Here is a 144,179-nt window from a genome sequence, read left to right on the forward strand (position 1 = left end):
GTTGAGGCTTCCCCACACAGCTTTGGTTGTTGCCAGCTCACAGACTGTCAAGCAGTTACATGACCTTCTGGTCTGCTACTAATGCACCAGTGCTGTATGTCCTCACGCCCTGTTGTGGTTGACAGTTCAGTTTTTGACAGTTCACAGACTATCAAGCAGTTACATAACGTTGCCTTCTGGTCTGCTGCTTATGCACCAGTGAGAACCTCACTGAGATAACCTAGCTTTTCTCGGACATGGTTCCTGTAGATGAGAAAGTGCTGTTCTCCCTCCTACTGATATTCCTTTGAGGACTCTGTCATTTGGAGAGGAGCCTTAAGCTGCTTAGCCTCCTATGGACTTTAATTAAAGCATAACAAGGCTTCCAGGGATGGTAAATGGTTCCGCTTCAGTCGCTAACCCCGTCTGTTGCCACACCTGCTCCCATAGACCCTAATGGGCTTTGTTGCAAGACATGCAGTCCAAGCTTGTGTCCTTGATAGAGGATTTTTTACGGAGAAGAACCTTCTGGCCAACAACCTTCCTACCGGTTGGTCGTGCGCCCTGTTGACGCTGAGGTATCCTACTCACGTCCGCCAGTTGAGGTGGTTCCTCCACCGATGCGACCCAGTGTGGGTTGCCAGTCGCACGTTGACGTTAAGCGACTCTCGGAGGTGGTTGTGGACGTTCAGTGTGTCACTAGGAAGTCGTTCAACAACCAGCAGAGGTGACTTGTTGTGACGCAGTGCGGCAACCTCAGCAACCCGGTAGGGGATTGACTGCACAACCCAGACAGTCTAGACAGTTTCGGGTTGACGCTGTACTTCCTCGCGTCCCCATGGTTGACAGTTCACAGACTGTGCAGCAGTACCATGATATTGTGTCCGGCTCCGTCACGCATCCACCAGTGCGACCGGATTCAGCAAGTCAGACGTTGCCCACTCCGTTGCCGTTTCCTCATCAGTTTCGGATGAGGAATCCTCTGATGAGGACATTGCTAAACAAGACGATCAACCCCCAGCCCTGCTATCCATCCAGAAGATGCTGAAGAAGGAACGCTGCCCTGTCAGGCTGTGGATGAGTCTGGTTAGGACTCTGTCATCCGTGGTTCAATTTGTGTCACTTGGAAGACTACACCTCCGTCCTCTTCTGTATCATCTAGCTTTTCACTGGAAAAGGACAAGACGCTAGAAGCGGTCTCGATCCCGGTTTCCGGAATGATAAAGTCTGGTCTGACTTGGTGAAAGGACTTTATCAACCTTTGAAAGGGTCTTCCCCTGACTGTTCAGACTCCCAACCACGTTCTCTTCTCGGACGCATCGGACGTAGGCTGGGGTGCGACATTAGGCGGTAGGGAATGCTCGGGATTATGGAACTCGAGTCAAAGGACAATGCATTTCAACTGCAAGAAGCTACTGGCAGTACGTCTGACCTGGAAAAGCTTCAGGTCTCTCCTTCAAGGCAAAGTGGTGGAGGTGAACACGGACAACACCCTGCTTTGACGTACATCTCCAAGCAAGGAGGGACCTACTCTCTGACATGGTACGAGTTCGCAAGAGACCTCCTCACCTGTTCAACAGGTCTAGACTTTTCACTAGTAACGAGGTTCATCCAAGGCAACTTGAATGTCATAGCAGATTGTCTCAGTAGGAAGGGACAAATAATTCCAACAGATTGGACCCTCCACAAAGATGTATGCAAGAGACTTTGGGCCACCTGGGGCCAGCCAACCATAGATCTCTTTGCAACCTCGATGACCAAGAGGCTCCCAATACTTTGCTCACCTATCCCGGACCCAGCAGTAGTTCATATAGATGCCTTTCTACTAGATTGGTCACATCTAGATCTATATGCATTCCCTCCGTTCTAGATTGTCAACAAGGTACTGCAGAAGTTCGCCTCTCACGAAGGGACAAAGTTGACGCTAGTTGCTTCCCTCTGGCCCGCGAGAGAATAACTCACCGAGGTACTTCGATGGCTAGTAGACGTTCCCAGAACACTTCCCCTAAGGGTGGACCTGCTACGTCTGCCACGCGTAAAGAAGGTACTCCAAGGCCTCCACGCTCTTCGTCTGACTGCCTTCAGACTATCGAAAGACTCTCGAGAACTAGAGGTTTTTCGAAGGAGGCAACCAGAGCGATTGCTAGAGCGAGGAGAACATCCACCCTTAGAGTCTACCAATCGAAGTGGGAAATCTTCCGAAACTGGTGCAAGTCAGTATCCGTATCCTCGACCAGTACCTCTGTAACTCAAATAGCTGACTTCCTCTTATATCTGAGGAAAGAACGATCTCTTTCAGCTCCCACTATCAAGGGTTACAGAAGCATGTTGGCATCAGTCTTCCGTCACAGAGGCTTAGATCTTTCCAACAATAAAGATCTACAGGACCTCCTTAAGTCTTTTGAGACCACGAAGGAGCGTCGTTTGGTTACACCTGGTTGGAATTTAGACGTGGTTCTAAGATTCCTTATGTCAGACAGGTTCGAACCGCTTCAATCAGCCTCCCTGAAAGATCTCACCTTTAAGACTCTTTTCCTGATATGCTTAACCACAGCTAATAGAGTCAGTGAGATTCATGCCTTCAGCAAGAACATCGGATTCTCATCCGAAACGGCTACATGTTCTACAACTTGGTTTTCTAGCCAAACACGAGCTGCCTTCTCGGCCTTGACCAATATCGTTCGATATTCCAAACTTATCGTATGGTTGGAAATGAACTTGAAAGAGTATTATGTCCTGTAAGAGCTCTTAAGTTCTATTTTAAAAACCTTTACGAGGCCCGTCTGAAGCTTTATGGTGTTCAGTTAAGAATCCATCTTTGCCTATGTCAGAGAATTCTTTATCCTTTTTTATCAGACTGTTAATACGAGAAGCTCATTCCCTTCTGAATGAGGAAGACCAAGCTTGGCTGAAGGTAAGGACACACGAAGTTAGAGCTGTCGCAACTTCCGTGGCCTTTAAACAAAATAGATCTCTGCAAAGTATATTCGACGCAACCTATTGGAAAAGCAAATCAGTGTTCGCGTCTTTTATCTTAAGAATGTCCAGTCTCTTTACGAGAACTGCTACACTCTGGAACCATTCGTAGCAACGAGTGCAGTAGTGGTGGGGGCTCCACCACTACAATTCCCTAATTCCAGAACCTTTTTAATCTTTCTCTTGAAATATTTTTGGGTTGTCCGGAAGGCTAAGAAGCCTTTCGCATCCTACTTGATTTGGCGGGTGGTCAAAGTCATTTCTTGAGAAGCGCCTAGATTAGAGGTTTTGATGAGGACCTTTAGTATGGGTTGCAACCCTTCATACTTCAGCTCCTAGGAGTCGCTCAGCATCCTATGAGGATCGCGAGGCTCAGTAAGGAAGACGTACTTAAAAAGGCAGAGTAATTGTTCAAGTCGTCTTCCTTACCAGGTACTTATTTATTTTATGCTTGTTATTTTGAATAACTGCTAAAATGAAATACGGAATACTTAGCTCATAATAATGTCAACATGTAATGCTGGTCTCTACCCAACCCCCCTGGGTGTGAATCAGCTATATGATCATCGGGTAAGTTTAATATTGAAAAATGTTATTTTCATTAGTAAAATAAACTTATACTTACCCGATGATCATAAATTAAAGGACCCACCCTTCCTCCCCAATAGAGACCCAGTGGACAGAGGAGAAAATTGGTTCTATGTTGACATCGAGTACTTGAGTACCTACTTGACAGATGGCGCTGTTGATGTACACCCCCACCTGTATAGCGATCGCTGGCGTATTCCGCCCGTAGGTTTTTTCTGTCGGGCAGCAGAGCTGACAGCTATATGATCATCGGGTAAGTATATTCAAAAATTTATTTTACTAATGAAAATAACATTTTTGAATATACTTACCCGGTGAATATATAAATTAAAGGCCCCCCCTTCCTCCCCGATAGAGACCCAGCGGGATGAGAAAAATTGGGTCTGTTTACATGTATATGCGGTATCTGGCCGATAGTTGGCGCTGGTGGGCACACCCGCAACCTTCATAGCGATCGCTCGCGAGTTTTTGTGTGTGTTTTCTGTCGAGCCGCTGGAGCAGCAGCTATTATATATTCACCGGGTAAGTATATTCAAAAATTTATTTTATAATTAAAATATCATTTTTATGAAAATTATACAAATACCTGTACCTACATTCACTTCAATTTGATTTAAATTTCTTTATGCCAAGGCACTGACGTACTTGTATAAAGATTTAACAAAATCACAAATGTGGTATGTGTTGCTTCCAAGTTCTAACTGAACTGTTATAAAGCCAAAATCAGTTTATCATACAATGAACTTTAATTTAGCCATTTGTTTTGCACGTGGTTGTAGAATAACTCCTGTAGCTATGCAAAATTTCCTTTGATTTTATTACAGTATTGACTATAATATAGCAAAGTAAAATAACTAAATAAAACTTCAGGTTAAAATGCCTGCAATCAATTTTCAAACAAGCAGAAATCATAATTGTAAGAGGTAAGACTTGTCTTAGGATGTTTACGGTTACTTTACTAAGTTTTAACTACTGTACTGTATATGCACTGTGTATAGATTTAGTTTCACTTTCCATTATTATTTATTATCGTACCTCATAAAGGGAAAACCTGAAGGAAACATATCTAGGATAGTGATATAATAAAAAAGGAATAGCAGCACCGTAATATGTTATGCTCTTCTTTCTTCACAGACTGGAATGAAGCATGGGGTGACTGGGAGGAGGGAGGGAAAGAAGACACTCTTACCGCTGGCGGGGACAGTGATGTAAGCATGAAATCTTCGTCCCCTCAACCGGAAACATCGTGGCTCTCAGAATCTGTTGTAGCAGCTTCTCCAACATCTGAACTCATGGCAGTTGGATATAAGAACCGTCTCGTTATTTTAACATGTAAGTTACAAATTCATGTTTTTTTTTTATTAGTATAGATAAGTAAAGTTTTCATTTTGTGGGGTTTCAGCAATGAATCATATGCCAGTATGAACTTGCATCAAATATTTGCTCTAATGCTTACCAGTCATAATCCTCTTATATATATTGTACTGAATCAGTCAATCCCATAAATATGAACAAAATGTATTCCAAGACTGGGTTCTTAAATCGAGAAGTTCTCAAGTTCACTATAATTAACTTAGGCATCCAGATCATAACTCTCAATCAATCCCCTAATCTTCATTGTTTTCAGTCAGCTTGTTTTTCTAGCACTAGTGATATATTCTGCATAGGCATAAGGAATTCCTACAGCTATTTTTGCATAATATGATTTCAAAAGAAGTTGAAACATTCTTTATTTATTGCCAGGACAGGTTCTGATCTCTGAAAGTTCATGTGTTAAGTGTTCCTATCTTGGAGATTCACTGTAAATGTATCATTGACGTGAGCTGGAAACAGTTGTGAACCTTGATAATAAGGTAGTAATTGTTGGCTTGTAGAGGAAGGGTGGGGTACAGTATAGCCATAACTTGTGATGTAAGCTTTTCACTTCATTTTCAGCTGTATTAGTGCATATTACTAACTTGATTGTTGGCCTCTGAATGACTGCTGGTTGCTGACATTGTTTTATTGTTTTTTAATGCTTTTTATTTCTCACAAGTTTATTAATAGTTTGTATAAGTCTTTTAGATTGTATATACAGTATTTTGCTGCTACATGAGTATTGTAAATAAAGTAGTGGAATTATGTAAAGAAGAACGGTGAAATTAACAGCAATAACACTTGCTATTGCTGTGTTCTTGCTCTTTTATTTTATATCTGCTCCAATGAAGTATAGATCTATTCCTATTTCTGGGGGTTTTGTTTTTTCAAATACTGCCAGCTGGGATGAGAGTTCACTCAAGTATTTCTCCAGTTTTTTTAAGTGGGCGAGCTGTTAACAGCTTGTCCACACTGTTGAATTTCAATTACCCTTTTTTCCTTTAGTTCCATCAAGTATTTGTGTATTTGTGGGTTCTTTCATACTAATCACATGTGTTCAGTGGCGTCCCGTGATCCTCGTTTATTGCCGTTAATCGAATTGGGTGATCCTTGTGCAACCCATTTTATTCTTCTTCCTGTAGTTCTCATGCTTTGCCACTCCTTCCAATCCGGTCAGGAGCCACCTCACCTGTGGGATTCACATGGGTTGTAAGGAATATTATGAAAATATACCAATTGCAGAGGTAAGGTTTCTAATCTATCTTCTCAAAGCACATTGTGCTGCTCTTGGCCCAAAAATACGTGGCTGCGTAGTTCACTAATCATGAGTCATTGCAGCAGGAAGGGCTTTCGAAGATAAGAGAAAAGGCCGCGGTTTATGAGCAATTTTTGGTTCTCGGCAGGAGTCTCCATTGAGTGTGGGGAATTCCAATTCTGCTCGCACTTCTCCCTCTAATCGTTTTTTTTTTCTGTCGACTCGTTCACCTTCTAGTTAATGATTTTTCCTATAGTTGCCATGGCTGAGTGGTTATAGAGCTAGTCTTTTGGATTCTGGGATCCTCAATGGCATAGGTGCAAACCTCTACCATGCTATATTAAGAGATACGTGATACTCTGGATCTTTTTTAGTAGCTGTTTGAAGTCAAACACTAGTCTTTTTCAATAAAACTTTTACAAAGATATTGTCACGTATTGATTGATATAAAAATCAGAATTTACCTTTTTCATGAATGCTAAGAATCATTCTCTTTCAGCTCCTTGTCAGGTACTTGTCAATGGTACTCAAGGTAGGCCTGGAGGAACAGGTCTGGGCAGATGCCTGACAATACTTTAACTACCTATCCCCTTTTGTGAACCCATAACAATGCCTAAGAACACCTCGGTGAGGATAGAGGGTTTTGGATTAATTGATAGACCTAAGATAGTTAGTCTTCAATCCTTAGCAGGGTAACTGGGAAGGTTATTCGTTTGGGTCTGTCCGGTTCATGTTGAGAGAATGAGGTTAGGAAGGTTTTTGAATTACTGTAGTTTATTCTTCAAGCTTACCAAAGGTCGAGTCCCCTTCTCCATTTAATCTTATTTCCCCTAAGGGATCTTCTCAGAAGTTTCCTTTCAGTCGCGTATTCGTTATGTTTTTGTTTATGCTCAAGAGACAATCTCTTTGATTAAATGTTCCGATAAAGTCTCTAATTTGGTTCACATTAGCTGAGCTGCAACCCTAGTTGGATAGGCAGAGTGGTTTAAGACCAAGGCTCCAACAAGAAATTTAGCTCAGTGAGGAAGGAAAATAAGCCTCAAGGGAAGCAATGAATAATTAATATAGATAATTTTAAGATTAGTGACAATGTCAAAATAGCTTGAGTTTTTGACAGATTGTTCAACAGAAAACTTTTGCTGCCACTTTGAAGTCTTGAGTTTCACCGATTCAACTGCCTGATTAGGAAGATCATTTCATAATTGGGTCATAGCTGGAAGAAATCTGTGTATTTTAGATTGTCAGAGGTCAAGCGCTTGACATGTGTCTTGCTCCCTCTTGGCGACAACATCACCAGCTACTTTTTGGTCCTTGCTTCTCGTTATCAGAAACAAGCAGCATTTGGGAGTGTTGGTTCTTGGAGTTGAAACAGATACTCATTCCTTATTCTTGAGTCGTCTCCTACCAGTTCCCCTTCCATTTGGCAACGGTTGCCTTGCGAGTTTGACAACACATGATTTGCTGGTTTGTGCTGCAGACTTGGGCTGTGTTGATATATCCCCATGTTTCCTGACGCTGAACTAAGTGGTCAGTCCAGGTGCTCACTTTGTGTTAATGAGTCGATTCCTACCATTGTTCCCTCTGCTTGGCAACAGTTGCCCTACAATAAGGCGATGTGTTATACCCCAGGTTTTCTGACACTGAACTAAGCGACCAGTTCAGATGCTCATTTCGTGAAATGAGTTGTTTCTTATCAATGTCCCTTCAGCTTGGTGACAGTTGCCTAACAACTGAAGCGATACTTGGTATGCTAGTTGGTGCTGGCAACTAGAGCTACGTCATCTTATCCCTCATTTTTCCTAACACCAAACTAAATGGTTATCTAATCACGCATTTAGGGCTAATGAGTTCTCTCTTTCCTGTTCCCCTTCCGCTTGTCTACAGTTCCCTTGCAAGTACAGTGAGCCCTCGCTACTTCGCGGTTCGACCATCGCGGATTCACCACTTCGCGGATTTTTTTCATAACCCATGTATATACATATATCGCGGATTTTCCGGAAATTTCGAAAATACCGCGATGTGACCGATGGTGCGAGATTGGAGAAAGTAAGGAAAATTGAATCATGATTGATTTTCAATATAAATGAAACTTTGAGGAGCAACAAAGATATCATTTGTTAGAGAGATAGAGAGAGGTAAGGAATGGGAGGTAGTGAAAAGTAGCCCACAGAGAGAGAGAGAGAGAGAGAGAGAGAGAGAGAGAGAGAGAGAGAGAGAGATAGAGGGGGGTTTAAATGTAATAACCAAAAAAATTTGATAGGTTATAACACATTGGTGCTTATGTAATATCAACTGTATACTGTAGACGGTTTGAATAAGTTAAGAAATTGTATAAACGATACTTTGTTAGTGTATTCGTACACACTCGAGCGGCAGCTAGATGTCAGCTGATCTAATCACAGCCAAAAGTAAAACAAAAAGAAGTCAACAATACTCGATTTTTAAAACACACCCGAAATTTAAAAACAAAAGTACACGCTTTCTTAATGTGCAATTAACTATTTAAAGAGTAGCAATTTTCTAGAATAAGATGATGTTTCCCAAAAAATAGTGGTTTGCTGATGAAATCGGATGCCGTATTTTTAGCTATGATTGAAATGAATGTAGACTCGGCATAATATTTTCGTTTCGTATTTAATTGACACTAAGAAAACTAATCTGTTTCTTCATCTAAATGTAAGTATTGTATAACATGGAGAGAGAGAGAGAGAGAGAGAGAGAGAGAGAGAGAGAGAGAGAGAGAGAGAGAGAGAGAGAGAGAGAGAGAGAGAAAATATCAGCTGTTGTAATCAAATGGCGTGTTTTTGTTTCGTGAGAATTTCATCGCCACGACTATTAAACTTAGCCGGTGAATATATAATAGCTGACGTCTCCGACGGCTCGACAGAATTCAAAAACTCACGAGCGATCGCCATGAAGGTAGCGGGTGTGCCCACCAGCGCCGACTATCGGCCAGATACCGCATATACATGTAAACAGCTCCAGTTCTTCTCTGTCGGTTTCATCGACAAGTCGATTCCACTCGCTATTATGACCTCGAGTTTTCTACCGAATTGGTGAAGTACTTGGTTTTGGTTTTATTGCTTTCGCCATGTTGGATTATTCAATACTATCCTCAAAAGAAATGCTTTTGAAAGGAGAGTAAAAATGTTTTGCCCTTGCTCTTTTATCTCTGGTTTTTTTCCATAGAGTAAAAATGGCCGACGCTTCCCTTAGTGTACGGAAGTGTGTTTTAGGCTTTTAGCAATTATCTTATCACGTTATAAATTGTTGTTGTTAATTATAGATTTTCCTCTATATATTTTATATCTCACCCGCCTTTATTAGGCCTCTTCGATTAGCTTTCCATTTATACTAAACATCAAGATAAATTTTAATGTTTTGTTTACATGCGGCCTTACCTATTCCTCCCCTAGTCCGAGAGTAGGCGGTCCTAAATTGGAAACCGAAGTTAAACAACGTTGAGCCCATTCAACTTTTATTTTCGTTTAGTTTAAATCATTTGCTCTGTAAGAGTTATTAAATGAATATTTTTTATTAGATATTTTATGAAAGATTTTCTTTGAATAGTCTTCGTGCTGTTTCAAAGATGAACTAACGTTTGGTTTATTTATGCTACGCAGTTTGCGCTCTATCGTTCCGATAGAGAAAGAGAGAACCACGGTTTCACTTTGCAGAAAGAGTAAATCGATTTTGACGTTTTGTTCATTCTTCTTTCAAACTGAAATGTTTTAAATACTAATTTAAAGGAACTTGTTAATTTTCAATTTCTTAGTCCTTTCAGTTTTTTCCTTTGGTCAAATATCCTGTTTATTGATGAAGGGTGAGTGGGCTTTTCTCTTCGGTGTGAAATCAAGAGAGAGAGACGGAGAGAGAGAGAGGAAGAGAGAATGTTCCGATCTTTATTCTCGTCCCAAGCGAGTAACGTTGTTCTCGAGTCAGTTTTTTACTCTCGTCCCAAGTCTCTGTACGGGGAGAAAGGATAAAACGTTTTTAGTTTTTATTCTTGTCCCAAGGCACTGTACGGTGAGAGATTAAAACGTAGTTTTTAATGAACTAGTGTTTAGTCTCCTCCCCAGTCACTGATCCTTTTATCTTTATATATTTCCGTTTTATTCGATATATATGTTTACTGATTTTTGCTTGTATTAATGTGCTTACATTATACGACTTATTTCGCAATTATAACCTTTTGATGTAGGGGAGAATTGCGTGCTTCAGGTAGAAATCAGTTTTATTCATGCCTAATGTGAAATTATTGAAAAATTCGATTTCAGTGAAGTAAGTGCAAAAACAGAAAATCGTAGTGATAAAGTGATAATTGCGCAAAGTGTTTTTTAGTGTTGCGACCGAGGGTTCGTCTGTTCGTGCTTGTCGTTCACCTAGTCCGATACCTCTTTCAGGCTCCCATGCTCCAGGGAGAAGTAATGTCGTAGGACTTATGGGGACGAGAGGCTTTAACCAACGAACAAACGTTCCCTCTATGGTATCGGGCGTGTCTAGCAAGATCGCCCCTACCATAAGACGAGCGAGGCTGTTTTTCTCCTCGTCATCCGAAGGCTTCTCGCAAAAGAAATCTTGGAGCAAAGTTTCTAGACCCTTAAAGCGGAAGTCAGTCCATTCAGGACAGGTCCAGCGTCCTGGCTGTAGCCATGGGGACAGCTCTGACCCTTTGCAGTCGTCGGAAGACGATTCGCCTATTAAATGCAAGCGTAACACGGGGTCCGAGGGTCGCGGTAAAGGCAATGTTTTGCCAACACAGACGATACCGTCGTCTCGGCCCGTCCCGACTCCTGTTGATCCTAAATGGGTTGTCCTGCAGGACATGCAGACTAAGCTTGCCTCCCTTATAGAGAAGTTTGACGTTGAGCAGGTTCACGATAAACCTTCGCTTTCGAGTCGCTGTTACACTAAACGAGACTCTGGCCGTCAGCCGCCCAAATGAGCATTTACTCGTCCGTTTGACGTTATGAAACGTGATGTCGGTAGTTTGTCACGTCAGTCACGTGACTTGCATCCTTACTCGCTGCAGTCCCGTGTTGACTTTCAGCCGCTGCCGCAGCCTCGTGTTGACGTTCAGCCGCTGCCGCAGTCTCGTGTTGACGTTCAGGACGCTCGCCAACCAGCTACAGTTGCCTTGTTTTGACGTTGAACGTCAAGCACCGCAGTCAAGAGTTGTTTTAACTGCTCTATCTAGGCAGTCAAGGCAGTCTCGACTTGACGTCGAGCGTCCTCCCGCACCTGTTGTTGTTGCTGGTCAGTCCTTTAAGCAGTTACATGACGTAGCGTCCTTGACTGCTACTGATGCTCCTTTGCGTGTGGACTCTGCTTGTCAAGCATTGCCACCACGGCAGGTCTCTCCCTGCTTGAGACTCGGCAATTGTCGGACGAGGTTCCTTCAGATGAGGAAGTTGCTGATCCCCCTCCTACTGATATTCCCTTGGGGACTGTCAGACGGAGAGGAGCCTAAAGCTGCTCAGCCCTCTATGGACTTTAAATAAATCATGCTGATTCTTAAGGATCTTTGTCCGGATTATTTTGTAACTGCTGCTCCTCGTTCGCCTAAACGTCAGAGTTTACACTAGGCCTAGCTACTTCGAAGCCGTTGTTTTCTAAGCTAGTGCTCTCTCGCTCTTCTAAGAGAGCTTTACGTTTGCTAGGCGACTGGTTGATCACCAGGAGGAGTTTGGGGGAGACAGCCTTTGCTTTCCCTCCTTTTAAACTGGCTTATAGAGCGAGCGTCTGGTATGACACGGGAGAAGTTCTCGGCTTGGGAGTTCCTGCCTCTGCCCAGATAGACTTCTCAAGCCTCATAGACTCTCCCTGGCGCCTGGCCATGAGACGCTCCAAGATTTTATGGTCGGCTTCAGAGCTAGACCATCTCCTGTTAGGAGTTTTTCGAGCGTTTGAAGTTTTGCTGTACAATTATGTCATGCATAAACAAGGCTATCAGGGATGGCTCCAATGATCTGACAGCCACGTTCTCTGCAGGAACAAGACTATCAGGGATGGCTCCAATGATCTGGCAGCCACGTTCACTGCAGGAGTACGTAAGATGCAAGTGCGCTCAATGTGTTCATTGTCAAGACAAACTTCACGATGAAGTCTACCTAGCTGTCTTGACAGCATTAATGGAAGGCGACTGGATGGTCTCTCTCGACCTTCAGGATGCATACTTCCACATCCCGATTCATCCAAACTTTCAACTACATCTGAGGTTTGTGGACGGGAAAGTAATGTACCACTGTCGAACACTGTACTCCGACCTCATTCCTGCTCCTCTTGTTTTTACAAGGCCATTGCAAAATGTAGCAAGCTTTCTACATTTTTTGAGGATTCAGAGCCTCCCTTTATTTTGACGACTGGCTAATCAGGGCGTTAGTCATTATATCGCTGTGTGGAGAGCCTCTAATGGACATTAGACCTAACCAAGGAGCTAGGTCTCATAGTGAACGTAGAGAAGTCGTAACTTACAGTATCCCATCCCAGACTATTTTTTTGGGGGGAATGGAGATACAGTGTCTGATTTTTCGACCCTTTTCGTCTCCCGCAAGATGGAACAAGCTCTGTTAAAGTCCTTCACTTGCAAGAGAAAAACAGTTGCTCTGTAAGAGTTTGAACTAGCCTCGTGGGAACTCTTTCATCGCTGGAGTAGTTCACTCTCTGGGGAGACTCAACCTATGCTCTTTCCTATTTCACCTAAACATTGGAACAAGGAGAAGGGCTTAGTGAGTATCTCTTTCCCAATCTCCAACTCAGTCTAGACATGTCTGACTTGGTGGAACAGCAACATCAGACTTCGAGAAGGTCTTTCTCTTGCGATCAAGAACCCAAACCATGTGTTGTTTTCAGATGCAGCGGATTTGGGTTAGGGAGCTCCACTGGACAGTCTGGAAGGCTCGGTTCTTTGATCCACGGATCAGAAGGAACTCCTTTTAAGGCAGTAACATCTCTCCTTTGGCGAGATTTGTGCAGAAATGAATGTCTTGGCGGACGGCCTCAGCAGAAGAGGACAAGTCTTCTCCATGGAGTGGACGTTGCATAAGACTGTGTGCGAGAAGCTATGGATGACATGGGGTCTACCCACCATAGATCTTTTTGCTACTCTCTCTGACAAAGAGGCTCTCGACTTACTGCTTTCCAGATCCAGAGGCAGCTCACATAGACGCTTTCCTGCTGGACTGGTCTCACCTGGACGTTTATGCCTTTCCACCTTTCAAGATCCTAGACAAGGTGCTGCAGAAGTTCACCTCTCACGAAGGGACCAGGTTGACATTGGTTGCTCCACTCTGGCCCGCGAGAGAGTGAGTAACAGAGGTACTTCAATGGCTGGTAGACGTTCCAAGGAGTCTACCTTTAAGGATGGATCTCTTACGGCAGCCACGTAAGGAGTCTTCATCAAAGCCTCCCCGCGCTTCGTCTGACTGCCTTCAGACTATCGAAAGACTCTCAAGAGCTAGAGGATTTTCGAAGGAGGCAGCCAGAACGATTGCGAGAGCTAGGAGAGCATCTACCATCAAGGTCTATCAGTCGAAGTGGGAAGTCTTTAGAGACTGGTGCAAGTCATCATCCATTTCCTCTTCCAGTACCTCTGTAGCCCAAATTGCAGACTTTCTCCTACATCTGAGAAATGTTCGCTCCCTCTCAGCGCCCACTATTAAGGGCTACAGGAGCATGTTGGCGTCTGTGTTCAGACATAGAGGCTTAGATCTGTCCAATAATCAAGATTTCCCTTAAGTCCTTCGAGACCTCTAAGGAGCGTCGTATGGCAACTCCTGGATGGAACTTAGACGTGGTCCTAAGGTTCCTAATGTCCGACAGGTGTGAGCCATTACATTCAGCCTCCCTGAAGGATCTCACCCTCAAGACGCTTTTCTTAGTGTGCTTGGCTTCGGCTAAAAGGGTCAGTGAGATCCATGCCTTCAGTAGGAACATCGGCTTTTCTACAGATAAAGCCACATGTTCACTTCAGGTTGGTTTTCTTGGCCAAAAATGAACTGCCTTCTCGTCCTTGGCCTAAGTCATTTGATATACCTTGCCTGTCAGAGATCGTAGGCAACGAGCTTGAAAGAGTGCTGTGTCCAGTTAGAGCTCTGAAGTTTTATTTAGCTCGGACTAAATCCTTACGAGGTGGATCTAAGGCTTTGTGGTGCTCAGTTAAGAAGCCTTCATTGCCTATGTCAAAGAATGCTTTGTCATATTTTATTAGATTTTTAATCCGAGAGGCTCATTCTCACTTGAGTGAAAAAGAGCGTTGCTTGCTTAAGGTTAAGATGCACGAAGTAAGAGCTATAGCAACTTCTGTGGCCTTTAAGCAAAACAGATCTCTGCGAAGTATTATGGACGCGACCGTTTGGAGAAGCAAGTCGGTATTCGCGTCATTTTACTTAAAAGATGTCCAGACTCTTTATGAGGACTGCTACATACTGGGTCCATTCGTTACAGCGAGTGCAGTAGTGGGTAAGGGTTCTACCACTACATTCCCTTAATTCCAATATCCTTTTAATCTTCTCTTGAAATGTTTTTTAATTGGGTTGTACGGAAGGCTAAGAAGCCTTTCGCATCCTTTTTGATTTGGCGGGTGGTCAAATGTCATTTCTTGAGAGCGCCCAGATTAAGGGTTTTGATGAGGTCCTGTTGTATGGGTTGTCGCCCTAGATACTTCAGCTCCTGGGAGTCTTTCAGCATCCTAAGAGGATGGCTGGGCTTCGTGAGGAAAGCGGACTAACAAGGCAGAGTAATCGTTAGAGTCAGCTTCCTTACCAGGTACCTATATTTATTTAGGTTCGGTTATGATATAACTGTCAAAAACTCTAAGCATATACGCCGTAAACTGTATTAATACTGGTCTCTACCCACCACCATGGGTGTGAATCAGCTATTATATATTCACCGGCTAAGTTTAATATTTAAAAATGATATTTTGATTATAAAATAAATTTTTGAATATACTTACCCGGTGAATATATAAATTAAAGGCCCCCCTTCCTCCCCGATAGAGACCCAGCGGGATGAGAAGAACTGGGGCTGTTTACATGTATATGCGGTATCTGGCCGATAGTCGGCGCTGGTGGGCACACCCGCTACCTTCATGACGATCGCTCGCGAGTTTTTGAATTCTGTCGAGCCGTCGGAGACGTCAGCTATTATATATTCACCGGGTAAGTATATTCAAAAATTTATTTTATAATCAAAATATCATATTTGTAATCTATTTTATATGAAATGGGGCTTTTTTTTTTGTTTAAAATTTACATTTACGTATGTAAAACAACTCTCTCTCTCTCTCTCTCTCTCTCTCTCTCTCTCTCTCTCTCTCTCTCTCTCTCTCTCTCTCTCTCTCTCTCTCTCTCTCTCGTAAATTGTTTTCCTGCTTTGCTACGTATGTATGATTTTATATAGATACGGTAAATAATATTTGTAATAACATATTTTATAAAAGCTTTTACTGTAATATCATTTTTTCAATATTTAACTTAGCCGGTGATTATAATAGCAGCAACTCAGTTGCTCGACAGAAAACTCTAAGGTAAAACTCGCCAGCGATCGCTACACAGGTTGCGGGTGTGCCCAACAGCGCCATCTGTCGTCCAGATACCCAGTACTCAATGTAAACAAAGACTCAATTTTCTCTCTGTCGTGCTACCGACAAGACGTACTTACTCGCTGTTGCTAAACTGGATTTGTTTTCACAACTAATTGGTGAAGTACATTATTCTAGTTTTGAGCTTTCGCTGTGCAGGCTTTCTCTTCACAAATCCTTGAACTCTTTTTGATTACGGATTCTTTGTTGATGACTTTTTGATAGTTTTTGAATTCCCCTTTGAACAATTCAAAATGGCTGACCCTTCACAAGTCCCAAAATTTAGGAAGTGCAATGCTAGGGACTGTTCAAGGCGTCTTCCGAAGGCCTCTATCGACCCTCACACTGTTTGTTCCAATTGTCGGGATAAAACCTGTCAATTGGAAGATCGATGTGAGGAGTGCGTTGGGCTTTCGGCATTCGATTTTATCGAATTCCAAAAGTATACACGTAGGCTAGAGAGAGATAGAGTTAGGAGAAGTTCCTCTCGTTCTATTGACATTTCCTCTCCTCATGCCCCACAACCTATTCCTTCCCCTGTAGTGGTTGCTCCTAATCCCCCTTCTGGCACTCAGGAACCTTCGATGGCTGATATGATGCGTGCCATCCAAGCTCTGGGTGAGAGAGTTGAGTCCCTGGCTAGTGACCGTAATCAGCTCATGGCGGATGTGAAGGAGCTGAAGTGTAAAAGTGCAGTGGGAAGTGTTAAAGTGAGTGATAGTGTTGTGGATAGTGTTGCGCTTGAGGGTTCGTCTGTTCGTGCCTGTCGTCCTCCTAGTCCGGGTCCTCTTGCAAGCTCCCAAGTCCAGGGGAGAAGCAATGTCGTACGACAAATGGGTTCGAGAGGCTTTAATCAGCGAACAGACGTTCCCTCCGTGGTATCGGGCGTATCTACCCAAGATCGCCCCTGCCTAACAAAGACGAGAGAGCCCATTTATACCTCGTCTTCGGAAGGTGTTTCGCGCAAGAAACCATGGACCAAGGTCTCACGACCGTTAAAGCGCAAGTCGGTCCCTTCCGCACAAGTCCATCGGCCCAGCTGTAGCCACTGGGTCAGTTCGGACTCGCTGCAGTCATCCGGTGACTGCTCACCTCCTAAGAGAGGCAAAGCGGTACCGCTTCAGACAGTTACACCGTCTGTCGCCGCACCTGCTCCTGTAGACCCTAAGTGGTCTTTACTGCAAGACATGCAGTCTCAACTAACGTCGCTTATGCAGGACTTTCGTGCGGAGAAGGTTGCTGCCGCACCAGCTAGTGCAGCTCCTTGCCTACAACCACCCACACGATCGGTTGTGCGTCCTGGGGACGCTGAGGTAACCTTCTCACGCACTCCAGTTGAGAGAGTTCCGCCACCCATGCGTTCCAGTGTGATCTGCCAGCCGCATGTTGACGTTCAGCGACGCACGGAGGTATCCGTTGACGTTCGTGAGGTTCAACAACCGTCAGAGTTGTTTTGTTTTGACGCGGTGCGTCAACCTCCGCAACCCAGTGTGGTTGCCACTGCTCACCCACATCAGTCTAGACAGTCTGGAGTAGACGCTGTGCGTCCCCGCGCTGCTATGGTTGTTGCCAGCTCACAGACTGGGCAGCAGTTCCATGACGTTGCGTCCGGCTCAGTCACGCATGCACCCGTGCGACCGGACTCAGCCAACCAGCCGTTACCCACTCCGTTGCCGTTCCCTCATCAGTTATCGGATGAGGGACTTTCTGATGATGATGGTGCTGCACACGTAGATGAACCGCATTCAGAACTGGACGAGCCTAAGTCTACGCAACCCTCTTTGGACTTTAGGAAAGTTTTGGCCCTGTTCAAAGAGATGTTTCCGGACCAGTTTGTGTCTGTGGCTCCGCGTTCGCCTCCGTCAGAGTTTGTGTTAGGCATGCCGTCAACCACTCCTGCCTTTACTAGACTCGTCCTCGCACGCTCGTCCAAGAGAGCTTTGCGGGTGATAGGAGAATGGCTGCAGTCCAAAAAGAGTTTAGGGAAGACAGCTTTTACGTTTCCCCCTGCTAGACTCTCTTCTAGATCGAGCGTCTGGTATGCCACGGGAGAAGTTCTCGGCTTGGGAGTTCCTGCCTCTGCCCAGGGCGACTTCTCAAGTCTTGTAGACTCTCCCCGCCGCCTAGCCATGAGACGCTCAAAGATATGTTGGTCATCTTCGAACCTGGACCACCTTTTGAAAGGGATATTTAGAGCCTTCGAGGTTTTTAACTTCTTAGACTGGTGTCTAGGAGCTCTAAGCAGAAAGATCTCTCCGACGGAGAAGGAGACTTCCTTGCTCATTATGTCCTGCATGGACAAGGCCGTACGTGATGGGTCTAATGAGCTTGCTGCATCTTTTGTGTCCGGAGTCCTTAAGAAGCGTGAAAACCTGTGTTCATTCCTTTCAGCTGGAGTTACACCATGCCAGAGATCCGAACTTCTGTTTGCTCCTCTTTCTAAGTGCCTTTTTCCAGAGGACCTGATTAAGGAAATTGCCGCCTCTTTGATACAGAAGGATACTCACGATCTTGTTGCGTCCTCTGCTCGCAAAGCCACCCCTTTGCCTACCTTGTCAGCTAGACCAAGGATGGACACTCCAGCGTCCCGTTTTATTCCGCCCTTTCGTGGCAGAGCCTCCAGCAGAGGAGGTGCTCGTGCCGAAGGGAGACTTGGAAAGAAGAAAGGAACCAAGTCCTTTAAGGGCAGAGTCTGACTGCCAACTTCTTCAGACAGCAGTGGGAGCCAGACTCAAGAACTTCTGGCAGACCTGGGAAAAGAGAGGCGCAGATGCACAATCTGTGAAGTTGCTCAGAGAGAGGTACAAGATCCCTTTTGTACGAAAACCCCCTCTAGCAACGTCTCCCATCGATCTCTCTCCCAGGTACAGAGAGGAAGACAAGAGACGAGCATTGAAACAGGAAGTGTCTCTCTTACTAGAGAAGGGAGCGGTAGTCAAAGTCCTGGACCATCAAACCCCGGGATTCTACAACCGTCTCTTCTTGGTGTCCAAGAAGACAGGAGGGTGGAGGCCGGTGCTAGACGTCAGTGCGCTGAATGTCTTTGTCACAAAGCAGACGTTCTCCATGGAGACCACAAAGTCGGTTCTAGCAGCGGTCAGAAGGGAAGACTGGATGGTCTCGTTAGACCTAAGGGACGCCTACTTCCACGTCCCCATCCACCCGGACTCCCAACCTTTTCTGAGATTCGTTTTCGGAAAGGTTGTCTACCAGTTTCAAGCCCTGTGCTTTGGCCTAAGCACAGCTCCTCTTGTGTTTACGAGGCTGATGAGGAATGTAGCCAAATTCCTTCATTTAGCGGACATCCGAGCCTCCCTCTATTTGGACGACTGGCTTCTCAGAGCTTCTTCCAGTCGTCGCTGTCTGAAGGATCTAAAGTGGACTCTAGATCTGACCAAGGAATTCGGTCTCCTTGTCAATATGGAAAAGTCACAAGTGGTCCCATCCCAAACTATTGTGTATTTAGGGATGGAGATTCACAGTCTAGCTTTTCGGGCTTTTCCGTCGGCCCCCAGAACAAGCCAAGCCCAGTTATGCATCCAGAACATGCTGAAGAAGGAACGATGTTCAGTCAGGAAGTGGATGAGTCTGATAGGAACGCTATCATCCCTGGAACAGTTCGTATCATTAGGAAGACTACACCTCCGTCCTCTTCAATATCACCTAGCATTTCACTGGAAAAAGGACAAGACGCTAGAAGCGGTCTCGATCCCCATTTCCGAGAAGATGAAGTCTTGCCTGACATGGTGGAAGGACATTATCAGCCTCAGAGAGGGCCTGCCCCTGGCTGTTCAGACTCCCAACCACGTTCTCTTCTCGGACGCATCGGACGTAGGCTGGGGCGCGACATTAGACGGTCGGGAATGCTCGGGAATATGGAACTCGAGTCAAAGGACAATGCATATCAACTGCTGAGCTACTGGCAGTACATCTGGCCTTGAAAAGCTTCAGGTCTCTCCTTCAAGGCAAAGTGGTGGAGGTGAACTCGGACAACACCACGGCTTTGGCGTACATCTCCAAGCAAGGAGGGACCCACTCACTGACGTTGTACGAGATCGCAAGGGACCTCCTCACCTGGTCAAAAGGTCTAAACATATCGCTAGTAACGAGGTTCATCCAAGGCAACTTGAATGTCATGGCAGATTGTCTCAGTCGGAAGGGACAAATAATTCCAACAGAATGGACCCTCCACAAGGATGTATGCAAGAAACTTTGGGCCACCTGGGGCCAGCCGACCATAGATCTCTTCGCAACCTCGATGACCAAGAGGCTCCCAATATATTGCTCACCAATCCCGGACCCAGCAGCAGTTCATATAGATGCCTTTCTCCTAGATTGGTCACATCTAGATCTATATGCATTCCCTCCGTTCAAGATTGTCAACAAGGTACTGCAGAAGTTCGCCTCTCACGAAGGGACAAGGTTGACGCTAGTTGCTCCCCTCTGGCCCGCGAGAGAATGGTTCACCGAGGTACTTCGATGGCTAGTAGACGTTCCCAGAACTCTTCCTCTAAGGGTGGACCTTCTACGTCAGCCACACGTAAAGAAGGTACACCAAGGCCTCCACGCTCTTCGTCTGACTGCCTTCAGACTATCGAAAGACACTCGAGAGCTAGAGGCTTTTCGAAGGAGGCAGCCAGAGCGATCGCTAGAGCAAGGAGAACATCCACCCTTAGAGTCTACCAATCGAAGTGGGAAGTCTTCCGAAACTGGTGCAAGTCAGTATCTGTATCCTCGACCAGTACCTCTGTAACTCAAATAGCTGACTTCCTCTTATACCTGAGGAAAGAATGATCTCTTTCAGCTCCCACTATCAAGGGTTACAGAAGCATGTTGGCATCAGTCTTCCGTCACAGGGGCTTAGATCTTTCCAACAATAAAGATCTACAGGACCTCCTTAAGTCTTTTGAGACCACGAAGGAGCGTCGTTTGGTTACACCTGGTTGGAATTTAGACGTAGTACTAAGATTCCTCATGTCAGACAGGTTCGAGCCGTTACAATCAGCCTCCCTGAAAGATCTCACCTTAAAAACTCTTTTCCTGGTATGCTTAGCCACAGCTAAAAGAGTCAGTGAGATTCATGCCTTCAGCAAGAACATCGGATTTTCATCTGAAACGGCTACATGTTCTCTACAACTTGGTTTTCTAGCCAAAAACGAGCTGCCTTCTCGACCTTGGCCGAAATCGTTCGATATTCCAAGCTTATCGAATATGGTTGGAAATGAACCAGAAAGAGTCTTATGCCCTGTGAGAGCTCTTAAGTTCTATTTAAAACGAACTAAACCTTTACGAGGCCTGTCTGAAGCTTTATGGTGTTCAGTTAAGAAACCATCTTTGCCTATGTCAAAGAATGCTTTATCCTATTTTATCAGACTGTTAATACGAGAAGCTCATTCCCATCTGAGTGAGGAAGACCAAGCTTTGCTGAAGGTAAGGACACACGAAGTTAGAGCTGTCGCAACTTCCGTGGCCTTTAAACAAAATAGATCTCTGCGAAGTATAATGGACGCAACCTATTGGAGAAGCAAGTCAGTGTTCGCGTCTTTTTATCTTAAGGATGTCCAGTCTCTTTACGAGGACTGCTACACTCTGGGACCATTCGTAGCAGCGAGTGCAGTAGTGGGTGAGGGCTCAACCACTACAATTCCCTAATTCCATAACCTTTTTAATCTTTCTCTTGAAATGTTTTTATTGTTGTTTTTGGGTTGTCCGGAAGGCTAAGAAGCCTTTCGCATCCTGGTTGATTTGGCGGGTGGTCAAAGTCATTTCTTGAGAAGCGCCTAGATTAGGGGTTTTGATGAGGTCCTGTTGTATGGGTTGCAACCCTTGATACTTCAGATCCTAGGGGTCGATCAGCATCCTAAGAGGATCGCGAGGCTCCGTAAGGAAGACGTACTTAAAAAGGCAGAGTAATTGTTCAAGTCGACTTCCTTACCAGGTACCTATTTATTTTGTTTTTGTTATTTTGATAACTTCTAAAATGAAATAAAAACTCTTAGCTCATAATAATGTAAACATATATTGCTGGTCTCTACCCACCCCCCTGGGTGTGAATCAGCTATTATAATCACCGGCTAAGTTAAATATTGAAAAATGTTATTTTTATAATAAAATAAATTTTTGAATATACTTACCCGGTGATTATAAATTAAAGGACCCTCCCTTCCTCCCCAATAGAGACGCAGTGGAACGAGGAGAAAATTGAGTCTTTGTTTACATTGAGTACTGGGTATCTGGACGACAGATGGCGCTGTTGGGCACACCCGCAACCTGTGTAGCGATCGCTGGCGAGTTTTACCTTAGAGTTTTCTGTCGAGCAACAGAGTTGCAGCTATTATAATCACCGGGTAAGTATATTCAAAAATTTATTTTATTATAAAAATAACATATTTATCACTTTCATCATGCGCGTTAAATACCTTCGTTTGTTTGCTGAGCGTACTTTATGACGCCGTCGTTTCAGGCGGCGTCATAAAGAAAAACATTTCATTTGGAAGTCCTAAGAAAAATTAAGTAAAACATTGGTAATAACAAAATCAACATACTGTACTGAATAATCAATATAATCGATGCAAAAAGTAACCTATACACAGATGTGTAAATGTGTTTGTTTCTTCATTATGATCAGAGATAAACGTAAACAAAACATTGGTTGCCATTTTTTATTGTGCTTTTTAGCGTGTTTAGGAAACGCATGATATAAAGTCGCCTTTAATATTTGTGCCTGTTTTAGTTTAGGGTACTGTAGTACATGCATTAAGTGTTCTGTACATTAAAGGGTAGTTTGTTAACAGTACTACGTACAAGGGAAGGTTTTAAAAGTCTGAATATACATGTTAAATAAATAGGTAAATATGGTGTCACTACTTCGCTGATTTTCACCTATCGCGGTCGGGTCTGGAACCTATCTACCGCGATAAACGAGGGTTCACTGTACTGTAAAGCTACACAGGCTTTGCTGCTCTGTCCTGGTGACTTGTGAAATTGCAGGGTCTTCTTGGTCACTCCCTTTAGTCGCCAGTCAGGGATTTGTCATTTCGTTGTCCTTCCGTCTACGTCTATGCTCTATGAGCTACAGGCTGTCTTTTTAGGCCCCTAACATGTATGAAGCAGTTATGAATCTAAAATAACTGGTTTATTTCGCTGCTTGGGTTCTGATATTGATAAACCTAGAGCTCAAGGGTATGTTTTCCTAACAAGAAACTTTGTGCCTGCAATAGCAAGTTGTATGCATTTATCCGTACGCTATCAGGCCTTCAGGTTTTAAGAGTCCCTCTACACCTTCTATAACACATTTCCTTTCATTCTACTCTCTCTGTAATATCCCTCGACGCACCTTCGTCAACGGTAGCCACTACTGCTTCCTTTTAGAGCCAGAGTCTTTGCCACAAGGCAAGAGAAAGTTTTTGGAGGATTTGGCATTTACATACGAATCTCTCTCTTGGTAAAAGTAGCTTTTTCCCTCTTACGGACGAGTCTCCTTATTTAAGGGTAAAGGTTTGTATTCGTGTTGGAACAAATCAAATGTTAAAAGTAATTTGTATTTTCCTTGACTATACAAACTTGAGTCCTTTAAGTTAACCTCTGCCATTACATCTTATGAAAGTCCAGATGCACTCAAAGTGACTGTTCAGTGTACCGAGAAGGGAGCTAGCCTTCCCCGCCACTGGCTGGTAATTACTCACTATAGCTGAAATCTTGAAACAAGTTTTAACTGCCGAGTTCCAGCTGCGCTTTAATCAAACTCCTAATTAAAGAACACTACTTTGTAGTTAAGAAAAATACAAATAACTTTTAAGATTTATTATTTTGGGTATAATTCTGACTCGTGTACTAATTACTGATTGAATTAAATTTTCATGTTATGGACCTCATAATTTACAATATAGTATGCTCTGTTATTTTTAATCCAATTAGCCTTTTGTTTTGCTCATACAGGTCGCTGGGAGAGTGCCAGTATAAGTGATGATGAAAGTAAAATGCGATTAGTAAATACTTGGCGTGGCACTGTTGGTTTCACTCCAAGGTATGTCTCATTCTTATGCCCAATAGTATACTGTAACTATTTGAAGAGAGAACACTATTTTGCATTTTCCTGTACAGTACTGTCTTTTTATCTTCTGCCTCAATAATTTTATAGAAAATAATACAATTGCATTTTTTACTACAGCCATAAGAGATGATATTTAACTTATGAACTTTTTCCATGTAATATCCATAAGAAAAATTTGATTTTGTAATATTTGATTTCATGAAAGCTTATTCTTGCTCTGCTTTGATGTTTAAAACTTTCATATAAATTCTACTGCATTTCATTATTCTTCATCCGTAACAGATGTGTATATTAAGTGCTCTTTACTGTTTTATGTATCAATTCCCATCATTACTTTAAAGTTGGAACAAATATTGAATTTCTTTCACATTTTGGGTATCATTCTGTAGTTATTATTTTTTTTTATCCTTCTTAGGGGGCAGTGCCATCAGTGCACCTCAAGTGGTGCATTGTAGGTATTACTTAAAGGCCTTTTCAGCATTCCTTTGGCCACTAGCTGGATTAACTTTTTAGCCTTTTACTATACCTATGTTCCTGCTTTCTTTCTTCCATTTAGCTGTCTAAACTTTTAAGTTTTCCTTCATAGCTGGGGAGCTTTTTCCCCTGTTGAACTTGGTTGCTGAATGGTCTGCCAGACCCCAGTGTTTGGCATTCTAGTCCAAATTCATAAAATTCAAACCAATCATATTTTTATTACAATGTAGATTAACTTTAAACATTGCTCCAGTAGGTTTGTGCATGTGTAGATCTAGTATGTTATTGTGCAACCGGCTTATTATTTGCAGCCTTTTTATAACATGGAATTGCTTATTTTTCACCCTTCTTTCTGTTTCTACATAAATGGATTTGTAATTGTTCCGTAACTGAAATACAAACCACGCTATTTACAAAGGGTATTACTTTTAGTGCAGCTGAAATGACGAGCCAATAGTTTTTAACGAGGGTTAATTACCCCCGCGCTAGTTAGCGGGGGGTGGGGAAGGGTAGCTTGCTACCCCTCCCCCCTCCACACACCGGTGACTTGCTTCACTTCACTTTTGGCTCGGCGGTGATCAGACATGTCTGCTCATCGCCTTCGTGACAGCCTTTAATTTTCTGCTTTTTCTTTTCAGCGTGTGTGTTGGTTGGAAGTTGACCTTCAGTTATTTTCTTTACTATGCGTACATGCCCTGGAGTTGCCGGCCGTCCTTGTGGGACTTTCATGTCGGACGTTAATACGGATCCACACACCCTCTGCCCTCAATGTCGGGGCCGACGGTGTGACCAGGATAACATGTGCCGTGAGTGCAGGGAGTGGTCTGCCTCCCAGTGGGAGAGGTTTGGCCGTCGGCGTAAGAAGAAGTCCAAGAGAGACCGTTCTCCTCCGGGGTTAGCCTTGAAGGAGGAAGGTTCTCGGGACTCTTCTTCCGCCGCCCAAACCTCCTCCGAAGCTCCCCCTCGGCCGCCTCCTAAGGAGAGTCGTCCGAGTGGGAGCGCAGGCCCTTGTTCTGTTTCCCTACCTTCGGTGGGGGGAGAGGGCATCGCCTCCCATAGCGAGGCGGTTCCCCCTCCTCCTCCGGGGGAGGTTATTGATAATGCCTTATCCAGTGATGATCTTTTACAGATTTGGTCGTCCCTGGGGCTTAAGGGCTTGCCCTCCAGGGTCGCTCTTATTGACCTTGTCTCGTTGGGGGCCGCTGTTAAGCAGTCGCCGGTGGTAGCAGAGGTAGACCCTCTGTCTATTGTCGACGTCGTGGTGACAGAGGCCTCCGACGTGGCTGGGCCTTCCGCCGCAGGTGCTGTTGCTGGTGATGGTGCTCAAGGCTCTCCTCCTCCTTCCGTACATCCTTCGAAGGGGGAAGTGAGTTCTTCGGTCTCGACTGCTGCTCAGCATCCTTCTGAGGGAAGTGTTTTGACGGAGACTCCCCTTCGGAGGACCGATGGTCCCGACGATCTCCCCCGAGGCCGCCTCCGCCGTAAGGCTCACCGCCCTCTACGCCACAAGGGCCTCCCTTCCCCTTACAGGGGGACTAAGAGACGCCTTTTTGGGTCTTCGTCCTCCGGGGGGGGGACTCTCCTCGTCAGCCTCAACCTACTGCTCCGCCCTCCTTGAACCTCTCTGCAGACCGCTCACCATCTCCTGCCGGATCTTCGCCTTCTGGAGAACTCGTCACCCGATGGGCAACGGTCCCTTCGGGGCTAAGGGATTCTTCCCTTACGCGAGCAGTGCTAGCGCACAAGCGCTCTCCTGCTCGCCAGCGCTCTCCTGCTCGCCAGCGATCTCCTGCTCGCCAGCGCTCCCCTGCTCGTCGACGATCTCCTGCTCGCCAAGACTCTCCTGCTCGCCAAGACTCTCCTGCTCGCCGACGCTCACCTGCTCGTCGGCTCTCTCCTGATGTTTGCCCCCCTCGCCAGCGCTCTCCTGCTCGTCAGCTCTCTTCCGAGCGTCAGCTCTCATTTGAGGACCATCGCCCTGCGGTCTCTGACCACCCTTTAGTTCCTGCTGAACTCCCTGCTCACCATCTGCCTGGTCCTGTGGCTACGCAACATCGTGCTGCGCGTGTGTCAGAAACACATGTTCGCCAACGCGCCAGCGATCTTCCCGTTCCTGCTCGTGAACGCGCCGCACCACCTGTCCTCTCACAGGACACGCGTCGACCTTCTGCTCGCCAGCGATTACCAGCTCGCCAGCGATCACCTACGCGCCAGCGATCACCTACGCGCCAGCGATTACCTCCTCGCCAGCATTCACCTGCTTGCCAGCGCGCACAGGCAATCTTAGTATCGCCTATTCAACAGCGACAACTAGAGCGCCGACGTTCGCCAACGCTCCTGAAGGAACATGGTTCGCCAGCTTCTAGCTCGCCATTGCGCGATCGCCCGCCTGCACATGCCGCTCCCCATCGCTCGCCATTGCACGATCGCCCGCTTACGCATGCTGCTCCTCATCGCACAACCCTGAACGATCGCCCTCCTGCGGATGCTGATCACCATCGCACCCTATCACGCGATCATTCACCTGCGCATGCTGCTCGCCATCGCTTACCATTACGCGGTCATTCACCTGCGCATGCTGCTCACCATCGCACACCAGTGCGTCGACATACCACATCGCGCCATCGCCAACTTGAGCGACTGCACTCACCAGCTCGTCATCGATCGCCTGTGGATCTACATCGCCAGCGATCTTCCTCACCTACGCGGCAGCACGATCCCTCGCCGTCGCGCCAACGCTTGCGTTCGTCGCCTCGGACACGTGTTCATTTACCTGCCCACCCTCGCGGCCACTCGCCTGCGCGCCCGCGCGATCGCTCGCCTGCGCGACCACTCGCCTGCGCACCCGCGCGACCGCTCACCTGTGCGCCCGCGCGATCATCCACCTGCGCGCCCGCTCGCCCGCGCGACCATTCGCCTTCGCGCGACCATTCGCCCTCGCGCGACCATCGTTAGCGGCTAAATTCCACAGCCGGTGGTAGCAGCAGGGACGCGTGCTCCTAGACGGCACTCGGGATCACCTCCATCCAAGCACAGGTTGGTAGTGCAGGACGAAGACAGGTCAGTACAGCATTCTTCCCCACCTTCTTTTCAGGCAGGTACCGTCGTGTCCACTCCAAAGGATCGCCCGATCCCTTTCTCTTTAGCGAGGATTTCGGACTCTGTGTCCTTGGAGCAGCAGACTTGGTTTGGTCCGCTGGCACGGGCGTTAGTGAGGGTTATGAAACCAGCACTCGCCGGCCAGGGTAACAAACCAGCGGCTGTCTCTCCTACGCTGAAGAGAAAGAGAGGAGTGGACTTCGTGGTGACTTCCCCTAGGGCGAAGTTGGTTCCCAAGAGGTCGGTCTCGAAGGTCCCTTCTCCTGCACGAGTACTCTCTCCTTCTCCCGTGGACGAGGCCTTTCCGTCCTCAGGTGAGTCCAGTGGGGCGGTAGTCTTCCCCTCGGCACCAGGGGGGGAGACTTCGCTTCAGGCAGGAGAATCGTCTCGTGAGGAAGGGGCCCCTCGAACCTCGTTGTTGGGATCCTGTATCCCTCCCAGGAGGGAACCCAAGGATTCCAAGACCGTCCCTAAATCCTCTGCAAGGATTCGTCAGGAACCCACGACTACCCAGGGGAATGTCCACGTATCACCCCAGGAAGAGATTCCTGGGGCAGGAGACTTAGCTGCCAGCCCGCAGGGAGGAGAACAGCAAGAGTCCGAACATGCCTTCTGGCAGGTCCTAAGCCTGATAAGGACACTTAACAGTCTTACGGATCCAGTCATCCCCCCCCGTGAAGGCAAAGACACGATTCTGGATGAAGTGTTTGACGTTCGGAAGGCCCCTAAGACCAGTGCAGCTCTGCCCTGGTCTCGGGGGCTGAAGAGTGCCAGAGCTAGGGCCAACGCTCAGCTCGCACTTCTTGCCTCCTCCAGTCGTTCCACTGCCGGGAACAAGCTTATCCCTCCTCCTCGCCTTCAGCAGAGGAGGTATTTCGAGATCCTGGGTGAGCACAACCTCGCTCTTCCTCTCCATCACTCTGTGGAGGAGCTGGCGAAAGGAGTTCCCCTGGAGAAACTCTCTGCCCGGCAGGTGTCGTTCTCGGCGGCAGAGATCCTTAACCACGAGAAGGTCGCTAAGTGTGCCATGCAGGCCACTTCGTGGCTGGACTTCTGGCTAGGATCTCTGGGCATCCTATTGCGATCGTAGGACTTGTCCAAGGAGACCAATAGGAAGGCCCTAGAGACCTTCTTGCTCTCGGGCACCCGCTCCATCGAGTTTTTGGCGCACCAGGTTACCACCCTGTGGGCCAACTCGGTGTTGAAGCGTCGCGATGCTGTGTCCGAGAGATTCCATCCGAAGGTCCCCGCCGTAGATGTGTGTAGGCTCCGACATGCTTCCCTTCTGGGGGAGAGCCTGTTTGAGCCTCAAGACTTGGAGCGAACGGCTGAGAGGTGGAGGAAATCCAGCACGGACTCCCTCCTCCACAGGGCCCTTACAACTCGGCCCTATAAGCCTCCAGCCCCGCCACAACAGCAGCAACAGCCTCGTAAGGCTCCCAAACAGGCACCGGCAGCTAAGAAAGTGGTGTCTAAGCCCCAGCCCTTTCCAGCCAAGGTCAAGAGGGGCGGTAAGTCCTCCAGGGGAGGCAAGACTCCTAGGGGTGGCGGCCGCGGCCGCAAGCCCTAGGGGTGGCAGTCCCCCTGCGTGTCCACCTGTGGGGGGATGCCTTCAGCGTTGCGTCCGCAGGTGGCAGCAACACGGGGCCGATGCTTGGACGGTCTCAGTGATCGGCCAAGGTTATCGCGTCCCGTTCACGTCATCTCAACCTCCCCTGACAGCGAATCCAGTGTCGTTGAGCTCCTATGCCATGGGATCGGCAAAGGGGCTGGCCCTTCAGGCCGAAGTCGAGACCATGTTCGAGAAGGGTGCTCTCCAGGAGGTCGTGGACGGCTCCCCAGGCTTCTTCAGTCGACTCTTTCTTGTAAAGAAGGCTACTGGAGGCTGGAGACCCGTCATCGATCTCTCAGCTCTGAACAGGTTTGTCAAACAAACCCGGGTCAGCATGGAGACAGCAGACACGGTCAGACTTGCGGTGAGACCACAAGACTTCATGTGTACACTGGATCTAAAGGACGCGTACTTCCAGATCCCAATCCATCCGTCTTCCAGGAAGTACCTGAGATTCTGCCTAGACAACAAGATCTACCAGTTCAAGGTGCTGTGTTTCGGTCTCTCCACAGCTCCTCAGGTGTTCACCAGAGTGTTCACCCTGATTTCATCTTGGGCGCACAGGAACGGCATTCGTCTCCTTCGTTACCTAGACGATTGGCTGATCCTAGCAGACTCGGAGTCGACCCTTCTTTGGCACCGAGACAGGCTTCTGGATCTTTGCCAGGATCTGGGGATCGTGGTAAACCTCGAGAAGTCCTCTCTGCAGCCGTCCCAACGACTGGTTTATCTAGGCATGCTAATAGACACCAATCTCCACAAAGCCTTTCCATCAGACTACCGGATAGCAAGGCTGAGGAGGGTGGCGGAGCCTTTCCTCAGGCGAAAAGAACTCCCCGCCCAATCGTGGTTGCGTCTCTTAGGCCACCTATCCTCCCTGGCCCGTCTGGTTCCAAACAGCCGCCTCAGGATGAGATCCCTTCAATGGCGGCTCAAGTCCCGGTGGAATCAAGGATCCGATTCCCCGGACATTCTGATCCCAATGAGGTCTCTGGAACAGACGGACTTGCGGTGGTGGCTGGCCGACGAGAACCTGCGGAAGGGAGTGAGTCTTCTCGTCCTCCCCCCGGAATTGACTCTGTTTTCGGACGCGTCAAAAGAAGGGTGGGGAGCGCACGTTCTGAACCAGAGGGCCTCAGGCCTTTGGTCAGAATCAGAAAAGTGCCTACACATCAACCTGCTAGAATTGAAGGCCGTCTTTCTGGCTCTTCAGCAGTTCCAACGGTCCCTGGCGGGTCACTCCGTGGTGGTGATGAGCGACAACACCACGGTAGTGGCTTATATCAACAAGCAGGGAGGCACTTTTTCGCAACAGCTATCCCATCTTGCAGTAGAGACTCTGAGGTGGACCGAAACCCACTCGATAACATTATCAGCTCGCTTCATTCCTGGCAAGAGGAATGTGCTCGCCGACAGTCTGAGCAGGGCTTCGCAGATAGTGAGTACCGAGTGGTCTTTGGATCCTCAGATAGCCAACAAAGTCCTGACTTTGTGGGGTTCCCCGACGGTGGACTTGTTCGCGACAGCCTTGAACTTCAAGCTGCCCCTGTACTGCTCACCAGTCCCGGACCCCAAGGCACTCTGGCAAGATGCTTTCCAGCAACGGTGGGACAACATCGACGTGTACGCCTTCCCACCATTCTGTCTGATGAGAAGGGTGCTCAACAGGACCAGACTATCGGTCAACTGTTCCATGACTCTAGTAGCTCCGCTATGGCATCACGCGGAATGGTTTCCGGACCTTCTGCAACTCCTGACGGAACTCCCAAGGGAGCTTCCTCCACGACACGAACTTCTCAGACAACCCCACTCCGGTGTCCCTCACAGGGCCGTAGCCTCGCTTCGGCTTCACGCCTGGAGACTATCCAGCGTCTCCTCGCGGAGAGAGGCTTTTCGCAACAGGTTGCGGAGAGAATGTCTCGGCACCTGCGAAGGTCCTCTGAGGGAGTCTACCAAGCGAAGTGGAGAGTCTTTTGTGGTTGGTGTCGTGGAAGGGGTATCTCTCCACTCGATGCCACTATTCCAGCAATAGCGGACTTCCTCGTGTATCTGCGAGAAGAAATGCGCCTTTCTGTCTCGGCGGTGAAAGGCTATCGCTCAGCCTTAAGCTTGGACTTCAGATTGAAGGGCGTGGATATTTCTTCGTCGCTAGAACTCTCTTTACCTGCCCACAGTCGGAAGTGAGACCCCCTCCTTGGAACGTGGTTCGAGTCCTCAGGTCTCTCAAGAGACCTCCCTTCGAGCCATTACGCCAGGCCTCCGATCGCCACCTGTCTTGGAAGACGGCTTTCCTACTCGCCTTGGCCTCGGCCAAGCGAGTTAGTGAACTTCATGGTCTCTCGTACGACATCGCCCATTCAAGGGGACGGGGGGAGGTAACGTTCAGGTTTGTCCCTGAGTTTGTGGCCAAGACTCAGAATCCTGGAGTGCCGGATCCTCGGTTCGACTCTTTCAGGATCGCGAGTCTCCGTTCTGTAACAAACGACCCAGACCAGCTGCTACTATGCCCAGTGAGGTGTCTGAGGTACTACTTGAAGAGAACGGCTGCAGTCCGTCCTCATGTGCGAGCTTTGTTTGTGAGCACAGGTAGGACAAAGAGGAGGGTCACCAGGAACACCATTTCAGCTTGGATTCGAAGGGTTATCCACCATGCCCTGAATCCTGACCCTCCTCCGTCACGTCGCCCTCGGGCCCACTATGTCAGGGGTATTGCTACATCCCTGGCCTTCAAGAGAAACTTCTCTGTGACACAGGTACTTCAAGCTGGGGTCTGGAAGCGTCAAACGACCTTCACAGCCCACTACCTGCAAGACGTGACCCACAGGAGCCTCGATACGTTCTCTATCGGCCCTGTGGTGGCTGCACAACAGCTGGTCTAACCTCAGGCTCCTTTTTGGACAAGTAGCAGTAGGTTGAGGGCGTTGTTACCCGGTCTTAGTCTGCGTGAATGAAAGAGTATGTCTGACCCTTACTTCTTTCTTCATTCTCCCCTCTCTTGGGGAAGCAGCATCCTGGTCCTCGCATAGCTGACCTCGACCTCTGCAGGTAACCCATGCTTCTTTGTGCTCCTAGTATTAAGCTTAATACTGTTGCGTCTCCCATACCCTGACGAGGTGGTATGGGGAACGTCCTATCCTAGAATTCCTATCTGAAGGTCTCAAGGTCAACTTCATAGGACGAGTCACACTCTCCTCCTCACACTGCTTATGTAGGCCACTCATTCCTAGCGATGCTAGGAACCTGTGAGGTACAGGGGCTCCCTCTCTCTAGTGCTGCTCACTGAGCGATCGAGCCCCCGGGCAAGCCGAAGTCAGTAAGGCTGGGGACTTTCCACCCTTCCTAAGGGGTAAGTCACCCTTTGTAAATAGCGTGGTTTGTATTTCGGTTACGGAACAAATGACAAATTCGAAGATAATTTGTATTTTTCCTAACCATACAAACCTTAGCTATTTACACATATGTGCCCGCCATCCCTGACCCCCAAGTCAAGTCCTACCTCTAAGTGAAGTGAAGCAAGTCACCGGTGTGTGGAGGGGGGAGGGGTAGCAAGCTACCCTTCCCCACCCCCCGCTAACTAGCGCGGGGGTAATTAACCCTCGTTAAAAACTATTGGCTCGTCATTTCAGCTGCGCTAAAAGTAATACCCTTTGTAAATAGCTAAGGTTTGTATGGTTAGGAAAAATACAAATTATCTTCGAATTTGTCATGTTTAAGTGCTGTTTGTAACAGATTGTATTTTTGTTGATGTCAGCATTTTTCTGGAAATACCCTCTTAGCTGCCACTCTTCTAGGATTACAATTTCATCTTATGTAGATAACTTATTTTTCCTCACAAATTCTTTGATAAGGTTCTTGAGTGTCAAGTTATTTGCTATAATAATTTTTACTCTCCCTGACTCAATCATAAATTATTAGGGAACGGAACTAGACTGCTCTTTTCAGACTTCACCTTTGGGGAAGATGGTCAATTTTGTAATAGTTTCTCTAAAGGAATTCAGTATTCTCAACGCTCATGGCCAGCAGACTGCGGGGCACCATGGCATTTTTGGAGAGGTTCATTCCTCACTCTAGCCTCAGATCTTTCCTTCCCAAGTCTATCCATAACCCTTCCTTTCTTTCCCAAGTCTATGCATATCCCTTCTTTTCCTTCCCAATTCTATCCATATCCCTTCCTTTCCTTCCCAAGTCTACCTACATCCCTTCCTTTCCTATGTTTAGAAATGTTTATTATTTCTCTGATAGAGATACCAGATGTATTCTGTTCAACAGTCCTAGCACTTTAGCATAGGGAATTAGTGTCATAATGCAGGACTGGTCTGAACTGAACTTTCCTGCTTTTCCATTATTATTATTATTATTATTATTATTAATATTATTATTATTACTTGCTAAGCTACAACCCTAGTTGGAAAAGCAGGATGCTATAAGCCCTGGGAAAATATCTCAGTGAGGAAAGGAAACAAAGAAAAATAAAATATTCTAAGAACAGTAACATTAAAATCAATATTTCCTATATAAACTATGAAAACTTTAACAAAACAAAAGGAAGAGAAATTAGATAGAATAGTGTGCCCGAGTATACCCTCAAGCAAGATAGCGCTAACCCAAGAGACAGTCGAAGACCATGGTACAGAGGTTATGGCACTACCCAAGACTAGAGAACAATGGTTTGATTTTGGAGTGTCTTTCTCCTAGATGAGCTGCTTACCATAGCTAAAGTCTCTCTTCTACCATTACCAAGAGGAAAGTAGCCACTGAACAATTACAGTGCAGTAGGTAATCCCTTGGGTGAAGGAGAATTGTTTGGTAATCTCAGTTTGTTCCAACACGAATACTTGCCTCGAACTACTTTCTTAGGAGTTACCTGTAATCTCCTCTCTACCGATCAGAGTTTTGTGTAGGATACCCAAAAACCCGTTTTCTATGGAGGGCTATCTCGGGCGTAAGAGAACGTGCCCCGAGGGTAGCTTTTGTGCTAGGTCGAGGTCCGCCTGGGTCGTGACCGCCAGTAAGTTCTCTGGTCGCGACGTGTCACCACGTCGCTCTCGTTCTCTCTCGACCCTTTGTGTGCGCCGCGTGTGTCCCACGTGTTTACCGTGTGGTAACTTGTGCTCATCCCTTGTGTTCCTGTGTGTTCACTACCCTTCCTTGTGCTTCCCAAGTGTATTCCTTTGATTCCCTGCGTTCCTGTGTCTCGTGTTTGTGCGTTATGGAGCAGATCCGCCGTTGTCCTGGGCCTAGAGCCGGAAAATCGTGTGGAGCGTTCCTCTCTAAGCCTGAAGTGGACCCTCACTCCCTTTGCTCTTCCTGTAGGGGCAAAGTTTGTTCGTCTTCGGATACGTGCCTCTAGTGTGTTGGTTGGAGTGATATTCAGTGGGTGCGTTACGGCACGAAGAAGAAGAAAGCGTCGAAGCGTTCACCCAGGAAAGCTAGTGTTTCTTCGCCGCTACCGTCGCCCAGTGAACGGTCCGACGGGGCTTCTGTCTCTCCTTCCCCTACCCAGAGTAGGGGACGAGGTAAGTCCATCGTGGGGAAAGAACCGAGCGTTCTTCCCCAGGAGTCTGGTGAATGTGAAGTGGGTGTTGCGGGGCCTTCTCAGGCTAGTGAGGAGCCCGGTAGTGCTGTGTCAGGGAGCTCTGGAGACTCGGCCCTTGTGCTTGGGGGGCACATTTCCTCCGATGACCCCTTGTGGGGTAGCAATGTTGTTTCTGTATCTTCGCCCCCTTCGTGGGCCTGTGTTTCAGGTTCTTCGGCAGGCGGCGACAACCAGGGTAAGTTAGGTTCCGCAGGGAGTGATGCCTTCGGTTGGAAACTTCCTAAGACACCAGGTAGGTCCCCTATGCGGATGGAAGAGGGCCTGGATTCCTGGTTACCTAGTGTTGGGCGCCAACCCTCGTTTCCAACCCCTCTACCTCGGGTACACAACGAGTCGCGAAGTCCCCCGCGGTCCCCGCTCCCGCCCGCCGTACGGTAGGTACAGTGACGTCGGGCTCTTCGGAGGAGTCTTTCTCGTCGGGAGAAGAAGCCAGAAGGAGACATCGGCGTCGGAGGGAGCGGTCCAGGAGCAGGCGTTCCCGCTCAAGATCACGTTCCAGGTACAGCAGGAGGCGCTCCCGTTCTCCACGAAGGAAACACAGGAGGAGTAGGTCACCCGATGGCGATTGGGTTTTCGTACCCCGTGAGTCGGAGATACAGTGTTCCCCGGACCGGCGGTCCAGGGAGTTCTCGCCAAGGAGACCATCCTCCAAGCATAGTTATGACCCTCGCAGGGAGAAACGCGAGAAGGACTCGGCAGGAAGGCGTAAGACCGCGAAGCCGCCGGTTCACCCTGCCCAGCGGGGGGAACCGCGCTTCCTTACGGGCAGCCTGGCCAAACCAGCCCAGCTGGTGCGGCCCTCGGACTTTAAGGAACGGTTCCCGCTGTCGGGTCAGCCCACGGGAGCCGCGTCCTCGTCCTCCAGGGAACTGGATCGGACACTAGTCCTCGCCGGTTCGGCGATGCCTGTCCTAACCCCCGCCCCTGGTGCGGAGACCTCCGCCGGGGAGGACCAGTACCTCTGCAGCGGAGTTCCTGTTGTGCCAGGACCAAGGCGCCCGGTGGGGGTGCCCGGTGACCCGGCTCCCCGGGCTCAAGCCGAACCTTCGGCCGACGGTAGAGAGGGTTCCCCGACGGAGGACTCGGCCTATAGAAGAGTGATTGGCCTAATCAGGAGGCATCACAAGATTGAAGAACCGGCAGCTACCGACGAGGACTATTGGAGGTCCAGCCTTATCCGGCTGATGCAGGCCCCAGCCCAGCCAAAAACCTCCCTGGCTCTTCCTGTAGCCCGGGATCTCGTCCTGGGACAGGAGTACGTGGATAGAGTGGTGGCAGGTAATGCCGAAGCCCCCAAGACTCAGAGCTCTTCTAAGTTACTCCAGGGGCTCAAAACGCAGAGCAAGGTCTATGTACCAGAAGGACGACGGCCGGGAGCCTGCAAAGTAGAACCTTCTCTCGACATTCTGGGGCAGGGCGTCTCGGAAGACAGAGCCTCTTCAGCCCCAGTCTGTTTTTCTCCATCGGAGGCTGCGATGATGGAGGAAATGTCTAGGGACCTGGTACACGTCTCCTCTTGGCTAGACTGGTGGGCTTCCACCTTAGTAGGTGTGCAAGCTACCTTTGACCCCACAGACCCGGAACAGCAAAGCCTCCTGAGGGAACTTATCACCTCCGGGGGCAAGACTCTTAACTTCCTGACCGCCCTACAAGAGGTCAGTCTCAGACAGTGCCGCGACGTCTCAGGCCTCTCCTAGCATGACGAAGCGAGAAGCTCCTTCTTCCTCCTGGGCCTCAGCGCCTCAGCCCCCCCGTAGAGGAGCCCCAGCAGCTTCAGCCTCCTTTAGAACAGGTTATTCTTCCTCCAGGAGAGGCCGTTCATGCCGCTCCTCCAGGAGGAGATAGAGTGAGAGGCCCCCTATCCCTGCCCAAGCCTCAGGTTGGGGGATGCCTCAGACTATATTGGCAAGCATGGAAAGCTCACGGAGCAGAGCCCTGGACAGTGTTCTTACTGAAGGAGTGCTACAGGCTACCGTTCTTAGCAGAACCCCCCCCCCCTCTAATTCCGGCCAGCCGGTCGGAGTGGCTGGTTCCCAAGGATCCGTTGAAGAGAGCCGCCCTTCAAGAGGAGGTGTCCTCCATGTTGGAGAAGGGCGCCATGGAGGAGATCCTACACCCAGGCCCAGGTTTCTACAGTCGTCTGTTCCTGGTGGAAAAAGCGACAGGGGGGTGGAGGCCGGTTATAGATCTGTCGGCCCTCAACAAATTCATAAGGAAGACAGACTTCAAAATGGACACCCCGAAGTCAGTCAGGGTGTCCTTGAGGGAGAAAGATTACATGATGACCATAGACCTCAAGGACGCTTACTTCCAAATTCCGGTCCACCCCTCGAGTCGAAAGTTTCTCCGGGTGAAATGGGGTACCCAGATCCTGCAATTCAAGACCCTTTGCTTCGGATTGTCAACAGCGCCCCAGGTATTCACGAGAGTCTTCACGACAGTCTCAGTGTGGGCTCACGAACAAGGCATTCGCCTCATCCGGTACCTGGACGACTGGTTGCTTCTTTCCTCCTCGAAGGACGTCTTGAAAGAGCAAGGGATGAAACTTCTCCAGTTTTGCAAGGATCTGGGTATCGTGATCAACCCGGAAAAATCGAACCTATCCCCCTCCACCAGAATGACCTATTTGGGGATGACACTAGATACCCTTCTGGGAAAAGCATTTCCTTCGGAAGACAGAATAAGCAATCTGAGGGAGATCCTTCGTCCGTTCCTGTCGGGGCAACCCAGGAGAGCGAAGGACTGGCAAAGACTAATAGGGCATCTGGTGTCGTTGGAGAAACTGGTTCCCCAGGGGAGAATCAGGCTCAGAGCCGTCCAATGGAACCTGAAGAACCTCTGGTGCCAACTGGACTCGCAACAAGAACTAATCCCAATCCTACCAAACACAATGCCCTCCCTGGAATGGTGGCATTGCTGATCGAACTCGCTCAAGGGGATGCCCTTCGCGAACGACCCTCCCGAGTTACTTCTGTTCACAGACGCCTCCAACCAGGGATGGGGAGCCCATCTCCTCGACGAGACAGCGAGAGGAACCTGGATGGACGGGGAAAAGAGCCTACACATCAATGTCCTAGAGTTGAAGGCAGTCCAGAAACCTTGCCTACACTTCGTAGATCTACTAAGGGGAAACACTGTGGCGTTGATGTGCGACAACGCCACAGTGGTAGCGTACTTAAAGAAACAAGGAGGTTTGAAGTCAAGGGAATTGTGCGATCTCGCCCTAGAGATTCTAGATTGGGCAGAAACGAACCAGGTTGTGTTATTAGCAAGGTTCATCCCCGGGAAAAGAACGTGCTGGCCGACGGTCTCAGCAGGATGGGTCAAATAGTAGGGACAGAATGGTCCCTCCTTCCAGAAGTAGCCAAGCTCATCATCCAACGTTGGGGTTCCCCGGTGTTGGACCTCTTTGCAACCAAACTGAACGCGCAACTTCCCGTGTATTGTTCTCCTGTCCCAGACCCGAAGGCAGCCTTGGAGGATGCCTTTCAGCACAGGTGGGACAACCTAGACGTGTACGCTTTTCTCCCCTTCACGTTGATAAGGCAAGTACTCAACAGAGTAAGGACTGCCCAGAACTTAAGGATGACTTTGGTAGCGCCCTGGTGGCCGGAGAGAGAGTGGTTCGCAGACCTAAAAGACCTGGCGAGTCAACCTCCGTGGCCACTCCCCGACAGGGCAGACCTTCTACAACAACCGCATTTTCTCAGATTTCACGACAACCCACAGTCTCTACGTCTTCACGCCTGGAGACTATCGAGCGACTCCTGAAGAAGGAGGGGTATTCATCAGCTACTGCTAAGAGGATGTCACTATACCTGAGAAGGTCGTCGGCAGCGGTCTACCAAGCTAAGTGGGCCTCCTTCACAAAGTGGTGCGCTTCGAGGCACATTAAACCCCTCAAAGCCTCGGTCCCAGACATAACGGATTTTCTGGTATATATCAGGGACAAAATAGGAATGTCAATCCCAGCCATAAAAGGAGTACGAGCCGCCTTGGGTCAAGTCTTCCTCCTGAAGGGCATCGACCTGGGTTCCTCTAGGCACATCTCGATGCTTGTCAGGAGCTTCGAGCAGTCCTGCCCCCCACAGGCAGTTAGAGTACCTCAGTGGGACTTAGCTAGGGTCCTGAAGATGTTAAGTGGCCCCCCCTTCGAACCAATGAAGGATATCGTAGACAGGGACTTCACTCTCAAGACAGTCTTTTTGCTAGCCTTGGCTTCCGCTAAAAGAGTAGGGGAGATCCATGGGCTGTCTTATGACGTCTCTCATTTGAGGGGGTGGAAGGAAATATCTTTCAAGTTCGTTCCCTCTTTTGTGGTAAAGACCCAGAATCCAGCTGTCTGGGATCCTAAATTCGAAGGTTTCTCTCTGCCAGCCATCCCTAGGACGGGGAAGGCTGAGGATTTGAAATTATGCCCGGTCCGTGCCATTAGAAAATACCTTGAAAGGACGGCTCATCTCCGGTCAGGCATCAAGAGCCTTTTCGTCGCCACGGGTGTTACTAAGAAACAGATATCCAAGAACACCATTTCCTTCTGGTTGAGACAAGTTATTGCCAGGGCCTACAGGGAAGAAGCTCTGGCCTTGCCAGGCGTCCCCAAACCCCATGACATCAGGGGTCTGAGTTCGTCCTTAGCCTTTGAGAAAAACATGGCAGTGGGTCAGATCCTTCGAGCAGGTACCTGGTCTAACCAGTCAACCTTTACTGCCCATTACCTCAAGGACTACTCGAGGAAGTCCTTAGACGGGTTCTCCATTGGAACAGTCATCTCCGCTCTCCAAGTGGTTTAACGGTAAAAGCCCCAGGCTCAATCGTGGATAGCAAACCGGGAGACACAGGTTCGTTCCCTTTCACCCTATTCCCCGTTTTTCCCTATCCTTATGGGAGATAACCCTCTTGTAACCATTGGATATCACGTTTCTCCTCAACTACGTTACTGGATTCAGAAGAAGTTTTTCAAAGGGTGAGTACTTAGACACTAACGTGAGCTCTTTGTGTAGTTACCCTATCGTCCGTTTTCCTAGTATGTTTCGTTTATACCTAGGCCTCTTGGCTTCCGCTTACTGGGTCTGAAAGTCAGAAAGGCACTCCCGCCTCCTAAAGTGTCTCCTAAGAAAGTAGTTTGAGGTAAGTATTCGTGTTGGAACAAATCAAAAATTTTAAGTAATTTTTATTTTTCCTAACATACTTACCGAGAACTACTTTCGGGTAATGGCCCACCCTTCCTTCCCCGAGTGCCTCTCTGCCCTTGCGAGTATTGTGCAACATCCGAAGAACTTACTGACGGTCACGACCCAGGCGGACCTCGACCTAGCGCAAAAGCTACCCTCGGGGCACGTTCTCTTACGCCCGAGATAGCCCTCCATAGAAAACGGGTTTTAGGGTATCCTACACAAAACTCTGGTCGGTAGAGAGGAGATTACAGGTAACTCCTAAGAAAGTAGTTCTCGGTAAGTATGTTAGGAAAAATAAAAATTACTTAAAATTTTTGATGTTGTCAGGTGTATGAGGACAGGGGAGAATATGTAAAGAATAGGCCAGACTATTCAGTGTATGTGTAGACAAAGGGAAAGTGAACCATAACCAGAAAGAAGGATCTAATGTAGTACTGTCTGGCCAGTTGAAGGACCCCATAACTCTCTAGTGGTAGTATCTCAATGGATGGCTGGTACCCTGGCCAACCTACTACCATAATAAGGGAAGTCCTTTCTGACCTTAAAGGGAATGATGCCCAGACTTTGGTCTCTGCTTTTATATTCTTCCTATCAGAAGAGATCTGCTCTGACAGTTCCACTTTCCCACACTGCACTTAAACTCCCAATCACACTTCATCTAACCGTATGTAAACTCCACCATCTCCTCAGAGCAATGGATTTTTCAGGCCTCCAATACTCTCCATTGTTGCCTTTAAGAGGCAATCCTCAAGCATCTGTTACCATGGTTCTTGGTCAGTGTTCTTCAGTTGGTGAAAATCTAGATGGATTTTTGCTACAAAACCCTCTCTAGATAAGGTTATTAACTTTTTCATATTCTTTAGATATGTGAAGAATACTTGTGTGCCATTCATCAATGAATAATATGTTTATGCTAACCTTAGAATTTAGGCATTGAGAATTTTATTTGTCAGATAGTCCAGATGTAAAGGATGCAATTCAATAGACAGTAGTACTTATCTAATCCACCATTTAAACCCATCAAGTCTATTGAGTCTGAGGCCTTTGACTTTGAAAACCCTCTTTCTCGTAATTCCATGGCCTAGAAGGTAAGAGTGGTTCAAGCATTGTTATAAAATATGGGTTTCATTGCTAATGTAGCAAGCCTTTCATTTTTATTATAATTTAGGTCAAAAAGTGACTACAAGACGAATGGTCTTTATAGGCGTGTGTTTTTACCTTCTCTTGACCCCTTTGTTGATGAGGATTCAGATATAATGACCCAATGACCCTTCGTCCAATTAGGGCCTTAAAAGCCTATCTTACAAAATCTTTAACCTCCATAGACATAGTTATGAATCTCTTCTGTTCAATTGGAAATAGGGAAATTCCCATGTCTAAGAATGCTATCTTTTTTTGTTAAAGGGGTAAATACTAGAAGCTGATAGCATTTAAATGGAACTGTTATACTTTTGTCATAAGTAAGAGCACGTGATTGGGGGTGTCCCTCAATACTTTAAGAACATATTAGTCATAAAAGTTTTAAGTTCAGCAAATCTGACTCTTTAATTTATTAGTTATAGGTCATGTGTTAGCTTGAATCTATGGGAATTTTACCTATATATCCTCCCCTTGATTATCTGGTATTGAGTTTAGGTGAATGTAGAAGTACACCTTAGAGTATTACAGATGTATCTTTAAAATTTTAATTGTTTTTTGGTTATTTTTGTTAGCCTGTCGCTTTTCATGGCAACTCTAAGACAAATAATTACCCCTATTAGATCTTTTTATAGGAAGCATTTTCTTAGGTGTTTTTCTCTTACCACACTCACTGAGATGAAAAACACCAAGGCTGTCATCATCCTCAGAACAGCAACTTGTAAGAACAAGATAAAATCACAGGCAAGAAGTATTCAAGTAAATTTAATTTCACTTCATTGTTCCATATTTCTATTGAGGTGGATTTCACTATTTCTCTGGTGTTATCATTATACATCCATCCAACTTAATGTGGTACTTGGCATTTGATTATTGGAGAAGATAATTAAAATTAAGCAAGTTTGTTTTTTAAGGAAATTATTATTTCAATGCTTAACCAATAGTCATATATACATTCACTAACCACCTGCATCTAGTGAACTCAGAAGCAAATATGAGGGTAGATTTGTAAATAATTGCTATTTAGTAAGACACCGTGTAACAAGGGGGTTGACTAGTATAAATAAAAAAGAAACTAGTTTTATTTTACTTTCTGTTGACAAGCATAAGTTTTAATCATTTTATACTGTAGTACACTATTTGATTACTTTATTGGGTATATGTTTAAATGACGGAATGTGACTTATGAATGTTTTTTTTTCAATATTAATCTTACCCGATGATCATGTAGCTGCAACTCTGTTGCCCGACAGAAAAAACCTACGGTCGGGATACGCCAGCGATCGCTATACAGGTGGGGGTGTACAACAACAGCGCCATCTGTCGAGTAGGTACTCAGGTACTTCTTGTCAACAAGAACCAATTTTTCCTCTGTCGTGCCACCGGCAAGACCTACTTGATACGCTGTTGTTTCTGGAGTTGATTTCACGCTTTTTGGTGATGTATTCTCTCTAGATATTAGCTTTCGCTGTACAGGAGTTATTATCATTACCTTATCAAGCTTTTTTGATTAGTTTTGGATTATTTGTTGACGACTTGGATAGATTTTGGATTCCCCCCTTGGCTAATTCAAGATGTCTGACCATACTCAAGTCCCCAAGTACAGGCAGTGTAGCGCTAGGGACTGTTCTAGGCGTCTTCCGAAGGCCTCTATAGATCCTCACACCGTTTGTTCCAATTGTAGGGGTAAATCCTGTCAATTGGAAGATCGATGTGAGGAATGCGCTGGGCTTTCGGAATTCGATTTTAATGAATTCCTTAAGAATGCACGTAGGCTAGAGAAGGATAGGATCAGGAGGAGTTCGTCTCGCTCTTTTGATTTTTCCTCTCCCCATGCCCCTCAACCTATTCCTTCCCCTGTAGTGGTGATTCCCGACCCTTCTACTAGCTCTCAGCTACCCTCGATGGCGGACATGATGCGTGCCATTCAGGCTCTTGGTGACAGAGTGGAGTCATTAGCTAATGACCGCAATCAACTCTTGGCCGATGTCAAAGAGTTGAAGGAGAAAAGTGCAGTGGGAAGTGTAGTGAGTGCAAGTGCGGTGAAAAGTGTCAGTGTCAGTGTTACGCATGAGGGTGCATCTGTTCGTGCCAGTCATCCTCCCAGTCCGGGACCTCTTGCAAGCTCCCAAGCCCAGGGGAGAAGCAATGTCGAAGGACCAAAGGGTTCGACAGGCCTTGATCAGCGTACAGATGTACCCTCAGTGGTTGCGGACGTATCTTGCAGAGATCGTCACATCCACAAACAGACGAGTGAGCCCATTCATTCCTCGTCTGTGGAAGAAGTTTCTCGGCAGAAACGCTGGACCAAGGTCTCACGACCTCTCAAGCGCAAGGTCCCTTCCGAGCGAGTCCAACGGCCCAGGTGTAGCCACTGGGTCAGTTCGGACTCGCCGCAGTCTTCCGAAGACTGCACACCTCCCAAGAGAGGTAGAGTGGTTCCGCAGCAGGCAATCACTCCGTCTGTTGCCGCACCAACCACTGTAGACCCTAAGTGGTCTATGCTGCAGTCTATGCAGACTCAGCTAGCTTCATTCATGCAGGAGTATCGTGCTGAGAAGGTTGACACTGCACCTGTTAACCTATAACCTGCCACGGTTGTGCGCTCAGCAGACACTGCGGCTGCCTGCTCCCACACTCCGGCTGTGAGAGCTCCACCACCGATGCGCAGTCGACCCTGCCAGACGCATGTTGACGTTAGCTGACGTGCGGCACCCTCCGTTGACATGCGTGAGCTACCGCATCAGCAGTGGGAAGGTGCTGTCAAGCTGCCGTGTTTTGACGCAATGCGGCAGTCTCCGCAACCCACGGCAGTCCCCACCACGCACCATCACTCCGCTTTTGTTGTTGCCAGCTCTCAGACTGACCAGCAGCGGCATGATGTTGGATCCAGTGCAGCTACGCATGCACCCGTGCTGCCGGATTCAGCCGTTCAGCTTTCTTCTCCTCCTTTGCCGCTTCCTCCTCAGCATTCGGATGAAGGAGTCTCTGATGACGACGAAGCTGCGCATTTGGACGATCAACACTCCGACATAGAGGAACCCAAGACTACGCCTCCCTCCTTAGACTTTAGCTGGACGGTCGGGAATGCTCGGGCACGTGGAATCCGGATCAAAGAGCACTTCACATCAACTGCAAGGAGCTACTGGCAGTTCATCTGGCCTTGAGAAGCTTCAAGTCCCTCCTTCTAGGCAAGGTGGTGGAGGTGAACTCCGACAACACTACAGCCTTGGCGTACATCTCCAAGCAAGGAGGGACTCATTCGAGGAAGTTGTTCGAGATCGCAAGGGACCTCCTCACCTGGTCAAGAGATCGAAAGATATCGCTTGTAACGAGGTTCATTCAAGGCGACATGAATGTCATGGCAGACCGCCTCAGCCGGAAGGGTCAGGTCATCCCTACAGAGTGGACCCTTCACAAGAATGTTTGCAGCAGACTATGGGCCCTGTGGGGTCAGCCCACCATAGATCTGTTCGCTACCTCGATGACCAAGAGGCTCCCAAATTATTGCTCACCGATTCCGGACCCAGCAGCAGTTCACGTAGATGCCTTTCTTCTGGATTGGTCCCATCTAGACCTGTATGCGTTCCCCCCGTTCAAGATTGTCAACAAGGTACTGCAGAAGTTCGCCTCTCACAAAGGGACACGGTTGACGTTGGTTGCTCCCCTCTGGCCCGCGAGAGAATGGTTCACCGAGGTACTGCAATGGCTAGTAGACGTTCCCAGGACTCTTCCTCTAAGAGTGGACCTTCTGCGTCAGCCGCACGTAAAGAAGGTACACCCAAGCCTCCACGCTCTTCGTCTGACTGCCTTCAGACTATCGAAAGACTCTCAAGAGCTAGAGGCTTTTCGAAGGAGGCAGCCAGAGCGATTGCCAGAGCAAGGAGGACATCCACTCTCAAGGTCTACCAGTCAAAATGGGAAGTCTTCCGAAGCTGGTGCAAGGCGAATTCAGTTTCCTCAACCAGTACCTCTGTAACGCAGATAGCTGACTTCCTTTTACACCTAAGGAATGTAAGATCCCTATCAGCTCCTACGATCAAAGGTTACAGAAGCATGTTGGCAGCAGTCTTCCGCCACAGAGGCTTAGATCTTTCCACCAACAAAGATCTACAGGACCTCCTTAAGTCTTTTGAGACCTCAAAGGAGCGTCGGTTAGCCACACCAGGTTGGAACTTAGACGTGGTTTTAAGGTTCCTGATGTCAGCAAGGTTCGAACCGCTTCAATCAGCCTCTTTTAAAGATCTCACTTTGAAGACTCTTTTCCTCGTTTGCTTAGCAACAGCTAAAAGAGTCAGTGAGATACACGCCTTCAGCAGGAACATAGGTTTTACATCTGAAACGGCTACATGTTCCTTACAGCTTGGTTTTTTAGCTAAAAACGAGCTCCCTTCTCGTCCTTGGCCCAAATCGTTCGAGATTCCAAGCCTGTCCAGTTTGGTTGGAAACGAACAAGAGAGAGTACTATGCCCAGTAAGAGCTCTTAAGTACTATTTAAGACGTACAAAGCCATTACGAGGACAATCAGAAGCTTTATGGTGTTCTATTAAGAAACCTTCTTTACCGATGTCGAAGAACGCAGTTTCTTATTACATCAGACTTTTGATTAGAGAAGCCCATTCTCATCTGAATGAGGAAGACCATGCTTTGCTGAAGGTAAGGACACATGTCGCTACTTCAGTGGCCTTCAAACAGAACCGTTCTCTGCAGAGTGTAATGGATGCAACCTATTGGAGAAGCAAGTCAGTGTTCGCATCATTTTACCTTAAAGATGTCCAGTCTCTTTACGAGAACTGCTACACCCTGGGACCATTCGTAGCAGCGAGTGCAGTAGTAGGTGAGGGCTCAACCACTACATTCCCATAATCCCATAACCTTTTTTAATCTTTCTCTTGAAATGCTTTTTATTGTTGTTTTTGGGTTGTACGGAAGGCTAAGAAGCCTTTCGCATCCTGGTTGATTTGGCGGGTGGTCAAATTCTTTCTTGAGAAGCGCCTAGATTAGAGGTTGTGATGAGGTCCTTTAGTATGGGTTGCAGCCCTTCATACTTCAGCACCTAGGAGTCGCTCAGCATCCTAAGAGGATCGCGAGGCTCAGTAAGGAAGACGTACTTAAAAAGGCAGAGTAATGGTTCAAGTCGACTTCCTTACCAGGTACTTATTTATTTTATGTTTGTTATTTTGAATAACTGCTAAAATGAAATACGGGATACTTAGCTTCTAATGTTAACATGTATGCTGGTCTCCACCCACCCCCCTGGGTGTGAATCAGCTACATGATCATCGGGTAAGATTAATATTGAAAAATTTTATTTTCCTTAGTAAAATAAATTTTTGAATATACTTACCCGATGATCATGAATTTAAGGACCCTCCCTTCCTCCCCATAGAGACCCAGTGGACCGAGGAGAAAATTGGTTCTTGTTGACAAGAAGTACCTGAGTACCTACTCGACAGATGGCGCTGTTGTTGTACACCCCCACCTGTATAGCGATCTCTGGCGTATCCCGACCGTAGGTTTTTTCTGTCGGGCAACAGAGTTGCAGCTACATGATCATCGGGTAAGTATATTCAAAAATTTATTTTACTAAGGAAAATAACATTTTTCCTTTAGTATTTTCATCCCCTTCAAAAGAATTAAGAGGATAAACTCATATGTACTGAAAGATTGTTTCTTAACTGTGTTGTAATACAGTACAGTATATCCATTCATATATGTCATTCTTCCAGTGACGAGATCAGTGCGATATTGTGTCTTCCATTACTATCACAAAAGCAAAGCAGTACTGGAGGACCAGATTGGACATGCATCATTGTGGGTTTTACATCTGGTCATGTTGCAATGTATACAGAAGTAAGTTAGAAGTGTTTACATTCTGATCTAATTAATATATTCATTGCAAAATATCTATATTCTATCTTTCAAATGAGGACTTCATTGTAAAAGGAGTCAGTTTAGTTATGTCAATCATCAATCACATAAAGCATTGAAAAATGTCTAAAGGAGGAAACCTTTCTCTATCTTACAAATAATTTTCTTTGCTAATTGTCATTAGTAGTCTTTTTTTGAGTTCAAGCAGCCTTGTTACCAACTCTGACAAGTTGTGAAAATAAGTTGAAATTACCTGAAGAGCAACTTTCCTGTTATGTAGAATCAAACTTTTGTTACCTTGTTTTCAGTTTAGCAACTCATATAGGTTATTGGAGTCAACTTCTGTGCCATTTGTTATATTGTCTTTCATTGTCACATTATATTTCCTCATGAGGTTATGGTTTACATCATCTACTTTTTGTGTTTTATTCTGTTAGATGTTGTATCAATTAGGTTTTGGTATTTTTATTGCGTACAAAGTGGCTGATGAAAGGGAGAAATAAATTGAAAAGAAAGATACTACTGACCTGTAAATGAGGTAGCATTTTTAAAATCTCCTGAATAGATGAAAAGACTAAGAACTGAGGGAATTTGGCAGAATAGGGAGACCGATATAGAATACAGTATATCCAAGTTAAAAGGGCACATGAGAAAGATGAGAAGTAGAAAATACTCAGAACTAGTTGAAATACACAGCAGCTGATTAAAAGTACCAGGAGAGGTGGCACCGATAAGCTTGCTTGAACCCGAAAAAATCTGCTAAAGAAGAGGTAGGACCAAAGGAGAGGAAAAAGTCATACAATGGTAATGTATAAAGGAAAAGGGATTGCTTTGCTGTGTGAAAATTACAGAGGATTGCTCGAGAATGTTGTGAACATAGAGGAGAAGCTGTAGTAAGAAAGGCAAAGTAAAAAAGTGTCAAAATTGATGATTGTCAATTCAACTTCATGCCAGAGAGGTCAACAAAACAAGCAAGTTTTTTTTTAATGGGTCAACTGTAGTTGAAGTACCATAAAAAGATGGGGGAAATTATACCACACACTTGCAGATCTTGAGAAAGTTTTAGGTGGGCTAATATTATTACAGCAAATAGTACCAGAAATGTTTATTAAGTTAATAATGCTATTTGATGTCGATCAGAAGTTAGCTCTTAACCATTTGCAGTGTTAAATGAAATTTTTATGGATTATTGATACAAGTTAATTGGAGAGTTTTCCTCATTTTTAGTCAGTTGATTATAGATAAATTTTCCCCACAGATCCAAACAAAAAATCATGGTTAAAATGAGTTACTCATTAGTTAAATTTGTTTTCGTTTTGATGCAAATATAAACCCTCGTTCTTTACATAGTAGGACTTCAGTGAAACTGGAACATTTCTAATGAAATTTATAACGAAGTGTCAACAACCATGTAGGTTGTTACCAGTTTATAGTAAGGAAGCACTACCTCCTCCTCACTCACTACAATTCCACTCTTGATTGTAGCAGTTATTGGAGAAAGACACCTGTCCCTGCTGGCTAGAAACTGGGCAAATTTCAGCTTTGCTCTTGGTCTCTGTTCCCGGTATAAAGCTGTAGCATCTTGGGAATATTTTCATTGAGTTGTGAACTTGATTAATGCTCTCATGCTTCCTTTAACTCCTTAGGTTGGCCAAGGGTGAAAGCTCATCATTGTCTCTTTGGAGTTAGATTTCCTTGAAGTCTTAGAATCAGACTTCTCTATGTACTACATAAGAAGTCTGTTTCTGTTTGTCTATTCACCGACCTTTCAGGGTTTTCTGATGGACACATGCAAGCAACACATGTCTTGGCGAGTGCTCTTGATTTCATTGTTTTCAGCCTTGCCTATTGAAAGCCAGTTGCTTCACGATGATATCAAATCACATCAGGTGATCAGATCGCAAGAGGTTTGCTCAACAAGCTGCGTCTCAGTGCCTTTAGTACACACTCAGGTGGAAGCTAGTCTTTCCCTTGCGAGATATGCTTTAGCCAGGATCTCTCTTTGACCTCCTGACTGTTGTGTGTTTTTCGGTAGATGAAGTCGCAAGTGCAAGCTGTTGTCCTAACCTGGTAGTCTATCTGACATGGCTCAGAAGCACCTACATATTCTGACGCCAGAACGTTATAGCTCTTCGGAGCTCCCTGAAGATCTTGGGAAGCTGTCTCTGTATGCTTAGCATGTGCTATTGGTGAAAGTATTCTTTTCACTTGAGAGTTCCCTGGAGTAAGCAAGCTTTCAAAGCACTCACGTACAGCAAGTACTCAGTGCTCAAATTGTGTGCGTGCGCTTCAGGTACGATTGCTGATCAGCTCACCTGGCCGAGTTGAGAGTCCAGTATCATAAGCTAGCCCTCTCGGCTAACCCCCCCATGACTCGTACTTGCCCTTGCACAACTAAGCTTACTCTACCTTTTAGGGTAGAACACATGAGCCAGGCTCATTCACCTGTGGCTGCGCTCCCGCGATCAGTGAGCCCACTTCACCTGGGAGCACGAACCTGGGGCGTGCGCTCCTGTTGGCCTGAAAGACATGCTTAAAGTAAGAGTTCTCTCAGTGCACTCAATATTCACTCAAGTTAATTGCAGAGCTTTTCGCAGCATTCAATAGCGTACGCTCAATGCAACCACTTGGCTTAACAAAGCGCTCGCACGCACCAAAATGTTCTTGAGCTGGTGAGTGTCTTTTTAGACCCTGAACTTGCATGAGGTGAGGGTCTAGAATAGGTGGATTATTCCACTGCATAGGCACTGCACTGACATCACTCTAAAACCATGATGGGTATGTTTTCTTGTTGAGCTTATTGAGAGACTTTAGTGGCTGCAATAGCTATGTATGCATTTATGCATGTGCGGCATTCACATATTAGGAGAGTGTCATCTTTGTTAATGGAAGCAAATTCCTTCCAGAGCCTGAGTATCTCTTCAGGACAAAAAAGAGGGTTATTGGAAGATATGATGATTTCCTATTAATCACCCCCCCATCTCTTTCTCTCCTGTAATATTACACCTAGAAATCTTGGGTAAGCCAGTAAAAGATTCCTGAGAATTTTAAGATGACTTGACTCAGGGAGTCAGAATTCAGTTGCTTTTTAGGGAAATACAAATTACAGTACTTTTGAATGGCAATATTTCTTCTTTTCATGATAGCATGATTACAATCGTGCATTCCAGACTGGACATTCTACCCTGGCCAAGAGTAGTAGGTTGGCCAAGGCACCAGCCACCCGTCGAGATACTACCGCTAGACAGTTATTGGGTTCTTTGACTGGCCAGACAGTACTACACTGGATCCCTCTCTTTGGTTACGACTCATTTCATCTTTTCCAAAACATCCACAGATTAGTCTGGTCTATTCTATACACAATCTTCTCTTTCCTCATACACTTGACAACACTGAAATTATCAAACAATTTTTCTCCCATGAGGTTAACTACTGCACTGTAATTGTTCAGTGGCTACTTAGCTCTTTTTAAGGGTAGAAGAGACTCTTTAGCTATGGTAAGCGGCTCTTCTAGGCGAAGGACACTCCAAAATCAAACCATTGTTCTTAGTCTTGGGTAGGGCTATAGCCTCTGTACCATGGTCTTTCACTGTCTTGCATTAGAGATCTCTTGCTTGAGGGAACACTCAGGCACACTATTCTATCTTGTTTCTCTTCCTTGTGTTATTTTTAAGTTTTTATCCTCTTGTTATTTTCAAGGTTTTATAGTTTATATATGAAAGATTTATTTTAATGTTGTTATTGTTCTTAAACTTCTCTTGTAGTTTTTCCTTATTTCCCTTCCTCACTGGGCTATTTTCCCTGTTAGGGCCCTTGGCCTTATAGCATCCTGCTTTTCCAACTAGGGTTGTAGCTTTGCAAGTAATAATAATATTAATAGAAAAACAAGAACTTAGGCATGCTTGTGCAAAGCGCTTGCCTTCCCAGAGTAAAGAAACACATCAAGATGCATCTCATTCCTAATACAGTAGTAATGAGTTTGCCAAACATACGCTTGGCAACAGATTAAACCTACCCTGAGACCGTGAGCTTTGAACTGTTTTCCCTCTCATTGAGATTTATTGAAAGCTTTATACATAGAGGCTTCTTGTGCGAGCAATTATTCATACATTTAGATTTTGTATGCCTCATTAGAGGAGTCAGTCAGCTGATGATGATCGGAAGAAAGGAGACAAGTAGTCTTTATGACAGGTTGATAGGAGTTTCAATAGATACTCCTACCATCTTTTCTATTGGAAGAGATAGAGTGAGCCACTTCACTGCGGACGAAGAACACTAATACAAAGGTTTGAACGCTATTGTGGTTCCTCCTTCGACGGTCCACGGCTATGATCATATTGGCTCCATTCCGCTCTTCGCGGGAAAACAGAACGACAGCCCTATGCAAGCAGCTTTAGAACGTTTCCACTCAGACTGACGATGCAAATATTTTTGGAAAGTTTCCATGCAAGCTGACAATGCAAACATATTTCAAAGGTTTCCACCGATCTATTTTGCAATTTCTCTCTATTCAGTAGCTCCATTTCTAAAGTTCTCTCTCATTAAAGCTATAGTAGATGTACTACTAAAGAGGTTTTTACATTTATTGTAAGAGAGTGGTATGAAATAAAATGATTGCAAGTCTCAGTTGCTAAAGTGGTTGTTTGTAACTGATCGCTCGCTCACCTGTTCACAATCAGTCGCATACCTTTTAGCTACTCGATAGGTTGTACACCCTCTCACCTGTCTGCCCAGGAAAGTAACACTTCTAACCCAATTTATTTCTTCCAGCAAATACAGCCTAAAGTAAAGAAGTGGGTTAGTTAGTGGGTAAAAGGTAAATGGATCCTATGCAATACAAATCAGAGCATATACTTCCCAAGGACTGTAACAATCTTGGTGCCAATTTAGTAGTTACACTTAGGCATTCATCTCAGAGCTGTCACTTGCTGGTGCTCTCCGCACCTTTGCCATATCGCCCTTTACCGGTTAATTTGGAAACCCCTAATCTGTTGTCCCTCCTTTTAGTATCGTATAGGCTTCGGACGGATATTAGGGATAAGCACAAAAATACTGGTCATGCTCGGTTAGCTCAGTACAGTTTAAGGTCGGATGCTGATCCCGGATGGAAATTGTAACAAAACTTATAAGCCTAGCTTATTCCCTGAAGAGAGGTGGCATGCAGAAGGCCATAGTGTTCCACAATTTTTAGAGAAATGGTTTCCTCCTATGATGTAATACGTGGGAGGATGCCTATATTCTGGATAGAAGAAGGGGGAGTCATGCTTTGGAGCTTGGAACTGGGAATGGAGCTTGCTCACATGCCTCAGAGTGCAAAGTAGCAGGCTTACCACTTTCACAGGCAGGTCTACTCCACTGTGGTCTCGAGAGACTCGCAAGCATCCCAGGTGTGAGTGCCATCACATTTGCCTAGCTGTGTTGAGAGCGCAGCGTGAAATTTGATGTGGAAGGTCATAGCCCTTTGGACAAAGGTGCTGACCATGGTAGAGAGGACCACTCTGCAAGTGTTAGTCACGGATCCCCAGGCTTCTGTACTCGATTTCTTCTTATTGAGGTGTCTGGAAGCTAGGGACCAGTCTTGAAATGGAGACCACAGCATGATCAGATAAGCAATCAGATTGCTACACTTTATGGTTACAATACACCTCAAGGAGGTATACTTCCAGATCCCAGTCTATCTTGCCTCCAAGAGTACCTTCATTTCATGGTAGCGAACAAAGTATATCAGTTTAGGGTATTGTGGCATGGGTCATCAACATTCCCACAGGTGTTCACAAGGATCTTCTCCCGGGTTTCTGCCTAGGCCCCACACAGATCTTGGTATACCTAGGCTTGAATTTAGACAGTCCAAGGGAAAGTGTCCCTGTTCAAGGACTGCGTTGTGAGGTTGCGAGACCTAACTCTCCCGTTTCACGACAATTCTCCTGTTCACATGTGCATCAAGGTTGGGGAACCCCACCGGCTCCAACAAGGAGTGTCAGGTCAGTGGTCTGATGTAGATCGGAATTGTCACATGAACATGCCAGAGTTTAGGTGACCTTTTTCTCGCCTTCCAGCATTCTCAACCACTCCTCTCGAACCACTAGGTTTTGTCACCATAGGGTAGTATCTGAAACAAGGAAATACTATTTCTTGTCAGCTTTGCTTTCTAGCAGTAGAGATCCTTCTTTGGATAGAGAACAACACAATCTCCCTGTCAGTCTGTTTCATCTCAGGCAAGGAGAACATCCTGTCAGATAATCTGGGCAGGTTGGCCTCAGATAGTCTGGATTCAAGTCTTTTTGTATCGTTGGACACGAACACTTCATGACTTTTGGGAGTTCATCAACAGTAGACTTTTTGTGTTGTTCCTCAACTGGAAATTCCTGGTATCCTGACATCTTTGGGATATTCTTGAGGTCTACGCCTTTTCCCCATTTCGCCTATTAAGGATGGTTCTCAACAGGGTCGTATTGACTCACAACCTTTATATGACTCATTGCTCCACTGTGGCTGCAAGTAGAGTGATACACTGTCCTTCCACTGCCACTGTCCAGATTTCTGAGGGAGTTGCATTCCCTTGCCTACCAGTTACAATGATCACATGCCTAGATCTTGTACAGTTCAGTGGAGTCCCTCTGTCTTCACACTTTGAGGCTATCCAGCATCTCCTCTTAAAGAGAGGGTTTCTTTAAACTAATATCTAGATACCTCAGGAGGTCATCCTCCTCAGTTTATCAAGCAAAGTGGGCCTTGTTTCTGTGGTTGGTATCATTGGAAGGGGTCTTTCCCTTTGAAACCTCTATACCCCTGATAGTCTATTTTACTGTTCTCCAAGAAGTAAAACTCTGCTCAGTATCAGCAGTGGAAGGCTATAGCTTGGCTTGGAGATAGGTTTTGAGACTGAAAGGAGTTGATCTTTTCCTCTTCAGTAAAGCCATCTGTCCTGACACAAAGTTAAAAATAGGTCTGCCCTTGGGCGAAAGGGAGATCTTCGCCCTGGAAGGTGAATGAAGTTCTACATTCAGTAGAGGAGGCTTCATATGAGCCACTGTCCTTGGTGACGGACCATAGCTTAAGTGGTAAGCTATCCTTGTTCTCGCTCTGACCTCAATCAGGAAGGTTAGTTAGATCTATGGTTCCTCCTACGATGTTGCTTAGTCAAGAAGATAGAGACTTAAGTTTTTCATTCCCTTTAACTCCTGATGTTGTGGCTAAGACTCAAAATACATCGATACCTGGTTCCAGTTCACACCTTTTCAGATTTGGAATCTTAAGGAAGGAACCGATCTTCCTGATCGGTTATTGTGTGTTCATTGAGAGCACCAAGGCACTACTCAGGTACACGCGTAGCTCGTCAAAGGAGTAATATCCCTCTGTCAGTGACTAGAGAGTTAAGATGATGACTAAGAACACGATCTCTGTGTAAGCCAGAGAAGTATCTGACCGTGTTTCAAACCTTCAACTTCCTACCAAAGTGGGACACATTCCAGAGCTCACAATGTCAGGGACGTAAGCACGTCCCTGGCATTCAGAAAGATCCTTTCTATGACGCAGGTTTTACAAGCAGGCCTTTGGAAGCATCAAATGCCTTTTCAACCCATTATCTACAAGACATGGTACACAGGTTCCTAGACATATTCTATCTAGCCCCTGTGGTAGCTATTCAGCAAATGGTCTAGCAACCTTAGCTCCTCTCACAGGACTTTTTAGCAGTCGATCAAGGACAGAGGTTACGGTTTTAGTCTGGGATGGATGTAAAAGTATGACTGACTCTTTCTTTTCTTCATATTCTCTTTTCTGGGTTCACAGCATCTAACTTCCTTTCAGTTTGTTTCATTGACTATATGTAGCCCCATGTATGTATTTTAAACATTACGTCCCACACTCTTTATGAGGGAAAATATGTTGTGTCTAGGTAAACCACAGCATGTGTACTTGCAAACCTGTGCGCATATTTTGCCGGAGACATAGTCACGTGTTCTTACACTCGCTTACTGCTACTGCATGGGCTGTCGAGCCACTGGTTAAGGATGTGTCAAGATTCTCACTTCTTACGCATCATCATGCTTGAGTGTAGAAATTCCTGGTAAGGTTTTCCAGTCATTTGGAAAGGGGACTTTTAACCACTATAGAGTGAGTCTCCTATGTAAAGAACAAGAGTGTATTCGTGTCGGAACAAATGACAAATTTGGAAATGATTCGTATTTTTTCTAACTATGCAAACCTAAGTTCTTTACAAAAATTTTGCCTACCATCACCTATCTCAGGAAGCCACATCTGCAATCAAAATAGAGTTGTAGTGAGCGAATGGGGGAGTTGCTTCCCTGCTATTGACTGATAACAACCTATGTATGGTTGATGACACATCATTAAAGGTTTTAACAGCAGTGTATCAGCTTTGCTGAAGTCATATTCCTATGTAAAGAACTCAGGTTTATATATGTAGTTAGGAGAAATAAAAATTCCAAATTTGTCATATTAAGTCTTATGAAAATTCTGAAATTTATCTAATGTGCTGTGACTGGAAGGAAAGGCCTTCATTGAGTAATAGCTTTTATCCATGAGACTTACTGCTTTAATAAAATTCCTTTTTACGTGACAGTGTATCAATTCTGAATTGTGCAGTAAGTCAGCAGCTAATCAAGTTGTTTTACCTACCATGTAGATTGTATTGTATAGTTTTCATAGAAATCTATTTATATTATTTAGCCTTTTTTCCATTTCCCAGAATGGCTTGGTTCTGCTCTCTCAGCTCTTTGAAGAAGGTGCCGTTTTAAGTTTAAAGTGTCGCACTCTGCCCAGCGGTAGTGCTGCAACTCTGGTACAAGATATGAGTGAGGAACTTGTTATTCTTTACCCTCGCTCCATTACCACAATAGACGGGTTTTCCCTTTTCCAAACCCTGCGAGGCTGTAGAAACCAGGTAGCCAAAGGTATTTCACTTAATTTTCTTGCGTTTCATGCCTGTAATGGATGAATGTTCCTGTTTCATGTGTGTAATAGATGAATGTTTCTGTTTCATATCTGCAATAGATGAATGTTCCTGTTTCATACCTGTACAGTAATAGAGAAATGCGAGTACAGTACTGTACTGCATTACAGTAGTAGATGCAGATGCACTGTATTCAGTCTGTATACATGCATCAAATTGTTAAAACAAATCCTTAAAAGATATTTTGTCAGAATCCTCCAAGTTTTCAATTTATGGAATTATGAAATTCCTAAAAGTTGCAATGTACAGTACTAAATTAGATCTCTAATATATTGTACTAAATGAGATCTACTGTAATACATTCTATAAGAATAAACCCTTCATTCCAATCATATGCGTGTTAAGAATGTTAACTCGGTTGTCTGTTTAAATTTTTTACAGTATTAATAACAGCAATAATTTGGTCTACTTTACATGTTTCAGTCCACTGTAGTATCAGTCAGGACAGATTTCTTAGAGTCCCTTTTTATTCTCGCTTACTGTACAGTAGTATTAAAGTTGACATCATGTAATTAGGCCAAGAAACAATACAGTATGTTGGAAATTTCAAAAGCGATTAACTTGGAGACGGTGTTCACCTCATTAAATCCTCTGGTTTGGTTAACATTTATTACTGTACTTCTTTAGGTTACCAATTACTCATTTAATTTGTCTTTTGATAACAATATTATTACTTTTTATGGTTACACATTTTTTTTATTAAAAATTATCATTAAACAAGTTCACTTTTGTTTCTTTTGTCATGCTGTAATAATTTAGGGTGGATTCTAAATTTAGATTAGGACTATACGTAATAAAAAAAGTTCATCATATTCTTATTTAGTGGTTCAAAGTTTTTTGTATGGAACTCAAAACATTGCAATTTTGTATTTGTCTCTGTAGTAATTAGAGTATCTTAAGACATTGAGGAAGAATTGTATGAAGATCTGATTTTTATACAAAATTATTGTTTGCATTTTATGTCTACTTCAGTGGTGAATCTGTTAATATTTGGTTAAAAATCTAGAGCAATGCTGGAAAGTTGTTAATAATTCATAAAATGTATTTTGTTCTAGAATATTAATCAGTGAGAGTTGCTTTTAGTTGTGTTGTAACATTATACATCATTAGGGTTGTGGTGGCTGATGTGGTAATGTCCCTGACTGGTGTTCGCCAGAATGGGCTTTAAGTCCCTCTCAAACTCGGTAGTTCCTTTGATCGCTGAAACCTCACCATCCTTGTAAGCTAAGGATGGGGGATGATTTGGGTGAGCCTATAGGTCTATCTGCTAAGTCCTCAGCAGCCATTGCCTGGCCCTCCTTAGTCCTAGTTGGAGTGAAGAGGGGTTATGGGGCTTATCATATGTATATATGGTCAGTCTCTAGGGCATTGTCCTAATTGATAGGGCAATGTCTCTGTCCCTGGCCTTTGCCATTCATGAGTGGCCTTTAAATCTTTAAAGCAATTATGTTAAATTTTAGAATTATAATTTAGTCTGTCCTGTATTATGTAAATGGTAAAGCATAAAATTTGGTAAATGATCAGTACTGTTTGCCCATTTCCTGGTTTGTGTTGGTAAGGATAAAGCATATTTCAACTGATTAAGATAAATTTATATTGTTAGTGATAATTTTCTCAGTGTTTAAGTTGTTACAAAAAGAGAAAGGTGTGCAATACTGGTAACTTCAGCTACTTCTTTGAAAATTGGAAGGTATAAAATAAAAGCCAGTAGAAGTTCTGAAGTCATAGGTTAAAAGAGATGCTCATTGAATTTTGAGTGAATGTTTTAACCCGCACACAAATTTTTAGGAAAATTAAACTATGCAAGTGGTACACTGTATAGATGTATGAAAGAAGTGTTAGTTCAGCTGGCTGTATCTGAAGTAGAACTTTGTATGAAAGAGAAAAGGGTCACATTATTGTAAAAGGGAAAAAAACAAAAGTAAGCATAGGCCATTTACTAAAGGAATTTCCTTTTATTCAGTTACTAAGAAGAAAACTGGAACATTCAAGTGAGGACAGTAATCTAAACAGGACAATGAATTGATAACAATAATTTAATCTCTTAAGACATGGCAGAAAATTAGTTAATAGTGAAACTCAATAAAAAAAATTATACAGTAGTACTTTTTTCGAATCAGTTTGCAAGTAATGTTCATGGCTGGTTAATTTTCATTACAGTACTGTTGTTTTACGACTCCCCTTCGAATTTTTATGGATATTTAAAATGAGTAGTTTAGCCTGTTTACTTTGGTTGATAGTTGATGCCATGGGGGAATTTTTGGTCATTGATTGAATTTTTCTTTTTTTGTGAGATTTTTAAATTTAATTTAGAAATTCTTTTCAGCCGCTGCGAGTGGGGGTGAAAATGTCAGTGTTCCCCCCTTAGGCTACAAGAAGTGGGGATTGGTTGACCAAGTTTTGGTTGCAGACTGTGTTGCACCAGGTGTTACTCCTCCGCTTTTGTATGACCATATGTTCCACACCTCGCTTTCTAAAGGATGTAATCATACGTTAACCCTAGGTAACATTCTGCACAAGTTTATTTTATAGAAGATATTCTTATTTGTTCAGATATGGGGAAAATTTAATGCCCTCATATGAACCAGAAATTTAATTTCAATTTTTTGCTAGTCTTGGTGGATCTTTTATTATGGGTTCCAAATTTCTTTGTAAATGGTTTAGTATCAAGTGAGGCAACTTGTAAGCTAATGGTTTCTCTCTTACTCTATTTCACTTTTCTTTCCACTGGGCGACCTCTAACAGGACCGGTTTTTGGATAAATTTTATTAAACTCTGGACCTAATCTTTTATTATTTTATCAATCCGTCCATCTGAAAATGATCCTATATTTAGTATTTACTTATACTAAAAAAAGAGGGAAGTCTACTTATAAAATACTCTCTTGGAAAAAATCATTGGGTACCATTGCATTCTTATTTTATGTACACTGTACAAGTAGTACAGTATTATTCACAGTTGGACTGGTTTGTCAGGATTCAGAATCACTCACAAGAACAGGTGTAATTTTTTCGTAAGTTTATGAGCCTTTAATTGTCTCCCACATATGTAGTTCTTGTGTATTTGAAAAGCAATAGTTTATAAACCTGCTTCTGAACCTATCGGAAATTCGAAAGCAAATTTTGTTTTATTCATGCACACCAGTTCTTTAGAAGTAAAGGAACTCTGTCAGCTGATTGCCTGAAATCACTTTGCTCTCCAGATGCAAGTGGAGCTGCATAAGTGCTATTGTTAATATTAAAAGAGAAGAGTTTAACCAGCCTAATGAGTCAAGCTCGACTCTTACAAAGGTGGCATGATTAAATTCAGGAGATAAAAACACTTATTTTTCAATATTTAACTTAGCCGGTGATTATAATAGCTGCAACTCTGTTGCTCGACAGAAAACTCTAAGGAAAAATTCGCCAGCGATCGCTATACAGGTTGCGGGTGTGCCCAACAGCGCCATCTGTCGTCCAAGTACCCAGTACTCAATGTAAACAAAGAACTCAATTTTCTCTCTGTCGTGCTCCCGACAAGACGTACTTATTCGCTGTTGCTAACTGGATTTGTTTTCACAACTAATTGGTGAAGTACACTATTCTAGTTTTGAGCTTTCGCTGTGCAGGCTTTTTCTTCACAATTCCTTGAACTCTTTTTGATTACGGATTCTTTGTTGATGACTTTTTGATAGTTTTTGAATTCCCCTTTGACCAATTCAAAATGGCTGACCCTTCACAAGTCCCAAAATTTAGGAAGTGCAATGCTAGGGACTGTTCAAGGCGTCTTCCGAAGGCCTCTATCGACCCTCACACTGTTTGTTCCAATTGTCGGGATAAAACCTGTCAATTGGAAGATCGATGTGAGGAGTGCGTTGGGCTTTCGGAATTCGATTTTATCGAATTCCAAAAATATACACGTAGGCTAGAGAGAGATAGAGTTAGGAGAAGTTCCTCTCGTTCTATTGACATTTCCTCTCCTCATGCCCCACAACCTATTCCTTCCCCTGTAGTGGTTGCTCCTAATCCCCCTTCTGGCACTCAGGAACCTTCGATGGCTGATATGATGCGTGCCATCCAAGCTCTGGGTGAGAGAGTTGAGTCACTGGCTAGTGACCGTAATCAGCTCATGGCGGATGTCAAGGAGCTGAAGTGTAAAAGTGCAGTGGGAAGTGATAAAGTGAGTGATAGTGTTGTGGATAGTGTTGCGCTTGAGGGTTCGTCTGTTCGTGCCTGTCGTCCTCCTAGTCCGGGACCTCTTGCAAGCTCCCAAGTCCAGGGGAGAAGCAATGTCGTACGACAAATGGGTTCGAGAGGCTTTAATCAGCGAACAGACGTTCCCTCCGTGGTTTCGGGCGTATCTACCCAAGATCGCCCCCACCACACAAAGACGAGAGAGCCCATTTATACCTCGTCTGCGGAAGAGGTTTCTCGCAAGAAACCATGGACCAAGGTCTCACGACCGTTGAAGCGCAAGTCGGTCCCTTCCGCGCAAGTCCAACGGCCCAGCTGTAGCCACTGGGTCAGTTCGGACTCGCTGCAGTCATCCGATGACTGCTCACCTCCTAAAAGAAGTAAAGCGGTACCGCTTCAGACAGTTACACCGTCTGTCGCCGCACCTGCTCCTGTAGACCCTAAGTGGTCTTTACTGCAAGACATGCAGTCGCAACTCACGTCGCTTATGCAGGACTTTCGTGCGGAGAAGGTTGCTGCCGCACCAGTAGCTAGTGCAGCTCCTTGCCTACAACCATCCACACGATCGGTTGTGCGTCCTGGGGACGCTGAGTTAACCTTCTCACGCACTCCAGTTGAGAGAGTTCCGCCACCCATGCGTTCCAGTGTGATCTGCCAGCCGCATGTTGACGTTCAGCGACGCACGGAGGTATCCGTTGACGTCCGTGAGGTTCAACAACCGTCAGAGTTGTTTTGTTTTGACGCGGTGCGTCAACCTCCGCAACCCAGTGTGGTTGCCACTGCGCACCCACATCAGTCTAGACAGTCTGGAGTAGACGCTGTGCGTCCCCGCGCTGCTATGGTTGTTGCCAGCTCACAGACTGGGCAACAGTTCCATGACGTTGCGTCCGGCTCAGTCAACCAGCCGTTACCCACTCCGTTGCCGTTCCCTCATCAGTTATCGGATGAGGGACTTTCTGATGAGGATGGTGCTGCTCAAGAAGATGAACCACACTCAGAACTGGACGAGCCCAAGTCTACGCAACCCTCTTTGGACTTTAGGAAAGTTTTGGCCCTGTTCAAAGAGATGTTTCCGGACCAGTTTGTGTCTGTAGCTCCGCGTTCGCCTCCGTCAGAGTTTGTGTTAGGCATGCCGTCAACTGCTCCTGCCTTTACTAGACTCGTCCTCGCACGCTCGTCCAAGAGAGCTTTGCGAGTGATTGGAGAATGGCTGCATTCCAAAAAGAGTTTAGGGAAGACAGCTTTTACATTTCCCCCTGCTAGACTCTCTTCTAGATCGAGCGTCTGGTATGCCACGGGAGAAGTTCTCGGCTTGGGAGTTCCTGCCTCTGCCCAGGGCGACTTCTCAAGTCTTGTAGACTCTCCTCGCCGCCTAGCCATGAGACGCTCGAAGATATGTTGGTCATCTTCGGACCTGGACCACCATTTGAAAGGGATATTTAGAGCCTTCGAGGTATTCAATTTCTTAGACTGGTGTCTAGGACCTCTAAGCAGAAAGATCTCTCCGACGGAGAAGGAGACTTCCTTGCTCATTATGTCCTGCATGGACAAGGCCATACATGATGGGTCAAATGAGCTTGCTGCATCCTTTGTGTCCGGAGTCCTTAAGAATCGTGAAAACCTGTGTTCATTCCTTTCAGCTGGAGTTACTCCATGCCAGAGATCCGAACTTCTGTTTGCTCCTCTTTCTAAGTGCCTTTTTCCAGAGGACCTGATTAAGGAGATTGCTGCTTCTTTGATACAGAAGGATACCCATGATCTTGTTGCGTCCTCTGCTCGCAAAGCTACCCCTTTGCCTACCTTGTCAGCGAGACCAAGGATGGACACTCCAGCGTCACGTTTTATTCCGCCCTTTCGTGGCAGAGCCTCCAGCAGAGGAGGTGCTCGTGCCGAAAGGAGACGTGGAAAGAAGAAAGGAACCAAGTCCTTTAAGGGCAGAGTCTGACTGCCAACTTCTTCAGACAGCAGTGGGAGCCAGACTCAAGAACTTCTGGCAGACCTGGGAAAAGAGAGGCGCAGATGCACAATCTGTGAAGTTGCTCAGAGAAGGGTACAAGATCCCGTTTGTACGAAAACCCCCTCTAGCAACGTCCCCCATCGATCTCTCTCCCAGGTACAGAGAGGAAGACAAGAGACGGGCATTGAAACAGGAAGTGTCTCTCTTACTAGAGAAGGGAGCGGTAGTCAAAGTCCTGGACCATCAAACCCCAGGATTCTACAACCGTCTCTTCTTGGTGTCCAAGAAGACAGGAGGGTGGAGGCCGGTGCTAGACGTCAGTGCGCTGAACGTCTTTGTCACAAAGCAGACGTTCTCCATGGAGACCACAAAGTCGGTTCTAGCAGCGGTCAGAAGGGAAGACTGGATGGTCTCGTTAGACCTAAGGGACGCCTACTTCCACATCCCCATCCACCCGGACTCCCAACCTTTTCTGAGATTCGTTTACGAAAAGGTTGTCTACCAGTTTCAAGCCCTGTGCTTTGGCCTAAGCACAGCTCCTCTTGTGTTTACGAGGCTGATGAGGAATGTAGCCAAATTCCTTCATTTAGCGGACATCCGAGCCTCCCTCTATTTGGACGACTGGCTTCTCAGAGCTTCTTCCAGTCGTCGCTGTCTGAAGGATCTAAAGTGGACTCTAGATCTGACCAAGGAATTGGGTCTCCTTGTCAATATGGAAAAGTCACAAGTGGTCCCATCCCAAACTATTGTGTATTTAGGGATGGAGATTCACAGTCTAGCTTTTCGGGCTTTTCCGTCGGCCCCCAGAACAAGCCAAGCCCAGTTATGCATCCAGAACATGCTGAAGAAGGAACGATGTTCAGTCAGGAAGTGGATGAGTCTGATAGGGACGCTATCATCCCTGGAACAGTTCGTAGCATTAGGAAGACTACACCTCCGTCCTCTTCAATATCACCTAGCATTTCACTGGAAAAAGGAAAAGACGCTAGAAGCGGTCTCGATCCCCATTTCCGAGAAGATGAAGTCTTGCCTGACATGGTGGAAGGACAGTATCAACCTCAGAGAGGGTCTGCCCCTGGCTGTTCAGACTCCCAACCACGTTCTCTTCTCGGACGCATCGGACGTAGGCTGGGGCGCGACATTAGACGGTCGGGAATGCTCGGGAATATGGAACTCGAGTCAAAGGACAATGCATATCAACTGCAAGGAGCTACTGGCAGTACATCTGGCCTTGAAAAGCTTCAGGTCTCTCCTTCAAGGCAAAGTGGTGGAGGTGAACTCGGACAACACCACGGCTTTGGCGTACATCTCCAAGCAAGGAGGGACCCACTCACTGACGCTGTACGAGATCGCAAGGGACCTCCTCACCTGGTCAAAAAGTCTAAACATATCGCTAATTACGAGGTTCATCCAAGGCAACTTGAATGTCATGGCAGATTGTCTCAGTCGGAAGGGACAAATTCTTCCAACAGAATGGACCCTCCACAAGGATGTATGCAAGAGTCTTTGGGCCACCTGGGGCCAGCCGACCATAGATCTCTTCGCAACCTCGATGACCAAGAGGCTCCCAATTTATTGCTCACCAATCCCGGACCCAGCAGCAGTTCATATAGATGCCTTTCTCCTAGATTGGTCTCATTTAGATCTATATGCATTCCCTCCGTTCAAGATTGTCAACAAGGTACTGCAGAAGTTCGCCTCTCACGAAGGGACAAGGTTGACGCTAGTTGCTCCCCTCTGGCCCGCGAGAGAATGGTTCACCGAGGTACTTCGATGGCTAGTAGACGTTCCCAGAACACTTCCCCTAAGGGTGGACCTTCTACGTCAGCCACACGTAAAGAAGGTACACCAAGGCCTCCACGCTCTTCGTCTGACTGCCTTCAGACTATCGAAAGACTCTCGAGAGCTAGAGGCTTTTCGAAGGAGGCAGCCAGAGCGATTGCTAGAGCAAGGAGAACATCCACCCTTAGAGTCTACCAATCGAAGTGGGAAGTCTTCCGAAAATGGTGCAAGTCAGTATCAGTATCCTCGACCAGTACCTCTGTAACTCAAATAGCTGACTTCCTCTTATATCTGAGGAAAGAACGATCCCTTTCAGCTCCCACTATCAAGGGTTACAGAAGCATGTTGGCATCAGTCTTCCGTCACAGGGGCTTAGATCTTTCCAACAATAAAGATCTACAGGACCTCCTTAAGTCTTTTGAGACCACGAAGGAGCGTCGTTTGGTTACACCTGGTTGGAATTTAGACGTGGTACTAAGATTCCTCATGTCAGACAGGTTCGAGCCGCTACAATCAGCCTCCCTGAAAGATCTCACCTTAAAGACTCTTTTCCTGGTTTGCTTAGCCACAGCTAAAAGAGTCAGTGAGATTCATGCCTTCAGCAAGAACATCGGTTTCTCATCTGAAACGGCTACATGTTCTCTACAACTTGGTTTTCTAGCCAAAAACGAGCTGCCTTCTCGACCTTGGCCAAAATCGTTCGATATTCCAAGCTTATCGAATATGGTTGGAAATGAACTAGAAAGAGTCTTATGCCCTGTCAGAGCTCTTAAGTTCTATTTAAAACGAACTAAACCTTTAAGAGGCTCGTCTGAAGCTTTATGGTGTTCAGTTAAGAAACCATCTTTGTCTATGTCAAAGAATGCCTTATCCTATTTTATCAGACTGTTAATACGAGAAGCTCATTCCCATCTGAATGAGGAAGACCAAGCTTTGCTGAGGGTAAGGACACATGAAGTTAGAGCTGTCGCAACTTCCGTGGCCTTTAAACAAAATAGATCTCTGCGAAGTATAATGGACGCAACCTATTGGAGAAGCAAGTCAGTGTTCGCGTCTTTTTATCTTAAGGATGTCCAGTCTCTTTACGAGGACTGCTACACTCTGGGACCATTCGTAGCAGCGAGTGCAGTAGTGGGTGAGGGCTCAACCACTACAATTCCCTAATTCCATAACCTTTTTAATCTTTCTCTTGAAATGTTTTTATTGTTGTTTTTTGGGTTGTCCGGAAGGCTAAGAAGCCTTTCGCATCCTGGTTGATTTGGCGGGTGGTCAAAGTCATTTCTTGAGAAGCGCCTAGATTAGGGGTTTTGATGAGGTCCTGTTGTATGGGTTGCAACCCTTGATACTTCAGATCCTAGGGGTCGATCAGCATCCTGAGAGGATCGCGAGGCTCCGTAAGGAAGACGTACTTAAAAAGGCAGAGTAATTGTTCAAGTCGACTTCCTTACCAGGTACCTATTTATTTTGTTTTTGTTATTTTGATAACTTCTAAAATGAAATAAAAATTCTTAGCTCATAATAATGTAAACATATAATGCTGGTCTCTACCCACCCCCCTGGGTGTGAATCAGCTATAATCACTGGCTAAGTTAAATATTGAAAAATGTTATTTTTATAATAAAATAAATTTTTGAATATACTTACCCGGTGATTATAAATTAAAGGACCCTCCCTTCCTCCCCAATAGAGACGCAGTGGACCGAGGAGAAAATTGAGTTCTTTGTTTACATTGAGTACTGGGTACTTGGACGACAGATGGCGCTGTTGGGCACACCCGCAACCTGTATAGCGATCGCTGGCGAATTTTTCCTTAGAGTTTTCTGTCGAGCAACAGAGTTGCAGTTATTATAATCACCGGGTAAGTATATTCAAAAATTTATTTTATTATAAAAATAACATATTTAAACTAATAGAATATAAAGTAAATACATAGAAAATATAGGATGAAAATTTATTTTTATATAAAGCTAATAATAAGATTTAAAATAAATTCACAGTATATGAAATATAGAATAAAAATAAAAGTCTGTGGTAAACAGAAATTTAAATCTCATTTATAAAACCTATGTTTCTTAAAAAAATTAAAATCATAAAAAACAGAAATTCTCTGAGTCAGATAAAATATCCCAAAAACATTTCCTTCCAAAACGTAAATATATCTCTCTATTAGAAAACTTTGCAATTGCTAAAAATATGATGTATGGTTAAAAAAATAAAAGTGTCACACACTGCACCTGGGAACTGCTTTATGAGGTGTACATATTAGAAAATCCATGAGTCAATTTAGAATGACCTATACTTAACCTTGCTAAAATTACTCAAGTTCTTCTTTCTATGTGATTTGACAATTCCCATAGAGAAACAATTGTATCAGTTTATTAGTGTCAGAGTCATTACTCCACTGAGTTTGCTATTTTATTGTTGTGAATATTTTTATGATGGTTTCATAATCATTCCCGGGTAGTTTACTATCTTGTTTTGGTAAATTTATTGATGATTTAGCAGCAGCATCTGCATTTCCATTTCCAAAAACCCCAAAATGAACAGGAATCCAACATACTTCTATATTTATCACTCGTGAATAAAATCCATCAAAAGGCTCTTTAATTTTCAATACCAATTAGCTCTTGAGTGTGTAACCCCTTAAGGCTTCTATGGCACTTCTAGAATCAGTATAAATGATAAACTTATGGTTTTCCCTATCTTCAGTTGTTTTAATTATGTCAGTTTCTAATACAGTGACAAATAGTTCAGATGTATATACTGATGCTTCACTGGGTAATGAGAGCTGAATTATTTTGTCTTGGGTGCACTGCAGCGCAGCCAGCACCCATTGAAGATTTAGAGCCATCAGTGTAAATACCATAATTTTACCATTGTGGAGGCAGTTTTTAAATTTGACCTTAGTATGATCCATGAAGGCTAGCAAAGTATTTTTTATATGCTTAGAACCAGAATTATTTTAAAAATATACCAATTTTCTAATGTGTTGCAGATTTCATGAATAAAGCCTTGATTTCTTGATTATGTAGTATCTTAAGAAGTATTGATTGTTCTGTATGTAATAACAGGTGTTCCGGCAACCTCCTTACTAGTTACTGTTGGTCGTGTGCCTTTTGTTGGATTTCTATGTGCTCGTGAGGGCACTGCTCCACCTTTCGTTGCTGATGTTGCCTTACATTATGCAAACAAATTGAAAGACGCCTTAGTTTCAGCAGCTAGGTATGTATGCTTGCAAAGAAAATGTTTTACAGTATTTTACTGAAAACATTAATGTTGCTTCATTTTCATGCCAAATGTTTGATTTTTGTAAACAAGTGAGTCCTATAGTCATTTGAGATTTTAACATTTAGTATCATTGTTGGAAAAGGCTAATCATGTTTACAGTTAGATGATTAACTACGCAACTGATTTGGCTGGTATATTGTAATGTAAACTAACATATTTTATGAATGTGTTTGATAATTAGAGATGGGATGTTAAATAGAATAGGATTTACTCTTCTCTTTTGCATCTTATGAATTTCTATGAAATGTTAATTAAGCTTTATGGGTTATTTGAAAATGCCAATGAGTACAGAATATCAGGTTGTTGGTTCACAAGAAATTATCATATTATTAAACCTATTTTTATAAACTTGAGTTTAAGTTTAATTTGTACTTCAAATATATCCATTATACTATTATTCATACAGTAAAATTTATGTCATTTCACAATGAAGATGTTTGTGAAACATAGATATTGAGATTTTACTTTTTAAAATATCATTTATCTTGTCGTCTCTTAATTTCTTTTTCTTTTTAAATATGTTACTGTTAGATGAGTTAACAATTTAATCTTCTTTTCAGTGGTTGGCTATTTGGGAAAAGTAAAGGTAAAGATCCCGAAAAATCAAATCATAAACCAAAAATTGAGCCAGCAACTCCTTTACCTTGCCGGTAAGTGTTTGTGTTTTCTGTTACATTATAATTTTGATACAGTGTCAAGGGTGTAAAGTTGATATGTATAGGTTTAGTGAGAAAGTGCTATTACCTTGCAAATGACTTAATACCAATGAGGGTAAAAATTAAGCTTTGAATCATTAATAAGTAATGAGCGTTAAAAGCTAGATGGTTTGTAAGCCAGTTTCTGCTTTTTTTGGCTGTTTTACCCCTGTAAGTCATTTTGTTATTAGCTCTCGCTCTTTTCTATTATGAATTATGCATTGGCATGTGGTGTTTCGTGTAAGTCGTAATGAGTTATGAATTAATTTTAAAGCAAGTGGATTTTGGAAATATTTAATGCCTTTTAGTTATTGGTTTGCTTTTATGTATGTTTAATTGTAGATCACTAATCAACTGGTTATAGTGGGATGTGGGTATGTCAAAAGCTGAGAGAATAAACTGCAAAAGGATGCCAAAAGTTGGTCGAATAAATTTTGCAAGGAGCACATACTAGTCTAAATTTACTTCACTTAATATGTTAAACAGTATTTGAAAATATTTAAATAAGGGTTAATCCAAAATGCTGTAGTTACTGCAGTTGGAGGCATGGGAGTAACCTACACATGCATGTTGATACTTATTTTCATAAATTAAGATTGGTATGGTATTGTAACATAGTACCTTCTTTACTTAATACCAGTACAAGATTCAAAAGTAGGGCCACATTAACATGGACAGTTATCATTTTCAATGATAATGAATAAATGATACCAATATGCAACCATTCCACATAATTTTCAAGGTACATGTAGGTACTGTACTGCAATGAGGATTACAAGCAGAGACTTTGTCGTCTTGGTTTGGACAAGGCCCTTCTAGACAGTTTAAGAATGTCTTTGCATTAGTTTTTTTTGGTGGTTAAATCAAAGGTATTCTTATAACCTTTAAGTGCCATGAAGTATAGATGACATCTCTCTGAATCTGAGTAACACTAGCATGTAAAAGTTACCTGATTGGCCATTCTGTGTCATAATTCATTCAACAAAAAAACATACTGAATATAAAAATAATACTATACACTAATTTTCCAAGAAATTTTAATAATGAAAATATAAAAGAAAGAACTGAATAATTGTGTTCGGTCTTTTACTGGTAAAAGAAGATAAAAAGTAAGACAAAATTAATCCCATAACCATATGTCAATTGTAGACACAGTTGTACTGTATACAGTGAGCCCTCGCTACTTCGCGGTTCGACTATCACGGATTCACGACTTCGCGGATTTTTTTCATAACGCATGTATATACATATATCGCTGATTTTCCGGAAATTTCGAAAATAGCCGCGATATATGAAGACCCCAAATATTTCGTTATTTCCATTAATAATTAGTAATATCTGCTCTTACTGATGGTTCATTGCATTACATATGACATATAATTCAGTACAGAAAGAAATAAAACACGAAAAGAGAATGTGATCATACGATAATTCAGTATACATAGTAAAATTAAATCGAACATGAAACGCAAATCAGATGCAGTCTGACTTTGTCATATTTGAATGGTGTAAGGCTGCTGATGGCTACTACTACAAATGTAATGGATGTGCATCTTTTCCATGAATCTTTTGTATGTATACGTACGTAGTACTGCATCCAATAATATTCTTTGTTGCAAAAATCACATCTCGAATAAGCGTAAATATCCTACAACAAAACAAGCGTAAAATAGCGTACGTAAAGCATACTGTATATAGTACCTTGTATTTGAATTTGTAACTACAGTACTACGTAGCATGTAAGACGGACTGTGATTGGTTCCAGTGCTGATAGATGACGAATCAGCTCCCAAGTTTTGTAATCTAGCCTGTGATTGGTGTTTTGACCGCTTCTCCGATCCGCAGCATCTTCTCGCGGCTACTTTGTTTGCCTCTCTCTCACCGGGTAGATGCTGCTACGTTACTGTGTAACTTTAATCTAATCTGTGCTGTGCGTGACTGTTTGAAGTTGAACGTTTTGTTGAACTTTCTGTTTAACTCCTACAATGGCTCCCAAGTGTTCAATGGCTCCCAAGCATTCTGGTTCTAATAAGGCTGGTAGTGAGCCTAAACGCCACTGAAAAATGATAACGATTGCTGAGAAGGTAACATTTCTCGATATGTTGAAAGAATGCAGAAGTTACGCGGCTGCAGTCCGCCTTTTTGGAGTGAACGAATCCATCGTTCGCTACATTAAGAAGGACGAGGCGAACATTAGAAAGACGGCTGCCATCACCTTTAGCAGGTCAGCGAAGCGAGTTGTTACCGCTCGTAATAAAACAATCGTCCGTATGGAAGGTGCTTTAGCAATCTGGATTGCCACGTGCCGGAAGAAGAACATAGCCTTGGATACGAACACCATCCGAACCAAGGCTTTGGGTTTGTATGAGAATTTTGCGGCAAAGGAACCTCAAGATGACGATGGCGACCATGCTGAAGAAGACGTAGCTGATGTACTAGATGAACTTCAAGCAGGGACATCCACAGATTCCCAGCCTCAGAAACAACGTTTTTCCGCCAGCAAAGGATGGTTCGCGAAGTTTCAGAAACGCTTCGGCCTGAAAAGCGTTTCCCTGCATGGCGAGGCTGCTTCCGCTGACACTACCGCTGCTGAAACTTACGCGAATGAGACATTTAAGAACATTATCACTGAAGGTGGATACAAGCCCGAACAAGTGTTTAATATGGATGAGACTGGCTTGTTTTGGAAGAGAATGCCGTCGCGAACTTTCCTGTTCAAAGAAGAAGCCAAAGCCTCTGGCTTTAAAGCATTCAAAGATCGTGTTACCCTCGTGATGTGTGGCAATGCTGCTTGATTTTTGCTAAAGCCGGGGCTTATTTACAAATCGAAAAACCCTCGCGCTTTGAAAAATAAAAATAAGAATCTCCTTCCCGTGTACTGGATGCATAATCCAAAAGCATGGATTACGAAGATGCTGACCTCCAACTGGTTCCACCAGTGTTTTATCCCGCAAGTGAGTAAATATCTCTTAGAGAAGGGCTTGCCATTTAAGATCCTTCTCCTTATGGATAATGCTGGTGGACACGCAACTGATCTGTCGCATGAGGACATTCAGGTTGAGTTCCTGCCACCCAACACAACGTCATTAATTCAACCGATGGACCAGGGGGTTATCAGGGCATTCAAGGCCCTCTACACGAAGAATACCTTGGCGGACCTCGTTGCGTGTGTGGATGCTGCCCAAGATGATGAGGATGAAACATTCAATTTGAAGGCGTACTGGCAGAAGTACACAATAGCCACGTGCCTACAGAACATCCAGAAGGCACTGAAAGAAATGAAACCTGCTACTGTTAATGCGAGCTGAAAGAAGTTGTGGCCACAGATTGTTTACGATGACGAGGGATTTACACCAGCTGAGATTCAACACTCTGCAATACGGAAATCTGTGCAGTTGGCTGCCATAATTGGAGGTGATGGGTTTGGCGACATGACGACTGAAGATGTCGACGAGTTGTTGGACTGCCATTCCCAGCCGCTAACTGACGCAGACCTCGAAGACCTGACGAAATCGGCCAGTGAAGAAGACAGTGAAACACAGGAAGAGACCCAAGAAAATGTCGAAGAAACGGGCTTAACATTAGAACGGCTTGCCAAGCTCTACAACCTTGCGAAGGAGTTGAAAGAATTGTTGCAAGAGTGGGACGAGGATATGGTTCCTTCTATGCAATTCTGCAAGAAAATCGATGAAGACATGACTCCCTACAGGATGCTCTTCGAGCGAAAAAAGAAGCAGCGGCAGCAACTTCCGATCACAATGTTCTTCCAGCCTCGCAAAAAAGAGCCAGTTCCTCCTGCTACTATGCCTTCGGAAGAAATTGAAGAAGTGTCCCAGGAAGAAGTTGAAGAGGTGTCCCAGGAAAAGACACCTCCGTCTGAAGAGACGTAAAATACTATCATTGGCTGCACAGTAGAAGACATCATCAGCTTCATCATCATCATTTCTACTGTGCAGCAAATTCATCGCCATCATCATTCAAGTTTTTCTTCAACTTCTTTCGTGGTGAGTACAGTAACAATCTTTATTTTTTTATACTACTTTAATATTCTAACATTTTAATATTTGTGCCTGTTTTAGTTTAGGGTACTGTAGTACATGCATTAAGTGTTCTGTACATTAAAGGGTAGTTTGTTAACAGTACTACGTAAAGGGAAGGTTTTAAAAGTCTGAATATACATGTTATAACCTATCATATTTTTTTGTTTATTACATTTAAAACAACTCTCTCTCTCTCTCTCTCTCTCTCTCTCTCTCTCTCTCTCTCTCTCTCTCTCTCTCTCTCTCTCCTCTCTCTCTCTTTCTCTCTCTCTCTCTCTCTCTCTCCTCTCTCTCTCTCTCTCTCTCTCTCTCTCTCTCTCTCCTCTCTCTCTCTCTCTCCTCTCTCTCGTAAATTACCATTCGGTCATTAGCGGCAGTTTGTTATTGTTGATTAAACGCCAAAAAAAAAAAAAAGAAAAAAAATTGTTTTCCTGCTTTGCTACGTATGTAGGATTTTATATAGATACGGTAAATAATATTTGTAATAACATATTTACTAAAAGTTTATAATATCATTATTTATCACTTTCATCATGCGCGTTTAATGCCTTCGTTTGTATATTACAGTAAACGAATGGAAGGTTTCCGTTTCAGGCGGTGTCATAAAGAAAAACATTATATAAATGGCATTCATTTCATTTATTTGGAAGTCCTAAGAAAAATTAAGTAAAACATTGATAATAACAAAATCAACATATAATCAATATAATCGATGCAAAAACTAACCTATACACAGATGTGTAAATACGTTTGTTTCTTCATTATGATCAGAGATAAACGTAAACAAAACATTGGTTGTCATTTTTTATCGTGCTTTTTGGCGTGTTTAGGAAACGCATGATATAAAATCGCCTTTAATATTTGTGCCTGTTTTAGTTTAGAGTACTGTAGTACATGCATTGAGTGTTCTGTACATTAAAGGGTAGTTTGTTAACAGTACTACGTAAAGGGAAGGTTTTAAAAGTCTGAATATACATGTTAAATAAATACGTAAATATGGTGTCCCTACTTCGCGGATTTTCAGCTATCGCGGTCGGGTTTGGAACCTATCTACCGCGATAAACGAGGGTTCACTGTACTGTAACAAGTAAATTTGTGAACCGTGGAACTTAAGATTAGTGTTCATTTTCTGGAGCTTGAAATGAATATATCAAATTGATTGTATCAGTATGAGAACAGTCAGTCATCCTTCGTGTAATTTTCCAGGTCATCAGTACCAGATAAGAGACGCACTGGATTATCAGTAACTTTAGCTGCTGGTCGTAGATTAGCTGCAGTCACAGATGACTATGGACGAGTAACTCTTATTGATGTGAATAGAGGCATCTGTCTTCGTATGTGGAAGGGTAAGTACATCCCATGTTTTTCAAGCTAATGCATTACATGTAGTATTGGATCTTTAAGTAGTCTATTTGTTGGTAATTTCATATACAGTAAAAAACCATGAAGTATATACAGAAATCTATGGTACATTTTTTCATTATTTTGAAAGAATTTTATATTACTTATTCACGTTAAGAATTTAAGCTTTTATAAACCCTCTTAACAGTCTTATAAACCTGTTATGCACTCTTAAAAATTTTTAAGCCAAAACTTATATTTACTGTAGACACATTCTTACATATATATACATAAAAAAATAAAAATCTGAAAATGTTAAGATATGTATTGCTTAGTCAAGCTATGCTGTTGACCAAAGTATATTTACATTTACTGTGGTAAAAAAGTAGAGCTGTATTCAAAATAAACAGAATTTTTATGAAAAAGATATTCTACTTAACTGTATCCATTAATAATGATTGTGATGTTCACATATTTGTATTTTATTATAAAATGAAAACATAACAAATGTAAAACTTTTCTATTTTGTTTATATTCATAAAATGGTCAAGACAACTGTCTGTGCTTTCCAAATCAGCCGATTAAAGCAAATTACCCAAAGATTTTTTTTTACTTTTGCTTTCAGAGTGCTGGCATTGTCATATCGAAAGTCATTGGCACTGATATCATTTGTTATAAATAAACAATAAAAGAAAATTCCCTTTAAAATAATTAAGGCAAACATCAGCATAAAACTGAATACTGTAGTTTTCAGAAGACCAGGTGTGAAATAAATCTAAAAAGGGTGCAAGTATCATACAAGAATCTTAATAAGGATGAACCTGCTATCCCCACCTCGAACAGATATCTACTGTATTTCTTAAGTACCCAAGAGGGAGGCATTTGATCAATAAATGCCTCGCTGTCAGGGATACACACATTCATTTTAATATGACTTGGATTGGCCAGTCATCAAATACTCATGTGATAAATTAGTGTGCCCAATGCGAAACCGTTATTACTTGAACTATCATTTTTATTTCACCGTATAAAATTATGTAGTTTTAGTGAGGATGCTTTTCTCATATTTTATTTACTGTCACTTTTGATGGCATGTCAAAGTTTAGGGGTGTTTCATCACTGTCACCGATGCACTCGATGTACGTACTGTAATTTTATAATCTTAAGCTTTGTGGTGCTTAATTACAAAGCTTTTGAAATTACTGTATTTACCTTTTCTTCCTATTCCCTAGGTAGTGTTTCAACAATTTGTTTTACCTTTTCATAAACAAAAAAAAAGGTATACTAATGTATTTTTATATCAATTATATTCTGCTTGACGTTATTTATAACAACTATGGTAAACATCATTTGTAACAACTACGGTAATTGTTTACTATTGTATGAAAGTTGAAATGCAAGTAAACAGCTGTTGTTATCTGAATCGGTTGTTCATAACAGAACAGCTGTTTTTTGTTCAGTTGTTTATAGCTGTATGCCTTACTAATGATACTTTTATCGCTGTCTTTTGCTTTTTTAATGTATTGAACTAGAAGTTGGAATGAAGAAGTGGCATATTTGATGTTAGGTTATTATAATTTTGTCTCAAAAAAGGAACTCTGGTTAGCTGGATACATGATAAAGTAATTTTACGGGTGAATCTTTATCAGTCACACAATACTGTATATGAGATCGGAAGTTACACATGTATATACAGTACTGTATTACTGTAATTTCATTTATTAATTTTTAGGTCCAAAGATGACTATTTAAAAAAAATCTGAAGAATTAATTATCTGCCCTTAGAAACTTGTGATATTAGGAGAAATCTGTGATAAAGATTTACATATGATAGATTTATAATTCTGTGATATACTGGGGGAAATAAGTGAACTGTGATATGGTGAGGGATTACAGTAATGTAATGTATATTAATTCTACTTGCAATCCTCTTCCTTATTATAATTATTATTATTATTTATTATTTTTTTTTTATTATTACTACTAGCCAAGCTACAACCCTAGGTGGAAAAGCAAAATAGTATAAGTGTAAGGGCTCCAACAGGGAAAAATAGGCCAGTGAGGAAAGGAAATAAGAAAATAAGTAAATTATTGAAGTTATGAACAAATAAAATAAAGTATTTTAATAATAATAACGTTAAAATAATCTTGTATATATATATACTATAAAAACGTCTAAAAAGAGGAAGAGAACTAAGATAGAACAGTGTAACTTAAAGCAAGAGAACTCTACCCCAAGACAGTGGAAGACCATGGTACAGAGGCTATTGCACTGCCCAAGACTAGAGAACATTGGTTTGATTTTGGAGTGTCCTTCTAGAAGAGCTGCTTACTATTGCTAAAGAATCTCTTCTACCCTTACCAAGGGGAAAGTAACCACTGGACAATTACAGTGCTAGGTATTAGACAGTTGGACAGACTTCCTTGCTGTGAGTAGTCCCAGCATACTTGTCAAAAGTTTCCACATCTTGACTTAATTCATGTGATGGAAATTTCCATAAAATAATGTTTCTCTTCTCTTTTAGTTACCATCATATAGTGCTTGGTCTTGAATTAAATATTTATGTTGCTTTGTTTCTTTCTTCAAGTGCGGAGTTTACAGTTTATATGTTGCGGATGATTGTGTTTGTGCATTTTGATTTATGTTCACTTGACTATATTTTATTTAGTTTTTGTAAAAAAAATACAAACATGTTATTAAAAAACTATTATTGTATTTTAAAAACCCTCTAACCAGTCCCATCGATTAACTCAACATTTTGGCTTTGCTTACTTAGCTACATTATGTGAGTTAGACGAGTCTTGTGTAAATCCAGATCATTGTAGATTAATCACAATGTGTCGCGGTGTTTTCAATAAAAGTATCTTTCCCATGTATCTAAACCTACGGTACAGAATTACAAGGAATATTTCATTCCTATAATATAGGAAAAATTTACTTTTGAATGGTGACTTACCAAGAGTATTACAGTAGTTTACATGGTCGTAAGAAATAAGTTCTTGACTGCTAATCCTAAATTTTGTTCCTCATTTAGAACAGTAAACTCTCATAAGATGTGTGTTGATCTTATTACAGCCATTGTGAGGTCGTGATTTTTATTACACTTTGATTAATATCATGATACAGTATTTCATTTGTTAATAAGAATTCTTATAAACTACTTGGATATAAAGGCAAGTATTTGATGCAATTGTTTTCTTTCATTGCTTAATCAAAGGCTATCGAGATGCAGACTGTGGATGGCTAGACTTGGAGAGCGAGTGGGGAGGATCAAAACGACGGGTATCGTTTCTTCTTATCTATGCACCACGACGAGGCTTATTAGAAGTTTGGACTCCTCAGCAAGGTCCAAGAGTAGCTGCTTTCAATGTGCCAAAGTATTCTAAGTAAGGATATCGAGTGTATAGTGTTGTGTTTAGTTTTGTTTACTCATAGTATAAAAGTTTAGAATGCCTTAACAAAAAATTAAGTGACAAATCTCATTTAGTTCCTAAGCATATACAGTACAAACCTTGGCTTACTTTTGAATGAGGGATATGTCTACAGCAGCATTGAAACAGCCATTGAATCTTGAACAAAATAGTTGGTTATTGACAGGGGACACAAGGGGGAAACCCTGTCCACCCATCTGTCACAGAATAGCCCCATTTATCCGTAGCCATAGCAAGCAAAGAGAACTTTTCAGCAGTTCAGAGCCTTCCTCACATACCTTGCCTGAAGAATTTTAGGTCCCATCTTGGGGGAACAAGCCATACCCAGAGGGAATTTCAAGCTGTCTTACCTACCTTGGGCCTTAGTTCCCAGAGTGGGATGGTGCTTATCTTAGGGCTCTGATGCACGCTTCTTTTGCTAACCTGAGAGGGCATCATAAGGTCTTTCCTGTAAGACTATTTCTCTTCTCTGCTTCAATAAGAGAATCGGAGATGAAGAGGTTCCTCAGTCTGATTTGGATCCCCCTCTTGGGAGATCAGTCCATGTTCAGAAGGTCCTGGGGTGAGATGGTCCTTATCCCCAGGCACCGGCTCTCATGCCTACTACTTACCTGAGCAGGGCATCATAAGGATCTTTTCCTCAAGAGTATCTCCTCTGCATTAGCAGAGATAGTAGGTTGGCCAGGGCACGAGCCACCCGTTGAGATACTACCGCTAGAGAGTTATGGGGTCTTTTGACGGGCCAGATACTACATTGGATCCTTCTCTCTGGTTACGGTTCATTTTCCCTTTGCCTACACACATCCACACTGAATAGTCTGGCCTATTCTTTACATATTCTCCTCTGTCCTCATTCACCTGACAACACAGATTACCAAACAATTCTTTTTCACCCAAGGGGTTACTGCACTAGTTGTTCAGTGGTCACTTTCCTCTTGGTAAGGGTAGAAGAGACTCTTTAGCTATGGTAAGCAGCTCTTCTAGGAGAAGTACACTCCAAAATCAAACCATTGTTCTCTAGTCTTGGATAGTACCATAGCCTCTTTATACTCGAGCACACTATTCTATCTTATTTTTCTTCTGCTTGTTTTGTTTAAGTTTTTGTAGTTTATATAGGAGATATTTGTTTTGATGTTGTTACTCTTCTTAAAATATTCTATTTTCCTTTTTTTCCTTTCCTCACTGGGCTGTTTTCCCTGTTGGAGCCTCTGGGCTTATAGCATCCTACTTTTTCAACTGGGGTTGTGGCTTGGCTAATAATAATAATAATAATAATAACAATAATAATAATAATAATAATACAGTAGGGTCCCGAATTAAGCGTGTTCGAATTACACGATTCCCCTTTTCCACGATCGCTATTTTTCAAAAATAAATTTTCTGTATCCACGAGGCTGTTCAAAGTTCGCGAGTCAAGCACTACAAAATGTATCAAATCTATAGTCTTTTTAAGTATATTGGTAGCCCTAAATACGGCGATTTATAATAAATGTTACAAAACAATATTAACATTACATTTCATTAACATAATTTCATGATGAATAGCCTATTTAAGGATAAAATTCCACAACAATGAAATCAACTGTTAACTGTGCGAGTCCAGCTGACAAAATGTAAACAGAAATGTGGTTACGTTCTCGGCAATCTTTATCTTTCTCCAACCTTACGATAATTGTAATGGTAGTGTTAATGATGGTATATTAAAGCATTATTTTTGTTTAGTACAGTATATTTAAAAGCCTTATTTTTCCCTCTGGGCGTTCAAGGTTTTCACGAGTAGACTGGGTTCGTTTATCGGCAGTGAATAGCCTAAACTTCGGTAACGAGTCGTCAATATTTTGTCATATTTTAAACAGTAGGCTATACATTTGATTTGCAAACATTGGTTTTGTAGAGTAGACGGTAAAATAAAATCTAGAGAGAGAGAGAGAGAGAGAGATTTGATGGCAGAAATCTCTCTCTCTCTCTCTCTCTCTCTCTCTCTCTCTCTCTCTCTCTCTCTCTCTCTCTCTCTCTCTCTCTCTCTCTCTCTAGATTTTATTTTACCGTCTACTCTACAAAACCAATGTTTGCAAATCAAATGTATACTGTTTAAAATATGACAAAATATTGACGACTCGTTACCGAAGTTTAGGCTATTCACTGCCGATAAACGATAACAAACCCTTTAATGCAAACTAACTGTATCCTTTGATATTCCTCTATATTTATCACGAATTCCTTCTATACCTCCTCAGACACTCTTATTTCAAATATCTAAATTATTCTTATCACAACTAACACCATCTAGTCATTTTCATTCCATTATATCTATTATTCCTCTGGATCTTATTCCCTTTCCTTATTCTGTTTATTCGATGGGATTCGTTTTTCCCTTTACCGTCTTTCAGAATCTATTTTTAGCCACTGGCAACCAAATCCCCCCTTCCCCCGTCTCCTACCGTCTCCCCTGCGAGTCCACCCAGCCTATCTCATCACTCCCCTGTTCTAGGTCTGTAACCTTCTGCGTCATAATATCTCTCTCTCTCTCTCTCTCTCTCTCTCTCTCTCTCTCTCTCTCTCTCTCTCTCTCTCTCTCTCTCTCTCTCTCTCTCGTTATACAATACTTACAAATAGATGAAGAAACCAAAATCGGTTTTCTTGAAGTGTCAATTAAATACAAAACGAAAAAATTATACCGTGTATACATCCATTTCAATCATAGCTTAAAATACGGTAACCGATTTCGTCCGCAAACCACTATTTTTTAGGAAACACCATTCTATTCCAGAAAATTTTTACTCTTTAAATGTCAATTGCGCTATAATAAAACATGTACTTATGTTGTAAAATTTCGGGTGTGTTTAAAAAATCGAGTATTGCTAACTTATATTTGTTTTACTTTTGGCTGTGATCACATCAGCTGATGTCTAGCTTCCGCGCGAATACAATAACAAAGAATTGTTTACACCATTTCTTAACTTATTCAAACCATCTATACAGTTAATATTAAATAAACTCCAATGTGTTATAACCTATCATATTTATTGTTTAGTACGTACTTTAAAACCATCTCTCTCTCTCTCTCTCTCTCTCTCTCTCTCTCTCTCTCTCTCTCTCTCTCTCTCTCTCTCTCTCTCTCTCTCTCTCTCTCTCTCTCTCTCATCGAACGTTATAGCGGTAACCTAATTGTTCGGTGACTTTAAAAATAGGCCTAGTACTTTCTTCTTTTACCTTTTTTGCATATGGATCCATAATTGAGGTGGGTACAAGTTGACTTATAACTGAAGTTAGGAAAAGTATTTTGGATATGGAAAGGACAATTATCTTTCGTAACAGTTTAGAATTATCGTAAGTTATCACTCTGTCATTAGCGGCAGTTTGCTATTGTGGATTAAACGCATAAGGAAAAAAAATTTCCAGCTCTGCTACGAATTTAGGAATTTATATGGATACGGTAAGTAAAATATTTGTAATAACATAATGTTTACTAAATGTTTGTAATATCATTAGTTATGACTTAGATCATGTGTGTTTAATGCATTCGTTTGTTTATTATAATCGAAGATGGAGCGTAAACAAATGGAAGGTTTCCGTTTCAGGCGGCATCATAAAGAAAAACATTTCATAAATGGCATTCATTTCATTTATTTGAAAGTTCTAATAAAAAATAATTAGAACATTGGTAATAACAAATTCAACATATAATCTATACTTGGTAAAATTGCTTTCAATTCAAAAAAACAGATGTATAAATGCGTCTGTTTCTTCGTTGTGATCAGAGATAAACGTAAACAAAACATTGGTTGTCGTTTTCTATTCTGCTTTTTAGCGTGTTTAGGAAACGCATGATATAAAATCGCCTTTATTTTGATAATTCTGGATTTTCAATCATACAACAAGCTAGTCTATAGAGTGATGGTTTTGCTATTCACCAGTTGTATTATACAATAGATATGACAAACATTAAAATTTGTCTGTATTTTGGGTTGTGTTGTAACGGGAAATATATGGTGTTTACACCTATCCTGGTTATAATTTTAACCATTTTTCAAGTTATTAGAACTTTAAAGTATATTAAATGTTTTATTTATTTACAAAAACAATTTGATATTATAAAGAAATACAGTATAGTACAAAGAAAGTATTGGAAATGGGTAGTAAACACATTTGAATAGGCAAATTGCTGGTTGCCATGGCCACAATGGAATTATTTCTGTTAGTTGTGTGTTTCGAAATTCGCGATTTTCCATTTACACGAGGTCATTAATCGACCAAATTCTCGCATAATTCGGGACCCTACTGTAATCAGAAGATTACCAGCACAGTAGTTAAGAGTTTCAGGCTCTTCATGATGCCAAACCTTTGAGGTATGGGGTTCTGTCGTCTCCGTTATCTCACAGACTTTTTGGCAAGACCCCGAATGAGTTTAGGACCTTCTTGATCCTATCTCTCCATCTAAGTTGACATAAAGTGGCCAGGTGTTACGTCTGGGCACTGCAATGCTACTTGAAGAGGACTCGCTGCCATGTGTGGGAGTGTCGCAGCCTTCTCGTTAACTCCAGCAGGAACAAGAAGGAAGTGTCCACATACTTCCATCTGGCTTGTGAGGCTGTTATCTTGCAAATGTAAGAACTCTCAAGCCTAGCCCTATCAGTGGCCTTCCTGTGTACCTGTCGGCTTATACGGAATTGAAGGTTAGTCGGAAGGTGTCGAACCCACTTTGCCCATCTGTACCTTACAGATGTTACCCACAGACCCTTGGAGCTATTTTCCTTAGGTCCTGAAGTGGCTCCTTAGTAGTTGTGTAGCACTGCCAGCTCCTTCATGGGACTTGATATACATTCTGCCTAAAGTAACACATCTGGCATAAGTCTTTAAAAGAGGAAGAATGCCATGTCTCTAACATCCTCTGTATACTTATGATTAGTTGTTAGAGGTTGTTGTCACCTCCCTCAGTCCTGTATAAGACCAGGAAGGATGGCATGTCCAGGAAAGAAAAGAGCCTTCCATCCAATTTGGTTTTGGGGGACTTTCTCCTATCAATGGGTGATTCTCACTATTTTAAAGGACAAAAGCATTGTATAAATTTAGTAATAAATAAGTTTTAAAAGTACTTTTTATTTTACCTCGCTATACAAATCTTTCTTAAAATTAAATTTCCCACCTCAGATACCCCTCTCAGTTCTAGGCCAAAGGACAAAAGGGGCTATTCTGTGACAGGCAGGTGGGTGGGGCTTCCACTTGCATTACCTACTGTCAACCAACTATCTTGTTAACAATTCAATAGCCTTTTCTAGCACTGCTGAAGACATATCCCTATTTTGAAAGAACGTGGGATTTTTTATAGCTAAGAAAAATACAAATTAATTTTAAAATATGGTATATTGAATATCCTTTTGAAATTTTATGGAATTAACCTTTTTCCCAATACTAATGATGTTTTATGGTATTCCCTAGGCTTATTTACACCCCACACACGCTACTCGGTGTAAATAGTGTGCGAGGTGTTCGTTGTAAAGTTTTTCCTGTGATTTTTGTTACTCATGATGGGACCATTAGTGAAGTTTCTATTCCTTTCCATCTAGCTTTAGGGTAAGTGTTTTGGAATATCTTCCTTAGTTCAAGAGAAATGTACAGTATAATATTATTATTGGTGTTGTATAATTCAGATTTAGTTTTTAAATGAATCCGTATAAATGATATTATGTAATATCTTTCATGTATAGGATGTGAGAATTTATGAATATAAAACTAAAAGTTTTTTAAATAGAAATTTTTAAAATGTTTGTTAGCATTATAAAAATTCATCTTTTGGCAATGTCCTAATTCTGTTCACATAGGGGTAAAACTAGTAAACGTGCCCGAGATCTTCACCTGGTCAAGACACTCAAGTCTCAGCTGAAGAATGGGAATGAAGAAGAAATCATGGCCACAGTGTGCGAGATAAAGACACTAGGAGTACGAAGACAAGCCATAATGACTTTTGTTATGTCCCAACACCTTACTACTACTCTACTACAGGCTGTTTTGGAGTACTTTTTACCACTTTACAATATCAGCGAGGAGAATGGTAAGCAGGATACTTTACCATTGTAGTATTTTTCATTTATGGATAAGCAGTAGTTTTTCATACTCTATTCCCTGAAAGACCATCAGAAACCAATTGAATTATTCTAGTTTATATTTAAATATTTATTCTTCTGTAAATTTGCTAGATTCATGTTTTCTTTTTACAATTCCTCTGTTGCTTAGTTTCTGAGGATTTTGATTTAGTCAGCTAGTTAAACTACTTAATGATAATATAAATACTAGCAAGACTGACCATTTGATGGCTACTCAGGATTTTGATATGACTTTGATTCAGTGTTAAACATGAAGAAAGTTGAATTCTAACTCCTACCTCTTTACTTTCAGAACTTTAGTATTGCCAAAATTTACTTTTTTTTTTTTCCTAAAAAATAATTTTATAAAGATTTAGATTTGGTTTTCTAAATATTAAAATTTTTATCAACTAACTGGTGCAACTAAATTCTTTAATAAGTTTTTGAAAATTTATTTCTATTTCAGCTATTAGTGATGATGCCATCCAAACTCAAGATCACGAGAGTCGTCTTCTGGGTCAGCAGCTTCTGCGTTTGAAACAGCTACTCTCACTCTACACAGTTCTTACTAAGCTTCATAGTGTCCGAGAAGCTTCCCCTGATCCAGATGATGAAACTATAGTTTTGGTAATTTTATTTTTCTTCCCAAAATCTTTTATATAGATAAGAAAAGATTCATTGTAAGAATCAAGTAATGAATGCTTATTATTAAGGGCTGTAAGATTGAAAGTATCCCATACTATTAGATGTATAGGACAAGTAATGGTTATTGAAAAAAAAAACAACGAATTTTTAGATTCTTATACCGAATTATAAAGAAACTTTGCACTTCTTTAAGACGTAGCTTATAAGAAAAAGTCAGTTAAGTGGTTATGCTTAAATGTCCATCATTTAACATCAGTTGTTTGCATGAGATAATTTACAGTACTGTATAAGTACTCTATAATATCTGACCAATCTTAATTTTATTTACTAATTCTTTTCAGGATCTTTCAAAATTATTAGTACTGTCTCCAGAGGAGACCAAGACAGTGCTTTTAACATTTCAGCATCCTGACTTCAATAAGTCTTCTAGAACAAAAAAGGTCAGTTATATTTTTATTTTCCTGGACAAATTACATACAACTTGATGCACAACAGAAGTTTAAGGTTATGCTTCAGACAATTCATACAACTCTGCAGGTGTCCACTTGTGTGTTCAAGTGTTCACTTGCTTTCTCATCTTAGGTCCTCTCATGATGCATCTTTGGATGTATTTTTGGACGTTTGAGTTTGCTTTTTCTTTTTTCTTATATCACTCTTACCATATGGATAGAGATTGAAGAAGTCAATCTCAAACCAAGCAGAACCTGAGGATCTGAACATACTGATGCAGTAGTCTCATATCAGTAAGTTCAGTTATAAACAGACCAGTTCCTGTGTGATGGGAACAGTCTTCTCAGCTGAAACATTAGTTCAAAGTTACCCGTCATCTTTGGAGAGAATCTGTGTTGCAAGGGCACCTCCTCTGATGATCATCTCACTTGACAGTTGCAAGAGAAGCAAATCGTGGGTTGTTTAGTGTATGTGCACCCACTTCAGATAGTAATGAATACCTACTTGGTATTTTGACAACAGGTGTATCATGGTAGAGTTTTTCTAATCTCTCCTCCTCAAATTTTCTGTTGTTGGATGCATCGTGAGAGGTCTGAGATGCATACTTTGAAAATCAGATATTATGTGGTGTACAACAAGGCACTATCCTCATCTGCAATCATATGCTGTAGGTAAATGTAGTTTTTACCTATGCTTACTCTTCAAGGTCAGATGGTGAGCCTTTTAGTTTTAGTGATCAACAACGTTACCATAGGGATGATATCATAGGAAAGTGATATTTGTTTTCTCTACTGTATTTTATTATTGATTTTGTGGAGATTTACGAGTGGCTGCTTCACCACACACTAAAATGGTCGACCAGGTACATTTCTGGGAAAAAAATGTACTGGTAGTCTGTTCAGTTATCATAGAAATATATAGGGGTAGAAGGTCCCTGATTTTTTTGCTCGTAGAAAGACTTTTCTGTCTTGTCAATATCAAGGAGTTCAATATTTTACCTGGTTCAACAAAAAATTACCTTTCTGCCATTTCAGCCCTATTTGCTTATCAATTCTCTCTCTCTCTCTCTCTCTCTCTCTCTCTCTCTCTCTCTCTCTCATAAGACCAGATAAGACAGTAAGATTAGTACCAATAGGCATGGAAAGAGGGTGTAATGTAAGGGGCTAGAAGGGAATACTTGTAAAAGCAAAGGAATTATTGTAGTACTATAACATCCCATACCCACATCTACAAAACACATGTAATATACATGGCTAATTGATACAATAGTCAATTAGATACAAACATGTAACTTCAATATAGAGCCTGCTTCAGTCTGTTAAAATATATAGAATCACTACCGTATATATACTAACTAGAAAAGCACTCTGAGAATGCAGACCTCTGCCATAGCAGCTTATTTCTCAAAACCGGCTTGCCTTTCCCATAATCAATTTAGACCGTAGGCATACTTGAAGTCTGTGTGAAATTAGGGTTAAAGTTAGGATTAATTTGGTCGACCTTTTGCTTGACCTTGATGTTTGACCTAGGACTTTCAAAATTGAACCACTTCCATGTCTCAACATAGCAATTAATCCCTGGAAGTTTCACTACTCTATGAATAAAATTGTGGCTAGGAAGTTCTTCACAAACAGACAAACATACGAAAACATAACCTCCTTCCAACGGATACTGTTATAACAGATTTTGGATATAACGGACTGAATCCAGATAACCAGAGCATTGTTCAGTTGGCAAAGGTCACCGTAAGAAGCACAGAACATAGATCTGAGATATTTATATTTATTTACATAAATGTAATAAAACAATTTTTAACTTAATTATTGTTGGCATATTTTCATAATAAACTACCATATTACCAAGTTTCAATTACCATTTTTAGCTTGTTCTGGAAATACTCTTTTATTTCTAAGGGAAAAAATAACAAATCATTTAAAATTTGCTATTTGTTTAGTATTTCAATCAATAAAATATTGCTTTCAAGATAGTAGAAGGTACTAAGCTTACATAAAATAACTTAGTTCTGAAATATAGAAGGCATGGAAACCCATCAACTTTGAATGTACTAAAGATTTGTTTTCTCTTCATTCTTGTGTCAGAATCAATTAAGAAATTCTTGTGTTTTACAGGTGAAATTTTCAGATGTCCATCCAAGTATCAGTATTGGTTCATTCCTTCGGTGTTGGGATGTGTCCGTTGGTGCGTTAGTGAAGGATGTTAGTACAGCAGTTCTTCCAGTTCATTTGAAAGACGATATCAATTATGAAAAGAAATTAAAACTAGGTAATTATCATTTTATTTCAAAACACTAAGTAACTTTTATAAGCTTGATTCATTAATTCAGTAATGTTTTTGATTACATAAATAATAAATGGGTCAAATACAGCTGTTGTATTTTGGATGGAATAAATCATCTTATGGTAGTGGATAGAACTCATTAATATATGAGAAAAAATTTAATTCCTTGTAATTATAGCTTTAAACTTACTACCTTGAAAAGCTGCAATACATAGAGTACACTTTGGTAATAAAATGTGCATATTCATATTAGTGTATTTTTAAATATTTAACTTAGCCGGTGAATATATAATAGCTGCAACTCTGCGGCTCGACAGAAAACACACTAAAAAAACTCGCGAGCGATCGCTATGAAGGTTGCGGGTGTGCCCACCAGCGCCAACTGTCGGCCAGATACCACTCTTGCATGTAAACAAACCCTTCAATTCTTCTCTGTCGACGTTGACGACAAGACGTATTCATACTCGCTGTAGAACCTGGAGTTTTCTTAACATATTTGGTGAAGTACTTCATTTTGGTTTGAGCTTTCGCAGTACAGGTGTTTTATCTTCAACTTAAATCTTGAACTCGTTTTTGGATAGATTTAATTTTTGATGACTTTGGATTGTTTTTTGGACTTTCCTTGACTTTTAAATGGCCGACCCTTCCCTCAGTACGGAAGTGTGTTAGGCTTTTAGCAATTATCTTATCACGTTATAAATTAATTATAGATTTTCCTCTATATATTTTATATCTCAACCGCCTTTATTAGGCCTCTTCGATTAGCTTTCCATTTATAATAAACATCAAAATAAATTTTAATGATTTGTTTATATGCGACCTTTCCTGAGAGTAGGCGGTCCTAACTTGGAAACCGAAGTTAAACAACGTTGAGCCCTTTTCAATCGTAAATAACTTTTACAGAGCTAATGATTTAAAACTTATTAAATGAAATATTTTTAGTAAATATTTTATGATAGTTTTTTTTTCTTTGAATAGTCTTCGTACTGTTTCAAAGATGAACTAACGTTTAGTTTATTTATGCTACGCAGTTTGCGCTCTATCGATACGATAGAGAGAGAGAGTATCACGGTTTCACTTTGCAGAAAGAGTAAATAGATTCTGACGTTTTGTTATTTTTTCTTTCAAAGCTTAAATGTTTTAAAGACTATTTTAAAGGAACTTTTAATTGAAAAACCTTTCAGTTTTTTCCTTTGGTCAAATAACTTGTTTATTGACGAAAGGTAAGTGGGTTCTTCTCTTCGGTGCGAAATCAAGAGAGAGAGAGAGAGAGAGATAGAGACGGAGAGAGAGAGAGGAGAGAGAACGGTCCGATCTTTATCTCGTCCCAAGCGAGTAACGTTGTTCTCGAGTTATTCTCATCCCTAGTCTCTGTACGGGGAGAAAGGATAAAACGTTTTTAGTTTTTTATTCTCGTCCCAAGGCACTGTACGGTGAGAGATTGAAAACGTAATTTTGAATGAACTAGTGTTTAGTCTCTTCCCCAGCCACTGATTTTTTTTATCTTAAAATATGTTTACTGTTTTTTGCTGGTATTAATGTGCTTACATGCGAACAGACGTTCCCTCTATGGTATCAGGTGTATCTTACCAAGATCACCCCTACCATAAGGCGAGAGAGACGATTTTCTCCTCGTCATCCGAAGGCTTTTCGCATAAGAAACCGTGGAACAAGGTTTCGAGGCCCTTTAAGCGAAAGTCAGTCCTTTCAGGACAGGTCCAGCGTCCTGGTTTTAACTATTAGGACAGCTCTGACCCTATGCAGTCATCGGAAGACTGCTCGCCGCCTAACAAAAGTGTAACACAGACTCCGAGAGTCTTTTTGTAGGCAAGGTTTTGCGGTCACAGACGTTACCCTCGTCTCTTACCGCAACCATTCCCGTTGATCCTAAATGGGTTGTACGGCAAGACATGCAGAATAAGCTTGCCTCCCTTATGGAAGACTATTCTGCCGATAAGCCCGTTGAGCCTAGCCGTTTATCTCATCGAGATCCTGGCCTTCAGCCACCCTAACGTTCCTTTGTGCGTCCTGATGACGTTGGCGTAGCCAAGTCACGTCAGTCAGGTTGTTTAGAACCACACTCGATGCGGTCTCGTGTGGATTTTCAGCCACATTTGGACGTTAGGCCACTTGCTGATGCTCCTGTTGACGTTCAGGACGTTCGCTAACAATCGGAGTTGACTTGTTTTGACGCTGAGCGTCAACCTCCGCATTCTAGAGTTGTTTTGACTGCTCAGTCTAGGCGGTCAAAGCAGTCTCGAGTGGACGCTGTGCGTCCTCACGCACCTGCTGTTGTTGACAGTTCACAGACTGTCAAGCAGTTACATGACGTTGCGTCCTGGTCCGCTACTAATGCACCAGTGCGTGTGGACTCTGCTTGTAAAGCATTGCCACCACGGTAGGTCTCTCCCTTGCTTGAGACTCGGCTATTGTTGGACAAAGTTCCTTCAGATGAGGAAGTTGCTGTTCCCCCTCCTACTGATATTCCCTTGAGGACTCTGTCAGACGGAGAGGAGCCTAAAGCTGCTTAGCCCTCTATGGACTTTAAATAAATCATGCTGATTTTTAAGGATCTTTGTCCGGATCTTTTTGTAACTGCTGCTCCTCGTTCGCCTAAACGTCAGAGCTTACACTAGGCCTAGCTACTTCGAAGCCGTTGTTTTATAAGCTAGTGCTCTCTCGCTCTTCTAAGAGAGCTTTACGTTTGCTAGGTGACTGGTTTTTCACCAGGAGGAGTTTGGGGGAGACAGCCTTTGCTTTCCCTTCTTTTAAACTGGCTTATAGAGCGAGAGTCTGATATGACACGAGAGAAGTTCTCGGCTTGGGAGTTCCTGCCTCTGCCCAGATAGACTTCTCAAACCTCATAGACTCTCCCTGGCGCCTGGCCATGAGACGCTCCAAGATTTTACAGGTCGACTTCACAGCTATTTTCGAGCCTTTGAAGTTTTGCTGTACAATTATGTCATGCATAAACAAGGCTTTCAGGGATGGCTCCAATGATCTGACAGCCACGTTCTCTGCAGGAACAAGTCCCTCAGGGATGGCTCCAATGATTTGGCAGCCATGTTCACTGCAGGAGTACGTAAGAGGCAAGTGCGCTCAATGTGTTCATTGTCAAGACAAACTTCACGATGAAGCCTACCAGGCTGTCTTGACAGCATTTATGGAAGGCGACTGGATGGTCTCTCTCGACCTTCAGGAGGCATACTTCCACATTCCTATACACCCGGATTCCCAACCGTTTCTGAGGTTTGTTTACAGGAATGTGGGGTACCAGTTTCGAGCCCTGTGCTTTGGCCTCAGTCCTGCGCCTCTCGTGTTTACGAGGCTCATGAGGAATGTGGCAAAATCCCTCCATCTATCGGGGATCCGAGCCTCCCTGTACTTGGACGACTGGCTTCTCAGAGCATCGTCCAGTCTTCGCTGTCTGCAGGATCTACATTGGACGTTGAGTCTGGCCAGGGAGTTGGGACTTTTGGTCAACCTAAAAGTCCCAACTGATCCCATCCCAGATTATTCTATATTTGGGGATGGAGATTCGCAGTCAAGCCCTGCTCAAAGTCCAACTAATGCTGAAACGAAACGTTTATTCAGTTAGGAGTTGGAACAGTCTCGTAGGGACTCTCTCATCCCTGGAGCAGTTTGTCTCACTAGGGAGACTACACCTTCTGCCTCTCCGGTTCCATCTAGCCTCTCACTGGAACTAGGACAAGACATTAGAGACGGTATCATTCCCAGTCTCCGAACCAGTAAAGGCATGCCTGAAATGGTGGGACAGCAATATCAGTCTGAGAGAGGGACTATCCCTAGCAGTCAAGAACCCAAACCACGTGTTGTCCTCAGACGCGTCAGATTTGGGTTGGGGTGCGACCCTGGACGGTCGGGAATGCTCGGGTCTGTGGACCTCAAGTCAGAAGAGCATGCACATCAACGGCAAGGAGCTATTAGCAGTCCACTTGGCCTTGATGATATTAGAAAGCTTCTTCGAAACTTAGTGGTAGAGGCAACTCAGACAACACCACAACTTTGGCGTACATCTCCAAGCAAGGAGGCACACACTCCTTCACGCTGCTTGAGATCGCAAGGGACCTTCTCTTATGGTCAAGAATTCGAGGCATCTCCCTGTTGACGAGATTCATCCAGGGGGACTTGAACGTCTTGGCAGACTGTCTCAGTCGGAGGGGTCAGGTGATACCCACGGAATGGACCCTCCACAAGGACGTGGGCAAGAGTCTTTGGGCTACTTGGGGTCAACCCACCATAGACCTCTTTGCCTCCTCGTTGACCTAAAGGTTACCAATCTATTGCTCTCCAGTCCTAGATACAGAAGCAATCTACATAGACGCGTTTCTACTGGATTGGTCTTTTCTGGACTTATATGCATTCCCACCATTCAAGATAGTCAACAAGGTACTGCAGAAGTTCGCCTCTCACGAAGGGACAAGGTTGACGTTGGTTGCTACCCTCTGGCCCGCGAGAGAGTGGTGCACCGAGGTACTTCAATGGCTGGTAGACTTTCCAAGAAGTCTTTCTCTAACGGTAGATCTGTTACGTCAGCCCCACGTAAAGAATGTCCATCAAGCCTCCCCGCTCTTCGTCTGACTTCCTTCAGACTATCGAAAGACTCTCAAGAGCTAGAGGTTTTTCGAAGGAGGCAGCCAGTGCGATTGCAAGAGCTAGGAGAGCTTCTACCATTAGAGTATACCAGTCGAAGTGGGAAGTCTTTCGAGACTGGTGCAAGTCAGCATCTGTGTCCTCGTCCAGTACCTCTGTAGCCCAAATCGCAGATTTTCTTTTACATCTGAGAAAGGTTCACTCCCTTTCAGCTCCCACGATTAAGGGCTACAGGAGCATGTTGGCTTCGGTCTTTCGACATAGAGGCTTAGATCTTTCCAACAATAAAGATCTCCAAGATCTCCTTAAGTCTTTCGAGACCTCTAAGGAACGTCGTTTGGCAACTCCTGGATGGAACTTAGACGTGGTCCTAAGGTTCCTCATGTCAGACAGGTTTGAGCCATTACATTCAGCCTCCCTGAAGGATCTCACCCTCAAGACACTTTTCCTAGTGTGCTTGGCTTCGGCTAAAAGGGTCAGTGAACTTCATGCCTTCAGTAAGAACATCGGCTTTTCTACAGAAAAAAGCCACTTGTTCACTTCAACTTGGTTTCCTGGCCAAAAATGAACTGCCTTCTCGTCCTTGGCCTAAATCTTTTGATATTCCTTGCTTATCAGAGATCGTAGGCAACGAACTGGAAAGAGTATTATGTCCTGTTAGAGCTCTTAAGTTCGATTTAGCTCGTACTAAGTCATTACGAGGGAAATCTGAGGCATTATGGTGCTCAGTTAAGAAACCTTCATTGCCTATGTCAAAGAATGCTTTGTCATATTTTATCAGATTTTTTTAATACGAGAAGCTCATTCTCACTTGAATGAGAAAGACCGATGTTTGCTTAAGGTTAAGACGCACGAAGTTAGAGATATAGCAACCTCCGTGGCCTTCAAGCAAAATAAATCTCTGCAAAGTATTATGGACGCGACTTTTTGGAGAAGCAAGTCAGTGTTCGCGTCATTTTACTTAAAAGATGTCCAGACTCTTTACGAGGACTGCTACACACTGGGTCCATTCGTTGCAGCGAGTGCAGTAGTGGGTGAGGGTTCTACCACTACACTTCCCTAATTCCAATATCCTTTTAATCTGTCTCTTGAAATGTTTTTAATATTGTTTTATGGGTTGTTCGGAAGGCTAAGAAGCCTTTCGCTTCCTGGTTGATTTGGCGGGTGGTCAAAGTCATTTCTTGAGAGCGCCCAGATTAGGGGTTTGATGAGGTCCTGTTGTATGGGTTGCAACCCTTGATACTTCAGCTCCTGGGAGTCTTTCAGCATCCTAAGAGGATCGCTGGGCTCCGTGAGGAAGACAGACTTACAAGGCAGAGTAATCGTCTAAGTCAACTTCCTTACCAGGTACCTATATATTTTGGTTTTGTTATATTGATAACTGTCAAAATGAAAAAACTCTTAGCTTATACGCTGTAAACTTAATTAACTCTGGTCTCTACCCACCGCCTTGGGTGTGAATCAGCTATTATATATTCACCGGCTAAGTTAAATATTTAAAAATGATATTTTAATTATAAAATAAATTTTTGAATATACTTACCCGGTGAATATATAAATTAAATGACCCTCCCTTCCTCCCCAATAGAGACGCAGTGGGACGAGAAGAATTGAAGGGTTTGTTTACATGCAAGAGTGGTATCTGGCCGACAGTTGGCGCTGGTGGGCACACCCGCAACCTTCATAGCGATCGCTCGCGAGTTTTTTGAGTGTGTTTTCTGTCGAGCCGCAGAGTTGCAGCTATTATATATTCACCGGGTAAGTATATTCAAAAATTTATTTTATAATTGAAATATCATATTTTCATAATTATCTTTTAAGTTTTATTCCGTACCTCCAAACACATATGTACCTGTATGTTATAGCCTACCATGATTTTTATACAATGTATTTGGATGCTTGAATTGTAGCTTAAAATGTTGGGATTCACATATTTTCTCTCTTATATTATAGATGTTCTTTTAGTTAAAGTGGAATGCTGTAGATTGCATATGTAAAACTGGTTTAGTGTAATGAGGTGGAACATGTTTTGAGTGGACAAGAGGATAGTGGGAGAGTTTGACTAAAACCTCACGTAACTAAACACTCAAGCAAACATGCGTTGTTATTACTTCCAGCTCCCACACACTGTTTACAGGTAGGTTAACAAAATAATACATGTATACAGATAAGACAATTTCTAGTCCACTGCAGGACTCATTGCCACGCTAGCCAGTGAGGATCCATGATGGTGGCAGATTTTTGTCTGATTGCTGACATCAAACCAACCTAGTATTGGTGGCCCAGACTAGTACAGCTTTACTGATCGTGGCGATACACAAACCCTTTCACCACGTTAAGGTATCACCTTTCAGAATTGGACAGTGTGTGTGTGTGTGTCTGTAAGTAGTGGGTTGGCCAGGGCACCAGCCACCCATTGAGATATTACAACTATAGAGTTATTGGGGCCTTTGGCTGGCCAGACAGTACTCAATTGGATCCCGCTCTCTGCTTAAGGCTCATTTTTATCTTTGCCTACACATACACTGAATAGTCTGGCTTATTCATTCCACATTCTCCTCTCTCCTCATACACCTGACAACACTGAGATTACCAAACAATTCTTCTTTGCTCAAGGGGTTAACTACTGCGCTGTAATTGTTCAGTGGCTACTTTCCTCTTGGTAAGGGTAGAAGACTAGTTAGCTGTGGTAACCAGCTCATCAAGGAGAAGAACACTCCAAAAGCAAACCAATGTTCTCTAGTCTTGGGTATTGCTGCAGCCTCTTTACCATGGCTCTCCACTGTCTTGGGTTAGAGTTCTCTTACTTAAGGGTACACTCGGGCATGCTGTTCTATCTTATTTCTCTTCCTTTTTTTTATAAGTTTATATAATAATATGAAGGTTCTAATTTGATATTGTTACTGTTCTTGGAATATTTTATTTTGATTGTTTATTACTTCTCTAGTAGTTTATTTTTTTCTTTGTTTCCTTTCCTCTCTGGGCTATCTTCTCTGTTGGAGCCCTGGGGCTTATAGCATCTTGCTTTTCCTAATAAGGTTATAGCCTAGGTTGTAATAATAATAATAATAATAATGATAATAATAATATATATATATATATATATATATATAAATATATATATATATATATATTATATATATTATATATTATATATATATATATATATATATATACACATATATATATATATATATATATATATATATATGTATATATATATATATATATATATATATATATATATATATATATATATATATCTATATATATTTATATATATATATATATATATATATATATATATATATAGATAGATAGATAGATAGATAGATAGATAGATAGATAGATAGATAGATAGATAGATAGATAAATAGATAGATAGATATACACAGAGAAAAGAGAAAATCCTCAACTTCCAAACATTCGACATACAAATTTTCGGAGATGCATAAAAAAATCCAGCTAAAATCATAAATCTCAGATACCGTATTGTATTAAAAGCTCATAATGAAATATAATAAAACAATATTATATCATTTAATGTAGTAAGCAAGACAACATTTATAATATGAAACGGGAAGATTAGTTGATCTTTCAGTTGAAAATTGTGGGCATGTGAGTTAGGTGAACCTAACCTAGGCCAAAATTTAATAAAATTCAACTTATAAACAGCTTCTTGAACCTATTAAATTTGTAAGTTGAAAAGTTTCTGTGTATATAAACACCTTGGCCATTTTCTCTCATATCTTTATAGGCTAGAGCTATAAAAAATAGAGCGAGTTCTTACATACATATTTTAAAGATGAAAATGAAAGCACTCCCTCTTTCTCACTCGCTCTCTTGGCAGAAATAACCGTTTTTCTCACCATCAGTAGATAAGCTTATGTTCATCATCGTATTGCCTTATAATTATACATTATGGTAGACTTCTTGTGTCAAAGGAAACATATTTTCTTTACATTTCTGTATAACGTACAGTCTGTTACCGATAATCCGTTTGTCTTTTGACGGCTATCTATCGTGGAATTATCATGGAATCACATAATGACTTCCTATGAATCTAAAGCTGTTATAAACATAGAATTGCAGTGCATTAATATCATTTAGAGTGAAATGATATAACAAAACAAATTTTTGAGAAAACATTTCTATACTGTAATCACTTCACAAGGAATTGAAAGATTTTTTCAAAGGAATGGTACATAAAAGCACTATGCTTTTCTGTTATTTAAAGTAAAATAAAATAGAAAAAGAAATTGAAAAATTTATTCAGTAATCAGCATTCAAACAAATAATCAAACGTAAATACAGTATAGGTTATCATAGAATAAATGTGCTTGTATATCCGATGGAAACAAATTTCCTATGCAGCTATTGATGCCTCATAGTGAGGAGGTTAAGAATGTGGGAAAGCTAGCAAAATTCTATAAAAGATATGAATTTTTCAGGGTGAATACCAAACCTATGTCCATGAAATAATAGAAAAGCAGTTGACTGTGGATAAGTTCATTGTGAAAACTGAATGGTAAACTATAAAAATGATGACCATCTGTACAGAAAGCGTAAATTAAGTGATGCAGCTAGTGATAGTGAAAGTGAATGCCTTCAAGAGAGAGAACTCCCGATGAAGTATCTTACAAATGAAAACTGGTTTCCCTCACAAAAGCCACGACTCTCCTCAAATGTAGTGTGAATTAATTTTTAAATATTTATTTTTATTGTGAATTATTAATTTGTATTCATCTCTGATGGTAAGGGTTATATGTTTTTACTTTAATTTCTATTACAAATTATTTAAAAATGAGTGTATATGTTTATTTATGGATGTGTGAAATACATCAAGTGAGTTTACTTTATTTCTTGTGGAAAAATTGTTCTAGTTTACGAGCATTATGTATTACAGTACAAGTTTTCTTCTGGAACAGATTAAATTCATATACTGAGGTACAGTACTACTGACCCAATAATTCTATTTTCAGGAGAGTTTCTTTATGCGTGGGCTTGGCATCGGGAAAGCGTCAAGTCCTTTGCGACTGCTATCATGTCTAGTGGTGCTAATCCTGAGTCGTTACTTCATGTTGCCTTAGTCCACTGGACACTATGCCCTCATCCCGACACCGTAGCTACCCTTCACTTTGGAACGATATTGCATTCTCTCTCAAGAATGGCAGGTAGGACATTGGAATTTTGATGTGAATAAGCTTAGTCATGTGAACAGTCGTGAAGTCCATTGTTAGGAAGGTAGAAATTCCTTCTAAATATTTGTAGAGTACTAATGCATAAGCATTTATTCAGTGGTTTTTTAAAGAGTATTTTTGTGTCCATTAGTAAATGTAGTTATATTTAATGTTGTTATTAATCAGGGAAACTAGGCTCTTTTTCATCATCATAAACGTTTTTACGTCGGCTGAGCTCTTTACAGGGTTTAAAGGGAAACGAGTTCGTTATCTCCACACTTTTGTCTTGTACTTTGTCTTTGTAAACTCCCATCAGGACTAGGTATTCATCTGTACTTTTTCCATAATTTATCTGGCCTTCCTACTGTTGTTCATCCTGCCACTTTCTTATTTACTGTTTCCCTGATGAGAATTGAATATATTCCAGCACATATTTTTGCTCTTTCAACAAATCATTTATCATTTGTAGTTATACTGTATGTGTTTCAACGGTCAAGCTCGCCCTTCTTTTACCTTAGTTAACCAATTAACTAAGTTCCATGTGCTATCACTGAAGAATCTAAGAAAAATGTTGAAAATGCAAAGATTGATATGGTTTGAATGTGATGAGATGGAATGAGGAACAGTTAATAAATGTTGAAGTGGCAGGACAAAGACCTGCAGGAAGGCCCAAGAAATAAGTGATAGATGAAGACTTCCACCTGATAGAAGTGGAGAATAGAAGAGCTGATGTAAAAATGTTTATTATGATGATGTGATATCCCTACTTAAGTTGCTGTGAAGAGGGTTGGTTCTGTTGCACAACAGTTTGTTCAAGATTGTATATAAATGTGTCAAGACTTGAAGAGAATACCATTTAGAAATAATTTTTTGTGTAAATGTGTGGTATAAAATGTATGTAAGCAGTTTCTATTTTTAATTGGTTGTATGAAAAATATCCTATAATTAACAAAATGAAATTTAAGTATTCTTTTGCTTTTTGCAGGTGAGAAAGTCCTATGTGATATTAGCTCTCAGAGTCCCTGGTGGAGTGCAGTGAGAGATAAACTGGTAGCTTCAACACAGCCATTCCATGCATACATAGCTGCACTTCTTTGTAGGGGTGTACATGCCAGACTTGAAATGGATTCACAGCGAGCTTTGGAACAAGAAATCAAGCTTAGAAAGAAACTGGAATCAGGTGATGTTAGTAGTCAGAATGAACCAGAAGCAGAGAATAATCAGAATCCTCAGGAAAATTACTCTTCCCTTAATGATTGGGAAGGACTCTCCATGGAGATGGTGGAGTGGAATCTAGTCATAAATCAGCTTGAAGCCCTTTTACCGTTGCATCTCCTTCTCTCGCACTTTCCTCCAAATGGACCTGACAGGCAGCCGAAACTAGATGTGTCAGTGAAAGCATTATTAGAAAAAGGAAGAGGTAATGTTGAGCCGTTCAGTGCTGATTGCATTTCTTGATGTCTCTTGTCTTATATTACTTTAGAAATGAATGACCAGCACTAAAACCTACCAATAATATGTATTAATGTCTTTCTCTTCATGATAGCTACTTTTCATGTTTTACAGGCTTTGTCGGAGAATTGATAGCTAACTGGTTCATTGGCTCTGGCCTTCCATTGCAAACTGTAGAAGACTTGCTGAGAAAACATGACAGTTTAAGAGAGAAAAAAGCTTCTGAAAGTCACAATTCAGAAGATGGTTCCTGCCAAGAAGAAAAAGATACATCTGATATGGGGGAACCTATGGAGGAAGACGATGACAATATAGAGATCATGAGTGAGTATAAAAGCTTTCCGTCTTATGGGAAGATTATCAAAACTAGCCTGTAAGATTATGTTGACTTAGATTGTAATGCGGTTCAGTATGATGCGCGCTGTTGTCCTGAGCAACCCACAAAAGAGATAATTATTTGAAGACTTTTCAATGATGGTTCAGGTCAGCAAACAAGGATGATGATGAGATCAAAAACCAACTCCATCATGCAGAGACTGGATGGGAGGAAGTCTAGAGCTGAAAATCCATATGTGATGGCAACCTCAGTTCAGTGCTCTTAAACCCGTTCCTCTTCGGTCCTCCAGACATTGTTTTTTTTCTTATACCATCCTCACTGGCTGAACACAAGAGAGGGAATAAAGTCTTATATTTACAAATTCATACTTGAGTGAAAACTCTTTTCATCTTAATTGCCCATCTTCTCATATTGTAGGTGAATTTACCATAAGTGGAAGGAATCGTTGTGCTTCCCCGCTAGTTAAATACAATTTTTTTTTGGTATGTTGGATGAACCCAAGTTGCTACACCTGATATTTTGAATTCTTTCTTCAACTATTAGGCATTGGTTTTACCTTCATAGATACTGATGCATTTGTAAATATTACAAAACTTATTTATTTTCTTAAATTTAAATTTTTTTAAAAACATTTTGTTTGTAGTTCAGTTCTGGCGATCCTCTGCAGTAACAAGGAAGATAGTTCAGACCTCAACTTATTTTATCTGTTTTAGGTTATAAATAGATCAGTTAAGGCTCAAGTTTGAAGTAAATTGTAAAGCAATAGTTTATATGTATTCAATCACATGATTTGATAAAATGTTTTGAAAGAATTAAAATTGTATAAAACTTTTAGAGTCCCTAAAAGAAACATCTTTACAGTACTGCTTGAAAAGGTTGGTGAAAAGTTCCCTCACTCAGTGGCTGCTGACACCGTTCTCACAAATATGGCGTGGGAACTGGCTGCTGCTTGGCATAAAGCGGCAGATGACACCGATCTGTTGTCACGTTCTGTAGCTCACATTGCAAGAATAAAAAATTCTCACATTAGACATGGTAAGATTCTTGTTCCAAAGTAAGTAATAGTAACTTGTGTAGTTTTGACACTATATTGCTATTATTGGCTAAAACTTTCATAGACTGTAATATTATGGTGGCAGTAACTATGAAAAATAGTAAACATATGGTTATTAAATACTTTTATCAGTCTCTACAGGTCATATTAAGTTTCAAATTTCCAAATTATTTTGTAAATAATGGTCAACTAGTGTAGATGTCTTTCTTGGTTAGCTTGAAATATTCTTTTGACATAAAGATTATGTTTTAGCAGTGAATATGACAATAAAAATTTTAGTATATATGGAAGGTTCATATGGTTTAGTTTCATTTTCTGTGAACTCTGAAAGTGGGAATAATAATGAAAATATTTGTTAAATGAAGTGTAGTGAGATTTACTGTATCCTATCTATTTTTGCCAGGAGTTGCACTTATGATATGGGAGACTTGGGTATGCCAATGTATACAGTCAGCTTCAAGCCTCATGGATAAAGTTGGTCGATTGCCGAAGGATCGCCTCTGTCGGAGAGATTTGGGGATTGGAGAGCACAGCATATCGCCACTCTTCAAGATTGTTTTATCGCTACTAGAGCAGATTATGGAGGTGAGTGTTTTTCAGTGTTTGACTGCTACTTCATATTAGGGTAACACTGGTTCTGTTTATCTAAGGAAATATGAAACTATCATGTACACCAAGATATGAATGTATTTAGTGGATACTATAGAACACCAATAAATATTGTATACTGTAAAAAAAAAGAAAAGCTTAGAACATTGAAATATAAGCTGCAATTAAAAGGATATGTCAAAGAAGATTAAGTAAATACAAAAATAATAGAATTAATTAAAAATAATTTTTAAAAATTAAGATGAACTTCTAGTAAATATCAATTGATGTTAATTGTATGATCGTAATTTTAAAGCATACAATATATTAGATCCCAGCAGTTCAGAAGGTTACATGCAAACCTTAGTGAAATTATTTTCTTGTTCCAATACAACATATACATCACTTGTATTCCTTTACAGTATTTATCCTTTATCAAAAATAAATTATTAATAATTTTATTTCAGGCTAACGTTGTATGTGAAGTAGAGAAACCACTTGTGATGTCCCCTGATAGATTTTGGCTTGGCTTGGAGGGATCCCCTTCCTTGGTTGAGCTAACAGTCATGCAGAAAATGTCATGCTACGACCTGGTTTATCAACATTACCAGTTGGTTATGGTCCTCTTTCTTGTTACGCATCACAACCTGAAATCTGTCAGGCCTTTATCCTATGTGGATGGAAAGGTGAAGTATATATGTAGGGAGATAGTTTTATTATAATTGGAATGGACTAAGCTTGGTAGATTAATATTCAAATTGTTCTATACATGAATGACAGAGATGGGGTGTGTGAAAGATAACACATTGATGAATTGGAATTAGTAGTAACTGAATATTAAAAGTTTGCATAATTAGTGTATGTGGTAAATATAAGGCGAGATAAGTTACGGATGGTCTGGAGAGAAGAGATTTGTGGAAGAAGGCATTGGAGAGGGTGCATCAGGCAACCAACCACTTAACATGGAGATGACAATGAGAAAGAAAAGTAAATGTTTTATTTCATATATTTCAAGTATAGAATGTTTAAGCCGTTTGTGTATTAGCATGTCTCTTAGTGATGATTTTGGTAAACATTATTTAATCATAAAAAAGGCAGACATTCACTATAGTTATACTAAATGTAGTTTCTGCATCATTATTTTCAATTACAGTGGATTGACAGAATTTTTGGCTCCTCCCATTTAGTAAAAGTAAATCCATGAATTGAAAATTGAAGCTTTTCTGAGTAGGTTTTCTAATATGATGTTTATCACAGAGGGTAATGAGAAAGTTACCTATTTATATTCACTTTTAGGGCCGCAGCGTTTTATTCAAGCCCCTTACAACGAGTTGGACAATTGGAGGTTACACTGAAGGTACTGTCGCTAAGTCTCGATTAGGACTGTTGTGTAGAGTAATAACAGCAGCTGTATCATCTTTGCCAGATGATGGAAACCAGAAACAGGTTAGTTGTTTGTTTACTAATATACATTATCAAGATTTTTTTTATTTAATATTTGGCTGGAAAGCACAACATAGTTATACAGTATATAAAATTCTTGATTACAAATTACAAATCATCTTAATTTATCCAAATCCTTAGTGCACGTTCTGGTAGATAACATTGCCAAAAATAACCTATTTGAAGGGAATTGAGTATTGTACTGTATAGCTGTACTGAACTGGCTAAGCTATCAAGATTACCTATATTTCTTGAAGTTATCATTATCCTAATGTGTTTTTATGGTTTTTGCAACCTTTACTTTTTTCCTGCAGCACCTTTTTCTGTATTGGAGCTTGTGGACTTGTAGAATCTTGCTTTTTCAGTTGGGATGTAATGTTAAATACAGTTTATTTTTGTGAAACTCCCTTGATAGTCCTATTGCATCTACTTAATACTATAGGAACTTAAGGTAAGTATGAAAATAATAAATTTTGACATTAAAATCTGTTTTTAATACAAGTGCTAAAGAAACAGCAATTCATTCTCCAGATCTGGCTGTAATAGAGAATACAAAAGTAGTAGGAGAGACAGAAAAGTTGGCTCCACCTTTAAGGGAACAAGAACTCTCTCTCTCTGAAAAAAGGAAAGTTTTTCGGGTCAGGAAAGTAATAGTAAAGAAAGACTCAAAGCTTGGTAATAGAAGGTAAAAAAAATTACCAAACTGAGGAGTTTGTAATTTTTGCCTGACACCCCCCCCCCTCCCATTTATGAATAATTTGATGATCCAAAATGAGGACAGAAAATTTTGGTGCATTTACAGTGCTTTTATTAATTGTTGTGTAATTGATTATAACAATAGAAAAATCTGTGTTCTGAATATTGTTAATGACAGCAGCAATTTCTTGTCATGTTAAAGTTAGGAAAGCATTCTTAATTGTATGTATAAAGAAAGTGCCCCTTTATGTTTATGCTATTTTGTGTTGTACGTGCCTAGGATATAAACTTTTATTGCATGTTTTTAAAATGTCTAAAAAATATACTATGGGAGATGAATTCATCTTCATCCTCAAGTAAATTTTGTACATTTGTTAACTTTATCATGTGCCATTAGGCAAAAGAATTAGGGTATTTTAAAGCTCAGTGATTTTTTTTTTTAAGTACAATGTTCTCAAGACATTGATTTTTTTTTCAGGATAATACTGCAACTATCCACCAAGCCTTAGATCTTGGAAGAGCATGGGGAGTACCACTAGATGTGTTACACCGTCATTATATTTGTGAACTCTATACATCTGCACTCGACACTTTGGCAGTGGAGGTGAGCATTTTATATAAATTTTATTAAATCAAATTATTTTTGTTTTTATAATTATTAAAGTAAATTTTTTCTTTTTATAATAAAGCCCATTTTTTTTTAATAAATACTGTATATACTGATGCCTTAACAAGTGTAGAACTGTATACAGTGCATTTCTTAAATAAAGTTACTTCATTAGAAACGGTTATTATAAAAGCTTAAATTTAAAAATATAATAAAAAAAAAATAAAAAAATTAAAAAGAATAAAAAAAATAAACTGTACGTTTCAGTATGTATTTTGTGGCTTTCAGAGCCAATCCTAGACTGATAAGCATGCTCCACATTTAAGCATTTAAGGTATGAAATAACCTCTGGTGTACCTGACTTCATGATATTAGTTGATTGAAATATAGTTGATAGCTAGTACATCTACCACTTCAGGTCTCTTGGAATTGGTCAGTAACAAGATATGCTGAAGAAGCATAATGGCATTGATAAAAGAGAATTTTATCTATGAAACAATTATTTCAGAGTATTAAGATTGCATCATAGTTATTTACAAGACTTTGTACGTGAAACAGGTATTACCGAAATTACTTGAGTTGAAAGAATATTTTATTTTTCTTTCTGACACTTGAAGTGACTTTTTGATGCATTTTGTGACTGAGATTGAATTTTGCAGGCATTACCTTTAGTTAATGATGGTCCACTCCTTGGGTCTCAGCTGGTTATGATAGCTGGACAGAGGCTTCATTACCTACTAGTGACATCAGAACGAACTGCCCATCACATGGCTCTTACCTCTCCTACAATTACTGATTGGGTGAAATCTTGCGTAAGTCTCTTTACAGTTATTCCAGAGCTAATGGTTTGGTTTTTTAGGGGAAATATTAGTTCTCTAAATCAGTAGTTTGCTTGCGAGTAAGCATTGAAAACTGAAAATGCACGATATACATAATAGGCAATATTATCTTATGATTGAAGCATTATGAAGTGAAGATTTGTCATAGTACACCAATTATTGTTTAACATTTTATTAAATATAACTTATAAAATAATTAGGATTCTCTGCAATACTTTTATATCAAAATTAACTAGAACTATACTTCAATTATAAAACAAGGACTTCAGTATATATGATGGTCCAAGTTTATCATAGAGTTGCTACACATTTAGTTATCATGTTTGAGATACTATTTCCTCATTATGACCTTATAAGGACAAATAACAACAGCATTGATAATGAATACAGATTTAAAGGGTGCAAGTATGATGTATTAGTCAGTACTATACTGAGATTAAAAACACACTTTGAAGCTTGGAATATTTGATGTGTTAAAAATTACTTCTTTTTATTTCCATGAAATATGTTTTTTTCTTATTTGCTTGACATCTACTATAAGAATTCAAGAGCATGAAAGTGCCATTGAGACTCAGATTTTTTTTGTGCAAGAGAAGTCTGAAAGTAAAGGGAAAACTTTGTGTTTGCATATTTTGTGCCTAGCGAAACCATATGATAGAATTGATAAGGATACCATGTGAAGCCTGCAGATGTAAGTTATTAATAATTTATTAAAATTTTTACAGTTTTCTGAATAAAGTTGGGCTTGTGTGAGAATATGCAAATGGGAAGGTGACTAGTTTGGATAGAAAAGCAAGAGAAGTTAAATAATTTTTGTAAAGAAAAGTTATTATACATAAAGGGTGATAGTGCAATGTGCTATTTGTTACAGTAGAGATATCAACCAAACTGGATTACACAGCAGTTAAACTTTTATAACAAGGTGTAAACAGGTGGCCGGTAGATACCAGCCAGGAGCGGGAAAGCTGGGATCCCCTGCTTGCTTACTGAGCACTTACTTTGATTTCAGCCATTAGTGGGAAGAGACATTGCAGAATGCTAGTGATAGTTTGCTGTGAGAATACCTGCGGATATGTGAGACTTGCCTGGAGGTGTTGGAGCGATGTTGCGGCACCTTCATGAGCACAAGAGAGAAGAATCTCTTTCTATTATTCCCTGCCTGCAAAGGACACTCCCGCCGTCAGGAATCTCAATGTGACAAATGTCAGGAGTGGTCACCCTCCCAGTGGCTGGCGTATAGCAGGAGAAGGATGAAAAGGTCCAAAACAATTCTTTTCCCTTGGGGGTCATCCTCGAAGTCAAACAAATCCTGACATCTTCTGACTCTTGGTACGCTCCCCTCCAGTCCTTCACCATCGGTTTCCTCTTCCTCTGTAAGCTGTATGGAGAAAAGTGGTGGTGCGTGCCTTCAGGAGGGAGTGTAATTTGGAACCCTCTTCGAGAAGAGACCTTACGCCTGCTAGAGTTAGAGCACACAGCCTTCAACGTGCACGCCTTCAAGCCCGCGCTCATGATATGTCATTGCTAGTTTACTGTGTAGACCTCCCTGACTGTCAAAGGCGTGATTGTCGGTATCAAGTTACTCCTCTGGGTGACCCTTGTGTGAGATTACCGTGAGTGTTTCTTATGTTGACAACTACCGATTGTCTCCTATTGAGTTTCTCTCTCTCTCTCTCTCTCTCTCTCTCTCTCTCTCTCTCTCTCTCTCTCTCTCTCTCTCTCTCTCTCTCTCTCTCTCTCTCTCTCTCCTCTGAGTCGAAGATTTTCCAGTAGGGAACGTCTTTTGTTTCCTCCAAAACGAAGCAGATTCCATTCAGATCCTGAATCCACTAATTCCTCAGAAGATAGATGGTTACCATCTAACAACCTTTTACCTCTTCCGAGGGCTCACACCTCGGAGTAAGGATTCTCAACTTCCCAGGGAGTTCAAGACTCAGGATCCAGATCTGGTCCTAGAAGGGATACGTGGAACAGCCCCTCTAATTCTTGATCCATCCAAGGAGAGAGGATTGTAAAACGTAATTGTATCTCTCCTTCCCTACCCTGGCCGGATACGGTGTCGGAGAGGGAAAACGTTGCCTCCGACCAGGACTTGGATGCTTCTGACGGTGCCCTTCCTCAGCCTGCCAAACCTAAGGCCCCTGGTGCCAAGGAGGGCATGTCAAAGTCCTTCTGCAGGTGGGTGTTGACTTACATGCACTTGAGTTAATTGTTGAGGCCTCTTGCTACTTTATTCTTGGTGAGGGTAGAAGAGACTTTTTATCTATGGTAAGCAGCTCATCTAAGAGAGGGACACTCCGAAATCAAACCATTGTTCTTTAGTCTTGGGTAGTGCCATAGCCTCTGTACCATGGTCTTCCACTGTCTTGGAGTACTGTAGAGTTCTTTTGCATTAGGGTACACTTGGGCACATTATTTTATCTCTCTTCCTCTTGTTTTTTTTTTTTTTTTTAAGTTTTTTTACTTTATATATGAAAGATAATTTTTAATGTTACTGTTTGTAAAATATTTTATCTTAGTTTTTCATTACTTCTCTTGAAGTTTATTTATTTCTTTATATCCTTTCCTCACTGGGCTATTTTGCCTGTTGGAGGCCTTGGACTTATAGCATCCTGCTTTTTCAACTAGGGTTGCAGCATAGCTAGTAGTGATAATGATAAGAATAATAATAAGGGAAGGAAAGTAGCCATTGAAAGGCTGTGCCGTACACTTAGGGCCACCATACCTCGTCTAGAACTTTAGTGGTCAATTCTGGCCTCAAAACCCCTAGATAAGGTTGCAACCCAGATCTCTTGTGAGGAAGGATTCTCTAAGGGAAAGGAGATCCTTGCAGATGATTCCTCCAGCTTTTTCTTGCTAGATGGGGTATTACCTTTCCCCTCACCATTACCTCTCAACTCGGCAGTTTCCTCTTTGATTCTAGGTGTCACTGCGGACTGTCTGGTAGTACAGCATTTCACTTTTATTGCGACAGAGGTTACGAAAATGGAGAGAACGGCAATGGCCACTCTTCAGGCCTCTTCATGGATCGACCACGGGTCCAGTACAGTGGACTTTTAGCTGACAAAGAAGACTTGATGGGTCCTGACAAGCGAAAGGCATTCAAGAATGTCGTCTTAACAGGAGCCAGAGTACAGTAGTCAAATATTTTACCAAACAGTTCGTCAAATTTTTTACCAATCAATTCGCCAACCAGTCGCTAAACTGGATTTTTGAGAGGCCTGGTGCTGTGGCCTCCAGGTTCTACAAACAGATCGGCTGGCGACAGATCTTAAATCTTCGCAATGCATTAGTGAAGAGTCCTTCTTTATTCCTGACAGAGGAGGTAGAGGCCACGGTTAAGAAATGGAGGAAGATGAGTCAGGACTCGCTTTTGCACCAAGTGGTGTCCCTTCGGCGACCACTGTCGGTTTCCACTTCCAGCCACTCGAGATCGTCGCTTCTTACTAGAAAATAGAAAGACTCGCAAACGTGCCCCTGGGAATAACCCTTATCCCACACCTTCCAGCTTCAGGCATGGAACTGACCTACAGCAGCCCTTTCAGAATAGACAAGCCAAGGGCACAACTAATGCGGGAGGAGAAAGCGAGGCCAACAGCCTCGCTAGTGGGGCAGTCTTTCCTATCCTTATGGGAGAATGCCTGCAACCACGATGGAGGAGGTGGCGATATCACTTGTGTGGAACAATTGACTGTTGGCATTCTTCAGTTTGGATACCTCTTCCATTCATCAACTCTCCCCTCCTCTGATCCAGCTACCAGTAAAGTCATTGCCCTACCGCCAGGGACGGCAAACAACTTAGTCCTTCAGGCAGAAGTTCAGGTCATGCTGGAGAAGGGCACTCTTAGATCTAAGAGGTCGACAACAGTTTTCCAAGCTTCTTCAGTTGACACTTTCTTGTAGAGAAGGCATCTAGGGCCTGGAGACCAGTCATTGACCTTTCAACCTTGAACAAGTTTGTTCAGCAAATCCTGTTCAAGATGGACACTTCAGCCACAGTAAGGCAGGCACTCAGGCCATTAGACTTCATTATGACGATTGATTTAAAAGATGAGTACTTCCCAATCCACCCTATCTCCATGAAGTACTGTACCCCCAATTTGTCATGGCGAGCAGAGTGTAGGTGTTAAAATCCCAACAAATTATCTCCATAATTAATATCTCGATAGATAGATAGCCTTAACTTACTATCATTTAGAGATACAAACACAAATCCAACTAAAGTCATAAATTTCAGATATTGTATTAAAAGTTCATAATGAAATACTGTAATAAAACAATATTAAAGAATTTGATGCAGTAAGCAAGACAACATTTGCAATATGAAACGGGACTATTTGTTGACTTTTGCATCAATTTGTTTGCTGTCCATCATAGTACAGTACCTGCTTTTACATGTACTTTCACTTTCCTTCCTTTTGATGCAGGTCCATAATATTTGTAACATTATGCTTAACCTCTTCACTACAATGACATACACTTGACATCTAAACATGCCCAGTACTACACAAGTTTGTTGTACAGAATATGTCATTTACAAATATAAACCTTATGAAAGTTCAAATCACTCGTATATCCTACAAAAGAGTACAGCAAATGGTTGTATATCACATATAGGATATTTCACTAAAAACAGATTTTCTCCTCCCTGATATTAGCCCCTCTTCCTTCTTCCTTCAGCCAACCAATGAAGAATTTGGGATTCTAGCCATATTCCTGATTGTGTAAGAGCTATTTTAGTCTGTCTTTATGTTGCCATGTAGAATCACATCATTCTCTCAGGCCAATGGCAACATTCCTTACCTGAGGCATTAATCTAACCCCCATGACATCCCCAGCTTAGACACAGAGAAATCTTTATGTCTCATCACACTACTGACGGAAACACTTGTGATTCTAGTCTTTATTCATCATTATGTAAGAGCTATTTTAGTGTAATTCTATGTTGGCATATATGTTCATATCACACAGAACACATTATCTAAAGTGAGATGTATCTGTCCCCCCCCCCTCCACATGGTTCTCCCCCTCTGAATCCCAGCCACAACACTACCCAAAACCCCAGTCATGCAAGTTCAAGCTGTTTTGTTGAATTCTATTACAATCTATATCTACAATCACACTAAATTATCTCCATACTGTGAATAATTACTGTACCTAAAAATGTCTCAATCCATGTGGCGAAATTTCACCGGTTTACTAAGTTGCCCGATGTGCTGGGTGTGTCACAAGGCCCTAAGGGCTAGCCTCTCAAAACCATTCGGGAAATAAGTAGAATACGGCTATATTTTAACAAAATTTATTATAAAAATAATAATCTAATACGAGAAATATAGAAAATAAACCTTTACTTGACTTAAAGAACATGTGCGTTACTGAAAAAAACTATGTCCGCATCGGACTCAAGATTTTAGCAAAATTAATTAAACATTTAGAGAGTTATCACGATAAACTCCTTACCGAGACCTTTTTACGTATTTTACACAATAACTCTGATCCCCTGGCACAAGGATCGATGAAATATTTACAGATACAAATTTTACACAACTCTAGCAAGACCTACATGGAAACCGACCTGGGTACACTAGGGTGGGGAGAGAGAACAATTAGAACTTACTGTGGTTGGGGACGTCGGATCAAAGAGGCAGAGCGGGCCTCTGCAACCTCCGACGTCACCTTTTTCCCGCAATTTTTTCTGAACCTAAATTTCTAGATTGGATTTTTTTATCATGTTACAATAGAATGACGTTATATTTCTTAATCTTAAATTACAAGTGGACGATTTCTTTAGTCTCAACGCCTCCCCTACCAGGCGGTTTCTCTTTTTGGTTCTAAACATTCTCGTCTTGAACGACATTCATTCGCCCGCGAGTTCTCTCCTCTCCCTCCAATTTGACGCAATCGTAGGCGGAGTCAAATGGCGGGAATTTTGATTGATCAGGTCGAAATTCCCGACAATCCATATGAATCTTACCCATATTTTTTTAGAAATTTCTGAATTCCTATAACATTTACTTGCATTTCACAGATATCTTAGTATATTTCCTGAATATCATATCACTTGATCACATTTGTAACCCTGAAAGCTATAAACACAATAACAGTTATTTTCTTTTAATTTATTCATTATTTTCTCAACTATCATTTCCACAAAATAATATAATTTTCATGTCTTAGATACATAATACATTTCATATGTACATCGTTTTCACGAATATAAATTAGCCCACTGGCATATTTTCATTGATTGACACTAAGCATGTAAATATGAACTGCACATTTTGTACCAAAAACTGGGATTACCAAAATTTATTTGTATAATGAATCTCTCTCTCTCTCTCTCTCTCTCTCTCTCTCATGTTTATTTTGTCTTCGGAAGAAAAGTTTATGGTTCATCCTGTGTGTGCCTTATAATTATTCATTATAACAGACTTCCTGTGTTAAAATAAACCCATATTTTCTTTACATTTCTGTATAACATAAGGTCCGTTAATGACGAGTACAGTGATGCCTCAGGATACAAAATTAATCCGTTCAGGATGCGGTTTCGTATCCTGATATTTTCGTATCCTGAGTCACGTTTTACATGTAAATAGCCTAATCCGTTCCAAGCCTTATAAAAAGTCACCTTTTCTTTCATAAACACGCTAAATTGTAGTAATAAACATGCAATGCAGCCATTTCTATCATTCAATAATTAACACAACCGTTAAAAACAGCCTAATCCATTCCAGAAACCACTATGAGATTATTCAATAATGTAGTTATAGCCTAGTTATCCCCCCCAAGCCCTAAGAAACGGTCCGTTTTCTTTACTACTGTATAAAAGTTACGGTACTGTATGTAAAGCATTTGGATCAGTGAAGGTGTATTGTTACCTGTACGTACACCTAAATTAAGGATTGATACCTGTACACTCTGAAAAAAAGGTTACAGTTAATTAGTGTAACAAAAAAGTTGAAACTTACCTTTTGATTGAGACGATGTCCGATAGCGAAGTCGCGGCAGAGGAGGATGGCATAAGGCAGAAAACGTAACAAGTGACAGACTACGTACAGTAATTTACACACTTAACACATTAACACTTAAACTTTACGAAATAAAAAAAATGGCAGAAATAATTAACACTTAACATTACGTATGGAAAACTATAAAATGAAAGAAAAAATTACTTTAACACTTAATGGTAACATAAAACTTAAAATTGAATTTTTTTTTTTTTTGCTTTTTTATAACTTTACGTTTTTCTTATTTTCTAAATCTCTTCTACTTCTTCATCACTTTCTTTTTTCTGTTTCTTTTCTTTACTTTCACCTTCTACTTCTTCATCACTTTCTTTTTTCTGTTTCTTTTCTTTACTTTCACCTTCTAATTCTTCATCCCTTCCTCTTTTCTGTTTCTTTTCTTCACTTTCACCTTCGTCTTGGCCTACTAATACCGCTGGCCTCTTTAATAAGAAACTATCCATTGAAGCTTGTTTCTGCCTACTTTTCAACACATTTCTAAAATGCGTTAGGCAAACGTCATTGCAGTGTTGAAGCGCACGGTTGGTATAAACTTTTTCTGGATGTTCCTTTTCGACGTAGTCTGCCATTTTATGGAAACATGCAAGAATTTCCTTGATGTCTGCCGTTTTCAAAGGTGCAACATCCTCCTCATCACCGCTAGAGAACTGCTCTTGAACATCAGTCACTTGCATCGTCTCCAACTCCTTCAAGTCGTCCGTCGTCAACTCCTCGTGGTGCTCCTCGATAAGTTCATCTATATCTTCCGCGCTAACTTCCAGCCCCATGGACGTACCAAGATGTACGATGTCAGCCACCTCAGACTGCTGAATTGGTTCAGGATCGTCAACGATCTCGGCTTTGCCTCCAGGCTTCCCGAACCCCTCGAAGTCTCGTGCAGAGACAGCATCAGGCCACAGCTTCCTCCAAGATGAGTTTAGGGTACGCCTTGAAACTTCCTGCCAAGCGAGATCGATGAGTTTGAGGCATAACACGATGTTGAAGTGATCTTTCCAAAATTCACGCAGAGTGAGGTTTGTACTCTCTGTGACTTGGAAACATCTCTTGAAGAGATGCTTCGTGTACAATTTTTTAAAATTAGAAATAACTTGCTGGTCCATGGGCTGGAGGAGAGGGGTGGTGTTAGGCGGTAGATACAAGACCTTTATGAAGGAATACTCGGCCAGAAGATATTCCTCGAGGCCAGGAGGGTAAGCTGGAGCATTGTCCAACACCAGCAGACATTTCATAGGGAGGCGCTTTTCTTCCAAATATTTTCGGACAGTCGGACCGAAGCAGACATTCACCCAATCAATGAACAGTTGCCTCGTTACCCAGGCTTTTGCATTCGCCTTCCACATCACGGGAAGGTTCTCCTTAATGACTTTGTGGGCTTTGAAGGCTCGGGGATTTTCTGAATGGTACACCAGCAGGGGCTTTATCTTGCAGGCCCCACTGGCGTTTGCACAAAAAGCAAGGGTAAGCCTGTCCTTCATAGGCTTATGTCTGGGTAGCCTCTTCTCCTCCGCCGTGATGAACGTCCGACGAGGCATTTTCTTCCAGAAAAGCCCAGTTTCGTCGCAATTGAAAACTTGCTGCGAACTGTAGCCTTCCTGCAGAGTCAACTCGTCGAACGTTTTAACAAAGGCTTCGGCGGCCTTCGTGTCCGAGCTGGCTGCCTCCCCATGCCGTACCACTGAATGGATGCCAGTCCTTTTCTTGAACTTCTCGAACCACCCACGAGAAGCCTTGAACTCTGGGGGTTCCTGCTGGGATGTTCCTTCTCCTGCTCCTTCTTCGGCCTGAGCACGCACGAGATCACCGAAAATGGCGGAGGCCTTCTGGTAAATTGTAGTCTCAGTGATGGTGTCTCCTGAGATCTCTTTGTCCTTGATCCACACAAGAAGCAGCCTCTCCATCTCGTCATGCACGTGCGTTCTCTTGTTGGAGAAAATAGTGACACCCTTAGAAGGTGTTGCTGCTTTGATGGCCGCCTTCTGCTTCAGGATGGTGCCTATCGTAGACGGATTCCGGCCATACTCCTTGGCGATCGCACTTAAACGCATACCAGACTCGTACTTTTTAACGATTTCAAGTTTCGTCTCCATCGAGAGCATCGTCTTCTTCTTCTTTCCTTCGGCAACATTCTTGGGACCCATGGCTACAGTAATACGTAATATAATACACTACGTAACGTTATATACAGTCTATGTATAGTAAACACTAATACAGTACAGTGCACAGTAACGAATGTTTATTACGATAACACGTGGCGTACGAATGTACTGTATATTAACACTAAGTCAAACAAGCGAAAGCACACAATGTCTGTTAACGATACCGCGGTCGGAACGAAAAGAGAGAGAGAGAGAGAGATGAACGCCCGTGCGTAGGCAAGCTGGGATAGTTGCCGACCAATAGGAAAGCAGGATCTTATGGCGTCCGCTAGCGTATGAGTAGGGAGAGAACCAATGGGTGAGCGGGAGGCTGTAAGTGAGTCTACCAAAGTTCAAAGTCTGGCGGCGTGCGCTTTTTAAAATTACTCTCGGCGAAGAGTTGGGATCTCGTAAGGTTTTCGTATCCTGAAATTCTATCCGTATCCTAGGGCATAAAAATCTTCGAATCACTTTTCGCATCCTGAATTTTTCGTAAGCAGAAACTTTCGTATCCAGAGGTATCACGGTAGTTTTATATCTTTCGGTAGCTATCTCTCGTGGAATTATTATGCAATCACAATCACTTCACAATGAGTGCAAAAGTTTTTTATGGATAAAATCACAGTACTGTACTTTACTATTTAGAGTAAAATAATTTAACAAAAATAATTCTTTAATCATTTCATAATAAATAGAAAGAACTTTTTAGATGTTTAAGAGTGAAATACACTAGAAATTCAAGAAAACTTATGAAAAATTTATTCCGTAATCCACAGCAAAACAAATAAAAATGGAAATGTAGATTATTATAAAGCAAGTGTGAATGTATATCTGATGGTGACAAATCTTGTATACAGCTACTGAGGGTTGATCCTTTGCCTCGTAGTGAATGGGTTAAGGGTCGGTGTACAACAGCATATTAGAAAGGCTTTTAAGAATATTCTCTTGTACCACTACATTTGGATGCAGGTGGGATATCATCCTAGTGAATAAAATAGACACCCAATTCAAGGGAGCAATCCACTGGGTGCTCTTATTACCCACCCCTTGATGTATAAACACTAGGAGCTCTTCTCTTCGGGAAAGATAGTCAGTACTTACAGAATTCCTTGGTAAACTTCCATTCACCACAAGTTAAAAACCAGCTGATCGTCTTATTATAAAACGTGAGAAATTTTCTTATTACCTCATCATGTTGGTAAAATATGCAAAACACAAGGGTTGCGGTGGCTTAGTGGAATGGTTGGCCATGCGTAATCTATAAACCCCGGACTAAGCTCCCACCCACACTTATAAATTTCATGAGTAAAATCACATTCTGACTAGTCCTGAGAGCTAGGAATGGTACATAGAAAAAGAGTGGCACATAGGGCTACCTGCCATTGCCTAGTTTCTGTGGTTCGACTTGGAGGGAGCGGTGATTTGGCATTGATCATGGTAGAGGAAGAGTGGCACGTAGAGATAACTGCTGAGTCATCAGCAGCCATTGCCTAGTTTCTGTGGTTCGACTTGGAGGGAGCGGTGATTTGGCATTGATCATGGTAGAGGAAGAGTGGCACATAGAGATAACTGCTGAGTCATCAGCAGCCATTGCCTAGTTTCTGTGGTTCGACTAGGAGGGAGCGGTGATTTGGCATTGATCATGGTAGAGGAAGAGTGGCACATAGAGATAACTGCTGAGTCATCAGCAGCCATTGCCTAGTTTCTGTGGTTCGACTTGGAGGGAGCGGTGATTTGGCATTGATCATGGTAGAGGAAGAGTGGCACATAGAGATAACTGCTGAGTCATCAGCAGCCATTGCCTAGTTTCTGTGGTTCGACTTGGAGGGAGCGGTGATTTGGCATTGATCATGGTAGAGGAAGAGTGGCACATAGAGATAACTGCTGAGTCATCAGCAGCCATTGCCTAGTTTCTGTGGTTCGACTTGGAGGGAGCGGTGATTTGGCATTGATCATGGTAGAGGAAGAGTGGCACATAGAGATAACTGCTGAGTCATCAGCAGCCATTGCCTAGTTTCTGTGGTTCGACTTGGAGGGAGCGGTGATTTGGCATTGATCATGGTAGAGGAAGAGTGGCACATAGAGATAACTGCTGAGTCATCAGCAGCCATTGCCTAGTTTCTGTGGTTCGACTTGGAGGGAGCGGTGATTTGGCATTGATCATGGTAGAGGAAGAGTGGCACATAGAGATAACTGATGAGTCATCAGCAGCCATTGCCTAGTTTCTGTGGTTCGACTTGGAGGGAGCGGTGATTTGGCATTGATCATGGTAGAGGAAGAGTGGCACATAGAGATAACTGCTGAGTCATCAGCAGCCATTGCCTAGTTTCTGTGGTTCGACTTGGAGGGAGCGGTGATTTGGCATTGATCATGGTAGAGGAAGAGTGGCACATAGAGATAACTGCTGAGTCATCAGCAGCCATTGCCTAGTTTCTGTGGTTCGACTTGGAGGGAGCAGGATTTGGCATTGATCATGTTACGTTTAGTCTTTGGGACATTGAATGTTGAGCAGTTACTCAAGAGCAATCTTTAGACTTATCCTTTTGTAAGGACAAATTGACTACTGCTACTATAGCATTCTGCCCTAAGGCATGTCCTTTCATGGATTAGTTGCCCTCCACAATTCTCTATTCATGGCCACCTCTTGTAGCTCTTGGTACCTTCTCCCTCCCTTCATTGACTTCCTTTTCCTTCCTCTGAGTCTTTGTCCTTCAGTAAAACATCTCTTAAAATGTGCCGTATCCAGTTTTTCTGGCTTCCCTTTATTGTTGTAATTAAGGTTCTCTCCAATTATTCTTAATGCAGTACTTTTTTTATTTGTCTTATGGTCTCTTAACTTATTTACAGCATACTCCTACATATCTACATTTCAAATGCTTCCAGATGTTTCTTGTATGTTGCTTTTATAGTCCATGTTTCAGGTAATGAATAAAGATAATTCTAAAAAAAGAGCATTTTAATTATCAAGATTACAGTTGCAATAACAGTTAGGGTGCATGAGATTCTGCAATTTGCCCACATATGCTGTGCTACCAGCTGACATTAATTATTTTTTATGAGGGGTTTAATGTGTCTTGAAAGACTTTGTGACACAGAAGGGCTAATTATAGGTAATATGGCATTTTAAAAATAATTGTATTTTTCTTTGCTACACAAACCTGAGTTCTTTAAAGTAGGGAGAATGCAGCCCACTTCAGAGATCATTCCCACCTCTGCAGTGGGTTATAGTCTCCCTATTTTAAAGGTCATAAGGTTTGTATTTGTGTATGAATAAATACATATTCATATTTCTTGTATTTTATACAATATTTGATTTATTCGTGAAATCAGCTTTTTGTATTTGAAAAAGGGTAATTATTTTTCAGGATAGCGGAAGTCTACGCTGCCCAGATGTACCCTTAGAACGAACGCTACAGCTACTTACCCGTGCCCTGAATTTGCTACCAGATTCCAGTCAAGAATATAAAATGGCAACAGCATTGTATGACACAATGTCTGCTTTTCTGAAAGATAAAAGTAATTCTTAAGTATAACTTCACAGACGGTTAGTTTGTTACCAGATACTGTTGGGATTTTAACATTATGCTGTACCATAATGCAATGTCTTTCATATTTATTTGTTGGCTGTCATTCCTATATTTTTTTTGTTACCATACAGAAGATATTGATTTCATTTGGTGGTGTTTTATATAGCGTTTTAAAGTTAACTAACTTGTATGGTTAGAGTGAATGGAGTCTTGTATGGAGATTTTTTATACGTGCAGATTGATCTTATAGGTCCTCTTTAACTTGCTTTTTAAGTTTCCATTTCAATCAAATTAATAATATTTAGGGAGACTATGAGATATAAGCATTTGTGCTACCAAAGTCAGAGTAGAACATGTGAGGATGTCGCAAAGCATTTTATAGATAGAAAAAATATAAATCTATGCCGTTTTATAGAAAGACTTATGACATTTTTTCATGTATGATACTAGCAGGCAAACATGAAATTTGAAAAGTACTCTGATTTTAATATATTTTTTTCAAAGATTAAAAATTTCAGGAATGCCAAAGGAAATTTATTTTCAAAGCATTCTGTAGTCAAAAGTAGCCTCTAAAGTTTGTAGTGTGCAATGGGAAGACTCTTTTAAAGGTTTTTCGTAAATTGAAAAATCTTGGAAAGTCATGGCTCTTATGAAGATCTTCAGACCCTTCCAGTCATTTCAATGTTTAAAGAGAACCTTACAAAACAATTTTATATGAAAGAGAAGTAAACTTTTACCTCCTTTATCACTTAAAAAGAGTCCATGGTTTGATCCTTATGAGAGGAAGAAATTTATACTAATTTTTCTTTTCATTAAATCCTATGATATCTCATGGAAAAATTATAAAATTATACTTTTCTAATTTTTATGTAACAGATTTCATGTGAGTTTTATAAATAAATATCCATAGAATCATGTTGCATCATCATGAAGATTCTGTCCACTTGCTTTTTTGGTTCCTTTGTTTAATACTAATCATCATTATCTACATTATTAACATCATCATCATTGTCATCTTGACAAGGAATATTTATCTACCCTCATTTCATGCCTGTATGTATATAAAGTTAGAAATTTATTTTTTACTTTTTACTTTTTTTGTTTGTAGATAGCGTATGTTATATTTTTTGTGACACTTTAGTACAGGTAGGATTTTATGTACTGCACTATACAAGATGCTGTAAAATATCAAGCTCACCCTCTTTTGATAAGTGATTAAATTCATGCTAGACATAAAATTTTCAAGGACTACTATTTTGTCTCGGGTATTATTGAAATTGTAATATTTGTTTAAACATATCTGGCTATATTGGTTCATAATATTTTTGGCATTGGTTCTTCACTCACTTTGTGAGAAGGCCTTTTATGCATGTTCAAGCAAAAGTAATTTTATTCATAAGATATATGATTATGATAATGAAATAAGTAGTGTAACTGATAGGATCTATTCACTGCCAAAAGATGAAAACTTTTCTTTCACAGGTAGTTAAGAAACTAGACTAAATCAGATTGCTTCACTGTACTAATAGTGCTGTTAGTGGTAGATTTTGATTACTGTGAGACATGGGAAATACCATATTAATTTACCTCAAAATTAAACTAGTAACATTACCATTAGTAACCCAGGGCAAAACTTCCTCTTAATTATTTTTCTTTTTTTGGCATAGAGGAGTAATAATATTCAGAAATAGTTACTTTTCAAGTTCAAGTGAGAACTGAAAACTTAGAGTTCTGATATAAGACATAGGTAAGACTTTAATTATTTAAAGTAATTTAAGATGACTACTACATAGCATTTTCAAACTCATCGATCTTGCCTGAAGGAATTGTTCCTAAATGAGAGTTAAACACTGCTGTAAGAATAAAGTTAGACAAGTAAGTGGGAAAGAGACAAAGGGAAAAGTTAAAAGAAGGGAATAAGTATATTAAAAAAAATGGGATCAATTTAAAGAAGAGAACCAAGTAAGACTGAAAGCAATGGTGTTTGGTCAAGGGAATGCTGCGAAGAGCCTTTAATACCAACTGCCATGGACCCTACAAGGCACATTAGGAACCTTGTAAGCAGTAAGACCCCTCCCCCTCCCAATAATTCTTTGTGTAAATCAATACACTATACAACTTTTAGCCATATATTTAGTTGTTCTTACTCATATACAAACACTTCGTCCTTTAAAATAAGGAAATGTCTTCAGCGGAGGTGCACCGGCCATTGAATTCCTTAACAGGTAGTTAATGACAGATGGTGTGCAAGCTATTAGCCCCGCCCTACCACCTGTCAAAGACTTCACATTTGTCCTTAGATGCAATGAGTTCAGGCATATTGATGGGTTGTATCCAAGGCGGCTTAATCTTTTTCTTATACCTTTAGTTTGAATGGTGATATTGGCTTCATGTATAATAATGGAACAAAGCAGGATTGCAAGTGTATATTGGACAACTTTTTTTTTGTGACCACTGAGTTTAACTGTGGTGGTTTTATTTACATATTGAAAAGGAATGAAAAGAAGAGTTGAACATACTTCATGTTGTTAGGTAATGATAACTTTAAAGAGATCTCTTAAAAAAAAAAAATCAGATTTTTTATTAACATATGAAATAGATGAATTTTTATGTAAAAAAAAATCTATATCAGTTGCGCAGGTTGAGTAACTAAAAATAGAATACCCTTGCCAAGTGTACCTCAGAGCATAAAGATTTCAGCTCTACACAGTACCAAAAGAAATATTCATAATATTTATGCAGTAAATTTGTCTTTACAAACCCTGTATAAAGCCCTGTCCACATGATTGAGCATGCTTGATGGGCAAACAGTGATACCAGACCACAATAGGTAGTGAGAATGAGGGTCGATGATGTCAGAAGCGGGAAACCCACAGGCAGGGATCTGGCAACTAACAGTGTTGCCCCATCCCTGCCTTTGGTTTTCCCGCTTCTGGCGTCATCAACCCTCATTCTCACTACCTATTGTGGTATGGTATCACTGTTTCACGTGGACAGGGCTTTAAATGAAATTGATACACGCAATGTATTGAGGGAAATACTTAAAAGAGGAAATATGGTTGATAAGGAATAAGAAAGGGAATAAGGATAATAAGCAAAGCAAGGGTATACAGAATAAACATAAATTGAGATGAATAATGAAAATGTGTGAATAACAAAAATGACCATAAAACAGATAAGAATGAAAGATGAAATATTATATGATAATATTGTATCAAACATGAACTAAACTTGTTTGTATTCTTTCTAACTGTTTGAACTAAAATGCATGCAGTTTATTATACAGAAAAGAATCAAATATTATTTAAGGGAAATTGGCTGAAAATACTTAGATAATGATGTAAGGAAAATATAAATTGAAGGGATAAATTAAGATTTAATGTAATAAGTGTCGAGTGCAATCATACTAAAGTAAAAGTTAAACGTAGCTAAATTATATATAATAACTTAATAATAAAATTGAATAGTTAACTTTTATGGATTTGGGCTTGTAAAGAAAATTTAATGAAATTTAATAGTAATCTATTTAATGGTAAAGATGATTCAGGAGATTATTAAGGAAAGGATGTAAAAGTTGGAGTTTTGTACAGAACTTCATCACACAGTACTGTATAATTACAGACTGCGTGAAAATATTGTATAATAGTGCATTATTTTAGATGTTAGTGTATAGAATGTAGCTAGCGGTCATTTGGTTAGGGGGGGTAGAGGGATTTTTCAATCTTCACAATAGTCTCTATTACCTAATCAAAAGCTGACTGTATATGCCCCTGGCTTAGACCTTGGAGTATGCTTCAGGAGCAAGGAGAATGCGGATCTACATTGGGGGGTTTTCCAGGTTTTGTGGAGTGTGATGTGATCGTCGCACTTCTTTATTTGCTGGCAGCTCTTTTCTGTAAACTGCCAAATAAGCATCCATAGGAAGCCCCCCCCCCCCCCCCCCCCCCCCAATTGGCCTGTCTTTCCCAGGCTTCCGGTCCAAAATACACAGCCCTATGCACCTTCTGTTGGCCATGTCTTGGTGGAGCTTGCACACTCCCAACCTTCCCACATGGCCGGTGGACTTTTGTTCCCTTCTCTGATCACAAGAGTTCCCGTGTTGAGAAGTTAGCTCTGCTTGAGGTTGTCATCGCCATGAGGCCTGTGCCACCAACCCACCCAATCAGCAGAGGCAAGGGTTGTAGCTTAGCAAGTAATAATAATAATAATAATAAAAATAATAATCATAATAATAATAATAATAATAATAATAACAATAATAATGATAATAGCTAAGCAACAACCCTAGTTGGAAATGCAGAATGTTATAAGCCCAAGGACTACAACTGGGGAATCAGCCCAGTGAGCAAAGGAAACAGATAGAATAGTGAGGCTGAATGTACCCTCAAGAAAGAGAACTCTAACCCAAAATAATGAATGACCATGGAACAAAGGCTATGACACTTCCCAGCACAAGAGAACAATGGTTTTATTTTGCAGAGTCCTTCGTCTAGAAGAGCTGCTTACCATGGCTAAAGAGTCTTTTCTATCCTTACTAAGTGAAAAGTAGCTGTTGAACAATTACAGGGCACTAATTAACCCCTTGAGTGAAGAAATTTTTTTGGTTATCTTAGTGTTACCAGGTGCATGAAGAATGAGAAGAATATGTAAAGAATAGGCCAGACTATTCTGTGTATGCGTAGGGAAGAGAGAAATGGGCTGTAACCAGTGAGGGATCCAATGTAGTACTATCTGGCCCATCAAAAGACCCAATAACACTAACAATAGTATCTCAACAGGTGGCTGGAGCCTTGGCCAACCTACTACCTACGCATCACTCTCAGTCTCTTCCGTGATCAGTGCCAAAGATCCTTCCCTCATTGTTGTGGGCCTTCCTGGTTTGACAGCCGCCATTTACCTTGCTGGGTGTCCTTGGGTCAGAGCGCTTATATTCGTCAGGGAGAGGTAATTTCCGGAAATACCTGCCACACCCTCTATCACTGAAGTGTATGAGGGTACTTGAAATTCTAAGGTACTGGACCTTGGCAGAGGTAGACAATCTAGATTCAGTTTTTCTTCATGCATGTTTTTGCACTCAAATGGAATGGTTGAGGAGATCTTTGCTACGCTTTCAGGGGAGAACTTCGGTTATTGATCGGTTCTTTGGTGTCCCTCAAAGGCCAAGGCCATCTCTGGAGCTTCCCTGGTGAGATCTGGTTATTTTGACTGTGGATAGAGTTGACAATCAGATGTGTGGATCTGAGAAGTGTCTTGCTTGCAGTCTATCAAATAAGATCTTGACTTCCAGCAATCACGAGGCAGTGTAAGTTCTGTGAGCCACAAAAGGCTACATCAGCATCTTCTTCAGGTTGACTAGTCAGTGTGCACACTGATAGGCAGGGAAGGGAGTCTCTCATTGGACAGACTTTAAGTCAAAAGGCTTGTCCTTCTTGTTCTCTTAAGTCGGCAGGCATGAAATTGTGTACCATGGCTTCCCTCCAACCAGTCGTTGGTGCAGTGACATTTTTTTTCCACAAAGCCAACAGGATTATCAACCACCAAATCTTTGGAGAAGAACAAGAATCTCGTCCTGTTTAGTGAGAAGGCAGTGACCTTCCTGACACACAATTCAGCAAACCAGTGGGGTAAGTGGGGTTTTGAAGAGAAGGGATGCTTTAGTGTTCAGTTCTCAAAACATGTCTCTCTATCTGAGGAGTCACGTCGTGGTGATGTGGATAACAGCTTGGCAGGACTCTATACAGTGCTCAGTCTCTTTGAAGTGCCCTGGTTATTCAAATGGGCAAGAGCTGGGCCATGCTCAAGGGGTCGGGTGCAAGGAAAGCCTCTGGAACCTTTCCTGGATGACGACTAAGACCGCCTGCAGCATCTTTCATCTAAAGGGACCAAATACTTCCACAGTCCTTTCGGGCCACCAATCCTGGTCCCTCCTGGAAGTGGGCAGTGGGAAGAGGGAAGGGAGAGGAAAATGCTGATACCAGTGTTCCCCCCCTTCTCCTACTACTGAGAGTAGGGGTATATTGCACTTGTCTGATCTTTGAGCAACCTGGAAGAATCACAGGACCAAGCTGTGGGTAGTGAGTCAAAAGGCTTCTATAGTTGACTCTTTCTGATGGACAAGTCAATTGGGGGCTGGAGTCCAGTCATTGACTTCTCCACTGAATAGCTTGTGGACATCATAAGGATCGAGATTAACTGCATGCTGGGGATTGTGATAAATTGGAAGAAGTCGAATCTCATACCCAAGCAGAGGTTGAAGTACTTTGACATGCTGTTAGAATTGACAGCGGCGAGAGAGTTTCCTTAAGACAATTGCATCAGCAGGCTCAAAGAGGTAACGCAGCTGTTCCTGTTGAAGACTGTACTCCCAGCTCAGGGCTGGCAGTCTTCTCAGCCCCCTTTCCTTGTTGGAGAAGCTCATTCTTCAAGGGTGCCTTCATCAAGGATCTCTTCAGTGGGGTTGCGAGGATCACCAGTCAGTCTACAAGGATCTTCCAACCTTCCTGCTCCAGAGGGGCAGGAGGCTCGAAATGATCTCGCCTGGTGGCTGAATAAGGAAAACCTCACCAGGGGCATCACACTCGACTCCCAACCTCTAGACATGCAACTGTTCTCAGATGCATTAAAGGAGGGTGAGGCAGACACTTGGGTTGTGGAGGATTAATTTTATTTAAATTTATTTTTGTTTTGCCAAATCGAGAGAGAGAGAGAGAGAGAGAGAGAGAGAGAGAGAGAGAGAGAGAGAGAGAGAAGAGAGAGAGAGAGAGAGAGTTGTTTTAGTATTGTTAAATCGAGACATTTTATTTGCTTTAGCTTTGTCATTAATGAGAGAGAGAGAGAGAGAGAGAGAGAGAGAGAGAGAGAGAGAGAGAGAGAGAGAGAGAGAGAGAGAGAGAGAGAGAGAGAGTGTGAGTGTGTTTATTTACTTAAGTTTTGTCAAACCGCAAGAGAGAGTGTTTATTTGCTTAGTTTTGTGTGTGTGTGAGAGAGAGAGAGAGAGAGAGAGAGAGAGAGAGAGAGAGAGAGAGAGAGAGAGAGAGAGAAAGAAAGTAAGTGTTTATTTGCTTTACAGTAGTTTTGTCAGAGAGAGAGAGAGAGAGAGAGAATTTCATTTGCTTTAGTTTTGTTAGATCGCGCGTGCGCGAGAGAGTATGTGTGTATGTGCGTTTGTGTGTGCGTGTTTTGTGTGTCCGCGGTGCGCGCCGAAGAACAAGGATAATTAGCGAATGATTGTTTGAAGTTGGAAAGATTGTTGGTATATTTGAGGTTGTTTGTTTACATTTTTTAGCTAGGATAGGCGGTGATGAATGTCTTGGGCGAAAGCATTAGATCTTGGACGATAGAAGGAGTCGGTTCTGCATTTTTTTTGTTCTTCGGAAGCCGGCTGTTTAGTGTTTTTATGTTCTGAGTAAGTACTGTTTTTATTTATTTTTGTTAGGCGCGTTCATGAGTGATAGAAAGTTTATTGTTTATCTTTGATTATAGTGCGATAATTAAGTTAGTTAGGAGTGTTCATAAGTGTTTTTTTTTTTTTTTTTTTTGGCAGGCCGCGATTCCTCCTTTGGAGAGGTTTTCTTGAATGTAAATTTGTTTGTTGACGACTTGGCCTATAACAGAACTTGATAGGACTGCTCAGATTGATTTATTTGTTGACGACCCGGACCGAATTTACTTCTGATTGCTGTTGATGATGATGATACCGATGAGGATGATGATGATGATGATTACGCTCACGGACTAAATCAATTAAAACATTTTTGTATTGACTGAGTGTCAAGTGTTGCCATATTGTGGCGTTGCAACCGAGTTGTGGGGTTGGGCTATAAAAGGACTGTTGGCCCTTGTGTGGACAACGACGTCCACACATAAACAAATATTGGTTTTGGTGTGTCACGTGTGTGTGGATAAAGAGTTCCACTCATAAACAAATATTGGTTTTGGGTGTGGTAATTTTAAGTTGTTAGGGTTTTTTTATTTGAATGGTGTTACGGTTTTATATTTAATATTGTTTATGATTCGTGATAAGTGTTTTTTTTTTGGTTTATGATTGCGTTTACTTTTAAGAATATAGTGTTAAGGTTATGTTTTGTTTTCATTTTCCTTCTGTCCAAGAGTCCAGTTTGAAGTAGAGTCAGGGGAAAGTTTGTATTGTGGGATATTGAGAAAGTAGGAGTGATCAAGGGTGTGGGGGGGTTGTGTTTGTTTACATCCCGCTACAGGGTGACCTGGTTGTCTAGTCAGAAGAAGAGAAGCATCTATTCATCAATGTCCTGAAAATACAAGCAGCGTATCTAACCATGCAAGCATTGAGAGAATGTTTGAGGAGACATTTGGTAGGGTTAATGAGCAACAACACCACCATAATAGCCTAAGTTAACAAGTAATGATGTACAGCTTTGCAAAGAACTTTGCAAGCTGACAAAGTAAGTGCATATCTGAACAGTGTTTCACACCTTAAGAGTTGTCTGCTAGGTATATTTCAGGTAAGAAGTAAGCACTAGTGGACACTCTGCTGGCCAGTGGCAGGTTGTAGGGTCAGATTGATCCCTGCATTCTTGTGTAGCAAAAAGAATTCTTGCTCTGTGGTGATCAGGGCTCAACCTGTCCACACTGTGGCTGAACAGGAAGCTCCCCGTGTGTTGTTCCCCATTCCAAACCCATGGGAAGTGTTCGCAGATGTATTCCAACAACCATGGGATCAACTGAACACCTTCACCTTTCCTCCATTCAGCCTGATCCTCCCATTGATCAACCAATTATTGATCATGTTAAGCCTTTTGATGACAGTAGGCTCAAAGATGACCATATGCAGAGTGGTATCCTGATCTTTTAGCATTTCTAGTCAAGATCCCTAGAGAACTATCCTAGTGACCTACACTTCTCTGTCAGCCGGATCTTCAAAGGTACCACCAATGATGTCACTGGAACTTACGGTTGGAGACTATTCAGCGTCTCCTTTGAGTGACAGGCTTTTCACAAGGGACTGCACAGATGTCTGGATACCTGTGATGGTCCTCTGCTGCTGTCTAATTAGGAAGTGGACCATCTGCAATTGGTATCATAGAAGAGATACCTCTCCAGCCCGAGTTTCTCTAGTGCAGATTATGTATTTCTATATCTTCCTTCACCAAGGGAAGTGCTTCTCAGTCACACCTATCAAAGGGTACTACTCAGCCCTGAATACAGTCTTTTGACTAAAGGGTATAGACCTCTCTCATGGAGTTTCTCTATGCTCTTGAGGAGCTGAGCAGTTTTGCCCACCTCTGGACCTCAACTCCCAGAGTGGGATGTAACCCTGGTTCTCACGGCTCTTACACATACTCTGTTTGATCCTTTGAGAAGGTCATTAGGCTTAGATCTAACCCCTCAAGACTGTCTTTTTGCTAAGCCTTGGCATTGGCAGAGTAGGAGAATTGCGAAAAGGGTTGGATGATGATCTTTTTTGAGTTTATGACAGAATTTGTGGACAAACCCCAGAATCCTGAGGTGCACAACCCCAGGTTCAAGACTTCGCCATCCCCTTGCTATGTAAAGTGAAAGGTGGCAATCGAGAGGAGATGCTTTTGTGCCCCATGTGGTATCTATGTTGCCATTTGATGAGGACCTGACACCTCAGACCTGAGTGTCAGCACCTCTTCTTTGGCAGTGGTAGAACCAAGAAAGAGGTGTCTAGGAACATGGTCTCTTACTGGCTTTGAGATGATTCTTAAGGCTTACACCTCAAGAACTAAGTGGGTCTAGCTACCAGCCAGAACTAGGGCTCACAAAGTCAGGAATATAGGCCCCACCCTAACTTTTAAAAAAGATCTCACAGTTGGCCAGGTGTCGAAAAGGTGGTGTTTGAAATTGCCGAACAACCTTCATGACATTTTATCTTTGGGAGTACTGTATGAATTACTAAAATGAACCTGGACTTTTGTTCTTGGTCCTGTAGTAGCTGCTCAGGCAGTTGTATAGCCAGCCCAGCTCCTGTATGGGATAGATAGCATCTTGTCCATGGTAATGCACAGATGTAAGTCTAGGATGGAAGGTAGAGTGACTGATCCCTCTCCTTCATCTTTCCTTTCCCTCTCTTGCGGAGTAACTTGTCGTACCTTTACTCTGGATCTGACTTGATGCTGTAAGCTACAGTTCTGAGATCTTATGTTTAGAATCTAAAAAAGTATCTCTTCATCTTCCCTTGAGCAGTGAAGAGGATGGCAGAATATACAGTACTGTATACCAACCAAATGATCACCATACGCCAGGTATAGCATTCTAGATTTTTCTCCCTGTCAGAGGAAAGGATTCCTCCTTTGACCACCTACCCATCTTCTGGTACAGCCCAGGCCCTATCAGCCCATTCATCCCTATGATGCCCTATTAGCCCATTCATCCCTATGATGGATAGATAGGGTGTTTTTAGAGTCATCTCATTTGCTCCCATATAGGTCCTGGTACGTAGTCTCCCTATTTTAGAGGACCAAAGGTTTGTATACGGGTAGGAACAAGTAACAAATTTTAGGAGTAATTTGTCTTTTTTCTTAGTTATACAAATGCACCACCTGTCATTAACTACAGTATCTTGTTAATAAATTTAATGTTCACAACAGCTCTGCTGCATGAGTTCCCTATTTCAAAGGTCTTGGGTTTGTATAGTTAGGAAAAATACAAATTACTGTACTTTCAAAATCTATATTTGAAGCAGTTACTATATACACTGAAAACATTATACAAACTGTGCAGTAGTGACTGTACTAAAATCTTCTGCTTTTTTGCTGGCAGTATTTATTATTACAAATTTTACTGGGGTTAGGTGAGCTAGGAATTGAAATGCTAAATATATTGGGAAACACTGAGTACTATGTATTGATATCCTCTCAGGGTTTTCATGTAATAAATGCTTTATTATACTGTAAATAGCACTGTACTTTCATATTTTTTAACTTTGTTGCCTCTAAGTAAATGGAAAAATATATATCATTTAAGGGTGCTAACTGGGAAAACATTAAAATTTTCTCTTCGTATACAGCTAAAGAGTGTATATTTCACAAATATAGTGCATCTTGGTTATAGTAAAAATAAAGTTTTTATTTCATGTGCCCATATTGCATAGATAAATTTAATGTTTTGCATATCTGACCACGTCCAATAAGATTTTATTGGGAAAATAAGTTTGTTTTGCAATAACAAATTTCATATTTGCATAAGCTAATATAGGCTAGTCAGGTTTCTTTGATGGCAGTATTAAAAAAAAAAAATATCAGTTTTGTATGACGTATTTGATTTCATTTCCTGATGAGCTAATCCAAGTAGTCATGTCCATTCATTCAGTAAATTTGGTTTAGTGTGTCCATGCTCCCTTTTGAAGATACTTTTAACTTTCTGTTTATGAAGGTGGATACTTATACTGGGCCTTTATGTGATATGATAAGAGCACTACTCAGAAAATTTCCAGTGCTTTATTTAGTAGGGTTAGGATGACTTACATTGCAATAGTGGTGTTAAAAACAGTGGAAGAGCGCTAAAACTGTACCTTCTTAGTCGACTTCCCACAGATCTTTCTTAGAGATCTAAGTGTTTTGTAAGATTTCAGCCTGTTCCATCAAAACTTCAGGGACTGCCTCTTTATACTGATGATGCTATCTGCTAATCATTCAAAGAACTTAGAAAGATTTTGATAATAAAGTCCAGTAGTGTATACTTTATTACTTGGAAAGTGGCTTTACAAGTTTGAAATTTGAATATGCATTACACTTTTACCTTTTAGTGTTCTTGACAAAACTTTACAAGTGAATAGAGCTTCTGCAGTTCTTAAGCAATGAACTTGCTTTATTGATTTTTATTTTATAAATATACAGTACTCACTAAATGCCCATTTTCTCTTGTACTGTATGTCATATCCATCAGTACACATGTGGGAAGTGTAGATATTAAAAAACATAAATTTGAAGTCTACCATTTGGTCAAGTTTACAAGCATTTTCAGTCTTTATCAGTTTAATAGGATTTAAATAACAGTTGTGGATATGTCAGACCTTCACTACATTAATCATTAAGAAAAATAAAATGTTTTATAGTTTAAATATACCAGTGCGCTATGGTGTGCACTATGTATCATGCTTTTCAGGCTGGAATTGAGTTCTATTTCCTTGTTAGTTGAAAGCTCTTTACTTGGATTAGATCTGATCTTAGTCCTATTGATGGATGAAATGTGGTCTTATTGCTGTTGATAGAAGAGATTTAGTCTTAATGGCGTTGAAGGGGAGATTTGGCCTTAGCACAGTTGACAGAAGAGATTTGGTCTAGTTCTATTGATGGATGAGATTTTATCTTAGTGCTGTTGACAGAATAGATTTGGTCTTAGTGCTGTTGATGGATGAGAGTTGGTCTTACTGTTGTTGACAGTGAGGTTGAGTCTTAGTGCTATTGTCAGGATATGGATGAGATTTGGTCTTAGTAATGTTGACAGATGAGATAGGTATTAGTGCTGTTGATGGATGCAATTGGTCTTGTCCTGTTAACAGTTGAACTTTGGTCTTAGAACTGTTGATTGTGTGTTACCCATTTTTGTATTGTCAGTGATATATACATTATGTATGTCCATATGAACTTCATTAATGTTCAACAATTGCAAAAGATTTTTTTTTTGTAATTTTGACATACTATACAGGTATAATTCTTACATGAATATGCATTTTCTGGTTTCACAATTCCATGATAAAATGTTTTGCTGTTAATCTACCTCATCTATCCAATATATGTGAAATAGGTTAAATGTGTCACCGCTGCATTATTGCACTGCATTTGTTTCATTCAGAATCTTGTGCATATCTGTTATGTCATGTACTGTAATGCATTTGACTTATGAACTTATTGTACATTCAGAGCATTTTCCAGTCTGTTATGTATGGATGAAATTCTTTTAAGGAATTTTTGATACAACCACAATTTCTGTCTTCATCCTGGTTTGATATCTTCATGCAAATTCGTTATTAATTTACGATTCTATTCCTGCTTTAAAAACTGGTTAATATTAAATAGGTTGAGACAGCAATAGTGATGGGAAGAAATGGCAAGTATAAACATGAAATAGAGATTGCTCTAGCCTAAGAAAATGCAGCAACAGTGACCTTGGTTGTTGTTTTATTTCCTGCATTGTTTCTGTCCAAATCCCTTGAGAAGGCTTGAGCAGGCTTGGTCCCTCAGGACACATAAAGGATTGCATTGTTATACCTTATTTCATTGATTTCAAAGCCAGTCATGTATTTATACTGCCTTTAAGGGAAAAGTTTGGACAAGGAAATCTCCAGCATGTTGTATTAGAAAACAGTCGATAAGTTAGTTCCAAAATTATTCCGATGCTTTTGCAGATTAGTAATATCATTCTTTTTCATAAGGTTGGTAGCCTGATGAAGTTTGTGTGCCTCACTATGTTTCATATGGAAGTTATAATGCAGTATCAATTCTTAAATTCCTCAGGTTCATATTTTACGAAATTCTTGAACATGAAAAATGCGTATATCCAATTACTTCTGCACTGGGCTTAATGGAGTGCCAAATTTTGTACTGTTGAGTTGCAATACTCAGGACTTCAAAGAGTTCATAATTTGCCTTCAAGAAAAATTATTTTATGACCTCCTGATTATGGTGTTGTCAAAAGGTTGAGGCAATTTTCTTCAGTGCATTCATCAATTAAAGAGCCTGTTCAACGTGGAGACGCTCACTATACTATTGACCCAGATGTTGATTTATTTCTGCTCGTGAATATGTACTGTGCTACATGTCAAGGATATTGAAACATTTCAGTCTCTTGGACAACTAACCACAAAGACTCTGACTGTTAAATAATGGTCATTTGGCTGTTTTCAAAAGCTATTATCAGTTGGATTATGTTGGTCCTTGCAACTCCAGTTGCTCTATCCCAAGTCAATGTTCTTTGAAAATGGGACATAATCTTAAACAAGGATGTGGATCAGAACTTTTTTCTTCAATAAAAGTCCCTGTATTCCATCAGTCTGCAAGAACTTTAAGGTGCACTTAAATTATATTTCAGGAGTACTCTGATATAATCTTCCATTTTATTGTTCTTTTACTAGAAAATGTGCATTAACCCTTTGAGGATTCAATGACGCATTTTGGCGTCATCCATTCCTTAACCACATAAGTAAAGGTAAAGGTGTCTAGTTTCAGTTCCAGTTTCATCAAAATAGACACTCACCAGAACATTAGCCGGACGAGCCCAAACCCCCACTGTGGTGCTGCTATGTAAAAAAATTATCCAATTTTCTAATACAATTTTCAGTTTCATTTTATCTTTATTTCTTTGTTCGTTATACTATAAAACTTCAATTTAAGTGGCTTGACACATGACATTATTGCTCTCTAGCCAACAGTCATAGGTTAAAGACTATTGCTCCTTTTGGACAGCCATGAGGGTTATGCCTCTGCAGTTTAGCCTGATGTGCTTATCTGTCTAAAGTTTGCCTAAAGCTTTCTTGTGACTTGTTTACTTTAGCGTAAGATATTCAGTTTCTTCAAAGGCGTTCTTTCTGCTAATCATACTACAGTACTATAAAAATATAACATTTCATTTTTTACCATAACTTCATCACTTGGCTAAAGGTGGTTATATGATTCCATTACTGTATCTATTCAGTATGAGGCATTTAAATATCTAACAATTCCTGATAGAGAAGATTCACATTGTTGCAGTGAAACAGCAAGACCAAGTAAGTCGTCAACAAGGGACCTGCTATCAAGCAAGGTATACCTTTTATCACTGGGCAAAGTATGCCTTATACAATAAGACCCCTTTTACGTCGGTTTTGACTATACGTCGGTCATTCTTGAATATTAAATGGAAAAATAAAATCCACTTTATGCCATATTATGAGACCTCATGTCAATCTCAATGTCGAACTATTACGATAAAAAATGGAAACCAAATTTACTATTTTCAAAATTAGTAAATACATATACTGTAGTACATTTATTATGAAAATATTAGTAGTATACATAGCATAAACAGAAACTAATATACTGTAATTTCCCCATAAGTAGGAAGAAAAACAGGATCTAGTATGTAACTATCCCTGACTATGATAAATCATTGAATGCTACCCTTTCCATTAAGCTACACTATAAGAACACAATAATAATACACCTGTATACTATGTATACAAGTATAAAGGGGAAAATGAGGTTTGTGGTCCAGTTGTTTAGTGAATACCTCAGCTAATCACTCATAATGACTATTTAGTTATTCAGACCCTCCCCTCCACTCTCTGTCCAGACAGGTGAAATGCGACATAAAATAGTGGTCAGCATCTTTAATACAAATATTTTTTTCAAGTGGTCTGATATGTTGAAAATTAAATCTTTTATAATCTTATTAGGTTAGTCAGAAAGAGTACTGGAGTCTATAATTGAAAAGGGAAATGATTGACATCATAAATCAAATTTATTGAGGAGATGAGAAAGTATAAGTCACCCAAGCATGTTGCATTTTGCATAAGCATTATTATGGGTATCTTTAGTGAAAATAGTTGTGAGAACTCATGTGAAAATAGTTGTGATTTTTTCACCTTGTTTGTTGTCTTTTTAGATGTAAAAGGATTGGAGTAAAATAAATGGTGTCACTTGGTGAAAGGCATCTAAAATGCTTTTGAATGAAAATGTTTTGGATGCTTTTACAGTAATGCAAATGTGTTGTTCTATGTAAATACCTAGCACATATTCTTCTGAAGTATTGACTCTTCTCAAATACCATATTGATAAAAATGGTTGACAATAATAACATATCTTTACAGTATATCTTTAGCCACCCAAATAACCCCAATACCTTCGTTATTATAGAAAATTGTTTATGATGATAGATAATTGACGGTCAGTGATAATTTTGTAATGTCACTGTGGCGTTTTGAAAATTAGACATGTCTCTAAATATTTGTACCAGTCATAATTCCTTAGTTTATTACTGCTACTAAAGATCACTAATTTTCTGTACATTTTCCGATACTTTCTTTCAACTCATAAATTTAAAGTTTAATTATATTATGAAGAAATTTCCACCACTAAAACTAAGTAACATCAAGTTTACATTTTCAAGATTTTACTGAATATTACACCGACTTCTTCTTGGCAGTCGCACTGTAATAATTTTTACAGTTACTTTGAGAGAACTCTGTCTGAAACAAAATCTGATCACAGATATAGTTCGTGTAATTAGAAAATGTTGCAGAAACTGGACTTAGAATTTTGAGAAAATGTTGATAATCTGAAGTCACATACTGTATATCAAATTCCATTCTGTCGATGTGATTTAGTGGGTTCCCATAATTGTACGAAATATTCTCTTGAAAGTGTTTTCGGCAAATATTTTCTTAGGAAAGATATGATAATTTAGGTTTGAATACCTTCAAATTATTACATTATAAAGAGCTGACTAAAGCCTGAAATGGATCTTTTACACAAAGTTAAGTATGCTAGAATCTTCAGTTTTCACATATCAGTTAAGAAAATTGTTAAGTCTATGGAATTCATCAGGTACAGCGCCATAATCATTTTCTTCCATTTCCTTTAGGGCAAACACTTCACGATCACTTTGCAATAGGGGAAACATTTTGTTGAAGTACTGTACAATATACCCTCTTCATCTTTGATCTTTCTACAGTAGCTATCATTACCTAATGATTATTGTATAACGATAAAGTTTTGATTTTATCACTATTGGAACTGTTATATTTTTAAGTACCAATCTGCAGTCTCTGATCTCTGCAATTAATTACATGAAGGTCATTATAATTTGAAGAACACATAATTGATTAGTTTCACAAAACTAGGTATAGAAGATCTTACCAAAGCCTGATTATTTTCCAGAGTAGTCTGGTAAAAGTTCACTAACAATAATGCCATTCACAGACTACTCTGTAAATCTTGTCTTGGATTTTTTAACTTGAGAGTTATGAAGAGAATTATCATTTTGATCATAACCCATTTCTTTTATGGTGAAAGTTATATCAACAAATGCTTTATGAATATTAAAAGGGTCAGGTTCATAGATACTGTGACAGTATCAGCACGCTGTATTTAAATACATTTTATTCTGCTTTCTAATATGCATTAAGTATTATAACTATTATTATAATTTGCATAAAGGTAAAGAGTTGCTCTGTTTTGGTGCTGGTAATTGTTGCTGTTGTTAAAATGGTTTAAGATATATAAATGAATTTATATATTTGTACAGATTATGCATGTTAATAAGTAGGATCTCCTTATTATAGCGGTATAAGGTAAAATGTATAATGTTAAGAGAAGTTGACTGCACAGAAAGCTTTAATTACATTTATCATAGAACAATAAGTTGATATGTCCTTGTCCTGTAAATGTTGAATTTTACAATAAAAAGTTATTAAAATAAAGTTTACTAACAAATCTTTTTTATCTATAACCTTTTTGCCTCTCAATTTCAACATTATATTTTCCTTTTAAGAAGGCAAGCAACTAAGTGTCTTTTGAACCTCTATACTTTATTACTACCGGTATGTTAACAGAATTACTAAGGTGTCCAGTAGAGTTGGGAACTTCAAGACACTTATGATCAAAATAAAGTTATTTGAAATATTAACTGGTTAAACAAATTAGACAAGATTACCTATAGCTGACTTTTTATATATGGGTATTATGCTCAGAGTGCCCGCCCCTCCTGCCTTTGTAGGTAATAAGAGACCCTAAACTCTACAGTTGTTGAAAAATTTTAGCTTATATGTACAATACTTGCCCAAGTACTGAACATGCAAGCTATTGTCATTTCAAAATCTCTACAGTCAGTACAATACTGTAAAAATATTCCCACTTTTTATCTGTCTCTAAGCTTGTCCTGTACTGTACAGTATTGTCAAGTAAACTATATAGGTACAGTACATATTGTAATAATGTATGTACATACGTAAATCAGCGGGCACTATAGTATGTACTGTACTGTGCATGTTACAGTAAAAATAGTTCATTGTACAATACAGTACCACTGTAATAATCTAGGCTAATCAGGGACTCGCCAACACCTTCATTTACAGAGGGTCATTATGAAGTTTTTTTATACCCCCACTAATGAGATAATGCATCACAGTGCCGGCATCCCAGCACTCTTTAATCACTTGAAGATATGGAAGAAGGATCATTTGGATTTGTTTCATGTTAAAAGTGAAGGAGACTTAGATGGCATTGAACGAAAGATGTAACATGGAACAAATAATGTAGAAGAATAGATGTTAAGAGGGAAAGTAGACAATGCAGAGCATTGTGAGCCTGAAACAGACAATGACAATGGTAACGGCTCGTTTACTGTTCCTCTAATAGTAGTAGACACATTTCACCCCCCAAAAAAAATATTGTGATATGCTACAGTTGGGTCTCCCTCTTCATGTTGTCATCTGCCTGCTGCAGAGGTAACCTAGCTTCTTTAAAACATTAAGTCACAGTAATGCAATTCTGCAGGATAATCTTCTTTGTTTGGTCTTCTTAATCTCTATATATCCTAAACAATTCACCCAGTTATTCCAAAGCTCAGTTCTGAGGATCATTTTCTTAACAGTCTTCCTCCTCCTCATCTGTAGATGACTTAATGAATTTTCCCAACTGCATTCATTAACTTTTTCTGATGCTCTTCTATATGTTCGACAACACCTCTATTTAACATGTCCCCCATTCTATCATCACTGATAAGTAAGTCTTGCTGTTTTAGTATCTTATCTACATCACTGTCTATTTCAATGAAGGCTTTGAATTCAATGACAGCCTCTGACCACAAATTCTTCCAGCAGGCATTGATGGTTCTGGGCTATAACTTGTCCATCGATCCTTTAAAGAAAATAATGGCTCTGATTACCGTAACCATCTTCCAGTTAAAAATTCTTTATCCCATTTATCAAATTAATATTTCCATAAAAGTTTTTTCTATAAGGTTTAAGATTTTCTTGCTTATCCAGTGTGGGAAACTTTGCACAAAATGATGCCTTGATCTATAGGGTGAAAAATTAAGGTAGTGGTGAGTGACCAAAATTTGACACTTATTTTCATCTTCCATATCGATACCTTGAGGATATCCAGAAGCATTATTTATCCCAGTTCAGTGCCTTGAGTGACAAAACTTCATTCTCCAGGTACATTTTGAATTTAGGAGTGAAGCATTCATTAAATCACTGCTTGAACAGTATAACAGTGAGCCAGGCAATAGTATTTTGTTATCATAAAACAGCCTATTTTTTTCCTTCAAGACGAGAGGCTTCTTTAAGCAATATAGTGTATGCTTATTATTATTATTACTAGCCAAGCTACAACCATAGTTGGAAAAGCAGGATGCTATAAGCCCAACGGCTCCAAGAGAGAAAAATAGCGCAGTGAGGAAATGAAATAAAGAAATAAATAAACTATGAAAAGAAATAAAAATTAAAATATTTCAAGAGCAGTAACAACATTAAAACATATCTTTCATATGAAAACTATAAAAAACAAAGACTTAAGTCAGTCTGTTCAACATAAAAACATTTGCTACAAGTTTAAACTTTTGAAGTTCTACTGATTCAAATATCTAATTGGGAAGAAGTGTTTTGTTATCACGTGCTTTACTAGGAAAATATATTAATATAATACATTTCCCAATTTGGTTGAATCCAAAATTTTACCGAATTAACTGCATACCTAGTACAGTATTACAAAGAGAGTGGTACTGTCTGGGAAGATCTGAATGTAAAGGATGGTCAGTATTATGATAAATCTTGTGCAACATGCATGACGAACTAATTGAACGATGGTGCCAGAGATTAATATCTAAATCAGGAATAAGAAATTTTAGTCCAACAAATTAAGATGTGAATCAGCACAGAAGATCAGACAAGAGAAATATACTCGAAACAAGGTAGCAAGAAAGAATTAAAACAGTTCTTCAGAATAGAATGATCATTGAAAATCTTAAAAAGACTTTCTCATAAGAAATTTTTTGTGTGCAATTGAACAAAAGACAGACCTAATGTGTTTTTTCAAAAGTAAATTTGTAGTAGAGAATCACACCTAAAATTTCAAGTCATACAGAATTAAAGAAACATTATCAATGCTGAGATCTGGATGTTGAGGAGCAACTGTCCTCGACCTACTTCCAATCATAGTTTGAGTTTTGTTAGGATTCAACTTCATGCTTCATAATTTGCACCATGCAATAATTCTTGAGAGATTTCAATTAAGGGATTAAGTAATGGGCCAGGAACACTACCCTGAGGAACACTAGATATCACACTCCTATACTCACTATGGCGCCTATCAAAAAAAAAACTCTATGCAACCTCTTACTTAGATATTCAGTAATGATGCTAGGAAAAGACCCATCTACTGCATCCACTCCCGACTGTTTGAGTATGAAAACAAGAGCCTCATGATTAACATGGTTAAAGACAACACTAAAATCAAGGCTAATCATATGAACTTCCTGACCACGATTAAGAGATTTCTGTATAGCATTGGTGATTGAAAAAAGGCCTTTACGAAAGCCAAATTGCAAACTAGGGAATAGATGATTGCCTCCTGCAAACCTATTCAGACGATTTGCCAAAAGACGTTCATAAACTTGAGATCATATGAGTTATAATAATTGGGCGATAATCAGTTGAACTTGAGCTTCCACAAACACATTTACATAATGGAGTAACATAACGGATTCTCCAACAAGTGCTATAAGCTCCTTTTCTTGCTAACTTGCAGTGAATAACTTATAACGCTGGAGCTAAGAAATCTGGAGTCTTTATAAAAAAATGAAAAATAACATTTGGTTCTACACCACCATAAGTATCAAGGTTCACCAAGAGAGCTTTGATTTCACGAGTTTGAAAAGCTAAACTAGTTAGTTTAGCCTCAGGAAAACAGAAACAAAGAAGATCAAGTTTCTCATTACTCTGCTTACTTTCAAACACATCAGCCAAAAGGGTTGTCCAACTTGCCTTTTCCATTGGACAGTGAGGAACTGTTGCATCTACACAAAGAGTGCAGATTTAAGGGTAGCTCACCCCTTATGTTCCTGAGTTTTACCAGAAAGGGTTTCTTTTATGGTTACATTGTATTCTAAGCTGAGTATAGTTATTTCAAGTCAAATCTGATCTGTTACCCTTCCAAAGATAATGGACCACCTGTTTCTCCAAATAAGCACGTCTACAATTATTATTGAACCAGGGTTTGTCCTTTATTCGATACCTTAGCACACGAGAAGGCATACGTCTATCAATTATGTTGACTAAATTCTTATTCAAAAGACCAACAGGATCAACACTTATACAACTGTGACCAATTCAAGCCCAAAAGATCACTCAAAATGCAATTCCAGTCTGCTTGAGGTTTTATATAAATTTTACATGAGTATAATACATCAGGGACAGGCTGCTCAATTTTCACTACTAATGAAATCAAGGCATGATCACATGTCCCAACTGGAGAACCAACCTTACTTGTTATAATACCAGGGGTGTCGGTGTATATGAGGTCCACGCAGTTACCAGACCTGTGATTAGCTTAACTTATGAATTGCTCACAGCCTGATTCAGAGGCACAGTCCAAAGCTCTTGGGCCATGGCGATCAGTAGGTGAAACAGAATTTAACCACTCCCTATGGTGGGCATTGAAATCACCTACAAAAACAAAAGAAGCCTTGCTATCATCTTCTTGTATCTTAGTCATAATGATAAGAAGACAGTCGAAGATAGTATCATCAATGTCTGGATTCTGGTAGATCAAACACAAATAGGAGTTGTTATGCCTGCCACAAACTTTTAATACCTGAATCTCATGACATACACATTCATAGCAGGACTTACCATAAGTAGGGTACAATCCTAATAGACACGCCATTCCTCTGGCCCTAGGAATGGCACCCCCTTTCCAAATTATTGGCTTGGTTTTCTCATGCAGCTTCCCACGTTCTCATACAGTTCTATAGTTAGCCAATCTTCCATGCTTTGAACTTGGATTGTCTGCTAGGGATTTTTTTTTTCAGATAAAGCCAGACTTGTCAGTGTTAAAGACTTACCTGACATTAAAATTTCCTTGTTTAACAGTGTCTCTTAATTTTGTTGGATACATGTCTGTTGCCTCCTCATCTATGGATGGCAATTGCCTCATAATTTGATTTTTTTCAAATTATACCTTTTGAACTTATCCACCCCTCCCTTACTTCCTCCAAACAGCTTTATTTTTCCCAGAACCTAAGTTCTTGCTGCTGGAATAATCTTTACGCATGCTTAAGCTTTCTGCAGCAATATGTGGGAAGGAATTTGTACAATATCCTTCTCTTCCCAATACCCTCTACCAAGAAATCTAAGCACTTCTCCTATTTACTAAAACTGTACTACCAGACTAGTGATTCTTGAGCATATCTCCTTTCTCATAAAATTATACAAAATCAAACTTACATCCAACATCAGCAAAAGACTCCTCTTTATCAATTAAATTGAAAATATACAACTGCCCTTACATGGGACAACACCTGACAAAGCATTTTAGCCTCTGGGCCAACACTTACTTCACTTGAAATGCATTTAGAATATGATTCTTCCACAGATTATGATCACATGGTAAAATTCTCTTGATAAGGGCCGATAACATTTTCACAGACTTGCAAAACAAGTCTGAGAATGACATAGGGCAGTGCACGTATCTTGATGCCAGGCACAAAAGATGATTGATCCACGTACATGTCAAGGCACAGATTTAGCTGGGTGTGGAGCAGATGAATGGTACATGCACCATGCAATTTTTCCAAAATGCTAATTGGAATGATTAAAGGGAAGTTCCATGTATAATGGTATCAATTGGTCAACTGCATATATGTGAAGCCACATTTGGTATCGTAACTCCTTTCTTTGCGTTAATCAACCATTATACCTTAAAACAGATTCAGGAAAACATTAACCAAAGAAGAATTAACGTCATTCCCACAGGTTTGCTCAGGTACAACTCTGACTCCTTAACTAGAAGACTTGAAATAAATCTTCATAATCAAAACGACTGAGTGAAAATGAGGACCAAAGGGAGTTTTGAAAAAAGTGGGATACGTAAATATGCCACAAGAGTTTAAAATTAGGAGGAAATTGCTAGTAATGCAAACTGAAAACGTCAAATAATTTGTTTATTTACTAAAGATTTTCTTTTATTTGATGGTTCATTTGGAAATAAACTGGAAGACAAAGGATCAATTCAAGTTTGGGTTTGGCCCGTTATCAGCATAACGCTGCCCAGTGTGGATTGGTGATGGCGATAGATTTTTGTATGGTAGCTCACAACAAACCAACCTAATAAAGGTACCCATGATTAGCACAGCTTTGCTGATCATGGAGTTATGCAAACCCTTTCAGCACGTAAAGGTATCCCTACTCAGAAAGGGATATATATATATATATATATGCATGTATGTAGGCTATGTATGTATGTATATATATATATATATATATATATATATATATATATATATATAATTATATATATATATATATATATATAAATTAAACACTCCTGTTATAAGATAAACTGAAGAGTTTAGTTTAGCAATACAAAATAGGTACTCCTAGGCACATGATGAAATGATAGTTGGAGATAACAAATTAATAGTAATTTAACAAAATTTGTATTGTAATTAGCATAAGAGATAGTTCCTAAACAAGATCAAGGAAAACTATCAGAAAAGACCAAAACCTAATAAAGTAAATAATGGAAATGAGGGTAAAATCCGAGACAGATAAAATAGAATTAACAGAACTATCCAAGACAACAAATAAACTAAAAACCCAAGACATTCGTAAACACCAACAGATCAAAACTGAGGAAACACTAAAGAAAGGAAGAAATATCAAATTGACGAAAAGAAAACTTGGAACATGGCGCCAACAAGATGTTTGCTTTAAAGGATGAAAATGGAAATATTATCAACAATAGAGATAGAGTGATAAAAGTACAGAGGATTTCTATACAATGCCATACAATAATGATATAAGAAATAACTTTTCCAGCAGAAATAATGAAACACCTGAGCTGGTACTAAAATTAACGGTAGTAGAAGTAAAGAAAGGATTAAAAGGCATGAAAAGAGACAAATCACAGGAGAAGTTGACCTAACAATTGATTTGATAATAGATGGAGATTTCATAGTAGTAAAGCTGGCAGAACTTCACACAAAATGTCAGCAAGAATGCGCCATACCAACAGCTTGGAAAAACTTTATCATTTTATTAATTCACAAAAAGAGAGACCAAAAGACTTGAAAAATTACCGATCAATAAGTTTACTCTCTATAATTGATAAACTATTTCCAAAAAATTATATTAAGTCGGATAAAAAGAAAGCTATACTTTAATCAATCAAGTAAGCAGACATCCTTAAGAAGTGGTTATTCGACAACTGATCATATCCATGTAATTAACCAGCTAAAAGAAAAAATTAATAGAGTATGACAAATCACTATGCATGGTATTTATAGAGTACGAGAAAGCTTTCGATTCTGTCAAACCCTCAGCAATGATCAAAGCCCTTCAAAGACAAAGAATTGATGAATCTTATGTTAGAATATTTGAAAATATCTATACAGGAAGTACAGCAATCCTAAAACTACATAAAGATAGTAAGAAAATTCCAATTGAGAAAGGAGTTAGACAGGGAGACCCCATCTCTTAAATTATTCACAGAATGCCTAGAAGCTTTTAAAAAATTAGATTAGAAAAAGATAGAAATTACAATAACATTGATGGGGAATACCCTGACAATTTAAGTTTCACAGATGCTATAGTTGTGTTTAGTGAATCATGGGAGGAATTGCAAAAGATGATAAAAGATTTGAACAGAGAAAGCAGAAATATGACTGAAAATGATTAAGTATAACTAAAATAATCTTCAATGAAAATAAAGAGACAACAAATAAGAGTAAAGGGCGAACCTGTAGAGATCGTTAATGAATATATATATACTTAAGATAGACAATAGGTGTTTCTCCAGGACACAAGACTGAAATTTAAAGAAAGATAAGCATGGGATGGAGATTTTTTGTGAACAAAATGAGATTATGAAAAGTAAATTGCCACTTTCTTTAAATAGAAAGGTATTTTATCAGATGGTCCTACCAGTTTTAACTTGTGCATCAAAAACTTGCAGCCTTACCAAAGGCTTATATTTCTTAGAACATAAGCTAGTTACAACTCAGAGAGCTATAGAAAGAATAATGATGGGAATAACACTAAGAGACAGAAAAAGAGCAACGTGGATGAGAATTACACATAATAGATGGACATTAGGAATAACAGAATGGGTCCCTAGAGATTGCAAAAGAAGCAGGGGAAGGAAGAGAAGACGATGGATTGACGAACTAAGAAAGTCTGTGGGTGTGGACTGGCATAGAAAGACCAAAAACAGACGCAAGTGGAGGAGCATGTGTGAGGCCTTTGTTCTGCAGTGGACTAGTAATTGCTGATGACGATGATAGAATGGTGAGTAGTATAATTTGTCTAGATCTAAGGGAGAAAAGGAAGAACTAATTTTAAGAAAGGAAATAATCACTTCCGAAATAGAAAAAAAAATGCTAAGTTTAGTTAAGCAATGCGGACTAGAAATGAATTGTAATTTAATAAAATTTGTATTGGAATCAGCACAAGAAATAGGTGGAAAAGTTCCTAAACAAGATCAAGGAAAACTATGAGAAAACACCCAAAAATCTAATAAAGAAAAGATTGGAAACAAGGGTAAAATCCAAGAAATTCAATAGAATGAGCAGAATTACCCAACGTAAACAAAATAGAAACCCAAGATATGCATAAACACAATCAGACCAAAATTGAGGAAACAGGACGCCAACAGATATTTGCTTTAAAGGGTAAAAATAGGCATGTTATTAACAAAAGAGATGGAGTGATAACAAGTGCAGAGGATTTCTATATGGAGCTATATAATGGTAATATAAGAAATAACTTTGCCAATAGAAATAAGGAAATACCTGAATTGGTACCAAAACTAACAGTAGGAGAAGTAAGGATAGCATTAAAAGATATGAAAAGAGGCAAAACAGAAAGAGATGACCTATCAACTGATTTAATAATGGAGGATGTTTCATATTAGTAACACTCGTTGAACTTTACACAAAAAGTCTACAAGGCTGCTCTATACACAAAGCTTGGAAAAAAATATCATTATATTAATACACAAAAGGAAGACACAGAATACCTGCAAATTACCACCAAATTAGTTTACTCTGTAATATGTAATACATTTACAAAGATCATATTAAGCCGAATAGAGAAAGCTAGACTTTAACCAACCAAGAGGGCAGGCACGTTTTAGAAGTGAGTATTCAACAACTGACCATATACATATAATTAACAGATAATGAAAAAATCCACAGAAAATGACAAAATACTATTATATGTAAAGACTATGAAAAAGCTTTAGATTCTGTCAAAACTTCAGTATTATTGAAACCCTTCCAAAGTAAGGAATAGATTAATCTTTTGTTAGAACACTCGAAGATATCTATAAGGGTAGTACAGCAATCCTAAAACTACATAAAGATAGTGATAAAATTTCAATTGAGAAAGGAGATAGACAGAGAGACTCCATCTCTCCTAAATTACTTACAGCGTGCATAAAAGAAGCCTTTAAGAATGTAGATTGGGAAAATGTGGCAATTAACATTAATGGGAATACCTTAACAACTTAAGATTTGCAGATGACATAGTTCTATTACGTGAACCAAGGGAGGAATTGCAAAAGATGATAGAATATTTGTATAAAGAAAACAAATGTAGGACTGAAAATGAACATGAGTAAAACTACGATAATGTTCAATGAAAATGTAGAGACAACAAATAAGGGCTAAGGACGAAACTCTAGGGATTGTTAATGAATATACATACTTAGAACACACATTGAGTGTTTCTCCAAGAGATGAGAATGAAATTAAGATAAGGATAAGCATGTGATGGAGAGATTTTGGAAAGAAAAGTAAACTGCCACTTTCTCTAAAAAAGAAAGAAATTTAATCAGATGGTCCTACCAGTTTTAACTTGTGCATTAGAAACTTGCAGTCTTACTAAAGCCTTGGACTATAAGCTAATTACAACTCATAGAGCTATGGAAAGAATAATGGCAGAATTAACACTAAGAAACAGTAAAAGAGCAACATGGATACAGGAGTAAACAAAAGTAGAGGATATTCTAACATGTAAGAAATAGAAATAGACATGGGAAAGACATATAATGAGAATGACAGATAACAGATCGACCAAAAAAGCATAACAAAATGGGTCACTACAGATTGCAACCGAAGCAGGGGAAGGAGGAGAAGACGATGGATTGAAGAGCTAAAAAATTGCATGTAAAGACTTGCATAGAAAGACAAGAAAAAGACAGGATTATAAGGACATGCCTGAGGTCTTTGTCCTGCATTAGACTAGCACTGACTGATGATGATAATCATGACATACCTATATACATACATCCACTTAAAGATACATAATTGAAACAGAAAATACATATTAAGGACAGTCACATATTCATTCACTGAAGTATGCTTTCTGACACCATTAAGAGAACTAGAAGTATAAGACTTACGGAATACGGAACGCACTACTGCCCCCGTGTCGACAGACATTAAGATCATCGCCAAGTCATTTCCAGGTGACAAAAAAAAAAAGGATGTGAACTGGATCAGCACTCAATGTCCAGCGGCCCGTTACCCTTGAAATAGACTTGTCAGGGGAGGGGGAAGGGGTTACTGTGTCCTTAGGATTAGGGAGTAGAGATAGAGACTCCGGTCCTCAAGGGCACTTCGGTACCTAACAAGGAGGCTTCCAGGATAACCATAAGAAATCAAGAAAAATATATCTTTTTTTGAAGGCAATATAAGCCGATTTTAGGAAAATAATTCGACGGTCAAACGAAAACACACATAAGAGTTGGATTCAAAACAATTCTATGAGACTTTTTACCTTAAAAATAACTTAGAATTTTGACTGATCTAAATGTAGTTTAGCTTTATCACGATTCATAGCGTCACGGGGACGTAAGGCGGTCTCGTTAATCAATGAACATGGGCCTCATTCGTGGTTCTGTCACGACTGAAATATCCGCTATTTCACGTGTTATGAATGAACCTCCGAAAGTGAATGGTATTAGCTTGTAGTGGGAATGAGGAGGTCCAGAGAGGTGGTAAATTAAAGCGGAAGTTCTTGCCTCTTCATCCTAGGAAGGACTGCTTCTCTTTAATTGAAGGCCATTTGTGCCTATTTTTTACGCCCAAGAATTATATCGGTAATCAATTGCTTGAAAGGAACTGCTTCCTTTGGCGGAACCTAGACCTTGATGGTGGATTGCTACGTGAATACATGACATGACACAATATGTTAAATACCAGCATGAACACAAAGCGAGGCGACTGTACTGTATTGTGTAAGGAGGTCAAGATAATATTTGAACCTTATTCGATCTTAAATTCTAATGGAGAGAGAGAGAGAGAGAGAGAGAGAGAGAGAGAGAGAGAGAGAGAGAGAGAGAGAGAGAGAGAGAGAGAGAACGTTCTCTAGTAGCCGTCATCGAAGTCTTTTGGTGTGGCTTAGACGCCACCTTTTGCACCAGTCGCCTAAGCTCTGCATCAAGTAATTTTGAAACCTTATCTAGAGTTACCACGTAGGTCTTTCAACGGAAGGGGTTCAGACCCAAACACGACTGCTTTCCTCATAATGAAAGCCAGACTGGAGTTGCGTCACAGTCAACATATTA

The 144,179-nt window shown here is 40.9% G+C and overlaps 1 protein-coding gene across 1 annotated transcript; it reads left to right on the top strand.

Annotated features, from left to right (window-relative positions):
- The first annotated feature begins 4,680 nt into the window (after positions 1 to 4,680).
- On the top strand, positions 4,681 to 116,357 carry LOC137638785 (rab3 GTPase-activating protein non-catalytic subunit-like). Its single transcript, XM_068371153.1, has 24 exons — positions 4,681 to 4,875; positions 23,676 to 23,763; positions 46,615 to 46,738; positions 55,467 to 55,671; positions 58,057 to 58,233; positions 66,713 to 66,863; positions 67,490 to 67,579; positions 72,871 to 73,010; positions 76,224 to 76,392; positions 81,877 to 82,011; positions 82,260 to 82,489; positions 82,987 to 83,147; positions 83,507 to 83,605; positions 85,745 to 85,898; positions 95,510 to 95,701; positions 96,693 to 97,127; positions 97,274 to 97,483; positions 98,358 to 98,531; positions 98,954 to 99,135; positions 99,606 to 99,824; positions 100,435 to 100,584; positions 101,756 to 101,881; positions 102,544 to 102,696; positions 115,249 to 116,357. Exons 1-24 carry the CDS (start codon positions 4,758 to 4,760, stop codon positions 115,408 to 115,410), a joined length of 4,044 nt encoding a protein of 1,347 aa, XP_068227254.1. The 5' UTR covers positions 4,681 to 4,757; the 3' UTR covers positions 115,411 to 116,357.
- Positions 116,358 to 144,179: the final 27,822 nt, after the last annotated feature.

This window comes from Palaemon carinicauda, chromosome 3 (assembly GCF_036898095.1).
Source record: "Palaemon carinicauda isolate YSFRI2023 chromosome 3, ASM3689809v2, whole genome shotgun sequence".
Classification (NCBI taxonomy): Eukaryota; Metazoa; Arthropoda; class Malacostraca; order Decapoda; family Palaemonidae; genus Palaemon; species Palaemon carinicauda.

What these genes read in the sequence shown, in the direction of transcription:
- LOC137638785 (XM_068371153.1), top strand. Translation starts at nt 4,758, where the DNA reads ATGAAATCTTCGTCCCCTCAACCGGAAACATCGTGGCTCTCAGAATCT. An exon ending in GCCTTAGTTTCAGCAGCTAG is followed by an intron (nt 66,864 to 67,489) that starts GTATGTATGCTT and finishes TCTTCTTTTCAG; the next exon opens with TGGTTGGCTATTTGGGAAAA. An exon ending in AATGTGCCAAAGTATTCTAA is followed by an intron (nt 76,393 to 81,876) that starts GTAAGGATATCG and finishes GGTATTCCCTAG; the next exon opens with GCTTATTTACACCCCACACA.